This window comes from Polyodon spathula, chromosome 10 (assembly GCF_017654505.1).
Source record: "Polyodon spathula isolate WHYD16114869_AA chromosome 10, ASM1765450v1, whole genome shotgun sequence".
Classification (NCBI taxonomy): domain Eukaryota; kingdom Metazoa; phylum Chordata; class Actinopteri; order Acipenseriformes; family Polyodontidae; genus Polyodon; species Polyodon spathula.
In genome coordinates, this window is record NC_054543.1 from 43,129,519 (window position 1) to 43,251,414 (window position 121,896).

The 121,896-nt window shown below is 37.2% G+C and overlaps 4 protein-coding genes and 1 long non-coding RNA gene across 5 annotated transcripts; 1 reads left to right on the forward strand and 4 right to left on the reverse strand.

Moving 5' to 3' along the window:
* Window positions 1-22,050: 22,050 nt before the first annotated feature.
* LOC121321616 lies at window positions 22,051-40,624 on the reverse strand. The gene is made up of 3 exons (XR_005950961.1): window positions 39,966-40,624; window positions 23,166-23,319; window positions 22,051-22,153 (listed from the first exon to the last, which is right to left on the reverse strand). It is a non-coding gene; the product is annotated as an uncharacterized LOC121321616 (long non-coding RNA).
* A 12,339-nt stretch (window positions 40,625-52,963) lies between these two features.
* insig2 (insulin induced gene 2) lies at window positions 52,964-60,418 on the reverse strand. The gene is made up of 6 exons (XM_041262214.1): window positions 60,251-60,418; window positions 57,807-58,153; window positions 54,739-54,863; window positions 54,296-54,462; window positions 53,964-54,063; window positions 52,964-53,804 (listed from the first exon to the last, which is right to left on the reverse strand). The coding sequence occupies exons 2-6, from the start codon at window positions 58,057-58,059 to the stop codon at window positions 53,763-53,765; spliced, it is 687 nt and encodes a 228-aa protein (XP_041118148.1). The 5' UTR covers window positions 58,060-58,153; window positions 60,251-60,418; the 3' UTR covers window positions 52,964-53,762.
* Window positions 60,419-72,600: 12,182 nt separating this feature from the next.
* ccdc93 (coiled-coil domain containing 93) lies at window positions 72,601-98,304 on the forward strand. The gene is given in 24 exon segments (XM_041261351.1): window positions 72,601-72,651; window positions 72,653-72,688; window positions 74,015-74,128; window positions 74,577-74,675; window positions 77,938-78,048; window positions 78,503-78,525; window positions 78,527-78,599; window positions 78,791-78,800; window positions 78,803-78,840; window positions 79,240-79,322; window positions 81,583-81,595; window positions 81,956-82,006; window positions 82,513-82,599; window positions 89,663-89,779; window positions 90,030-90,092; window positions 91,764-91,837; window positions 94,468-94,549; window positions 94,679-94,750; window positions 94,938-95,009; window positions 95,199-95,307; window positions 96,341-96,423; window positions 97,103-97,140; window positions 97,491-97,579; window positions 98,237-98,304. Coding segments are annotated over 24 exon segments (1,656 nt in total).
* A 4,317-nt stretch (window positions 98,305-102,621) lies between these two features.
* On the reverse strand, window positions 102,622-104,783 carry LOC121321965 (5-hydroxytryptamine receptor 5A-like). Its single transcript, XM_041261352.1, has 2 exons — window positions 104,079-104,783; window positions 102,622-103,121 (listed from the first exon to the last, which is right to left on the reverse strand). The coding sequence occupies exons 1-2, from the start codon at window positions 104,781-104,783 to the stop codon at window positions 102,789-102,791; spliced, it is 1,038 nt and encodes a 345-aa protein (XP_041117286.1). The 3' UTR covers window positions 102,622-102,788.
* A 2,437-nt stretch (window positions 104,784-107,220) lies between these two features.
* On the reverse strand, window positions 107,221-116,582 carry LOC121322363 (ATP-dependent RNA helicase DDX18-like). Its single transcript, XM_041262215.1, has 14 exons — window positions 116,371-116,582; window positions 115,616-115,801; window positions 114,984-115,151; window positions 114,664-114,799; window positions 114,250-114,350; window positions 113,151-113,350; window positions 112,330-112,444; window positions 112,000-112,139; window positions 111,123-111,284; window positions 109,989-110,141; window positions 108,903-109,016; window positions 108,749-108,805; window positions 107,965-108,142; window positions 107,221-107,553 (listed from the first exon to the last, which is right to left on the reverse strand). The coding sequence occupies exons 1-14, from the start codon at window positions 116,474-116,476 to the stop codon at window positions 107,408-107,410; spliced, it is 1,962 nt and encodes a 653-aa protein (XP_041118149.1). The 5' UTR covers window positions 116,477-116,582; the 3' UTR covers window positions 107,221-107,407.
* Between the last annotated feature and the right edge of the window lie 5,314 nt (window positions 116,583-121,896).

Below are 121,896 nucleotides of genomic sequence, written 5' to 3' on the forward strand. Positions count from 1 at the left end.
GTCTATCATGTAAACATCAAAGACCAACGCATGTGTTCCACACTTTCCTACAGTGCTTTTCATATGGCGCTTACAGGACATAAAGTAATTGCTTTCTGTAGCATGTACATTACAGAGCCCATTCTCTCTAGTTTGCTTCATTGCTCTATCACCAACTATTCAATAAAAGACCATAAAGTGAGCTGTTGACATATCTCATAATTCATTAAACCTAAACTCAGGGAGTGTTCTTGTGAAACAGATTTACAAGTGCCACTTGTTCACTTCACGATCCAAAGAATTATAAAGGAAAGCTAAGTCAAGACAGGTTAATGGGATGAATGCAAGAAGTATTTTAAATTTTTTTTTTAAAGTCTTATTCCAACCTTATATTCCAGATGTCATGTAAAGAAAGCTGCAATGCATTTTGGACTGATTTACATGCCATGCTCTTTCTGGCAAACTTGTGACAGAGAGGAAAAATACAAAATAATTAAGAACATGAAATATTGCTGGATACAAAAAGGGTCTCCCATTGGATTGTTAGATTTGGATCACTGGATTGATAGATTTGGATACGTGACAGAGAGAAATCGAGGACTATGTATTTAATTGATATATGCACTGCAAAAAGAATAGCAATTGACAGAACAACACATCTTTTTTTAGCATAAAACGAAAATGTACAAAACAACCAAAAAGCTTTTAAAGTTTTTTTTTATGCTTTCTTCATTTTTCAGCTTTGTACGAAATGTCGGTGATTATCAGTGAAATCATGTCAGATCTTGCAGCAAAAAAATGTCTTGACTTAATAATTTGCTATTGCCATGTCTACAATTAATAAATCATGCCCTTAAAGATGATATGGAATGAGGGGCCATAAGGTATGGTGATGTCTATGCTTGCACTGTTGATGTTATAGATGGGTCATGCTACCATGCAGTTTATTGTTAAGATTGAGAGGAACTAGCGCAGCAAAAGTAAATCAGCATCTCACATTTAATTTGTATTTCCCAGCACTCTTTGGTGAAATGTCCTCCTCCTTTTTCTCCCAGTGTATTTTTGCAGACCCCAGGCACTTTGTCAATGCATATGTATATTACAGGACATCCGAGTTTGATGACAATGAAGCTGTTTTGTCAACATGAAATATACTAGGGAACACATTCATTTTGACGTCTGTATCATTTATATTAAATGATTTATTAATATTTTAAAAAAATATTAACACGCAAAAAACAAACAAACAAACAAATAAATAAATAAATAAATTGAAGACCCCAGGGAATTTTATCCATGCATATGTATATTACAAGACAGAGTTTTATATTAAATTTATTATTTATTTATGTCTTAAAATGGAATATTTGCCTGCAAAACAAAATCTTGTTTGTGTTGTGTTACTGTCATCATCATCATCATCATCATCATCATCATTCTGAGATTGGTTTCCTGTCAGCGTAACGCTTGTTATCTGGACTTGTTATCTGTTCAGTTTGTATCATCTGTCTTATGTATTGTAAGGGGAATGGGTCACTCTGTTACTCAGCGTGGGTAGGGGGAGTGAGAGGGGAGAATGTGTGTTGCTGTTTTCAGGGGTTGCAGAGCATGGATGTGACTGGTTGATGAGCCGGACAGCGGTGGGAAACGATGGGAGGTTATACAATAAGGGGGTGCAAGAGCCTGGGGACTGGAGACAGTCCAGTGCTGAACTTGAATGAGAAACGGTGGGTGTGACTGAGCGAGTGTGTGAGCTGTGACAGGAGAGAATATGCAGTGAAAGTGCCAAGACTGTAACACAAGGTTATTATTTTGGTGCTATGAATTCCAGCCCCTGACAGGAATTCTCTGTAGTTTCAGCTAAAATAAACATTTTAAAAATTCAACACCGTCTGCCTGAGTACTACTTCCTAAACATGAAAACATTACCCTATACTAAACAAACGGATCAAGACTATTATGATAGTTTGCAAAATCAGAAAAAAAGCCTTCAGCACAATTGGGATAATACATAATAATTATTTGCAACATCTTGTTCGTCTTGTTACTTATTAAAAACTGTAACTTTACTGCTGTATTACTTACAAATGTTGTGAAATGGGAGTACAAACTGTGTGGCATGAAAGCTAGGGTGTCTGCATTTTGTTTTGGGTTTGATTCCCACACAGAGTTTATACTGCAAAAAAAAAAAAATATATTTCTGTGCACAACACATTTTTTATGTGAAAAAAATGTTGTTGATATGAATGACACACATTGAACACACATACTTCTGCATCAAAACGCAAGCCAAGTTAATAGAAACAACTCAGGCAACCTTGACCCCCACCGCTTCTATTTGCCTATTTGCTTTGTGCTGCTCAAGGTTGCCCCAAAGATTTCTTGAAATTTGGCTTGTGTTTTTGATATCTCTATTTTAAATGGCTGGGCACTTTTGATAATTTGGTGTGTTTTCACATTTCCTGTGTTTTTGTTTCAGATCTGTATTTACAGATTGTTGTTTAATGTCAGATGTCAGAGCATTTTTAAAAAGCATAATGACAAAAAAGTGAATCACAAGAAAACACTCTACTCTTTTATGCAAAACAAAATGTTTATACTGTACCAAAAACCTTTGTTTGTTTTTATTGATATTTTATAGTGCCTGATATTTTGTACCCAATTTGCTCAATTATGTTCTATACTGCAGCAACTCCCAGGACAGCTCAAGAGAACTGAAGATGGGCACTGTGAAGCCAGTCATCTCTATACAGCCAGGAGCTTGATAACAGATATTAGTGGACTATCGGACCCAGGAAACAGAGGCCTAATCTATGTGATTAGTTCTTTACCAGGGATTTAAAAATAAATTGTTATTCATTTGGTTAAATGTGTGGTCAGTTGTGTGATATTTCCACAGTACACTTTTAAAGGAGATTTCAAACAAAACTCTTCTTGAGCAGTAAGGAAGCAACATTGTTTATAGCATTGTTTTTAATTGCCAAAATGCTCTCTCTCTCTCTCTCTCTCTCTCTCTCTCTCTCTCTCTCTCTCTATCTATCTATCTATATATATATATATATATATATATATATATATATATATATAATAATTTGGAAAGTTGGAGGAAGGACTTTTTGGGCTAATAATAATAATAATTATAGATCTGGAATCCTATGTCAAGCTTTTTCATTGTATAAGCTTTACAAAAATACATCCTTAAATTGAGCTTTTTCTATGTAATTAACATTAATACTAGTACTGTAACTCTAATGCTTATGGAATTGAAACATAGTTGTTTTTGAAACACACAGAATGAAAAGCTGAGATGTGTTTTTGGCATTGCTGGTAAACCATTGTATGATGAAAGAGCTGGAGTCGCAATGACTCCACCACTTCAGTGTGTATCCAATGATTGGGTTGATGCATAAACGATTACAGCCTTTAGTCCTCATGCAAAGCTGGCTTTAGATCAAGAGTATCGCTTACTGAAAAGCGATTCAGCATAGCACTGTAAATGATATTTTATGTGTCCGCATTTGATATTCAACAATAATATAGCCAGGTTCCTAATGAATAGGTTTGTATTCAAATATCAAGAAGGCCATGTGTGTTTTCCAACAAGGACATTAATGTTATCCCCTGAGTAGAAAACTATCTATTCTTAAAATAATTTCCTAGTCTTTCATTCTATATCTGAGAACAGGCTCACATCTTGGGAATATTTTGGCAAGACAAAAGTGCTGGCACAAGTATGAGGATTTATTTTTTTTAAATGGTAAAATCATAAGATTTTTTCTTTATTGCTGTTGCTAATATGGGATAGAATTTTGAAATTGTCAGGGCAGCAAATAAATCCAAACTTTTTATGCAGCTCACAGTGCGTGCTGTTGGCCAGGAAATTGGAATCCACTTGCACATGAGCAATGCTCCTGTCGTTGTTTATAGCAGCTTTGAAACCATAATGATGTTAACAGAGCAATGGAGAAAGTCAGGAGATTTCAAATCCCAGATAGAGACAAGCAGATTAAGAATTTCATAAAGATGTTTCAAGATAATTAAGAAAAGAAGGCCATTGTGGTTTGGCCACTAATAGAATGCAAAAGGTACTGATCCTAAGATAAGCTTGGATATGAAAGCCAGATGACTGTGACAAGTCATGGTCAATCATAGCTTGATCAAATGAGAAAAGTAAAGAAAGAGAAATCATCCGATTGAACCAACTTGAGGAAGAACTGGTTGTTTGTTTTGTGGTATTGTACTATAACATTTTCCTTTTTTGGTTTTTACATGAGTTTTCTTATTACTGTGCTGACACTGAAGCTTGAAGCTCTACCTAAAGGGATTCCCGTTATATGAGAAAGTGAAGTTTCTTCCACAATGAGTACATGGGATACATTGCTGGCAGTAAACCCACTGTAGCTTCTGATGGCCATTTGTTATTTTGTAACAGTCATCTTGAAATAATGATTCTGGCTGTACCACTGGCTCTGGGGAAAATAGTTTGAACAAATAAAATGCAAAACAAAAATACTGTTTTTATGTTCACAGTTAATGTGGTACAATAGAACATCTCAAAGTCAACGCAGTGGTGATTCACTGTATCAAAATGCCTCTTTACTGTCATGAATTATTAAACCTGACACGTTATGAATTAAAAGTCATTTGTCAACTAAACATTAAAGTAAGTAAAAAATGTGATTTGGTATAATTTAATGATAATGCTATTAAAAATAAATTAATCATGATTATAGCAGTAGTTTTGATGAATTCTGTAAATATTTCATCTAAAAGTTAAAAAGTACAATGTGGGTGTGTCAGGTCTGATGTTCAAAAAATATTGGCATAGACATTATATACAAACCAATGGATATGTGTGTGTGTGTGTGTGTGTGTGTGTGTGTGTGTGTGTGTGTGTGTGTGTGTGTGTGTGTGTTTAATAGAGAGAGAGAGAATACATGTATGTCTCCAGTCATATGTGGTTTTCATGATCACGTCACCCTAAGTTTTAGCCAAAATTGTAGATATTTATTACTGCCATAGCTTTATCTTTTTGCCTAATGATTCGCCTCATTGACACTGTACTTTGCATCCATGCATCCTTTCCTGTGATGTCATCGAGCAGTGTGTTCTGGGCTTAAGGTTACAAATTGTTAAACAAGTGAACAAATCTCATTCATAACCACAAGTATATAAAAGTCTAACATATTTCCATAACTACAAATATTGAATTATCTAGGTAGTCTTTGTAATGTCTGCGTCACAGCCCCGGTCTGTTAAATTTCTCCTTCAAGGTGAGTTATAGTCTTTTGTTAATTAAAGATAAATAGTTGCAAGAAGCACTGCTTGTTAAGATATTAACATTAATTTGTAAATCAACATAATTTCGGAAATCACATTTGCATGATTTTTTAACAACAAGGCATAATGACCTCTTGAAAATGCCAAAATCAATGCTGTATAATGATTTGTTGATTAACACTGGAGTTCTCATTTACAAACTTTTGAAAATCCTCCCCATTATCTCCTTCTCTTCTTCTTCTTCTTCTTCTTCTTCTTCTTCTTCTTCTTCTTCTTCTTCTTCTTCTTCTTCTGTCATTTTAAAACTCCAATATTCTTCTTATTGACATCATCAGCATTGACATCATCAGCATAGCAGAGTGCTTAAGTCTCTATCTGTAAGACTCCCAATGTCATGTCCTTATTTGTTTTTGTTGTCAGTAAACATAACCAGTGTAGAAAACAATTCTCTTTAGTTTGTAAGTTAGCAAACTGTGTAACTAGAATAACATTATCGGAGCTTTCCTAATTCCAAAGGCTTGTTGGTTGTCAATTTCCATCAATTATATTGAAAAGGTCTGTGATCCAAGTGGAAGAAAATATGTATTTATGTCAATTAGGAGGCTGTGTGGTCCTGTGGTTAAAGAAATGGGCTTGTAACCAGCAGGTCCCTGGTTCAAATCCCAGCTCAGCCACTGACTCATTGTGTGACCCTGAGCAAGTCACTTAACCTCCTTGTGCTCTGTCTTTCAGGTGAGATGTTGTTGTAAGTAATTGCAGCTGATGCATCACACACCCTAGTCTTGTGTCTTGTAAAGCTCTTTGTGATGGAGGTCTACTATGAAAGGCGCGATTTAAAAATAAAGATTGTAATTACATTTTCCTCCAGAAGATTCTATTATTGTGTAAACTCAAGTATGTTTGTTGGCGGATACACTGTTCCTGGTAAATATGACTCTAAAACATTACCATATGCACAGAAATATTGTTTACCAGAAGAAAAAAGAAACTCTGTAAGAATATAAATAACTTAACAGTTGTTGTTTTTTCATGCAATGTTCTGTTTTTAATAGAAAACTGCAATAAAGTTAGAATAACCCTGTGAACTAAACTATGGGTATAAATAGGTTTTTAAACCACCTGAAATATCAACAACCATTAAAATAACCAGTTAAGGTACACAGGGACTCTACATGCAAACTCAATGTTGGAGTAACCCATTTATATCCCTTTGTTATTTTCAACAAATCAAGTGAATTCAGCTGACGTTCCAGAACTCAGGAGTCCACATCACAATGCAACCACATTTGGCAGTGACATCTATTTTGAGGTTTTGAATTCAGAAAGACCATATGAAACAGACATTGAGTAGTAAGACAATGCTCTATATAGGAACAAGTGGTTCTTTCCAAAATAATGAAAATGTGTTTCCATTTATACATTGTTATTTACAGTATGTAGTAGTAAACAGAAGTATTATACTGCATATAGAAGATTTATTTTGGGTTACACGGAAACCGAGATGAATATGTAACATATTTATAGAAACAATAATCACTACTGCTTCAATAAATGACTAATTAAGATAATAAACTACTGAATTTTTTTCAGAAACATCAGCCCTCATCCAGTGCTGTAAGCTCTGGTATTCCCAACTGTAAAAAAAAAATGAAATAAATTATAACACGAAAAAAAAAAAATGTGTAGCTGAGGAACAGACATCTGCACATATGGGGTTAGATTTACTACTGCCAGGAAAATGTACAAGGCACATGGGAGCAATATCAAAGAGCAAATTGTGTTTCCGAGATTAATTAGAAGGATTTACAATCATGCTAACTTTACAAATGAATTGCATTGGCTGATGGTTTAAATTGAAATCTTAGCAATATCCCAGAGCTCCAAAGCCAATCACTTTGTAGTGTCTGCAGGTCAGTTCTGTCTCACCTTACCCTTCTTATAGTTATCAGAGGTATATGAGAAAGTAGAAAGTGGGGCAAATCCACCCCCTGGAAGTTTGCAAAGCAATGGGTCAGTATCTATGTAGCACAGGATTTCCGTTTGAACAAGACAGAAACACACAGGCATCACTGCAGAAAAACATGATTAAAATGAATACCTGTATCTGTGGGTGAAGCAAGGTTATTTCTATTCCATACAAGTCATATATGTCCATGTAAAACTTGAATATGATTAACACAGAACACAATCAAAGACAGGCTAACTGTTGCTGTAACAACAAGATGTACTCAGCTTTACACAGGAGTGGTCTGTCCTTGAAAACACGGCCTTCCTCTTGTCATTACAGCATACGTTCAGAACTGGAGGCTATATGCAGGCAAATTCAGTTTATGTGGATGCTCCTCCCATTCATCTGTTTCCACAGTATTGCATTTCCTGTTGGATTGGAATTGTTGATGAAGAGTTCAGGTGGAGAATGGAAAATGACCGAAGGGGAATACAAAACTGAAAACCAGAGTATGTTCTTCAGTGAGTTAATGCACTACCTTATCATCTCAAGAGGCCTAGGCTTGAATCCAGCCAAGGTCAAACGTGAAATTAGTTGAGCGTGGTCCACATCATACATTTTTTGCACAATTGACATGAAAATGATTCTTCTGCTGCCAGTTAACACCAAAATCAGTCAATATATTTCAAACAGTGCTTTTCATTTTTTTTCATTTGAATGGGTTGTTTATCACTCCATATGGAAAGCAAAGAATGTGAGTTAAAGTCTTTAAATGAAAGAAGGACGGGAAATTAATCTTTGTACAGATGGCTTCAAGTTTATGGGATGATTCGCTAATTGGACTGTTTATGAACAATAAGGAATGCAATATTAATTAGTGTAGTAAATGGAATTATATTATTTGAAGCTGTGGATATTTATTAAAATAGAACCTGCTTAACCCCTAATCTTTGTGCATGTGCAAACATACAGTTCAAAATGTAACCCAATTCTTTTTAAACTTGAATAAAAATAAATAAATACATTTTAAAAATCCCTAGCTATAGAAATTTCTTTCTTCATGAAGAGGTACCCAATGCCGTCGCACCATGCTTATAAGCGCATACAACAGAATATTGTAATAATGCATAAAATTATATATAATTTAATTTATTTTGAAATATTCTCTTTAACAAACAGTTGCATGACAGGCAAATGATAAAAAACAAAACCTTAAATGCTGTAAAGTGCTTTCATTAATGTTATCAATGTGCTGAAGAATCCCTTGCGAGTGTGTTTTCCAAATGAGTGTTTTGAGTGGGAAAGCTAGGAGACGATGAGTTTAATATCAGCGACAGTTTGCTGCACATGGTTTCTGTAAGTATATCACACACAGGCAAAGTCTGACATTGCAAATGAAAGCTTTGATATTTGGATAAGTTATTTAGTGGCAGCACAAGCAGAGTATATCTTGATTATCTTGTTGGGGATTATCAGCATTTTTTCTGAAGAAAGTTATTTGCTTATAGAAGTTTTCGGCTGTCATTTTATTTTGCACATAATTAACCATGAAACATATATTTTTGTGGAGCTTCTTGTAATTTAAAGCAATATAACATACTTCTAAATATATGTTTTATAAAGTATTTAAATAAATATTAACAAGAAAATATTCCAAGCAGCTTTTTACAGTTTCACTGTTTTAGGCAGGGAGTGATATAAAGAAAATGCTGACATGAGCCAATGTCCTGTAATTAGATTTGGCACAGTAGCAAGATACTGCAGGCAATTGGAATTTAAACATTTGCTAAGAATAATGATATATAAGAACTAAGCAAATGAATGATGTCAAATGTGCTTCAGAGGATAAGTTGAGATTTAAAAAAAAAATTCTCAGTGGTTAGTATGCATGCCTTTGGTTGGGTTCAATGTCCTGCTGCAGTTGAGTAATTTAAGATGAAAAACTCAAATGCATTTTCTTGGTTAAGATGAACACCTGCCCTGAGGCTTGGTTAATCCCACATGCTCAGAAAACATAGACATGGATTGCACATTTTGTCATTCTGTCCCATAGAATTTGTACAAGTGACTCAAAAACATATTCAAGCAGCATGGTCTGTGGTGCTTGACGGTTGTACTGCTTGCTCACGATATCTTGGTAATTCTCATTAGATATCCACTCACTGTTCAAGCCTAGGTAGATGAGGAGCACCCCAACAGCTGTTAATTTTCTAGTGATGAACATCTGGGGGTGGGTATGATTCTCTGTTGTTGTTTCTCCACGGATCATATTTTCTGAAAAGATTACTGAAGTCTGATTGTTGGAAAGTGAAGTGGGGAAGCAAAATTATTGCAATGCACCTTATATGTAGCAATCTGCACAGAAGCCTCTGCTATGCTGATATGCCCCTCTCTGACTTGGGATTGGATATAAAGATGGTGAAGTAGTTTTGGTTAAATTTAATGAAAAAAATCCTAGATCGCAATTTAAAGCATACAGGTACACAGACTTTATGCAACATATAGACCATAGACCAACCAACAATTGCCCCATCCATGTAATGGGGTTCCACATCCATTGACATTGACCCAGGCAGTCTTTAGCAGTTCATTAGAAATCCACTTCTGCTGGTGTGATTTGGTAATTAAGTGAATCATCTACTGGCCGACAGTCCTATATGCTTCCCAAGGCAGTTGTTAGTTCTTCGAAAACCACTGCTGACAAAATGAGGTTTGCCCTCTGTACACAGATAATGAGAGACTGAGCTTGACAGGTGTGGCATGATTAGGAATTTTTTACACGAAGCTCATTCTGCTAGCCCCTCTACAGTAAACAGACTCATCAGCACTTGCCTGTCCCAGGAGGCAAAGCATGTTTGACATTATTAATTGGCTTTTCTGGAAAAGGAGTCAAATAGATGAAAAGGTTTATCAAGCTGAAATAATTAATTTTGCCTGAATTCGCTGACAGTTCAGTTCTTCTAAAAAAAGACAGATTTAAGGTCTTTTTTCTGGCTTTTAATGTGCAAAGGCATAATAGTGGTAAAATGTGAGGCTTTTTATAAAATATAATTAAAAGGAATTTAATTACTTTAACCTGCAAAAGAAATTTTTCTATACAATAGTCAAAGATTAGTGGCACATATTATGCCGCTAATGTGGCATACATTTATTCCAATTAATTCAACTTTAAAGAGGAAATTATGTATTGAAATAATAGGGTGGACTGTTACACATATCTTATTAATCACTGTTCATATCAGTTGCTTATCTGGTCTTATAATTACTATAATTAATGCTTTTGAAACTATGCTAAACAGTGGAAGTTGGTGCATATACCTGAACATTGAATTTCATCTTATGTATTTCTGCCAAAAAAACCCCCCAAAAAACAAAACATTTATAAGTCACACCATGTCAAGAGCTCCCTTTCAATTCAAAGATGACCACTAAAACATTACTTATAGGAAATGCCTGCCTATTGGTAGGTATTCACTGAGCTCTCCATGCTACAGCTGCCGATAGGCCCCGTCCTGGATGACATCCTCAGTCCCGCCTACCAAGGGGTTAAAACCGTCATTCCATGGAAGCCATGTCCTTTTTTGCCTCTCAAGATGGTAAGGTAAGACCCTCTGTGTCTGAGTGTTTTTTCAAGCACTTGGTGCATATAGTACCTGGTGCACACAGTGCTCGGTGCGCACGGTGCTCACGGTGCTCACGGTGCTCGTTGCGTACGATGCTCGGTGCAGTCAATGTGCATAGCGCTTCTGTGCTTGGTACACTTAAGGTGCACATTGCTCAGTGCACTCAGTGAGCATAGCACTCCAGTGCACGCACTACTCGGTGCAAGCCAGCCATGACGAGCATCCCGTGGTTCCACGCCTGCGCATCCTGCAAAGTGAACATGCCACTTAGTGATAAGCACTCGCTCTGCGTGTGGTGCCTAGGAGTCTAGCATGCCACTGAGACAATCGGTCGAGAGTACGTCACAGCAGACTCAACATGACCATGGGAATAGATGCTCTGCCACCCAAGTTGGAGCCATCAGCAGCTCTTGGGGCCCCACTGGAGTCCAGGTCGAGTCGGAAAAACAGTCTTTCATAGCGGAGGAGGAAAGGCTATCCATAGCGGCTTCCTGGGGTGAGGGCTCCTTCCCCACTGAGATGGAGGAAGGAGAGGAACTGGAGCCGTCGACCATGGCAGAACCTAGCTCAGAGGTTGCCTCAGAGACTAGTTTGCCACAGCTGTCTAGCTCCATGTCGGCATTAATGGGGCACACTGTAAACTTTTTGCAGATCCCCTGGGCAACGCCAACAGAGTCCCGTTGGTTCATGTTTCGGACATGGGCAGTGGCTCCTGCACCACAGCCCTTCCCACTGTTCCCTGATTTTATAGAGGATGTGTGCTCCTCTTGGGATCATCCATCGTCAGCGCCGAGTGTGTTGAACCAAGCAGTTTGGCTTGCTTCACTGGAGGGGGCTGAAAAGCTGGGCCTGGCAGGGTTCCCCCTGGTTGACTCTACTATCGCGGCCTTGGTTGCCTAGACCGAATGTGCCTGAACCCTCAGTGCAGGGTTACGGAGACGCATTTAAGAGGGTCTATGCAGCGGAAGTGCAGGTGACCCACCTGGCTAACATGGCGGGCATCCTGATCGCATATTTGGATGGCGTGCTCATAGGGACCCTGCTCCCAATGGCGGTTGTCACTGAGCTCCGCCTCCTCATGAGTACGCTGCTCCACATCTCCAGTCTTCAAGGGCAAGCTCTGGGCTGGAGCCTGGCAAGCCTAGTGGTGGCTTGCAGACAGCGATGGATGTTGCAGGCAATGGTGCCCGATGCGGCTACGGTGGCATTGCTGGACATGCTGATATCCCCGGGACATAACTTTGGGCCGGCTGTGGAGGAAATCTGACAGCACTCCCTCCAAGAGTGTGAGGCATCTTGGCAGGTGGCCTCGCTGCTCCCCAGGAGCGCACCATCACAAGGACGGTCCTGGAGCTATTCAGGGTTGCCTCTTCATGTTCCAACAGTGATCGAAAGTCCCCTTTGTGCGATTCCAAAAACCGTTGTGTCTGACGGCCACAGCCATCTCAGCCATCTAGCTGGGTCTATTACACATGCCCCGGCTCCAAGCGTGGCTCAATGTGTTCCATTTACACCCCAAGTGTGACAGACACCATAGGCTGAGAGTGTCTCATAGATGCTCCGCAGCCCTGCAATGGTGGAGGATGCTCTCTCACCTGTGCAAGGATGGGAGTGGTGTTAACTCGCCAAGTGGTGACAACGAACTCCTCCAACTTGGGTTAGGGGGAGTTCTGGGATGGCAGAGGTGTCCGCGGTACCTGGTCAGGCTGTTGGATAGCCTACCAATGCTGTAAATTGGGGTTCTTCATGTCATGTGAAGAATAAAACTTTAGAAACTTGGATCAATACTCTAAAGCTTAAAACAGTCTAAAATACACATTCTAACCTCATAGATGTCATGGATAATGTGTTACTAAATACTTAGTAAACAAAAACTATTTGACCAACCACCTAAACAGCTTAGATGGTCAATTATATACTGCATATAAGTATATTTCAACACTAATATACATGTTATAAAAGGAATATATGGCAGATGGAGTTTGACAAAATTCTGTATATTGATCACAGAGTTTTTCTTAAGACTAATTGACATGATTTGTGTTGCATCAAACATCACTGATCGTTACAGAGTTGACACAGACCAATACAAATCTAAACAACATTGAGTGTTATCTAAGCACCTAATGTGAATATAAATCAGCATAACTGATGAAGCATTGGGGTTGCATTGAGACTAGCATCAACCTGGGTCTGGGACATTGACACCATGCAAATAAGCTGATTGTAAACGTATTATGTGAGTTCCTAAGAGACCATCCTAAGCCACGTTGTGCATTGCTATAGACAGGCTCATTATAAAACAAAGAAAGTATACATTTCATGGGTGCTATCTTGAGGTCTAAACTGCTTGGGCAAGGGATGTTTTGTAAAATGCCTTTCCATGTTTGTATTTGTTTTCTAAGGATAAATACAGCTATTAATTGGATTCATGAAAAGCATTATTCAGTTTATTCAGTTAAGTGACACAAAGTGAACCGCAAGTGTGTTCAAACAAGTTCATTTACACTCTGTGACTATGTAAAGTTTAATGAAAATAATTATGAATAAGAATATAAGACTAGTACAGAAGGGACAAGCTATGCATATGTTACATGTGCTAATGCTCTTTCTGCTGCTTATGATTTATTGCAAAGGGGTCACTGTGCTGAAAATCCCTGTATTTATGCATTCTCTTTGGACGCTATTTAAATATTTGAATAAGGCTAAAATATCTGGGTTCAGCCTTCGCCCTGAAACTGGAACTTTCACATTCAGGTTATTGTATTCATGGTCCAAAACAAGACTGGTCAATATCAATAAAATATATCTGTGAAACACCTTTGCTCAACATTCTGAAAGAACTGTTGTTGCTCATGCTATACACGTGCTTGCCAACATTTGGAAACTGTTCAGCGGGACACTCGTCCCGGAGGGGGGGGTCATCGCAGAAAACACTCATTATCATATAATAGTATCTCCCCAACTCAACACGACACAACCATCATGAAATAGGCATAATGAAGCGTTCTTAGCTTTGTATAAGTTAGTGATCAGCAGATGTGTCAGCCACACCAAGAGCACAGCGTGTGGTTTTCATTAACTCTACTGTGCAGAACAAATGTTTTTTTTTTATCTTAGGGTAAATATCGGGACTTTCTTCCTATGCATCAGGATGTGAGACATTTGCTAGGAAATTGGGACTGGCCCGACCATATCAGGACTGTTGGCATGTATGTATACATGCATTGTTAATCCCATCGTCTGTATCTCTCGCTCCACTTCCCACTTAAAACTGAAAATGTTTTAAAATGTCAGGATTAGTCTTGTCATCCTGAAACTGCTCACTTTTACGGTACATTCCTTGGATTTCTTTGGCTAATATATGCATTTATTTTTAAAATTCACCCTATTACAAAATAAATGCAATAGAGTGAGCTGTCAAATGCATGCTTGTGGTTTTTCCAGATTGCTACTCTGAAGTTGTACCATTTATGGTACAGTGGTGTTTAAGCTTAAAGCTAAACTCCCTCAAGTTTGCCTTTACAGTAAGACAAAACAGTCAGTTCCGCTCCCAATAACTTGATTCATGCAGTTCCTCAGTATCTGAGATGGAAGGCCTGAGTACTTCCACTGATTCAGGTCTATTTCTCGTCAGTTTAACTGCCCTGATTTGTACATTTTTTATTCAATCTAACTGGCTTCTATTCCAATTTATGCAACTCAACTAACTAAATGTGTTCCTTGCTTTATTGAGTCCTGCAGTAATTCAGTTCTTACAGCTTCCAACCTCAAATCGACTATCCTAACTAATTATTTTCAATTTGGTTTAATTTAGTGTAATTGAAAAGAAAATTGGTTTGCCTGATTGGTTTTATTCTGCATCCAGCTATTTGGCATTTTGGTCTTCCTACAATCAAATATAATACAATAGCCTATTATTGCATTTATTTTGACGAAATATTGTTTTGTCCATCAGTCAGATAAAACAGGTGGGTGTCATTGCATGACTCAAGAGAGAATTAAATTACGATTTTGTGACAAGGTACTCCCCCCCCCCCCCCCCCCCCCCCCCCCCGTGCATATTATGCATTATTTTGTATTTTATTATGTATTATGTTTTGAAGAATGGATGCAAACACGTCCGTCATTTTTATATAACTCATGAGAATGCGTGACTGCTGGCTACTGTTGGCTAGTAATTATTGAATTAGCTGACAGTCACAAATATTTATTAAACTCGTGCAGACTATGGCCGAGGGGTTAATAAGTTAATTAATAGCCAGTTAATCCCTCGGCCATAATTTAAAAGACCTGCAACTTTGGCTACATGGGTTGGGTTGTCCAGAGGAGGAAAGAGACAAGTAAGAACCGATACAAGAAAACAATTGCTACTCGTGCTGAAACAACCAGCACGATACTTGATATAAATATTATTTGTTTGTCTATTTGTTTTGTTAAATCTTTTAATAAGGTGCATCATACCTTATCAGTTAGAGATACCTCAAATTCATTTAGAGATATATCTAAATCATTTCTAGATATCTCTAAATATTCAAAGATATATTAAAATACATTTAGAGATATCGTAAATTGATTTACAGATACAGTATCTCTAAATGGTGTGTTAAGAGAGATATCTAAAATGCATTTTGAGATATCTTTAAATCATTTAAAGAGATATTTAAATCATTTCGATATATGAAATTGAATTTAATATATCTTAAAATGACTTCCTGTTTATTAGAGATATCGCTAAATAATCTACAGATATCTCAAAATAACTTCCTGTTCATTTAAAGATATCTCTAAATCATTTTAAGATATCTAGAAAAAACTTCAAGTTTATTTAGAGATATCTCAGAATCACTTAGAGATATCTTGAAATAACTTCCTGTTCATTTCGAGATATCTCATAATAATTTCCTGCTTCACTTTTTTTTAATTAATCTTGAAATGTAAACTTTGTCATTTTTAAAATAAATTAAATTATTCCTATTGCTGTTAATTATCTTAACTACACTCAATTGTAAACTTTGGCGTTAAGGCCTTTATTGTTTTGACTTGTGTATTTTACATCTTAAAAAATAAAAAAAATAAAATGGTTTCGTTTCCTTGCTGCTTTGTGTACAACTTATCATTCACTGATGCTCTGTCCAGTTAATTACATGTGCAGGAGATAATTGCAGGACCCTCACCTTAATTGAGTGTGGCATAGTCGAAACCTATAACTTTTAAATGAACCTGTTTGGTAAATAAACAAACAAATAGTAGTGCCATGCTACATGCTTAATCAAAGCATGAAATAGAAAATAAAATATTTCCAGTCATAAAATCTCAAGGCATAATCCTGTCCATTAGTGCATTAGGACGACAACCAAAAGTAGAATACAACCATATTTTGTATTTTCAGAATTGAGATTTGGCTACTATGACCAGGATGGGGTTGTATTTCACATTAAGATCATAACATGTATGCAACTTGGTTCAAATGTTTTATATAGTTGTGTGTAGCTGTCTTTTGCTATATTGACACTATATTTATAATAGCCATTAACTGTGTTTTCAAAACATGTTGATCAAGTATTATTTATGTGGTGTTCATAGGGCAAACTTTCAACATGCATTTTATTAACAATCCAACTGGCTAAAAGCATTCCAAAGTACCAGACAACCTTTTGAATAGAAAATGATTGGACTATGTGTGTACTAGGAATACAAAAACTATACCTAGCCGTGTGATTATTCCATAATGGATTAATATTGAGAGATGCTTTGTGCAATAAAAAGACAACATTTTGCTTCACCTGAAATAACCCTAACCTCCAACATTCATTAGTTTTTCATTATAGTGTGTGAATCATTTTGTTTTTGTCTTTATTTGTTATCTGCTCTTTGTTGTGTGCAGATGCTAGATAAAGATGTATGGTTGTTATTTTTGGCGGTTGAAGATACAACATGTAAAATGGCTCATGCTGTGTAAGACACGACATTTAGGTAAAAGTTAGCAATGGAATAATATGAAATCAACAAAGTTACTGTCAGGTAAAACAAAGCAAAATCCTATTGCAATATATTCTGAATTCAATGTGTAGTTAAGAAAAAAAAACTCCTTTACCAAATCTATATTATATTTAAAAAACAAATCCAGGATTTTATATATATATATATATATATATATATATATATATATATATATATATATATATATATATATATATATGGTTTTATTTATTATTATTATTATTATTATTATTATTATTATTAAAGTTTAAGACTAGAACCCCTGGTTTGTGGTCCTCTTCACAGTGCATGGTAATCAAGTATACATTTTATATAGTTGACTATGCCTTCTTGTGCTTTCAACTGATCAACAAGGAGTTAAACCAAAGCTTTTCTAAGCCTGTTTTCTGGTGTTTTGTCCTCTTCTGCTTAATAAAGCACTTATAAGGCCCACCATCCTGCAGGGGGTTCATTGTGTTGCTGTGGTCACTCAAATAGTGCTCTGTGGGATATCAGATCTGCCCAGTATCTCCTTTTCATTCTTTAACCCACTAGGGGCTAACAATAATTAGATCAGGCTGCTCATTTAAAGCTGGTAATTAATTTAAATAGATTGGTCATTTAAAGCAGTATAAAAGGCTGCTAAACATTTGGTGCTTTGATTTTGTTCATCTGCAGCTTTCAATTGCCAGTGCAGTGTTCCATAACACTTAGAGGCCTTAATGTCCTGCTGCTGCAGTATTTACTTTTATAAGTAGCCATTGACACCACCGCCATCAGTGTGTCTGTCTGGATTTAGATGTAAGTAAACCATTTTAAGAGATTATCGCAGCGTGAAAAAAAGAGACATATTGTATTTACAGTTTTAAACATTTCTATGAAAAGACCCACTTCATTGTACTCACTTAGTGTTCGTATAAGTGAACGGTGCACATACATTTTAACAGTAGAAATATTTTAAATATGAATGAAAAATCTGTTAGCTTCAGGTGGTGCTATGAAAATACACAGAGCCTTTGTACAGTGAATATATATATATATATATATATATATATATATATATATATATATGTGTGTGTGTGTGTGTGTGTGTGTGTGTGTGTGTGTGTGTGTGTGTGTGTGTAAAAATGCTATACAGATACTCAAATAAATCAATAAATCATGGGTTTGTTAGGTTCTTTAAATTGCCCTTTCTAATTTATACTCCATACCTAGTACATTAAGATACTGCTGGAAAAAAAAAAGTTGGCTCACCCTGCTTAGACTACTGCATAGCATGTAGTCTACAGTTTGAAATCGCCCCAGATTTTCTGTCTACTTGCTAGTCCTAAAAGGCATGGAGGATTGCGAGTAAACATTAACAAGCTCTCACCTCTGCCAGGAGAGATTCTCCAGCCTGGGGTCACACTGGTCCCGACTCAGAGAACAAATCGATCTTTGTGGTCCGCCTCTGTTATTACTGCTACCTATCTCCTGAATGATTGCTCAAATAATAATAAAAGCACCAGACACACTTTCAGTTATTAACCTCAATAAGCCTGGTGCTGAAAACAACTCCCTGCCGTACATAGAAACATAAAAACATGCATAAAGAACAATTACTAAAGTACAGGCACGGCTTGCATGGTTTCTAAATGCCTCACTGCTTTGAAAAAAAAAGAAGTGTTTTTAATATGGATATTGATCAGAAAATAAAATTGCCAATTGACAGCACTAGCATACCTAATTCATGGGACGTCCTTCAATGGTTTTTCCTTTTTTTTCCTCCTGATTATCCAGGAATACAGTATGATTTATACTGTTTATGTTTATTATCAGATTGGCTGTGATGGTGGTATACTGCTTTCACAGTTATAAATTGCATTCTTTCTGCCTCTTTTACAAATTAGAACCAGAGCTTTAGCCAAGCTCTTCAGAAGAGTTCAGAGAATCCCTCCATATAATCTGTTCAAGAGCACTTTCTAGTGGTTTCAAAAGGCACAGCAACAGCACTGTATAATGCAATATATTCCTTCAAATTGCAGCAGTGGAATTTAATATGATTAAATACTATTGCGTTTTAAATTAAGGTAAATCTTACAGTAAAGAAAAAAAAAAGTACTGTGATTATCTATGAATGTTTATTATAACATTTTTGGGTGCAGAACTAAATACAAACTGCATCTATATTTATATTCTATTAAATAATGAAACTTCCAGAAGTATGGTTTTTAATAAGGAATTTTAGTATTGGAATTACATTTGTTTTGCCAATATAATCTTAAACAGCATAGACATTATTTCATGGTCGTTTCAGGACTTACATGATATTTACACAATGTTGATAGTGATTCAATCACATTGCAGCATTTCTTATCTACATTAACCTAAACAATAACACCAGGTTTTCTCTTTGTGCGTCCTAAGGTTATATAACTACAAGTACTAATACTAAAACAAAGTCACTTACATGTAACAGGGGCCTGGTAACGAAACCAAGCCAGCGTAGGGGTGTGCACAAAGCCCTATTTTGTAAAATCAGAGGCATATTAGTTATCAGCTACACAAGTTATACACAGTAGTTAACATGTCGACATCACAGGTTATAGCACTGAAGGGCACCTAAGCAGAATAAAACAATCCAGGGTTAATTACATTGGTGAATTGGAGATGTGGTTGAGGAGTAAGTTAACAAAATGTATTCAAATCAAAATAACTTGGTGCTTCAGCTAAACAAAACCTAGCGAGTCCTCAATCTCACCTCTAATGGAGTTCAGATACCTAGCATTGGGCTTGCATTCCATTAACTAAATAATTCCATTCTCACAGCTATCAAAGAAAGGAAATGGATTATCATTTTACAGGCTAAATAATCACATAGGAGCCATTCTAGATCTCCCGCTACCCCTCTCAGTACAGTCAGAGCCGGTGTCGCGCTAAGAATGTAGCAGCAGTGGCAACACATGAGGTACAATTGCTATATGCAAATATACACCACCGCCGGTATACGCTACAGTTCATAAACTTCACACAGTACAGTTTCTCAAAACCAACCCCTCCCCTCCCCACCTCCTTGTGCTCCATCTTTCAGGTGAGACATTGCTGTAAGTGACTCTGCAGCTGATGCATAGTTCACACACCCTACTCTCGTATCTTGTAAAGCGCTTTCTGATGGTTGTCCACTATGAAAGGCACTATATAAAAGATTATTATTACCACCACTCCTACTTTCCAGCTTGGCACCCACGCTCACACAAACTGCATATTATCCTGAATGTCCTCCCAGCTCTCTCCTCAGTCTTCTTAATGAAGCTTTATAAAGTATTCAGCTACAAACAATCAGACTAATCAATTACAATGCAATTTTCTTACACATATTCATATGTGCTTTAAAAAAAAAAAGAAAAAAACAACAAACAAATTAAAAACCATATCAATAGAAAATAAAAGTGCAATAGAAAACATGTCGTTTCCAGTCAGAGCCTCATCTGATCAGTCACTGGGAGTCAGACTGTGCTGAGAACCTTTGTGATGTTTGGGCATTGAAACTGTGCCATGTCCATTTCCAACCTGGATAACAGGATTTAGAATTCAAATGAAAGCGAACAGCAGAGAGATTCCACTTGTCATGTACTAGAGCACAACAGCATTCAAAATCATACTGTTATCAGAAATGTAATGTGATGTATTTTTCTAAATATGACACTTGACAAACCCAGCTACGGACATGCACTTGTAGGCTGTCAGTGAAACACACCAGAAATCGTCCAACAATGCAATATTGTCTATAAAAAACCTCTTCCCCCTATTTGAGCTTTACATTGTTTTGAATGTTGATGAATAATAATAATTAGGGTGCAGAGTAAAGCAGGAGTCCAAAAGTACATTTAAATCTCAAATACATTTCTTTCCATTGATTCATTCTCCACTGTTACCGAGCAGTCAGATTTTTGTCTAATTTACTGCTGGTTTTCAACTTAAAATCAGTTCAAATGAAAGGTCATGCTGCCACTTATTACAGTCTTTAATGGTATCCATCTTTAAATGCTGAGTGTCTGGTTTTATGTTGTAAAAATGAATTACTTTTAAAACTGAACAGAAAGCATACTTCAAAACTAGATGACATTTTTACGTGCCTTCAATTTACTAACAACTACTTACTTTATTTCTCTAAAAGGTGATATTGAACTTAAAACATGCCCCAAGCATTGTTTTTTTTTTAATGTCTTTCTCAACTACAGTACAACTCCTATATTAAAACCAGTCTGGGCATGAAGAATTTGCTCAAATAGTAAATTTAGTCACCTTTTATTTTTCCCCCCTTGTTTTTAAAATAAGGAACTTATTCATTTTTTAAACAAATATTCTCACCAGAAACTTATTTCTTAATAGTTATGGATAATTAACATTTTTGGTTTTTAGTTTATTTTACAAAATAAAAAGGGAGCAAGGGTGGAGGGCAGGGTGTGGGGGCAACCAGACCTGAATGCTTAGAATTCAGGCCTGGCACATCTGTAAATGACCAATTTCTGGAAAGGTTGTGAACAGGCTTCAATAACCGCAGAAGCGCTGTAGCTCATCTTCTGCTTCCGATGTGTGACTACAAAAATTGTATTATGTCTTCAGAAGACATAACAGAATGACTTCAAGACTTTGATCAACAGCAATCTTTTCAAAGATAATCACAACTATATAATATACAGTATGCATGCATTTATGAATGTATGCACCTGCTTATTTATTCACTCATTCATCTATTTTGTCTGTTTAATGGTGAACCATTATACACATTTCTGTCAAGTGTCAAGCACTGACCCCCATGGTGACGAGGAACTAACAGAAAATAACAACAAAGAGAACAAATCAATCCCATGTCACTGTCCACTCCAGGCCACCAGTGTGTCCCCGATCTATCATCGTGTGCTGAGTGTTGGGTCCTGCTCCAGACTTGGAGAGAACAAACCCAGCTGAGGGAGAATGCTGGGAATGTTCCTTAGGCTGACACAAGCCAGTTTGATGAGGCAATTAGAATGTTTTTGTTTTACACAACCCAGCCTTTGTCATTGAATGTTTTACATATTGTGAAAGAACTTGAAGCAGCCATCAGTCACAGTGTGAATGACCAGTGAGCAGCACTCTCCTCCTGGTAGATTATTCAAAAATAGGAAAATTATAGACCGATGGATAGATAAATAGATTGATAGAAAGATTATATTTCTTTAAAATGCAAATACATTTTTATAGGTTGCACAAAGGATGTGTCAATAAGAAAAGTAAGATTTTTTTTGTTAACTTACCCCGGGAACCAAATGCTAAAGTCAGGTTGCCAAGCCAAGTTTGAAGTACCGTTTTCTACAGAGAGCTGCAGACAAGCATCAAATGATAGTTTTCAAGGAAGGACATATAGTTGATCCTTTATTTTTCTGTTATTCCATTTTAGTTATATTAAAATGTCCAACATTTTATCATATCAAAAGAATTGTATATTGAATTGTAAAAGCAGGAAAGACCTTGAGACTATTTTAATGATCTAAACTGTGGCAGATCTAATTGCCTCTGCTCTTCATCTCACAGATCCACTTGAACACAGAGCTCTTTCCATTGTATATTTATTTGATTTTCTTATGATATTAAACTTCCTCTGGAGGAAAGCACTGGGATTAATATTCATTAAGATCTTCAAATCAGATACCATTGGTGTCAGATACCATTAGGTGTTTCCAGTTTATAAATACAGTGTTTACTTTGGTTGGAGAATGTCACTATTTTGTCATATAAACTCTAATTACTTTCATCTTCCTATCCATTAGTAAAAAAGTACCATTTTGCCCATGATTTACAGTACACTTGCATTGTAATGAATAGCCCCAATCATTTTGGTGAAACAATAGCAGTTCACATATGTACTGTGGACAGGCTAAGCCATTGTCACAGAAGCATTGTTTCCAGGTTAAAAAATCTCAGACATTTTCAAGGCATTTGCATGGTGCCATGAGGAGGAATCAAGTCCCTGCTAATTCCAATGATAATGTTAATTACAGCTAAAAGATTGAATTGAGAAATTTCTTTCGGGTTTAGATGGATTGAGGCATCCTGAGTACAGTATATACAAGAATCACAGGGCATGTTGTGTGTTCCCATTGCATCACTGTGCCTACAATTGGACAGCCCAGAAGCTAGTGAAGACAAGTAATCATCTCTGATGTTCCGTCTGTGTTTATGAGATATATTTTTGTTTTCATTTCAGGCTTGTTTTTATCAGTGCTTCAACTAAAACTAGAAGCCTTTATAATATATTACTGTAGAATACAGATAGATTGGCGATAAGATAAAAAAAAGTTAATTAATATATGCAAGAGACACGAACTGCTTACCCCAGAGCTGTGATATAACAACATTTGAAAAGCAGGCAGCAGGAACACACCATTGTAACCAGCATGTGAGCAGAAACAGAAGATGCTGGGTTTATAATTGCCTTTCTTTTTCCATTTTTTTAGCAAAACTGATGTTGTTCAACCAGGATCAAACCTAAAAGACATGGAAATGTTAATAACAAACTGCATGGCTTTCAGTGCATTTGCCAATGGGCACAAATGCAATAACATTAAAGTATGGCAATAATAACATGCACCTGTCATTATAAGAAGGCAATAATGTTAATATAACTATATTCAGAACATTGAAAGGATGGGCAAACATACAGTAATGTTTTCATATCGACAGTATATTGCCCCTACAAACATCATATGGATTTTTTTGAAATGGCAAAAAGGTAAGGTGGTTGTAAGCCTCATATGTGAATTGATTTTAACAGTGAATTTTTCATTCTGAAGAGGCACAGTCTGGCAGGTCTGGCCCCTGGGGGAGTTTTGTGCTAACAAAAGACCTCTGAAAGGCATTTGGTAGCTAGTGGCCAAAGCCAGTCTGCAAAACTGGCAGCCCATTACACAAAGCTGTGTATCAGAAACTGAAGCACAAGCCAAATTACAACCCGATTTATCATCTCCACGACATGGAGGGCTCTGTCCCGAAAGTGCTGCTCTCTGAGAAGAAACAAAACCATCACTGCAGCCTCAGAACACTGCCCTTACCAGAAAACATCTCTTTTAAAATGCAAACAGTGCGCCCTTGTCTTCCATTTCCTAATTATATTAGAAAAGAAAAGTAATATAATAGGCTTTTAGAAACACTCAGAAAAAGCATGAAATAATCTTATTGTATTTTTTTTTTTTCCTGAAAGCCTCGTTATTAGACAGCCTAACTATAACTTCCCATCCTGTCTTTTCCTACCCCCAAAAAATCCAGACTGTGTCCTTTATGGTTATTTTTACATAGTTTGATTTGAAATTCTTCCAAGAGACATCCAAATTGGAACCTGAACCAGTATACATAGGGATCACAACTGGCAGTATTTCAAATCCTACCAGTAGAGATGGCAATAGAAGTTTTTACCAGTATAAACAAAACACTAAAGGAGATCCTCAGCTAGTTTCATCCAAGTTGCACAAACAGTTATCAAGAAATTTGCTAAATTCCAGTGTAATCAGTAACACTGTATATGATTACATTGTAATTTTACATTTAATTACAATTTGACAAATTGACTGGATTAGAGTCCCTTCCTCAGTATACTGTATATCTTTGACTATACTGGAGCTATAACTCCTAAAGGTCTGGAGTGTATTTGAAACTTGTCTGGGGTTAAATAGAAGCGTCCAGTGATTTGATAGAGATTGGCCTTGCTCCACCTCTTGACTGCATGCATATTTGTAAAATCTACTGCTAGATCAATGATGCAATGGGTAATCTTTTTAACATGCATTGTGCCACCATTATTGTTTCTTCTGTTTGTGTTTCTCTCAAAGTTGGAGGCCTGGATCTATAAATCTCTCTTCTAACAAGTTTCCTGTTGACCTTAGGCCTGAGCTATTTATACAGATAATCTTCTTTGAGTGTAAATTATAAATGATTCTCTAGGGCAGTTACCTTTCATCATTTTGAACAGGAAATGTTTTCCTTGCTGTTTTTGGACATGTGGAAATTATATTCACTGGCACTGGAGTGAGGAATGCTGCAAATATGCAACTCATGTACACCTAATTTTGTTGACTGTACCAAAGATATAATGGCTGAGAAAGAGCGTAACCGTATACTTACACTGTCACTGAAAACTCCAGGTATCAGAAGCGCCAGATGCAGTATGTGTCACTCCCTTTAGTGGGTGTTACTCTGCCTAGCTACCTGTACTCTCTCTATGATGATTTATACAACATAATTATACTGCCTGGACCATTTTTTTAGGAATGCACAATCAAGAGCAAGGGTAAGACTCCAATATGTCACATGCTGTATTTGGAATCTGTCCCCTCAGGTTTGACATACAGTACCATGCACTTTGGGATAACTTTGTATAAAGCTAAACTCCCTTATAGATTATCAGATTCAGCCAATAAAAAAAAAAAAAAACAGCTTCACTCTATGTGTCGTATTATATACTGTATCAATTCAATCACAATTCTAGGCATAAGACACATGCCTCAAGCACACCACCAACGTACCAAAAATCATAAAACTTTTGTGAAAATTTAAAAGTCCCTTGATATAAAATACATAAATACTGCACCTCTGAAAATCTTAGTTGAACACTGTACCTCGTGTTTCTTAATTGCATACTGACATTTTTTCTGTGATCAGCATGTCAGCATTTCTTTTAGCTGAACACTTTTTCTTTTTAAGTGTGCATCAATTTATAAGTTAATCAGCCTGATTGAAAGATTTATTTATTTATAATGGATTTCCCATTGGGGTTTTGAAGGACAGAAGCTAACTAACATGTTATTGGTTATTGGCCTATGGAGCCAAAGTTGCTTTTGCACGAGCTGCCCAGGAGGAATTGTGAGACGAAATCAGCTGGATTTTTTTTTTTTAAACATCACATGTTAAACTAAATATTTGGCTTATAATTTGTTTGTTTTAATTGTATTTAAAACTTAGTTTACATATATGTCTTTACTTTTTAGACTACATGTGAGTGGTTTGGACTAGTGATATTATGAGGCTGGAACCTTTCTCAGTGTCAAACAGTCATCAGGAGTTTTGGCATTTCTCAACATCAAATGGATCTTTGAATTGTATGAAGGAATACACATTGAATTGGAATATTAAAAAAAATTCTACACTTTTTTTAATAATTACATACAATGGGGAATTGGTTTTGCAATTTTTTAAACTAAATGTATTTTAAAAGGAAATATGTTTGAGTACAGGAGCTATTCAATATGATGCTGGCCATCTCTTGAGACAGAAATAAGGGTACAAGGTTTTACTTGAATTGAAAAACAGGAAAGTAATAATCTAGGCCTGGGCTTACTTCCAACATTTAAAGGCTATAACAATTCAGGGATCAAGCATGCTTAGAGAAATGCTTCATTCTTGAGTTTTTTTTTTTTTTTTTTAATACTATGATTATTATTTATTTCCTTGTCATAAATGGATCTTTCTTGTGAGCCCCCTGAAAGCTAACACACAGGGTGGTAAAGAAAAGAAGCTACACATATACATGACGAATGTAGCAGATGAAAAATGAAGGAACGAGTGGCATTCTGCCAAGTATTTCTTATCCATTCGCTTTCAAAGAGGGGACGCCTATATAAAGCAGAATTCACCATGACTTCAAGAAGCAGATGCTCTGTATTTTTTTTACTCACTTTCTGCACCCTTAATAATAAATAAAGGCACCCCTCTATGTTGTGAACAATTTTGTACACCAGGAGGGTGAAATCTTTCTGAGTGTGTTTACTATAGATGGATGAAATAACCTTGCTCTCTAAATCTGCTGTAATTGTGTTTAGTTGATGTCAGCCTTGATATGTGTTCAGAAATACAGAAAGAAAACCTCCTGGGACCAGTGCACACGGTATTATTCAAAATAAGCTTTCATCATGCTAAAGCAAAAAAAAAACAAAAAAAAAACATTATGCAGCGCCTTTCAGAATAAGTCTATCCAAAGGAATATCTGCAAAGTTTATGCACACATAAACTTTCATTTGAACTTTACTGGCAGGGGCTAAGATGTTTTATTTAGATACTCACATGGCCATCAAATAGGGTCTTCTCTCCTTCATATAACCAAGTACTCTTCTGAAGTGTGTGGTCCTCAATGATACTGATTACTTATATTTCAATTTCCCAGAAAAACCACTTACACACTTGGGAGAAGAACATTATAAACACACATATTCAATGTTTGCTATCTATGATAGCATATGACAAGCTGTATTTTGTTTCATTGCTGTGGCACTAGTTTTAGATCAGTTGTCAATGCCATTTTTTTTTACAGCCAACAAATGCAGTTATAGTATAAATAACTTCATGATTGTGCTTAAGGCAAAAACAAATTAAACTGGTATTATACAAAATAAATAAATAAATAAATCTGGGATTGTCCTGTAATCTTTTTTTTTTTTTTTCTATTGAAACCCTGTTTATCTAGTATGTTGTGATTTTAAAACAATTAAATAGCAAATGTACTACCTCTGGAATCTTGTGAAAAGTATTCCTGAACTGAAGCATTGCTAAATACTCATAATCTGTTACAGATGCAGGGAATATTGCTATAACGCAAATTTCCTTTTTTTATCAGAAATTACACCTCAGGGAAGTCTTGAGCACCACATTTTAATGACCAAACCTTCAAATATTATATCATATGTATTACAGTTCCTTTTAGAATGGTTCATGAACCATACCCAGACTGTATGCAGATGGATGGCTCTTCATAGTAATAATGCATATTTTAATAAATATATTATTTATTCTGTACACCATTATGGCTTTCACAAATTTATTTTTGATTTTTTGTTTTTTGTTTAAAAATCTCATGCTCTTATTCCTCCTTTAAATAATGTTTTCTTTGGAACATTGTGTGGAGCTTCCTGTTAAATAAATACATAAATAAAGATAACTCGGACCTTCCTATACAGTCGAGCTGTATGTTTAGATTGGGGTTGGGCAGTTTTATACAGTAATTTGGGTCTTAGCACTACCACATGTACAGTATATGTGCATGGTTGTAAAGGCATTGTACAACATGCAACATTGTATTCTCAATACGGTCAAACATTCTCAGAACGTTTTAACTGTGACAGCAACCTCTAGGTTGTGTAGAACAGTTCAGGGTATTTTAAAAAATCATAATAAAAAATGAACTGACATAAACTTGGCAAAGTCTCTGCTGAACAGTAGAAGCACATTAAGAGCTTGACCCTTTACAAACAATTTATACACTAACCTTCTACAAAATGGAAATGTCCTGTTTAGTGATAAAGCATCTTGCTGCTATGCTGCAGTGGTTGCCAATGTGACCACAAGTCACATTGCCATTTAGCTCGATCGAATTACTTGGCTACAAGACAGATGTTACTCTTCAGGGGTTATGCTATGTATACAGTTGAAATGGCACAGTATATATTTTCAAAAAGAAAAATAAAGACCTTTCAAAATGTATATTGTCCTTGCTAGTGCTCATCTGAATTACTGTTTATAACACATGGGTGCGCTTATAAAAACATGTTTGTCAAAGGTAGAAATGTTGGTGAATTAATGTGTCATTTGTAGCAGCTTCAAAAAAAGAGAAATGTTTCAACTGGGGCTTTTTTCTTACTTAATTAAAAATACCAATTAACTATATAAAAAGGGAACGGTTTGCCAAGACTGTATATCTCATAACAACATAATGGAAAACATGACTTGATATTATGCAAACATGAGTAATGATATTTGAATGCATTTGGTTGGAATTTAAAACAAGAATTCTTAAGTTACTGTTGCTACCCGAAATCCATCAATTGTTAATAAGTAATTAGTACATAAGTTAATAAGCAGCGATTGGCTTAATATATGTGTTGTGTGTATAGAATAAAGATGCCAATTGGAAGGTTTGTATCAGACTCCTTGACTACCCGTAGTGTATAAACACAAGCAATCACAATACGCCATGCAGTATTTTTTACAATCTCTGGTGAGCATTTTTTTCTTACTAGAGTTCTAAAGGTCTGTTTTGCTTGTTATGGGGGAGGGGCTTGACGTCATTGTCACATTCTGATTGAAGTTCGGCATGCCATATATCAAACTGTAAGCTCATGTCTTTTATAAATGGAAGACTGCAGTTTTTTTTTTTTAATGTTCACCATGTCAACATCTTTGGCATCATGGCCAATTTTGGTTCACAATAGCTCTTTTGTAGACAATGAATAGGACCTACTGCATTATTGTTATTATAAAACATTAATTTAGTACAATTCTTTGAAAAAAATGTTTAGCATCAAAGTCTTCATCAATGTCTTTCTATTGTTTTTACATTTGAGCCATGATTAGCACAAATGATTAGCAGAACCACACATGGATAGGACTGGGTGATTCTCTTAGTATGCTTATGGACCAACAATATTGACTTATCCAAGCCAGAACTTGCATAATAGGCAAGCTAAGTCACATGACTCACATCTCTTTCATAACTGTCTGATCCAATCAGTAGTCCTCTCAATGCAATGGAAAGACATTAGGAACTTCTTCTATTACAAATTGCTTCTTTCAGAAGGCTAAAATACTGGCGAAGACTGTGAGCACAAACTCAAACAAAACTGGAGAAAGACTTTGTGGCAATACTTGTAGAAATTAAATAACTGCATTCCCTACATATGTGTTACTAGAAGTTCAGTATACAAATACAATTCATTTGTATAATAATTTTTTTTAAAAGCAAAAAGCTTTTCTAAAAAGCAATATTTTAGTGGTGTTCCGGTACCTTCAGTTTCAGGACTACATCACTGACAAGCAGAGGTTTTGGACAGGTTAAATAGCTATACATGCAAGCAGTTCCATCAGTATTTATGATAATGCAGTTTGGAAGGCAAGTCTACGGTATGCCTATACCTTACTTGCCCTGTAAAAATATTCCACACTTTTTATATGTATGCTGGTAAATTGAAAACACATTCAAATTACCATTGAGGTTTCATTTTTATATTTTACTGACACAATAAAGATTCAAAAGATGTAAGTATAATCCTTGTAAAAAAAAAAAAAAAAAAAAAAAGGAATTGAAAAAGTAATACTAATAATCCAGACTGCTGTAGTGCACCAGAGCAGGTCTTACTTCATATGTCTGCACATTTTATTGTTTGACACACATTTTCTATTTTATAAGAAATGAAGACTCTCTTGTTTGTGGATTTCCAGATAGAGTAAATGATGTGAAAAGGCACTGCACAAAAAAAAAAAAAAAAAAAAAAAAATCATTTCCTGTGTTATATGGAGCAAATAATATCAGTAAGGAAAACCTGGCAGGGAGATTCGAGATATCCACCTTTACATTGATAACCATTTGTTCATTTCCTGACAACAAAAAAATATAAATCTCTTCAAAAATTAAATAGCCTGGCTTGTTGGAGCAGCTTCTGCTGTTCTGTGGTAGACAGGCAACTCAAATATTAATCACAGCATCAGTTATTACACTTGTATGAGCTCACTGTGGCAAGAAGCTAATACAGTGCATATGGTTGAATTTTCCTACTTTTGTGTCACTTTATTTTCTCTGTGGGACAGATTTGCATTTTAATAGAAGTAGTTTATTGACTTCTCTGTTGAGTTCATAGTGCCACAAGTGGTATCATTAAGTGAGCTAAGCCGGATTAATACTGATGGTAAAGTCAGATAATACAATAACAGAGGCTCTCATTTCCATCTGGATTAGGTAAAGAGACCAGGCCTGTCTGTGGCAGGGTGATAATTTGTAAGCACGATATGTTGTACTTGAGAGGATAAGATTACATTTAGTGGGCTTAACTGTCATTCCTGTAAGTCAATTACTTCATCTTTTCAGGTTTTGAATTTCTTTATGAGTAAAATAAATTGAATATCGAGCTGCTACAGAGCTTTATAGACTCAAAGAGCCAGTCCCAGCCAACGTGGATATTTGACACATTCTGGGCCAGAAGGGTTTGGGTTCAACTCTGTAAGCAAAACATAAATTCTTTTCAAAAGCAGCAATGGCAGCATGGCCGCGATAATGCCAGAATAACACACAGATGAATTAGAATCTATTTTTATTTATTTATTTTCTAAAAAGAAAATACATTGTTTTATTCACAGTTCCTCAACATGCTTGCTTTACAAATGAATCCTTAAACGTATTTATTGCATTCCCTTTCAATTCGAAGACGACCACCAACGTTGCTATGGGATATGCCTGCCCATTGGGTAGGTATTGCTGATCTCTCTATATCAGAGCTGCTGATAGGCCCCTTCCTGGGATGACGCACTTAGTCCCGCCCACTGAGGGATTAAAACCATCATCCTGAGGAAGCCATTTCTCTTTTTGCTTCTCAAGACGGTACGGTAAGACCTCTGTGTTTAGCTGAGCATGTTGATAGAAAAGAGTTGAGTCGACCGCAGTTCCGCTTCATTCGTGCTGAAAGCCGGCTTGCCGCTTTCCTGGAATCCGGAATCTTTCAGCAGCCTGCTTGCTTGAATACCGTTCCTCCACGGGGCTAGGCCTTGCTACATCAACACTGTTGAGTGATTCCACCAGCCACTGTCTGGCAGCTGGATTGGGCCTTGTTTGTTTGGCTGCCACTGCGTGTCTCCCATCTGTGTATTAGAATGCATGACCCTGCTTGTCAGGGTCGTGCTGTGGATTAACTGCAACACGGTTGTTAACATCAGCCAACCAGCTGTGTGTTCCTCCACCAGGGTCTGTTTACACTCTGCTGTAGAGTGGGCTGAATAAGCCCACCCACCTCGGTAAGTTGGGCCTTCACACCAAACAACTGTGTTCTCCCCCAACTATTTTCTACCGTGTTTTTTGCTGTTTGCTTTTCAGCTCGCCCTGCCACGGTTTAGGCCCTTGTGTCTCCCTGATATATGCTATGCACTGACCAGGTGTGTGACCACATGGTTTGGGTAGACACCATTGCATAGCTGTCCCCCAGTGCCTCTGTATCTCGGTACACGTGTAGCCCTTGGTACCTCAGTGCGCACGGTGCTCTATGTGCACAGTGTTTGGTGCACAGAGTGCACATGTTGTCCGGTGCTAACCGCGTCCAGTGCACATGTTGTTCGCAGCACTCGGTTAGGACACATGGTGCTGCATGGTACTTGGTGCACATACTGCTCATGGTACTTGGTGCACACGATGCTCGGTCCCCACGATGCTCAGTGCACACGAATGGGACGCGCTGCAATGTTTTTGCAGGTCCCCTGGATGCCAGCAGCAGATCCACACCGGTCCGTGTTCCGGATGCAGGCTATGGCTCCTCGCCCTCAAAAATTCCCAGACTTCACGGAGGAGGTACGCTCCTCCTGGGATCGTCCGGTCTCCGCTCCAAGCATGCTGAAGCAGGCCGCACAGCTTGCCTCTTTGCAAGGCATCGAAAAGCTGGGCCTAGCGGGGTTTCCCCCAGTAGACTCCACCATCGCAACCTTGGTCAAGGCCCTGCTGGTGAGAGAATTGGCCAGAAATGCGACGTATCTGAACCCGCAATGCAGGATGACAGAGATGCCTCTTAAGAGGGCGTATGCAGCGGAGGCACAGGTAACCAGCCTGGCAAACAACGGGTATGCTGATGGCCTATATGGACAGCGTACTGCATGAGACCCCACCACTGAATTACGTCTCCTGTCTGGCATGCTGCTCCAGATCTGCGGTTTCCAAGGGCAAGCTCTTGTCCGGAGCCTGGTTAGTTTAGGTGTTGCTCGCAGACATCTGTGGCTGTCGCAAGCCAAGTTACTCCCTCCCCATGCTAGGCTGGCAAGCTCATCTGATGTGGACTGTCACCAGGACAGTTCAGGTTACCACGGCTTTGCTGGCACAACCACTGTGCACAACCAGGCCCTGCCAAGAGGCAGACAGAGCATTAACCGTGGCCAACCCGAACAACAGCATCTCAGGAGGTGGTACCATGGCCACCGCCCTAGGCAGCCACCCCAAACTGTCCCGCCACAACCTTAGCAGCCCCAGCAAGGCCCCTGTGGGCTTGTGGCCTCAGACCCCCTTTTTGGCACCACATCTGCTTCACTGGTCTGCTTGCACCTCAGACACCTGGGTGCTCACCACTGTGCACCACAGTTATGTGCTTCAATTCCTCTTGGGACCTCCTCCCTTTCGAAGAATCACAAATACTTTCGTGACAGACCCTCTCCAGGCCTCGGTACTTCCCTGAACCCACCTCCCACGAAGAGGGGTACTACTTGAGGTACTTTCTGGTGCCCAAAAAAGACATCAACTTTCACCCCATCTTAGACCTGAGGCTTCTCAATGGGTTCTTAAAAGAAAGGAGGTTCCAGATGCTGATTCACTGTCACCTTCTGGCTTCACCACCATGGACTTAAGTGACATGTATTTTTGTCCAGAGCACAGGAAGTATCACTGCTTTGCCTCTCAGGGAAGCATCTACTAGTTCGCTGTTCTGACATTCGGCCTCTCCCTAGCTCCTCGTACGTTTTCAAAGTGTGTGGATGCTATCCTGGCCCCCTGCAGTTGAAGGGGATCAGAGTAATAAACTTGACAACTGGTTGATCTGTTCCTAGTCGTGAGAGGGAGCAGTGGTCCACATGGTGGTTGTAACAGAGCATCTGGCAAGACTGGGCCTCACCACCGACAATGCAGAGTTGGCTTACACTGGTGCAGTGCACAACATAATTGGGGCTCCGGCTGGACTCCGGTATGATGCACGCATACCTGTCGGATGACAGAGTAGCAGCTATTCAGAGTTGCCTCTCCCTGTTTCGATAGGGATCACAGGTCACTCTAATACTGTGCCAGAAACTCTTGGGTCCAATGGCTGCAGCCACATCAGCCATTGAGTTGCGTCTACCCCGCATGCGCCTGCTACAAGCGTGGCTCAATGCATTCCACCTACATCCCAAGCGTGACAGACACCGATGGCTGGTGGAGGACAACCTCTCACCTGTGTAAGGGTGTGCGGATGGAGGTTGTGTTAAACTGCCAAGTGGTGATGACAGATGCCTCCAACTTGGGTTCGGGGGTTGTCTGGGAAGGCAGAGGAGTCCATGGCTCCTGGTCGGACTACTGGACATCCCTGCACATAAACATGCTGGAGTTGCAGGGGGTCTCTCCACCTCTTCCTCCCGGTGCTGTGGGGTACACATGTGTTGATCTGGGCGGACAACACAACAGTGGTGGCGTATGTCAACCAGCAGGGTGGCCTAAGGTCCTTGAAGTTACATTGCATTACCTTCAGGATCTTAACATGGGCTGAGAGGAACTTGCTGTCCCTGCAAGTGACGCACATTCCCGGAGTGACGAATTGGGCAGTGGACCTCCTCTCGAGGGAAGGACCTCCTCTTGAGGGAAGGTCCTCATCCATCAGAGTGGCACCCCCACCCTCAGGTAGTGGAGCGCAGCTGGGAACGATTCAGGAGATGAACCACTGCCGCCTGTCGTACTCCCTCTACGACGCCTTAGCACAAGAAGAGCCCGAAACGTTTTTTGTATACTTTCCCACCTATACTTGCTGCTTCCGGTCTTTCTCAAAAAGGTCTGCTTAGAGAAAGTGTCAGTTCTCTTAGTGGCCCCCAGGAGGGCAAGGAGAATCTGGTGCTCAACTGGATTCCAGCTCTTAAAAGGCCAGCCCTGGGAGATCCCGCTTCACCTGGATCTTTTCAGTCAGACGAGAGGCACTATTTGGCACCCGGAACCAGGCAGGTTCCAATTATGGGTCTGGCCCCTGAAAGGGACCGCTGGTTAGCCCTAGGGCTATCAGACAGGGTTGTGGGTACATTGCAGAATGCTAGGGCAGATTCCACAAGGTTGTTTTATGCCTACAGGTGGAAGTATTTCCAGAACTGGTGTCTAACTAAGAGTCATGACCCAGTCTCTTGCCCCATGTCAGTTATCTTACAGTTTCTGCAAGAACTGCTTGATGTTAGTAGGTCACATTCCACTTTGAAGGTGTATTTAGTGGCTATTTTTACATGTAATGCCCCATAGATTCGGTATCTCCTTGTGCTCATTTTTTGGCTACATGGTTTCCTAAAGGCGCGCGGCGATTACATCCACCCAGGAGGACTATTCTCCCAAATGGAGCCTTGCTATTGTGCTGGTGGCTCTCACGTAGGCCCTGTTTGAGCCCATATACTCCATAGAGTTGAAGTACCTGTCTATGAAGACAAACCCTGCTTTCCTCCCAAGGGTGATCACAGCCTTCTACATGAATCAATCTGTGGAACTGAAGTCTTTCCATCCACCCCCCGTTTTCTGCAGAGGAGGATAAGAAATTTAATTTCCTCTGCCCAGTGTGGACATTGAGATGCTACATAGATAGTACAATAGCTCTGTGTCATTCTGACCAGCTCTTCGTCTGCCACAGGATACGGACCCTAGGAGAGCCCCTCTCAAGACAGCGACGGTTGCATTGGATTGCGGACACAGTCTCATCTGCATATGATGGTGCTGGCTTACCCCCGCCTGGGAGGGTAGCTGCACATTCAAATAGTGTTATCTACAACTTGGTGGGCCTCGCTGTCTGACATTCGTACTGTGGCTAGCTGGGCTACATTGCATACTTTCTCCATGTTCTACCACCTTAATGTAGTAGATCCTTCCATCTCTTCCTTAGGCATGAGAGTCTTGAGGTTGCACGCCCGCACTGGTGACCTTCGGTTAATTATCCTCGGTTAGGTGATTATGAAGTGTCTCACGCGTGCTGCTGTTCCTTCTCCCTCACGACGGCTCTGGTATACTTTCCCGTAACCATAGTTATGGTATGTAACCTAACGTTTCTAATAGTCTGTACCTGACTCAAATATTCACTTACATATTTATTGCACGACAAGTCATTTTTAAAAACAGCGCAACTCGAATTAAAGACAAAAAACCCTAAAAGTATTCAAATGCACTTCATTACTCCAATTGAAAGGTTTCAGTTTCATATTAGTTAATTTTCAACAAAGAGGAGATACATTCTTTAAAGAAATAAAATGGTGACACAATGGCGGATTTATTTATCATTACAGAAGTTATGTACTGCACAATATCATAATTATTACTTCTACCACCCATTTCAGCGGTTCCTTTTTTGACAGATTGAACTGGAATGTTATTTTTATGATCTCAGAAGCTGAAGTTGTATTTGGTGCATTAAGTATTGTGGGCTTCTGAATGATGTCATCTTCCAAACTCCCAAAGCCATTGGCTACTTCATATTGCAGATTATTATGTCTGTCCTTTGGCTTGTTATTATAAAAGTAAAGTAATAGAGGCTTCATATTGGTGGAAGCTCTTTTTGTCTGGCAGCACGTTTAAATGGATTGTTTGTAAACTTCAGGCCACTTCAACAGATTACTATATATATATATATATATATATATATATATATATAGTAAAGTTAACAACTTTGTATAAAGTATTTGTTATAATGGCTTTTTCTCCTTTCATAGAACAAATTGATTTGTTTCTGCTTGGTATATATGAGTACTGAATGAATTTAGGAATACAGGTTACACACAGCAACATGGACTCGGATTACAAGGTCAGCTACAACTAGCTTGCTACATTAAAGTCATGTAGAAAGTACAGGTCACTTAATGTTAAGGATTCAATAGGTCCCCAAGGTCTATCCAACACCTCTATTCTCACTTTCACTTAATACGATCATCACCTTAGACGTGCCCTTTCTCAACCATAGGTTGTAATTCACTGTCTGTGAGATTAACAGGCCTATTCAAGCAAGGAAGGGGTAGTGCTGAGAAAGGAACACTGTTTCTGCTGCTTATAATATTTCAACTCCATGCTCAATACCTTTAATACATAATGTGGTGCCTTTGATGACTCTGAATCTAGAGGCAAGCATGTATATTAATGCCTGCTTGCATGGTGGATTATTATTATTATTATTATTATTATTATTATTATTATTATTATTATTATATTATTATTATTAGTAGTAGTAGTAGTGTTGTTGTTATTAGCAGTAGTAGTACTAGTTGTTCTAAAAAGTTAATAAAAGACTCAAGTCCTTATTTTCAAAGCGTTTACTCCAGTCTTTAATTAATTCCTATTTTTTTTCAACAGAGAAAATATAATATTAATGTTACCAAATGAGAAACAAACAACTTGAGGGTGCTTGGGAGACTGTGTATTATATTCCCTAGCTGTTTCCAGTTTTGTTATATTAACATGTAGTTTTTCCCCATTCAAAAAAAAAAAAAGAGTTAATTAAAGAATGGATTAAACACGTTGAAATATAGCCCCCAGTGTTTTAAATCTGTCAGTCACCGTGAATTCCTCACCTTGATTTCTTGAAGCCTATGTGCCCTATACATTACAGCAGAAATTAAATTTTTAACTGTGTCAAGTGTCGTTTTGTAATCATTAGTAGTAAATTGTTATGTTATGTTATCCAATGAAAACAGGAAATCTGTTGTTTTACATATATGCTTTGTCAATAAGCAAACAAACAAAGCCTATAAATACATTTAAAAGAATTAAAATAATAAAATAAATTCATTTAAAGATGTGTATGTGTATTTTCATGTGTTTACCCTTTTCTCTACAAAACTCGTGGAAAAAATAAATTTTGTACATATGGGAAATTTAGCTTAGGGGTAAAAAAAAAAGAATCAATATAATAATGGTCTGTTCAATATTTGATTCATGTTTGCCCAAGACACAATAAATCAGAGCATAAAGTTTGTATACATTGGTTTTCTAACTTGAAAGTATGCATTTAAAAACCTTAGCCATTTCCCATTATGTTGCTATGGCTATGATTTCTAACTCTTTCCTAATTGTAGGTAGTTTAAAAGCCATTTTCTGTTAGAGTGCACAAATCCATTATATTACTACGAAATAGCATTAACGTAATGGGATCCACAAAGATGGCCAGCAATCCTCTGTTTGATAAATCTTCTCATCTGTTTTGCTACTAAAGACCTAAGAAAGATTTGATCAGAGACCCTTTTAATTGTTTATGCACAACCATATTAGGTCAGACAAAGCCTTGTTGCAAAGAGATGGAATGAAACTGTAAATGAAACTGAATTCCAACTCTTATTTGAGTCTATCAGCTGTACCCTTCCTGCTGTAATCCCCATGTTCTCTCGGTCTCCTATGCTCTTCTCATTAAGCCTTATCTCTCTCTTGCTCTCTGGCTGTCTAATATTATTTTAATTTGTATTCTCTGCTGTTTGCTACTCACCATAAGGAGATCCACTCTGGGCCCATCTCCTTCGTGACAAATTTCACTTTTCATGCTATTGAGTATACTGCCATTCTCATACTGCACATATCTCCTTTGTATCAAAACCTTTTGACTGGAACCACCACCTCCTCTCTGCAGCCTGTGGTTGTGATAAGACCTTGTAATGAGGGGTCTGTATCCACCTGATTTAATTATAGAAGCTTTAAACTGTTTTATTTTGCTTCTCATTTTATTGTCCTTCGCCAGTGTGTCCCTATACTGTAAACTTGGAAATATTGCGGTTTTCCAAAGCTAATGTGGACAAACTGTGGTATACATTATATGTTTTCTATTGAATCCTATGTTCAGGTTTATCTGTATGTGGGAAGTCTGAAGAGAAGCCCTGTCTATAGACCGTACCGCAACTGTGACAGCAGGCCAAGCCTTTGCATCTTCTTATAGTCTATGGGGACTAGTTTCCATGTTTATTTGATTCAGTCTAGCCTGTTTTGATACAGTGCATTGCTTATAAGTCACAGTTCAGGTTAATTTTCTTGCATAGCCGAGAAACTGAGATATACTGAACTCATCCCCGGGAGATTCACGCTATATATATATATATATATATATATATATATATATATATATATATATATATATATATATATATATTTGTATCTTCTAGTAAGATCTAGAGAAGAGTAAGAGAGAGAAGAGAGAGAGAGTCTTTAAAGAGGTTCCTTAACCATTGCTATTCAACTCCATTTTTAAACTTGCAGATTTCATGAAACTGGAAACATTTTTTTTGACAGAACATGCAGCCAAACCAGGTGTGGGTCAGAGACATCTTTATTCATATCGTCTGGTCTTTATCTTACACTGTCCAATACTGACCCTTTAGTCAATGCTTGTCAAATCCTTCTGTGGCTTTCCTAGATAATCACGCAGCCTAAGAAGGCAATCATTTCTAGTGAAATTAGCCCAGATAACCAAAACAAAGTTTTGCTGAGAAGTCTTTTTTCCTTTTCAATATTCATTATTACTTATCTGAAAAAAAGCTATTTAATTTAATTTAATACCACTTTGTGTTCCCTCCCAAATATTTTTTTTACCAGTAAAAGCCCATCAGTTTTATTTCCGTAAAAAGGGGGGATTCAATGAATCTGACATTGTTGGTTATGTCTTGATATAATTAATATAGAATATTAAAGAAGTGTACATTTATTTTCCCTACCAAGTCCTCCATTTCAGATTGCCTGTGGAGATTTAAGAAGCCTTCCAGATTCATTTAAGGCTTTATTAATTTAAAAATTAGCAAGTATTTGTAGTTAAATCATCTTATTCATTTTATTAATTTTTTTCTCCTTATGTGTATAATTAAGCTTGTAAATTATTCAGTTTTCTACAAATTAATTACTGAATTAATCTGAGCATTTCCTCTTTAAAGGCATAGGTTTTGTTCTAAATAATGTTAAAAATAATAAGTAATACATTATTTGCTTTAAATAAATATATACCAAATTTGTTTTATAAGGAGCACCAACAAAAATAAAGAAACAAATACAATAAATATATTATTATATTTTATTGTTTGGTTCCAAAAATAAACTGAAGAAAGAAAGACAGCTGTCTTTAAAGGTTAAATGACTTTTAATTCAGTTGATTTGAACTGTGGGGGGTGAGATTTAACCTCAGCACAAGCATATCACTATCCTCGTGTAATGACTTGGTATCCATGACACAGCCAGGTCTGTCCAGACAATATAGTGTTTTAATGAATCTAATCTTCACCATCACAGCATGTTCAAGGCAGAAAATTAATGAGAAGAAGTTAAATGATCCCCTTTCATGTGTATAATTTTTTTTTTTTCTAAGGATTAAGGGATTAACCCAGTGTTAAATCCTTAAAGTGGTTCAAATACCTTAATATTCATTACATAAAACACAAAGGCATGCACGCTAATCAGATCTTACCTTCTAATCAGTTTACATGGAGCCTGTCACAGTGGTCATCATGTGTGTATGTAAAGAGTGTTTTCCGCCTCTTAAGAAAATGCTACTGTAAAAATTCAAATAATAATAATATGGTTATTTAACAATCTTTTATAGCACTATAATCATCAAAAAGTAGATAGTGTAGCAACAATAAACACAATTCGTTGGGTATTATTATTATATTCTGTGCTGTTCAGTTCTCATTACTTATAGCAATGGTAGGGAAGGGTTAAGGACAAGGGTGGGGATTAACTGACCTGACAGAAAATCTGATTTTGCAAGTCTTGTGACATGAGAAGGAAAAGCATTCAGGAGTTGGTGTATGATATACAGTGTGTCCTTAAAAAGCTTCCATAGCACAGTGAAATGAGTTGAAGGTGATTGAGCTACATGCACCCCATGCCCTTTTTTTCACCCAGCAGGTGGAAACCAGTTCCTTGACAGCATGAGAAAGAACGCTTACATCTTAAGAACGGTGTCAGTGTCTGTAAGTTAGCTTAATAAGTGTTTAAGAATCGACTGGTGTTTCAGCAGTACAGCAGTACTCCAGCTTGCTACTCACTCCAGCATGGAAGACAGAGGTGACATTTTACCAAAAATAATATATTTAGTAGGGTTTTAAAGGTCATCGTCTTGGCTAGACCAGCAAAGGGATACTATTTTAAACACTGCTGTGCCCACAATGCTTCAGCTGTAAATGAAAATATACACTGTATATTGAATTCAGTTTATTGTAATTCCCAGAGAAAAAAATGAAAGAATGTCTTAAATCTCAGCATAATGAAATAATGATTTAATACAAACATTAAAAAAAATACTCCCATTTGAAAAATACTATAGTTTACTACAGTATACTACATCATGTAGTATAATATTCTTAAACACTGTTTTGGCCAGCCTTATTTTTATATACGATGAAATATATTAATTTTCATTATTATAATATTTACTCTAATGGCAGCATTGTGATTTGATATAAAAATGTAACTAATATTCCCAGAAGGGAAGATTACATATGACTGATTTAATAGCTTCTACCCATTAAAATATGCATTGCTTAAATTACTATATGTTGGTTGATTAAGTGGCAAACCACACTGATGTCTCTCGTAACTTGGTGCTCCTGTTTCTACATTAATACTAAAGAGACTTCAAATTGCCAACTGAAAATATTTAAACACCAAATAAGTACATAGATAAACTGACCCCTAAACTACCAAACTGCACCTATAATAAACTGCCATATTACTACTACCACTAAAAGTTATCACCTCTCCTTTAGACTGTGAAATCAGATGAATAGCAGGTTTATAAGAACTTTACAGCAATTCAATACAGCATTTTTATTTTATTACCTATGTAGAGCCATAAGACTTATCTATAGCTGGTAAACGACTGATAGCATTGATTTCCCGCTATGGTGGAATTTTGTCCAAATGCCAATAAAATATATAACTAGGAACTTGGAATATTTTATTCATATTCAGGTGTCAAGAAAAAAAAAAAAAAAAAAAAAAAAACAACAACACCCACCTTCTGGAAATGGACATTTTTATGCTAGAATTTTATGATTACTTTTTTTTTTAAGGCTCCCAATCCATAATGACAGGACAGTGCGGAATGTCACAGCACTGCTACTAAAAAAATAACATAAATAAATAACTGCAGTTGGAATACTGTTACTTGCAATGGAACAGTTGTATTTCATCTTCAGGTTATATAATCCACAAACACACACAAAATGTTTTATCAGCAAGTGTAAAGGGCGATGACACCAAAACACAGATTTTAAAAATAACATCTTCTGTCCCAGCTGCCCACAGCCCAATGGAAACTCTTTGTTCTAGGCTTTGAATTATCAGAAATATAATCCTTTTCCCACATTTTTACAGTCAAAAACACACTAAAGATTGCCATTATCTTAACATCGCTTCGATCCGCCACTGTTCAGTTGATTAAATAGACCCCTTACTTAAAAACATTATTTGTTATTTTTTATTTGGAAGGTATAAAATAATTGAAGAAGTGAACCAGCAATCCTATGCTAACGGGATCATAGTTTTTTTTTTTTCTTTTTTTTTCTTTAACAGTAAGCCAATTGGAAAAGGTCATGCTTAATATCACTCCCTTCTTCTTATTGCTATGGTTCTCAAGAACCGGCAGTTTAATGAACCTCTTGCTTTCTCTCTCCTGTTTCAACTAACTTAGGGTTCATTAATTCAATAATGAGTCACAGTAACAGGTCTCAGATCAATGACATTACATTCAAAGCAGGTCCTAATTACATGGGCTGATGTGAAGGTGTTTAGATACTACTGGAATACGTTTTTTACCTAATGTTTATGTCAAGGTATAAGTCACTGAAAAGGGTTTAAATCTCAGCATAAATGCTGTTAAAAATTATTGGTGATTGATTGACGTGGTAACTATAAATACGGTGACCAGAAACCTAAGCTGTGCTAGGGAATTGTGTTATGATAAAGAAGAAGTAGACATAATTATATAATTTGGTCAGATGAATATTCAATGCTTCATTAAACAGGTACATCTTTGTTTTTGAACCATCAAATATGATGACAAAATTATTATAACTGTGTACTGGTTAGCTGAAGCTGGTTTACCATCTATCTTTTTGACGATGCAGTTTTCTTTTTACTGCAGTGAAACCCTTAATACTCACGATAGGTGAGGGATATTCATAGTTACAGACAGGCATCCAGACTGGCTACTCCTGTAAACGTGTTCAACACTGTCTCGGAAATGACAAGATAACTTTGTTTTAATGCCACATTTATCCATGACCCCTTTGAACAACTTAGGTTGCCAAGTGTGGTAGGTTTATGACTAGACTGGACCATTTGAGTTGCACAGCAATCAGATCTCAATAAATTCAGACCACACTGGGCTGGGCTGGATTTCTGCTTAGGACTCAGGAGAGGGGCACTGAATTAATTGCAAATATAAACCACTGCAAATGAAACAATGTTTATTGTAGTCAGTAACATCTGCACAGATAAGAAAATGCATGTTTAATAAATTTGTACTGAAAAAAAAGTAGTTATTTTTAAAAGGCTTTATGAAATCTGTTACACCTTCATGACTGAAGGATTACAAAGGTTATGTGAATGGAACTGCAAATCACATTATAATGACAATCCCACATGTTACAGCACATAAACTTTGCTTTTTACAATGCATGATCAAAAATAATTCTCTTCAGATTTCTCCAATCTGTTTTTTTTTTTTTTTTGAATTTTTTTAACAGTGTTCAAAATAAAGGATACCTTTTAATCTTTAAATCTTTCTTTTTGGGCTCATGAAGGATTAAAGATAAGTAGAAAGGGTTTAAGCACATTAAAAAATAAGACTAAGCCCATGCAAATTACAAGATAGATATGTTTAGTAGGGTTTGGGAATCCAAATTTAATATCAAGGGCCAGGTTCTAACTTCCATAAATTGTAAGAAAAACAAAACAAAACAAAACAGTGTTTTTAACTTTTAATAGAAATATGTAACATTTTTAATTGCCAATCAATGCTTTTCAGTTTGTTTTAAAGTTTAGTTGAGAGTCATTTGATGCCCTGTACATCCTGTAGCCAGAATTGTGTACTAGACTTTTCCTGGCAACTGCAGGAGATAATAAAATGTAAACAGCTTATTCTTTATCCTAAAAGTTAGTGGCATCTGTTGATTTAATAATTCAGAGATTATGTTTCTGATGGGATCTGGGTAGCGGACATCCGAGTTTGGAAAGATGAACAAACCTCAGAGTGTGACAGCACCATTGTTCCTAATAAACAAAGTCTTCACTTTGATGTGGCACATTGGGTCTGTGAAACGAATCAGCAGCTTTAAAGTATGTGTGCTCATTGGCAATAGGTCCAGACTCGGACTAAGCAACTAAAAATGCTATGTGATTATAAAGCCTTATTTACACTCATTTAAAAAATGTGTAAATAAAAAGACTAATACAAATAGAACAACTCTTGTATGGATAGCTCTGGGGTGCTTATTAGATACCGTAGCTAATACAGGAAACTGCTCGGCTGATGTTTTTGGTCAATCCTATTAAGCCCAGCTTAGAATTGCCTTGTTGCTGTGACTACTAGGTCTTTTAGAACATGGCAAGGGGATGATTCTGATTGGCAGATCTCTCTTGCCCTTCCACCTAGCACAAAGGAGGGCCAAATAAAGAGGAAGTTGGCTTCTCTTTTGAATGCTGATGCTTCTTAACCTTTTACCTGGTCAATACGTCCCTGTGTAATCCTGACTGCATGCTGGGTGCAAAGCAGGGTAATTGATACGGGCTACTAATACTCATGTTGAAACAAAGGATACCCATTTTCAGTTAGGGCACAGTGAGATAGGACAAATTGTACTGTACTATTTGAATGTGCAAACCCATGTCTCAAAGTGTTCATTGATATAGCACAGTCATCAATTTTGAGATTTAGAGGAGCTGCGTTGACCGATAACAATACTCTGCAAGAACAGACAAACCAACAAACCAAGGGTCACTGACACTTCAAAATTAGCTGCAGTTTTGCGTCAGGGCTGCATAAGCTGTACTGTATGTGTCATGACGGAGTTAGCTGTAACTGATAAAGAAAGAGATTTTAAAAATGCCAGAACGATTACGAGTTATATACTTTGTTATATTTTAATTTGAATAATATTTGTTTAGGTGAATGCAGTGTTTAGTTAATATCAGTAGGTAGCAAGATTTTTCCAACTTTGTTGGAATCTTAAACATAGTGGCTGCGGTCTTGCTGAAGCCTGTCTGTTAATAATTATTAAACTACTGTTTTTTACACAAACCAAACACAGGAATTAGACTTAAAATGTCGCAACTATATTTTATTATTTTCTCAACCTCTCCTCAGAAATAATAAAAACATTGTAATGGAATCAGTCAGTTTGCTCCCTGATTAAAGCTACTTTTCAGCAAGTTTATTTGGGTCGCAAACACATCACCTGCTTCTAGTCTTCATAATCTTGCACAACAATATGAAACTGAAGCGATTCCCCATCCCCAAAAGTTCTGCTGAAACTGACTGCAGAATCAAAGCCATTGAGTAGTTACTATAGTCAACTTGGACTGTACAGTTTGTATGTGAAAATGTGTTTTAAAGAATTGTACTTTTTGAAAAAAAAAAAAAAAAAAAAAAAACCTAAGACCTGCAGTTGTCTATTTCACGATACAGATAATATAATTAATGTGTGAAATTAAGCCTGGCATCTTGTTATAAAAGCTATGATTTCAGACGGGCGCTGAAGAGGGCATCGACAATGCCAGTGCCTGTGGACAGCTAATCTTTTACACTAATGCATGTGACCTAAGAAATGACACCCTCAAGTTTACATGCATTGTTGGGACACCCTTTGGACTGATCATTTAATAAAAGAGACATTCCTGACATGATTAATACATGTACTATTATTATTATTAATATTATTATTATTATTATTATTATTATTATTATTATTATTATTAGTAGTAGTAGTAGTAATAATAATAATAATAATAATAATAATAATAATAATAATAATAATAATAATAATAACATATGTGTTTGTTTATTTTATCTTTTTTTTTATAATGTGTTATTGTTGTCACTCCCAACAAATAAATACATAAAATAAATAATTAAATACTCTTAAGGAGATATAGCTCACTATAGAACACACTACAAATCATTTATTTGTTAAAAGCTTAATAAAAAAATTGTTAGTTAGGTAGTTTTATAGTAGTTTGAAAATATTTTATATTTTCAACACATACACACACACACACACATTTAATTGGGTTATTAATGTGCTATTTAATGTTGATGCAAATATACTCTGTAAATATATTACACTATATAGAGAACATATTTTGTATACAACAAATATTTGCTCTCCACGTTGATAAGGTAAGAATCTTTGGACACTGTGAGAGTCTTACCTTGAATCTTGTGTTCTTAAAATTACCTCCAGCTGACAGGAGCAACAGATTTCAACAACCCACTGACCTTTTGCAGGCAGCATGAGGATTCATTATCCTGACATGTGCCATTACAGAAAATGTCTTTTATCTATAGAGTATATCATATAATATATATTGGCAGTAGCATAGATCATATATATATTATATATATATATATATTAAAGCAAATAATGTCCGTAGTTGTCTTTCACATAAATCGTTTTATCATCTGGCTTTAGTTAAGATTGTCCAATATTATACCGCAATTGAAATAGTGTACAACTGTTTTGCTTGTCTTTTTTATTTTTTATTTTATGTCTTTATTTTGAACAGAAACACGCACAACACTGAGACTATACCGCAGGCACGCTTCAGCCTAAGGAATAATGCCGCTAAAATATAAGCCTGATATACACGGTGTATATTTATAGAGTACACACACACACACGTGTGTATTCCTATACTTGTGGGGACTTCTCATTGAATCTCACTATATTTTTATTTACTATTTCTAACTCCAGTCAGACAAAACTCCACACAGGGTGAACGTTTACAACAAACTAAATATTTTGGCACTTTTATTTATTTATTTATTTTTTTAGAGGAATATTTAGTTGTTAAAAATATGTTTTACAAAGTGGGAGTCCCCACAACGTCGTTTTTTCAGGAGTTACTATCGTTGTGGAGACATTTTCTCACATGTTGTTCCCGCATTGATAGTAATCCCCCCCCCCCCCCCCCCCCCCCCCCCCCCCTTTGAATATATTAATATATATTATGTATTTCGTTATTTTATACAACAATGTTTACTCTACACGACTCTGGACGCCATGAAAGAGTATAAACTTGTATCGTGCGCCCAGAAAATGACCCCCAGGTGATAGGTCAACAGATATCAATAATCACCGCCCGTTAGCTGGCAGGCAGCACGATGATTCGTTGTCAGATAACACATATACATTCGTTTTGTTTATCACAGGCAACAACAGAACATGTGTTTTGTTTGTATCCTCTGGCTTAACATTGCCCAATATCCTACCACAGAAATTGTATTATGGAAAGCGCAGCCACGATCCACCCTCAGCATTGTAAAACAAATAAAAGTGCAATGTGATTATTAACTGTATATGCCGTTACTCGTTTTGTTGTAATAATAAATTACTTAATTATTTAATGTAAGCCTCTGTACAGAGATTACTTTTATTGAATAAAATATAGTTACTACTACTACTACTACTACTACCAAGTATTATTATAATAATAATAACGAATAGCAACACTTAATTAATTATGCTCTTTCACTGTAAAATTTAGAACAAGTTCTGTGAGGTGCAATGGCATCCAAGAGCTACTGTAACCTAGCCTTATTATTTTCTTTTAAAGTTTGTCTACAAATTGGTTCCTCGTCTGTAGTGAAGCACCACCTTGTGGTCATTAAAGATATTACAGCATAAAACTCACACAATGCAGGAGTGCGGTATCAAATACAAACAAAACACCCCCCCACCCCACCCCCCCAAAAAACTTATTGTTTACATCAGATGCAAGAAACAATAGTAGGACATTAGAATATACTAGACTGTTAACTTCCAAATCATTTGAAAGTGTAGGCCTAATTGTAAATGAATTGTAACATCTTTTGTGTGCCAGTTATTGTAAATAAAGATATAAACTATTTAACTTAGACACAGTAAAGAACCACAGTCAAACTAAATTTGTATACAAATAACCATTACATATCTCACATCATCCCAACCACTTACAAAGATAGTATTAGGAGGTTTTATTAAATCCCAATTATATTTTGATGAGATTCAGACAGGGTAACATTTTATTTGAAAGCTTTAAAAAAGGCAATGTCTTTTTCAGGTACAAATCAGATTCAGATGTGTGTTCTATCTCCTCAGTAATCTTGAGTAGCTAGAATGAATATATTTTCGCTTTCCATCCTGGTCTGTATCTGATTAGAAATGTCCAATGTGTGTTGAAAGCTTGGCATTTTAATTACTGCACTGGAAGCCACATCAAATCTATTTCCCTCCTAAAGTCTCTCTCAAATTCTCTAGGTTTATGCAAGCTTGCAAACGCAAGTTGATTTGGTGGGTCCTCTTTAATAATGATTCAGTGTGCCCTGACACTCTAATAGAACACTATCCCAGTGAACACAATCGAGCTGGGCAGTGAAGCAAAAATCATTAGGTAAGCAAGATAATCAAAACAAAATCAACCATTATCCACAGCACATCTGTGTACGCTACACACTGACAAACCCGGGGCCCCTGAAGAATCATTGCCAGGTGGGTAATGCACAGGTTGTCACGTTCCCCATGCTCATTTCCATGGGAGTGAGATGCTGACTGGGCTGCTCAATCAGTTTATGAATATGACCCTCAGAGAGGTGAAGCGCTATACGAACCAGAGAACTATGTTATCACCATTATTAGGAAGCTTAAACAGTAGCTGTGTATATGAGACACTGGTGGAATTGCAGGCTGATTGTGATTGATGAGTTCCTATTAGCTCTTTGGTGTTGTCTCTCTGGATGGAAAGAACAGCCACTGAGTTGTAACACAACAGATTACCTGCGTTTCCAACCCTAGACGGATGTTTAAATAAAACATAGACCATTTTACCAAGATGCTCATTTTCTCACTTTGGCTCTCAGACTATTTCATATCAAGTGTATTTGCTGTGATTCTCCACTCAATAAACATGCCTTATCATTCATAAGAGTAATATATATATATATATATATATATATATATATATATATATATATATATATATATATAATATAATATATATATATCACACACACAATATTCTTGTTACAAGAAAAATTTCACTGAAGTTTGTATTATACACCACAATCCCACAATTTGAGGTCCAAGGTGCTTTTCTTGGGATTATTTCTTTTTTTTCAGTATACTTTGCTAAAATGATTGATCGTGACCAACGAACTGAGTGTCCAGCGTTACCCAATAAATGACTTCGGCCCTTAACAGCAAACCTTGGTCAGACAGAAATCAATATTTCACCATTAAAATCTATCAAAGAAGAGTTAAAGCACCAGCTGTCTCTGCGCCTTTTTGCGGGCGTGTGAACATTAAATCCGACACTTGTAGTACATGAGTAATCAATATATAGTGGTTCACAGATCATTTGTGGTCACTTTTTAGCGGTGATAGATGCCTGGAAAAGTTGTGATTCATTTTGTCACCCCATTAAACAAGATTCTGTCGAGTTCCTTCCTGATTTCATTTAGAGGATCATTCTTCACACTTCATAGAGAGGGAATGTGAGAGGAGAGAGAGAGGCAACCAGATTTACCAATCTTCTCTTATTTCAATAAGCCACTTTATAGAGGTTTTGTGTCCTGCAGAGTGTGAAAATTCTGCTGAGATAGGGCAAACATACTTCTAGAACTACTCACTGCATTGCATATGTTTAGTGCGAAAAGGCCTATGTAAATGTTTCCTTTTCTCATAGAAATATGGTGCTTAACCTTCTCATACCTGTTTAAGCCTGTTTTAATACTGTAATCTGTGTATATATTTTTAAACCAAAACAGAAATAATGTCAAGAAATGTAATGAGGTTACTGTCTGTAAACCCTGGCTTTGTAATTGAATATGCTTCTGGGAAGTTTTACGGCTGTAATTTGTTCATATGTAAACAATGACACACAGCATATTCAGGAGATAATGTTACATTATTTAAATGTTGCCATACACACCAGTTCCGTTGTTTTCTTTGCTGAAGCAATTCAGATAATAATTATAAAGTCTGTCAAACGCTGCTGTGAAAAATGTCCTGTGCATCAGACACATGCCGTGGAGGTAATTGTGAATACAGGGCATCACAGGAAGCAATTTCTTGTGCTCCATCGCAAGTGCTTTATCACTTGTAGTTACAGTCAAGGACAAGCCCTCCTCCGCACCCCCTACCCCTGCACAGCCCCTTCTATCACTGTTATTTTGGTGTATGCAAGCCTGAAGGAAGAACGTGCCTATCTGTCACTGACTGGCAGGAACAGAATAAACAGCTGTGAAAGCTGTTGTCTTCGCAAAGGTTTACCCATATGTTTGCCCTCACCTGTGGCGTGTAGATTATTAGGTACTGTACAACCGCTATTAAAAATAGATTTCTGTATTCATGAATATTCTGTGAATGGTTTAATTTTAATTGACCCCGGTGACAAGGTTGACAATGCTGTTTAATTACTGTAATTGTGTCTGCATCTGAAATAGCTGGATGGATTGACTGGTCTTTGTTGTAATACACTACTCTGTGGATGTTTGTGGTAGTGCTATCCCATATCAAAGCATAAACTGTGACTAAAAATGTTATGTGCTGACCAGGTGTTGCCCACAGTCATATTACCATGGATTAGAGTTTCAGAAGCTAAACTGGCTTGGGTTGATTTCACGGAAAACCAGATGGCAGACAATAGTAATGAATGGTTAAACTATTTCACAAGGTAGTATTCTTTTTTTTTTTTTTTTTTTTTAAGATACAAATAAAACACTCACCAGCTTTATGTTTGGGTGTACTATGCTGTTAAAACCAATGTCCTGTAAAATGCCATTTCTTCTGACCATAGGAGGGTTATATAGAACATGTTTATGGCCAGGAAGAACCACCTCTTCCCTGGCTAATTTAATTAACCCATGAATTCCCAGACCTAATGCTTCCTGGACCAAAACTCAGCTATAATTCATAGGAAAGGATTATTTAAATCAGTGACAACAATCTAAATTAAAATAATATATATATATCGTTACTACTGTAACTTCACCTGTCAGAAAACTTGCTTACACTCAGAGACAGATTTGCAAATCCTTTGCAAAGGACTGGAGTCCCAGATCTTCTACCAGGGTATAATTACTTGTGTGTGTAAAACTCAAGCATATTGTTGGGTATAAGTGCTGGGTTGCAGGCTTTGGTGTTTCATTGGAACTCTTGCCAGCTCAGGCTGAGAGTTTGGAGGTGAACCTGGGAGTGTTGTGAAGTTCTAACTCTGACAGAATTACACTACAGCTTATTTATTGTACCCTTTGGTGACAGTACCCAAAATACTGAGCTGTTTTTGCTTTTCTCTTAAGATTTGTGAAGCATTATTATACACTTTCATTTTATTTGAGTTAATTGGAGATTTGGTAGTGAAAAAATGAAATAATTGATTAATGTAACTGTTGGACACTATGGTTGTGTATACTATTTGAATACTGGTTAAACTGCTAAATTATTAAATATAGCATAAGTTAAATAATCACTTTTTTCAGCATCTTCATTAGATTTATCTTTGATGAACTGAACTTTGAACAAATTCAGTCTCTAATGTTAAAAATAATAGTAAAATCAATGATGGCTAAACTGCCCTGGCAGCTCTCACCCATTAAAAACTCTTTAGGGGAATTATATGGCATTATGCGCACAAAGGGGCTTTAAATCCATTGATTATTAATCTTAATTATTTCAACCCCCAAACGCATGCAGTAGGAAGCAGGTAACATTAATCTACATTAAACCTGCAGAAGCTTGGTAGAGTTTATGCTGATTCATGTCTGCCTGGTCCCTGCACATGTACATGCAGGAATAAGCATGGTAATTATATCTGGAATCAGACTGAGGGTCAAATCTGCGTAACACTGCTGGAGTATAAATTAAGTGAATGATAAGCTCTTTGAAGGAGAACAGTGAATTTCCCTTCCTGCTACTATCTAAAAAAGATGCATGTGTTCATTAGAATTTAATTCACAGGTTAAAAAAACTAAAAACAAAACAAAACAAACAAAAAAACATAATTGTAGCTCTTAGAATGAAAAAAAAGGGAGGCATTGTTATTAGATTTATAAGCATCTTTAGATTGTGTGCTAATGATGCATTAGGACTGAATATTTAGACTGGGTGACATGAGGGATAAGAAGGTACTCCATTGTATTTCATATATAAATAAAGCAACTCCCAAAAGGTTGTTGAATCTTTACGAAAATTTAAAAAAAAAAAAAGTAATCTTCCTCCCCAAATCAATATACTCCAATGATGATGCTAATTTGCATCGTAAACTGTGGGTAATTATATTTTCTAATTTGCATTTAGTTTCACATTTTCTATGTGGATTGTTAGTATGAGAATATTTCTTGGTACTTTTTTTTTTTTTTTTTTTTTTTTTTTTTTTTTTTTTTACATTTCATTAAATGCCACATAATGAACTCTTCTGAATCACTGCAGAAATGGATGAGTTCTATATGCTTGAAGTCTCATGTCTTAGATCTTGATCAGTCATGTTATGAAGGCTCCTGGGAAAAGGAGATGCCCATCTTTCTGTTTTATGTAAAACAGTTTCCTGTGATGTGCTGCCTTTCCTTCAACAAAGCCTTGCTATATTCTGTGAAAACACTGTGACAAACATACCAACTACCAAACAAGTAGGATGAATAAAGTAATGTATACTTATCCTAATTTAGTTATATAACCAAGACAAAATATTATCATGTTTTTATTTTAAGGAATAAGAAAGCAAGCTGCTGTGTATTTCTCAATTAGGCTATACTGTGTATATCTTGCATACGCCATCTTACTTTGTCAAATGCCTAGCAATCTGACCTCATTAAGAATTCCTTCTTTTATGCCCAAGCATGCACAACTATCCCATTTTCAAACTGTATTTTCATTCCTGTGGCTTTAACAAAGCAGTTATTGGGCCTACAGCTTCAATAATCAAATGTCAAACAACACAGAGCAAAATACCTGGAATTACAAAACTCTGAAATGTTACATCCTCTACGTGGCACCAAACATGACAAGCTGACGATCTCTTTCAGCACCGTATAAATGAAACAATAAAAGGAAAGGAAAAAAATGAAATAAAGCAAGACTGTTCCTTTTCTCAGAGAGTAATTATTGACTGCTAAGGCATTACATGCTCTGTAGTGGTAGCCTGTACACATGATAGGGTACTTGTTATAGGGTAGTGATATTGATCAAGGCAAAATACAGTACTTTAAAAGTCATTGTTTAATAAGGGCTTCATGTTTTGAACACTTTAAATATGTTTAGTTACAACAGATGGCTCTCCCCACCCAAATCACAAAATTGCAGTAATTTGTCAAAAAAACATACTTCTGCCAGATATTGATTAAACCAAATGTATCCTGATCCTCCAGGGATCAAACTACCTAATATTGGAACCAGTGTCAGATACACACAAGGTACAGCATTAGCAGAGATGTGTATGTTTAGAGCAGAAAAAAATTAATAAATCAGAAGTAGATACTTCCAGTCTGTTATATATATTAAAAAAAAAAAAACACCTACTACAGAAATCCCCCAGTAAAACACATTGGAATCTATTCAACTGACCTTAAAAACAGCAGAGGTCCTAAATACATCTAAACAGTGTAATTCAGGCCTAAATAGCAGGAGTATTTCTGCCAACGTTTAGATTAACTGAATTCACCCAAACGTCAGTTTGGCACAACACAGCCAAAGGTCTAAAAGCTAAAGTCTGTATTTTAGGCTCTTTCAATAGGCATCAATTCTTAATGTGAAAAGTTTTATTTCATACTGATGTCCTATCACCAGACTACCTATAATGATACAAAATAGCAATCACAGATTGCACTGTAAAGTAATACATACAATAAAAAACTAAAATCACATTAGCTGCAATTTTATATTCAAACTTACAAACCTCACTTACAATTCTACATACTTTCGCTTTTGGCATGTTATTCGATCAATGTACAACCATTTGTCTCTTCTAAAAAATAAAAATAATAAATCACCCAGCAAAACTTCTGGCTTCAGTCTTGATGTGCCTTTTCTTGAACAACCTTGCATTCATACTGTTGAAGGGGGTGGGGTGAGGAAAAAAAAATAAAGTTACAGAATAATATTGCGGTTTTAGCGTGTTTTATTAGAAATGTGATTTCGTCTGCGAGCATATACAGATCGTAATTTATGCATGTGTTCAGAATTTTATAAAATGAACAAATCAGTCTTACCATTGCTAGTTGCCGGCCTATATTTCCCATGGTAATTCCTCCAGCAAAAAATATACAAGGTAACCAAGAACGTACATAAAGGAAGTCAGGGGAGGTATACCTGTAGGAGGAAAGCAGAATATTTACAGACAACTAAACAAAGCTGGCTGGTTAGAATATTAGTTTGTGTAATTCAAAATCTTCAATTCAGAAAAATCAAGATATCTAGGAGTTTAAGGTATACAGTAGTTACAATTTGTTTGTTTAGGAAAGGCAGCACATGTGAACAAATAAGAATAATAAACATGTTTTTTTTTTTCCTTCCCGAGGATTATTTAGAAGTACATACTTACTGAAAAACACCTTTATATACCAACAGCTGGGTCACCAAGGTTGCAAAGAAAGCAATGAATAATCCGAGACCAAATCCACTTCGAGATCTGTCAAATGTCCACCACAATCCTATAGAAAGTGCTGCAAGTGTAAGAGACAACTGCATGTTGTTTGCAAAATCTACTTTCTGCAAGAAAAGTGTTAAGGAGAAAAAGTACTGTCCTGCCAACTATTTATTTAAATAAGCTGAAATAACAAACATGGATGTTCTTACTGTATGTTCTCTCCTCCTCTCAGTACTTTGGCTTGTTGATACATTTTAGTCATTTTAGTGTTTAAAATGTGTAAGTAGACATTAGTATACCGGTACTTATTTTTTATATTAGTCTAGCATGTATAATAAACTCAATACCCTGCCTATCCCTTTTATTGAAACAGTACACCAACATGATGTGAAGGATACAGCACTTGCGTGGTTAATCCCCACAAAGACTGCCACACATCGCATGACGCTGGACCACTCTCGTTTAAATTTGTGAGGCTCTCCAAGGTGACGGTCAATACATGGGTACATCAATCCAATTACAGCTACAGGGAAAAAACAACTGTTTTAAATGACCCATAGTAACTGTTCTTTACACACCTATAGGGTTATTCCAGTTCAACTGCACCCTGACTTTCTGTGCAAACAAAAGTTTAACTTGCAGTTATCATTGTTGATCAACTTTCAATGTAGAGTAAAGGCCATTTCTGTACATAAGGCAAAAAAATAAATAGAAAAATTTAATTAACTGTGTCGAGAATCCGTAAACATGTTTATCTTCATAATACAGAGTGCCAAACATTCACAAGCAGGGATCTGGAGATAAAGTTTATAGAGGCAATCTATTAAGCTAATTAAACCCAATCCACTTACCATACACATTATCAGACTCAGTTATATCTTGGATTTACATAATTTAAAGGCCGCAATGTCAAAAAACACATCCACATACACATCCATTCACTTTTAAGGTCCCAAATGAATAGTTTTAAAATAAATGACACATATATATATTATATATCTATATCTATATATATTATATATCTATATATATATATATCATAGTGTCCTTCAATTTATTTATCGACGAACGTATGGTACATTTTATTTACGTTACGTAAAATTTTTCGCTTCGCTTATTTTACTTAAGTATTTCCCCAGTATGAAGAGGGTTACTGGTATGTCATACTTTAGTCCAAATTAATTGTCAATAATCAAGAACAGCAATTTGTGCTTAAAACGCAACATGAATGACGAGGAAAGCAGAGCAACGCATTTCAAGCACGGTAGTGGATATGTACAGTTCAAGCGTGGTCTGTATTGCTGAATAGTGTAGGCATCTTATATCAATGGGACAGCTTCATGGTCCAAACAAATTGTCTTATCACACCCTGCCATCTGCAGTCCAAACTCACTGCATTCCAACAAGACTATAATCCAAAGCACACTGCTAATCTTGTGTATCTGGAATGAAAACATGCATACTGTACATGTGTAATAATGGAAGCAATGAGCTTAACATCCCACTCCAAGTCACGGAATGAGTATCACTGAGGAAAGTACAGATTATATGGATCCGGCAAAAGTGAAAAGGGCACCCACATATCTTGCAAAGCTGTGTGAGGTCTTCATGGACATTTGGAATAACATTCCATGAGACTATGTTTCAAAAAAATGTTCACAGTATAGAAAAAAGAAAGAATAGTATGTACTTGGCAACCTGAATCTGTTTTATGGAGATCATTTTTAGACAACCAGCATAAAAGCACAGAGCCTATACAACAAACACTCCTACTGAATTTATAATACTGTGTTTCAGTCAACTTCGTGGGATGTTTTGTTTACACAAATGTCATTATACAGTAAACAAAAATCAGTTATTTAGAGTTTGTGTAATATTTATTGTTGCTTATACCAACTTCTACAAACAAACGTGTATGTAGTTATACAAGAATATTCAAATTTTTGCAAACTTGCTATAGGCTGCAAAAATGATATTTTATCAATGAATGCCAATCAAGTAAATGGCAAGAGTGCACACAATTTTAAATTCCTAACTTTGCACTGGATTTTTAAAAAGTTCATAAATACACGGATAATACTATCGGGCCATACTTCTTCTAAAACTTCTTTGAATTTCCCTAAAAATTTTGTCCACTACACATCACACCAGAAGTACAGGGGCCCAGTAATAATGTGTTGTGCTATTAAAGAGTTAAGACATTTGATTTTATATTCTCATTTAGCACTCCTTTAAGATATGTAAATTATTATCTAATCAGAGATACATTTCAAGTGTAATATTTTGAGCAGCCTATACTACAGCCAGGAAATTTGTGAAAATACTATCATATATACACTGAATTAGATGCAAATGCAAAATGACTAAAAGCAGTCAATCTGTCTCACAAGTGGTCTAAAGAGTGGAAGGTGCTTTGGTTTGAGCAAACTAAGTTCCAGCTGTTTGGCACAAACAGGTGCAGATTTATGGTGGAACTTCACAGTGAATAAAAACCTTCAGCCAAAATGAAACAAGCTGGAGCTAGTCTCAAAGGTTTAGTAATTATCTGGTGTATTTTGTGTTGGCAAGACTGGGAAAAGGAAAAAAAAAAAAAAAAAAAACCCTTAAGCAACAGTACGGATTTACAAATCTGTATCATGCAATTATTCTGGCATGAATTTGACTAGTTTATGCATAACAATGGAAAACAATTCAAGTTGAAATAGCATGGAAGGATGCAAACATGTTGACAAAAGTAACATTATAAAATGTATTTGTGCAACTGTTTTACAAATAATTAAATTACCCATTTACTGTGAAAGACATCTGGGAAAGAGACACAGTAAGGGCTTGGGTTTTATTAGATCGATTAGAAGCACAAATAATTTCTTCTGTACTAGAGACAACTTACATCGTAATATTGCCTTTATTGTACTTGTGTATTGGCAGAAGTCTTAAATTTAAGCTTTCCTTTAATCAGGTACAGTAGCCTGCATAGTCAGACCACATTTTACTATAATGCACACACATTTCAGCAAACCAGATTTCATGTTTGAATAAATTATCCAAGATATGAAGAGCATTAGCAAAACCACATAATTTACAGTAGTCATTTCTTGCTATTTATAATGTCTCCAGAACCCCTGTAAGCCACTGTAGAGCATTAACTTTCAGCACATAGTTTTTTTTTCACCATATGTATTTCTCATAGGGTCATGGGCATGATATTTTCTCTCGATATTACTCCAACCTATCCCAAAATATAATATCCAAAAGACATTACAATACAGCTTTCCCAAATGACACAAAAGCATAGACCGAATGCAGGAGAGTAGAATGCAATACCTGCCCCCTCATGTGCAAGATTAGTAATGCAGTATTCAAGATTATGTCAGAGCAAGACATTCTGGTGAGCTCAACTTTGCCCACAGACACAGTTTTGAGGACCACTGAATCCCTTAATGACAAACATTATTTCAGAACCTACCTGAAGCCGTGCCAATGCATGGTGGAACCCACCATGCAGAGGAGAAGATGCTGGCTATTACATCTGGAGGAAAGAGAGTAACATTTCGTTGAACTTGTAGCAAGTTTAACACTAAAGCTAGGAAAACCCCAATTGAAAACAGTACCACTCCTCGTATTGTCAAATTAATTTTGTGATTTGTTATGACTGAAATGTAGGGACCACGCGTCTTCGGCATACGTGATAGACTTTTCAACTTTGAATCTTCCACCATGACTGCCAAAAACTATTCTATTTGTTAATGACAGATAAGTAGGATGTTCCTCTTCTAGCCACCAGCATATTTGACTTCAGGCATTACAGTAAACCTAGAAGATAAAAGAAAAAAAAATATTCACACACACACACATATATATATATATATATATATATATATATATATATATATATATATATATATATATATATATATATATGCAGAGAATTAACCACACAGAATTTTCAATATGTATACCAAAGAATATGCTTAGAAAGTTTAACCACAATTGAATAAGCAGCTTTATATGTAAATATAGTGAGATAAATGCATAATAAATACTGGTATCCAAAATACAGTAGGGAACAAAGCAGTTGCATTCAATTTGTTACACTGTATTTGCCAGTAAAAAATGTTCTATGCTATCAAAACAGGTGCAAAATTACATCCAAAATCTCCAAGTACATGTATGTAATTTTTTAATATGGCATGTTAAATTTTATTGGCCACCCTCCAAAAAATGCAATGCCTGAAAAATTGAGAATTTCACAATTTGTAATGTATTTACATGCATTTCCTAAAGAAGATGTGTGTGAATGCTAATTTTGTTTTACATAATATGCTAAAGAATTTCATACGTGGGAAAACTTGTGATTTCAAGACTTACTGTGCAGTAGAACGATTATTCTTGGCTCTAACTGCTGTTATAGAAAGATACTCCCTGGTAGCAGAGCAGTGGTGCCAAGTGCCAGAAAAGCGTTGCTATAGAGGACAACTAATTTGTGTTTTCAACACAGATGTGTCCATTCCAAGGGTGAATTTGTAGTTCTGATTCAGAAAGTCCCCATCAGCAGTTTTATTAAGAGATAAATAGGTATATCTCTTGTAACAGACTATAACAGTGCAAAGTTTGCACCATATTTTCCCTATATATATATATATATATATATATAAGTATTTGCGTCTTAGTATCAAATGTTGACATATTGTTTCTGGGAAACATTTTCGTAGACCACGCATAGTAATGATTCCCTTCTCCATTTCACTGGCGGTCGTTCTATATCTATATATCTAAGGAGGAGAGGTAAAGTGATGCGCCAGCAAGAGTAGAGAGATATAGTATCTCTCTCTCTCTCTCTCTCTCTCTCTCTCTCTCTCTCTCTCTCTCTATCTCTCTATATATATATATATATATATATATATATATATATATATATATATATATAGATATATATATATATAGGTGTTTTCAACACGTTAAACAAGCAAGGTTTACAGTGTCGAGAGAGAGAGAGAGAGAGAGAGAGAGAGAGAGAGAGACTATTTCAAATTACTTGTGAGATATGAAGCGTTGACACTGCGGCTGGGGTAGCTTTGAAGGATGAAGCTACATTTTGACCGAGGAGTTTCCATAACATTGAAAATGTGAAGTTGCCAGCTAATGGTTTGAGATATTCTTTGGGTGAAGTCTCCTGTCCATAAAATAACAACTGCGATAATGTAATCCCACTGCTAATGTCGAAAAGGTAGGTACTGCAATCAGTCAAGTTAGGTCATGGATCAAGTTACGTGTCAACAATTTCAACAACACTGTAGAGCGCAGCATTATATATATAATGTATAATATATATACATACACACACACACACACACACACACACACAATGAAACAAACAGGAATTCAGAACTTGCCTGCTGAACGGACACTAATATGTGGTTCTCAATAATATGAACTGCAAAGGAAACAGATCTAGTTCTAATTCGAAAAGAAATAAGATATGTAAAAGTGCCATTTCAAATAGATACCCACGTTAAACTCACAGTAAAGAACCATGCTGTAGTGTCGTTTGTTATTATATTCTGTTGTGAAAATACATCGGTGTCACTGCAGTCTAGATACCACGGGGAACACACAAACACGCACAATATTGTACAATAGAGTAGTCACTAACTTCCAGTCCTCATTCTTTTGTAAACAAACAAAACAGGCCACATGAACTAACTTGGCCTACTCTTTAATTATTAGTACATTTGAACATCCTTCGTTTTACCAAAACACACCACCCTTTTAACACAATGTAACTGGTTGCACTTGCTATGTATTAAACGTAAATCATTAAGTTCACAAACAACACTTTTCTTTTTTGTTAACGAGCCTGCTGCTGCAAAACCGCATCGTTAATGTAAAAACACACATTCCATTTCTTACCTTATTTCATCTCTCGCAAACTCAAAATATATCCACCTAACTCTGTGTACAACACTTCCTAAACAAGACAGTAATTTAAAGTTGAAATAAGCTAAGTTTTAAGATGTGTAATTACTTAATTTATTATAGTTCACTTTTGCACCACTTCCCTGCCACTCACTGCAGTCATGTGAGCTAAACGTCCAATGACAGGCTAGATCAGTGACGTCGTTTCCAACGCAAGATCGCAAGCGTTCTTGTCAGAGATATGCCTACTCCCTCTACCCCACTAAAATGCAAATAAACAGCAAATTACATGGTTTAGTTTCATTGTGATTGCTCGTGTTTATAACGTTTTTTTAGTGGTAGATTTGGAATCGAAATTGTATCTAAGGTGTAGTCATGGCATTACTAGGTACGTGCACACACCCACGCGAGTAGTGTCGTGTTCCGCAGATCCTGGGTTAAATATCTTCCTGTCTAGTTGGCTGACTTGTAAGGTTTTTCGGTTAAAAAAAAAAAAAAAAAAATAATAATAATAATAATTTAAAAAAGGGTTTTATTCATGTATTTATTTATTTATTTTCAAGATATAGGAAATAACTGCAATAAGAAACAGCGGAATATATGGAATACTTAATATGCCATGACTATGTATGTATGTCCATTAATAACGTGTGGACAAAGTTCTTCATCTATATAACATTTTCTATCCAGTTTTTGGAGTTACCCCAAGAAGTGAATTACCTGCCAGCATGAAGCAATAAGTCACCTTTTGAGCTGGTGTTCAAAAGCATAATGTTCCTCTCCACTCCTCAGCTTTAAACAATGTTTTACACTGCCTACCCGTAATGTTTCTCACAAAGTCGTTATACGGGACGCATCTGCCTTGGGATTTTCATGCTTTGTCAAGTTGGCAACACTGTCAGCCTGCATCTTGTTAGCACGGTAATATACCGGTATGGAATTTTAGCACATTATTCCACAAGAGCCGTGCCAAGAACTTGGCAGAGAGGGTTGTTAAAGGGACAAGCATGAGATTGCTATTTTCCTCTGTTAAGTGTACTGTTACTTGTTCACTTGACAGAATACATACAGCGATCAGCACCGAGACAATAGTTGGACTCTCTGTTTATCAAGTACCTGATCGGGTAGCCTGTTACATATCTATAGTAAAGCAACACTGGTAACCATTTCTTTGATGTGTCCAATAGGAAGTATAAACTGACACAGGTCATCAATGGAGGAAAGACAAGACTTGCTACATTTGCCTATACAACTAATGCATTGCTAAAGAGTAGAATTGACTCAATATGTGAGCCTAGAGTAGGACAATTCTTGAGTGGTACAAACGGTGCTAAGAAGACTATAATTCTATGATACTGTAAGGAGCTGTTCTTTTTTTTTCTGGTTCTCACGATCAGCTTGTAAGGTTGACTAAGCTATTACTTAGGCAGTTATGAGTTTAGCTGTTTTTGTAATTGATAAATAAGTGTTGATAATTTTGGACTACCTTAGGTAACATTAGGTAGTCCAAGATCAGTGCTAATCACAGTCTTTGAACATCGATTTATCATGCTTTCTACCAAAATGATCTCTGATTATCCCTTGCTTGGCGAGGGGAGTGGAGGCAGTCCTCCATCCGTATGCATGTCACATAGACACAGCATTATGGTTCTTTAGTATATGTGCTGCTTTTGAAACAAGCAAACATACTAAATAAACATCATTCTTAGAGTAATTTAAAATGTAGTACTGAACCTTTCGTGATCTTCTGTTCAGAGAATGGATTTTTGTCTTGGTAGACAGCAAAAACATTTACATTATACTGTGGAATTTCAGATGTGAATAGGTAATTATTGTACAATGGCATTTCACACACTGTTTGATTAGTCAATTAACATGCATTTCTTGCCTAGAGAATAGGACAGTAAATGTGCAAGTACAGTATGTGTCAGTTCATTTGAATTGTTGTTTTTGAAAGACAAAGAAAAAAGACATGTAAAGTTTTATCAATCCATTCCATGTTTCTTATATTTTTAATAACTTCCTTTTTTTCTGAAATGTTCCCCTGTTTCTTAAATGAGACACTCGCGTTTCTGATCACAGCATCATCAATGTAGTACGTGTTTAAATGTATCGTATGCTAAGTCTTTGTCACTTCTATGTAGACCTCTGGTTACTTTTTCATTTAACCTAAAAATAAGTTTCATATTGAAGTCTGTTTATTGTTAGTGAAATGTTTTGGTTTGGTCCAAATAAATAATGCATATTTTCCCAATGAACAATTTCATCAGCTTAAAAGGTAAATTTAAACCCCTACATTAAATCTTTTGTGAAAAAAGGACAAAAAAGCACTTAACATACAGTTCAATTTTCTTTTCTTTTATAATAGTCATGTTCTTCAATTGTATGTCAAGATCATTAAAGAGCACTTTACTGTATGTAACCACATACCACACTAAAAACTGACATCTGTCTTCCCATGCAGCAAATGGTAAATGTAATGCATTGGCACATGGTTGGATGATCATTTTGTTGTAACATTCTTGCCACTCATTTTGATAATTCTAACACCTCTATCATGTCAAATGACAAGTGATTGTTGTGCTGTTGATTCTAATTACTAGCCAATTACCTCATTATACTCTGGGTAATTACATTCTGCTGTTAAGGCATTTTAGTATTTAATAATTACATTGTCTGAATAATGTTATTTAAATTAGTACTGTATGTATAAATTAGTTAAACCCTATATAATCTTTCCCATTGAATATACATCCTCGCCATGTGGGTTCAAGAACTAAAAGATTATAAATGATATTAACATATCACCATGGTTTTCATCCGATTTTCTATAGAGGACATATAGAGGAATTCAATGTATCTATTTCTAGCAATCTGAAAGCAATGGAGATACAAACAGAAAACTGTTCCTCATTGGAATTCATTGAAAAGAATTCACTAGATTGACATGTTGTATTATATTTTTGGTCCTTGCAAGTTGTTAGCTTTGTTAAATCACACAGACTAGGTATTTTTATCAAGTGTTTATCCCCTAGGGGAAATGCTACTCCAGACATTTTCAAAAAGGTGTTTTCATCCACAAGCCTTAATTTAAACATGTATTACATTATAATAACACTACTGGGAGTAAAACCAATTATGGGAAATGAATCCTTTTAACATTGGTGATGAAGAAAACAAAGCTACAAAGTATAGCATTCATCAGTGTGTGGCTAAATCAGGTGACAACATGATCAATATTAACAGCTTCCTACTGCATCACTCCAAATTAGATAATTAACTCATTTTCTTATTTGCTGAGTATAACAATGATTTCCATATATTAATTCACTGCAGGCATTAAATCCATCCCTGATTAAGAAATATGGGTGAATTCAAATGAAGATACAATGACGAGAGTGATGCTGTAAGTATAGGCAAAACACTGGATTTAATATGTTTAGTACTACAGTTAAAACACAAAGATTTGGATTTCAACAATCCACTTTAAATGTATTTTTTAGCAAACAGATTAATAACTTCAAACAATAAATAATAAAAAAAAATCAATCATGTGCAATCAGAAGACATATGATTTCATACCACTATGACAGTTACTATGATTAAATATGTATACATGACATAGACTCATTTGAACCATATTACCATGAGATTAAGAGATTGATTAAACATAAATGTTTTACTTAAAAAAGCTTTTAGTCAAACCTAGTCTTGTTCTCAGCTTGCATGGTATTATGAAAAGTGAACCCAATTCATCACTGCAATGATTAGGTAAGAAGATTAATAACGTGCAATTTATGTATTAACAGTTTTTGTTACAATAATGTTGATTCAATTAACTTCAAAAATAATTATACTAACTAATCAACTCAATATCCAGCCGTTGCTCCAATACTTATATAACATTTGAAGGGAATGACGAGAAAATGGTAATACAGCAGTATGTTCTGCTGTGAGCTAATGCTATTGTTTGGCAAAATGAAATAGATTCACAGCTTTGAGTGTATGAAGGGCTACAAGGAGACAATTGGCTGTTCACATTGCCGGTTTTGCATCACTTGTAAATTACTGAATTGCCAGTTCTTGTCAGTTAATATACCCTTATTGCTAGCGCTCAGAATCCAAGCTCAGAATTTGAAGGATGTCCTACACGTCTAAGGTACCTCATAGAGGGAAAAGACTTCTAATGAGAAGTGTGAGTAGTCACACACCCCATTTATCATTCTGTTCAGTCCAATATTGCGGGACCTTTTATCAGCACTATTTGTACCAATGTCATAACCTCTGGTGTAAATCTCCCATCACAGCTCCTGCTAAAGTGAGTTCCCGAGCCCCATTATAACCACTGCTCTCACATAATCACTACCCGACCTTTGGATGTCTTTAATTAACCTCTGACCCCAAGCATGTAGGCCCTAGTAGATTCAAATAATGCATGCCAATAAAGGTACGTATTACATGACTCTTACTAGTGACATACCATCTGTCTTGTTTAGCATTAGAAGGAATGCCAACTCTCCAATCTAATAACATCAAGGTCCATACTGCTAGAGTTATACCATTCGAGAATCATATTTTCAATCTTTTGTAACTAACTGTACTACCTCAACAAACGCTGTACACACACACATACACACACACACACACACACACACACACACACACACTGATCTAATTCAAATTCATATGTTTGCTGTAGAGTAATATTTCAGGAAAATTCAAATCGACATGTGACTTTGACTGCCAGACTGAAATACTTAAATGTACACTGTTGTTTAAAATTGAAAAACACATTGCCCTTAAATTCAAACATTCATTCATACATCTGTTAGTACTCTCACATTTTTAGCATGTCTCCCTTCCTAATAGATTTGTAGATTTATTAGCATTCTCCTTTGCCGTATAAGCTCCAGCATGTTTTCATTTTGAGTATTTATTTTGTGTAAAGCTCCATCTGTACCATACAGGGTGAATTGGTTTTATTTCATTATGCCTCTATAGATTCAATGAATTTATTGTCAAAACTGATTTATTGGAAAATACCAGTTGAAAACTACAAACGCCAGTTTCTATTTTTCAGTCCAGCATTCCTACTTTGCTAGAGCATTGCTAAATACATTTAAAATGCAATACAAGAGAAACATGGCCTAGCATGCCCCCAATTCTATAGTGCAAGGGCAGATCAAGAAATAGCACTAACTACTTTTGACAAGTTCGGTAACACTGCTAAACAGCTGCTAAGCTTTGCGATGTGACTGCCTCAGTGGAGTCAATGAAGGAGAAAAGACAAGGCAGAAATTAATAGAGAAATATGAGTAATAGGTTAATTTCCCCAGCCTCTCAAGGGAAACCTAAAGCTATGCACAAACCTGAGCTGAACTCTGAGTGGAGTTGCTATCTTGCTCGAAAGTGCCTGCTTTCGTCTAAACCCTTTCTTGGTGGAAACAAAGAAAGCCACTCGGATTAGAAAATATGTTTCCTATAAATTTGATTTTCATGAGACATTCAAATGATTATACAGTGCACATGGTTTGTTTTTGTGGTGAAAGTATAATGTAACTTGATACACTGAAAAATGTATCAGCTAATTATATTGTCTCTATTTTATCTTTCAAAATCTCATAGTAAATGTACTCTTTCATTTATCAGTATAAACTTAAGTAAAACCTTTCTCCTTTTTTGTAAGATTTGTAAAATATGTTTTGTTAATAATTAATCAGTGTTGTCATTTACTATGTACAACTGTAGAATTATAATTAAAGAGATAATGATTTTGTGCACACCAAAAGGTGGAGAGATGTAGAAAGTATTAAAATGACTGTGAAATATTCACAAACATACATACATACATACATACATACATACATACATACATACATACATACATCATACGTACAGTGTATACTAGGTTTCAGTCACAATCAGTAAGACAGCCTGTCTGAGATTTGTCGCTCAATTGGCAGGGGTTTTAGTATCAAAGGCTTCATGAATTACTGTTGTTTCACAAGAAACAGCCTCAGAAGGGATGGCTCTTTTGGTATCCATGCCATGTCTACACTGTAGACTTTGCTATATATTTCCCTGAAGGAACTGGAGCTGGTAATCAATGAGTCTCTCCAGACCTATCAGGCCTGTGTTATGACATGTGTTTACCATTTTTGCTCAGCCCCTATACACATAAACTGCACCGTTAAAAATAGAAATGAAGTATATTTTCTTAAGCAATCATACATAATAAAATCACATCCATATTTTTACATTCATCAAAACAGATTTTAAAAGTCAGGGCTGTTCATTGGTATTATGGTGCTCTTTCCATTTTCAGCTGATGTAGATGCGCCATCTAGTGGTATTTTATTTTTTTTAATGAAACATGCCATTGCTTTTAAAGCAGAGTGCTGGAACCTAAAACTTCAATCCACCCAATAAAAAAGAAAATACACTGTCATCTTTTGAATTGCTGACTGTTTTATGGTATTATTATTACCAAATATATAAATGCAGGTAAAATGATAAAAAAAAAAATAAAGAAATAGTTGAAAATTAACAATATTGATATTTAAGAGCATATCACCTCATGTATCCTGTCTCCACCCAGAAGGTTCACTCCATGTGAAGCAGGTGGCTTCCTAATATCAGCTACACAGGAAGGGAAGCTATAATGTGGTGGCAGGATTAACATACTTTCCTGAGAGATGCACAGTAAAATAAATAAATAAATAGCCCTTTAATGTGTATTATGTATTATATAAATTAGTATAGTATATCCTTAGCCTATGGGATTATGTATGAGGTGTAAACAGGGGGTTTCAATCCAACACAATCACAGATGGAAGCAGCTTTACCAGTAATTACATTCTCGTGAACAATGATAGAGGTCAACAAATGTGTTATGCATGGCTGAACATGGTCTAGGACGAAACATCACGCTTGAATACTAACTGGGTTCAGGGAGTAAACCGGTTCATATGCAGAAAGGATAAAACACAGCCTTTTAACAGCATTTTTATTGCAGTGTGATTTATGAATCCCTGGTCTGTTCAGATATTGGTAACTATTGTAATGCAATATTTGTAGAAAGCTCAGCACTGGCATGTACTTCTATGTAGACTAATCTCATAAAACAGGAGATGCTAGATGGGCCCTACTGCTTCGATTCACTGCTGGCTCAGAACACTTTGGTTGCTCATTGTGTCATTGTTAATCAACTCTCATCTCTTAACACTTACTGCAGTTATCAATGAGGTGTGGATTAATATTCTGGGTGAAACATGATAAATCATTTGTACATAATTAGTGTACAGCAAGGTTACAGCTGACATGAATTTTTATCTTAATTACGGGGGGAAATTTGTTCCATTAATTTAATTTGGTTTGCATGAATGACTAGACACGCACCAAAGTTAATCTTACACCTGTCACTACAGCATTAAGGAGCACCTCATTTTCTGCAGCAACAGACCCTCCATCACAGCCTGATTATAGTGCTCATTGTACTGTGGTGTGAAAATAGGCGGTAACTGGGCAGAATGTGAGTTCTACACTACTCTGTAGACGTGGTAGTTAATGTTGCCTATTGTAATTTATAGCATATTAAAGACTGATGCATTATACATTTGACTTGGGCACCATATCTATTATTCATTTACCATTCACTGAAAGTCATTCACTCACCAAAAGTTTTCCACTCCTAGGAGCTCAGCAGCACTGTAGTTTAAGCCTCTGTCACAATATTCCAGCTGCAGATGTCATTGTGTTTGAAATCAGTATAGTCTAGTGGCTGTGCCATCCTCCTGGTAACTTGTTTCTTGCTTGTCTGTTCTACTTTCTCTTCTATTTATTTTTCTACTGAGGCCTAAATGAGACACCCCACCCCACCCCCCCACCCCAGTCTAATGGTTATATGGACTGAACTGGAACCCAGATCTTTCCCATATTGTTGGGTGGGTCCCAGGCTTCAAATTCTTTAAAGCAAAAAAAAAAAAAAAAAAAAAAAAAAAAAAAAGAATCAATCAATCAGTCCATCTTTATTTTATGTAGCGCCTTTCACAGTGGACCACCATCACAAAGCACTTTACAAGATGCAGTAAAAACAAGAAAATCTATAATACTTTAAATACAGAGAAATACATAATACATGATATACAGTTATAAAAATAAAAAAAAGCATAATACATTAAATACAGTGGAAAGTGCATGATTCATGACATAATACATGAAATAGTACATTAAATACAGTGGAAAGTGCATAATACATGACAGTAGAATAAAAGTAGCAGCAACACAGCAGCTAATAGCAGATATCAGGCTTAAAGAGCATGGAAATCAGGAGATAAAGCAAGAATACTCAGACTTAATGATTTGCTCTGTGTATTAATGCATAAAGTACATGTTCCATAAAATGTGACTTTGACCCAAATCAGAATTTCCATTCTCTGTTACTGCCTGAAGGTTGACTGTTTGAAAAATCAGTTTACAAATGTCATTTTATGCTGCTTTCCACATCACATAATTCACAGTGGAACATTCTGAAACCCATATGCATAATATTTTCTGAAAGTTACCACCAACATTTGAGTGCTGATTGATAGTAAAAGAGATTTTGCGCTTGAAAGTTAAATGAACTCACAGCTTGCATGGAACTGAGTGAGTGTGACAGAGCTGCGAGGGATCGTTTTCTGTTGGTCGACAATGGAGGAACTGAGGCACTTCATTTACACGGCAATAAGGAGGCAATACTTTTCCCTTGATGATTCTGATAACCTGAACAAAATCATGTAATTACATGATTAAAAAGATACGGCTTTTATCACAATTAACATTTTAATGCCAAAGCACTGTTCCATAGAGTAATCAACCGCAAGAGAGTAAAATACTGCATACTGACAGTGACTTAATATTAAACAGTAAAGGGGCTCCCAACATATTTCTTGAAAATAAAAATAACATAATTTCTTGAATGCGTTTCTTTAATATATATTTGATATAATGCGGTCTCCTGAACTAATGGTGATGCCAGTTATGGAATGGAATGCTGCATGCACTGAACAACAGAAATTGTGCTGGAATTAAAATGTGTATTTCAGAGGTGCTGTTTGTTAAACATGGAGAAACTGGTTGTATTAAACCTGTAAATATAACTGATTTATTGAAGACACTATAGATGTACCAAATGGAATACACTATCAAAGTCTGCTATGGTCTGCTGAGTAGCTCCACGCTCTTGTACCAATTGATTGGTAGATAACTTGAGCAGTAGATTTTGATGCTGTGATAATTGCATTCTGGCCAGGTCAAGAAGAAAGTAGCTCAATGTAAGGAAGAAAATGACTGATTTAAAAACAAAGGGCTCTAATGGAATTCAGTAGTGCTTTTCAGTCATCAAACCTGGCATCTCTATTACCTGTAGTGATTCATAGTCCATTATGGGAGCTTCCATTTTAATAGAATGTCTATCTTCTGTAATACAGACACATCAGGCATGTAACTGTGCATCTGCCAACCACGAATTTCATTTAGAAGCCATTTCAACCCAATGGACAGACAGGGCATGGTTTTCCACAATATCAGCATAGTTTAGTTAGGGTTAGTTAGGGTTAGTTAGGGTTAGTTAGTTAGTGGAATTTTACTCAACAGGATTGGGATTATAGAACTTTTTTTACCTCTCAAATTTGTTTAGTCTGTTATTTACACTTCATTTCTGAAAGAGTAAAAAAAGTACTTCTTAAATACAAGCAAAGGCAATAACAAAACATCTAAAACCAATTACTATTCTGGTTTCTGTTGTAACCAGAATAAATCCCTTGCTTGTTGTTGTTTTGAACATTGTGTGCATCATGTTTGTTGTTGCTGTTGTTTTGTTATGGTTGTATAAGACTGTGAGGTAGGTGGCAGATATCCTAGTTCATCAATATGGTTTCTTTAACCTGCAAACTCAATTTGCATGTAAACAACACAGTCATGATGCCTCTGCTTAATATATTTTGTCTGCATCTTGATAATGGGATAATAACTTTGCCCTTTGACAGTAGGTTAAGTCCGTTTTTTATTTAAGGAATTGAAAGAATGGAAGGGATGCCATTCATTAGTCAATTTGGGAAGCTGACGAACTGAAGAGAAGAAAGGACTTTACTAAATGAAATGTCATCATGGCTAGCAGATGTACTGTTGAGGGGTTATGCAGATATTAAAAACTGAAAAGGTCTGCATGTATACTTGAAGCTAATATTTTCAATTCAGCTTTCAACAAAGGTACTTGTAGTTATTTATTTTAAATATATGTAGTATATTTTAAATACATGTTGATAGGCCTACAAATATTAAAGCTATAAATATTTATGTGCTGTTAATTGGGCATTCTAAAGTCAATGTCCCGAGGTCAAATATTTCAGCTGAAAAGCTAGTCCTACATGAGAAGGACCTCTGATTAACCTAAAACAAAACACGCACAAGAAGTATGTATATTTTAAATTGTATGAAACAACACATGGAAGTAATCAGAAGTGAATATCGGATGCTCTGAAGAGTAATAATCTGAGGGACAAGAGATACTGCAGGCTATGGCTCCGCAGGGAGTCCCATGTGGTCCAGTGGTTAAAGAAAGGGATTGATACCAGGAGGTTCCTGGCTCAAATTCCGGCTACTCACTGTGTGTGATCTTGTGCTCTGTCCTTTGAATGACACGTAAAACCAAGTACCTATTGTAAGTGACTCTGCAGCAGCAGTTGTTGATGCATAGTTAACCTCTTAGGCTCTGTAAGTCGCTTTGGATAAAAGCATCTGTTAAATTAATAACAATTCTAAGAAGACCGCTTTTTGTGACTGCACTGAGCGGTCCAATATTCAATTACAGTATACACATGCATCTCAAAGTGCTTGTCAATATCATGCATAGGCTACAGTATCTACTGTACCTCTTTTTCTTTTAAAGGTAACAGCCCTCGAGGACCAGAAGTATATACAATAATATAGCTGTTGTTTTTTTTTACCCTTTATTCTGACTGGGCTGGATTCACTTCGATGACTCCACACGCACTAGCATTATTTTACACTACTAGCACTACTGCCATCTACTGGACAACATAAGTAAAAACGACTAAATGCCAGTTTCAGTAAAATCTTTATTATCATAATGTTTTTAAACCATTAATTACTATTACACTATTATAATTGTATTGCATTAATATATGGAATTGTGAATATCCGTTTTGTAAGCTCTATTTGAAAATACATGTGGAATTTCGATAGACTTAATTTAGTAATCTATCGTATTTTGGGATTACTTAAATCCCCTCCACCCACCGTCACACAATGACATGTTCACAAAAGTAAAAATGCATTGCAAAGTTTAACTAGTTAATAAACACACACACACACACACACACACACACACACACACACGTGTGCGTGTGTGTGTGTGTTACCAGAAAAATAAAAAGGAATTGTTCGACAGAAAATAAAAATATTATTGTAATCATTATTTTCCACCAATATAGTGTATCTGTCTGGGACTGGCAGTCAGTGTTAGTTTTGAAATACCTGGTCTATTGCACATCTTCAATAAAATGGATGACTTCATTACACCAAATTGACTAATTTAGAACAACGGAAGTGTTTGTGTGTGTTACCCATATTTGCAATTTAATGAAGTCTGAAACTATTTTTTGTCATTGCATATATAATTAATAACTCCTCCAAAATACTCCCAAGCATTTGTCTGAAAATAGCAATATGTCAGATTGACAGACACATTAGCATGCCAGTCATTACAAGTAAGTGTTGCTCAGGCCCTTAGCAACAGTGGATCGTAAATAGTGATTTAATACAAGGACGCCTGCCGGCAAAGCAGGTACATCATATTATTTGGCATGGAGAATAAAATAGAAATAAACCCAAATGTTAATATATTTTTAATCTACAGTTCATTTTAAAGTAATACAATATAGCAGTAATGACATAAAAGCACGCCGACGTTATTTTGGTAAATTAGGTTTTCATTCAATATCTCGTTTAATCAAAAATAGTATTTATTTTAAGCGAGTAATATTGTAATATTTTCCGAGGCACCAAAGTACAAACGTTAACAGTTAAGAATAATGTCATTACAACATTTTCTTCAAATGTACTATACTCTGTACGCCTTTACATCTAAATTCATATGTACTTAACATTTAATATCACAGAAAAATAACCCTTGCAAACCTGTTAGAAAAATAAACCACTGAACTGGAAAAAAACAACAAACAAGTCTGAAACAAGTAGCAACAGGCTTGCAAGGAATTGAGACGGACAACAGCGCTGAACTGACTGTCATACGACTCGCACGTGACGACAAACTTCCAGCCATGATTGCGGCCACCTTACTGTTTCAGAGCCTGAGAGCTGGATCAAAGTTGGGGAGCGCAGTATGACCAGGAAGATAATCTTATTCAGGTATGACGGACCTAGCCTTCAACAGAGACCGTGCCGGAGGTTTTTTGGCATGGATTGGTGAAAGGTGTACGCGTTTAAACGTTCAATTTCAATTTATAACGCTGACCACGGACTGTATGAAGAATAATAAATAACGCTGTTTCTTTCAGTTTTTGTTAAGGCAACACATAGCTTTTTAAATGCACATGGTATGTTTTAATAGCAATATTTATTACGTTAACTAATTTTGTATTGTAAACAGCTGCGCCCATTTGATTAAGTGGCCTGCTGTAATACATATTTTGAAAGTTGCTTCACATGCCCTACAACATTTGTCATGCAGGTACAATTTGAAAGTAAACAATTGAAATAGCTGCAGAAATGTGTGTTAAGGCTTCATATTATTTCCAGAGTTTACACGGGTGTCCCCAGGCTAATAAATAACCTGCTCTTGAGAGACATAACAGTAACGTTCTTTTCAAAAGACGGTTGTCTAGAAAAACGAATCCTGAATTCTAGAGGTTTATTGGTATCTGGAATAGTTTGCATTCCTTCTGAATTTCAAACGTTAGATACCCTATTATGTGACATGGACCTCTGTTCCCCCTCACTGGGATTGCAAGTCATGTAGACCTGCGATGTCACAAAGGCTGTTATTGACAGTTAAGACTAACCACCTTATAGCGAAGCACAAAGACATGTATGACCTGGTCCTGTTTCGAGAATTGTGATAATAAAACCGATATGATTGACTCGAATGCACTCAGCCAGGTTCAGTTTAATCCCGACTATTCCCACAACCACACCTTACTGTCGTGGAAATCAGTAGCGGTTAGCAAAATCACCGTTCTGATTGGTTCATCTTGTCCAATAAGTTTGCCAGGATCCTGTATTGCAGATGCCCTTTCTTTTTAATGGAGCTTGTTAGAACAGTATTTATGCTGGAAAATCGTCTGGTGAAAATAATAGTGCATTACTGAATTTTGAATTACTGGGGAATGAATATATATATATATATATATATATATATATATATATATATATATATATATATATATATATTGGAACCTAGCCAACACAGGGATCGGTTGTCCCTGTAGATTACCCACCTGATATGTCCCCTTTTGTCTCAGTTAATGGTTTAATTTCCAGTTTTAAATATACAGTTTACACCATTTTCTTTATTTAAAAGGGATGATAGAAATGGCAAATTCTGGGGAAATAGTTTTCCAGTGTAATAGGTATGCAGTATTGAAAGAGTTATGTCTTTACATTTTTCTTTGGAGTGGTGTGTGAAGTGTGAGGGAATAATTGCAAGTGTTTTTGATGAGTGCACTTTTTAGTTAGGTTGAAACTCGTGAAGATGAAGAACAGAATGTTAAATTGGCAGAAATCCTGGAGCTGTTGGTGGCAGCAGGATACTTCAGGGCTTGGATCAAAGGGCTTTCTCCGTTTGACAAGGTGAAAATAAAGTTAATCATCTTCTGAGAATTACGTGTTGAAAGGCCAGTATTGCACCTGCCTCAGCGCTTTTGTGACAAGCAAGGACGACATTCTGTAAAACAGAACATGTGAAAGATTCTAACCCCTGCAACAGCGTTTTTTTTTTTTTTTTTTTAAATATAAAAGTATACTATAACTGTGTTCTGAGTTAAAAATGAGTTTAAGAAGCATATGGGTATTGTATGTGTAGTGGTATGTTCTCTTTTCTACAGTGTCTGTGCAAAATTCCTTTAATCTGATTGCATGTGTGACAGCTATGCTATATCTTTTCAGATAGCTTTGCTTATTATGTGCTTTTCATATGATATTAGTAATATAGTGTTTATTGTTCCTTAGTATTTTGTTCAAAAGATTTATCTGTTTATAGTTACATCTGTATATTTTTTGATCTCTCTTATTATTACAGGTTGTAGGTGAGATGACCTGGTGTATTACAGCCTGCAACTTTGACATAGATGTAGATTTACTTTTTCAAGAAAACTCTACAATTGGTCAGAAAATGTAAGTTTTAACAACAAAATGATAGGAAGTAAAGCCAAATTGTATCGTAATGTATGCTGTAAACTATCGGGCTATGTGGGCATTTGCACTTAGTTGCAATTTAGTTTTTTTTTAAATTCTGATTAACATCAGCAGTTAAATTCACTCAGTTTGGATGCAAGGAAAATGTTAGTAATGTATGCATACATGCAAATTACAGCAATATCAGTAACATAATTACAAAGAGACAGCCATTTTCTTATGGATTTGTATACTTGCAAAAACTTGTGCTAAAGAATAACGTAACCCAGGTTTTGTCAAAATTGGAAAAAGCAGAAATTAATTTGATCTTAATTGCATACGTGACAGCTGTACTATAGCTATGTAGCTACAGTATAACATCAACAAAAATAGCAGGTTTTCAAAATACCTGCAATACCTGTTTTCGCCACAGAATGGCATTAAATGATTTCTCAAAGTATAATGGAAAACATTGTATTTAATGCTGTGTGTGGTTTGCACAATATGTGCATGGCTAGTGTCGCAAATAACGCTGAATCAGCTAGGCTGGTCAGTAAAACATTCAAACCTTTTGTATGGAGAATCTCAGTAGCTAAGGCTCATGGTTCATCAACTGATTCAGATTCAATTGTATTGAGTTTGCCCACTAATGATGAACCAGTCATTTGGCTAAACACTGTAGAATCTTGTTTGAATGCAGTGATTCTGTAGGTGTTTCTTTCTCTCATTTAAATGTAAACCCAAAAAGATATTAAGAGGACTGAATGCATGAGTTGTGAAAGGGTCACTTAGTAAAATGGGCGCATCTGGGAAAATTAGAATGTGAGGAAGGTGTCCCTACTAAGCGTGTACAAGTGTCTTGTAGGTACGAAGTCAAGGCCATGGCGACTCACACCTGTGATGCAAGACGATGGATTCGAGAGCCTATTGTCATGTTCACTGAGCCTACCCGAGTGGAACCTGAAACCGAAGTGGAGTCTTGCTGGGAGTGAGCTGAAACCCTTGACTTTGTGCCTATTTAAAATGAAATGTATTAATGCAATAATATGTGCTATAATGCTTTGTATTGTTTGTATAATCTTTAGTTTGGAAAATTGTGTAAGTGTGTAATCAAAAGTAACGCATAATGCTGTTTTAATTCTTAATTGTGAAACTTATGTATTTTCTTTATATAAAATCATGCAGTAGAAGCTGGTATAGTTTGATACAAGTGGCCAGTTTTTAGGCAGTTTCTTATCAAGATTGGCTTGATTCCCAGAATTGAATGCTAAGTTTCTGCAGCACCCTTTTTAGCCTAAGAAGATGTTGTTAAATGTGGAAATAAGGTTTAATATGCTTGCTTTTTACTATAAACTATTTGTGCATGTAAGACCATATGCTTAACACTGCCTGTTATAATAATATACATGAAATTGTTTCTCATAAAGATTGGTTCGCATTTAAAATAGTTAGTAATCGTGTTCTATGGGGAGTAAACTGTCTAGTTTGACTCTGAGTTAAAAGATGATGCAACATAAAGAGATGTTGTTTGAAATATAAAATAAGAAGCTTAAAAAGTAATTTTAAGAAAAAGAATAGAAGATGGGTTTTAAGAAAGTAAAAACTTTATAACTTGCTGCGAGCCTGTCTTGAAGTCGTGCCAGAAAGTGGAGGGATAGTTGACATGAAGAGCGGAGTTCTCTTATCTAACAGCGTCAAGGTTAGAGTGTCTTCTCACCATAGAAAAATTGGAAAAAACCTTGATTATCGCTGGAAATTGGAAAGCTAAGCGCACAACTAGAAAACTGGTTTTAGCTGGTTTTTGTGCAGCTGAAAAAAATAAGAGGTTGTCCGCAGTTCAGCTGAATTCGTGCTGTTAGGAAACTCATAGGACAGAGACATTACAATCTTACACTTAAATAAAAAACAAATAGATTATCCATGAAGAGAAACTCTATATTGGGAAAAACATAAGATGGAAGTTCCCTATAATATCTGTTAAGCACACGCCTGTAAAGAGAGAAGGAAAACTAATTTGAAGAATAGAATGGCATGAGGGAATATATTATTAGACATTAATACATATAATCAATATAATCATAACTAATAGTGTTGTATATATTTCAGACAACACTCATATATTCAAAATAATATTATTTTCTTTGTTTCACCTAGCTTTTTAGATAGATGAGGGGTCGAGAAATGAGCGGGTGAGATCATGATTGGATGTGTAGACCAGGTGTTATATTTTTATTAATTGTTGGCACAAGGCTCTAAATTTTTAGGCTGTTGTGTGCCAAAGAGATAAGAATTGGACTTGATAAAGATTCTCCATGTATTCCTATGGAGACGAATCCTATAAAAACTCACACTTTTCGCAAAAGGGTACCACATTCAAGACCTTTGCTTGACAGGGTGAAGTGGTCCATCACTTGCAGATCTCCACCAGACTGATTCCTTTGTTCACGCTACTTTTCCTTATAATAGGATGTAAGCTTATTACTAACATTATTATGTCTTACATGTATTGGTTGCGTTGCTATAAGGTTTTGAAACTATGTGTTGGTTTTAAGAGAGTGTTATATTGAATGAAACTGAAATATAGAAGTGGGTGCTTGTAGACCGCATGTGTTGGAATTTGGAGGTCTGATCAACCTACCTTTTTCCAAATATTAAAAGCATTTTAATAAACCGAAGGAGCATTGCTCTGATTCGTAAAACTTAAAATGAATGAGTCTTGAGTGTCTTTCTTTCCAATTAAATAAAGGTTATATGGACTTACTTACAGCTCGTCCAGTGCTCGAACATAAACCACTAGGAGTTTATAACATCTCTGTCCTCCTAACGTCTCCCCTGAGTTAAGAGTGTGCAGAGTAAACAGAAAATAAATAACAGAATAAAAAGAGTACGTGAAAATCTGCAAAACGCAGCAGACGTGACACTAGTTTTTTGTGTGAAAATAGATTTGTGAGTCACTGTTTTTTTTGTCTCTCTCCTTTATTTGGTTTTTCACAATGTATTTACACAGAACCAGATTATTTTTTAATGAGGCTGCTTATTTTCCAAAGGGTTAATTAAAGTATTAATCTTAACATAGCTGGGGAATCGGGGAATTAGAAGCACTCACCTCTGACTTGCATCATTTCAGTGATTTTCTGTACATATATTTAAATTGGAACGGGAGGGAGTACTTTGTATTAACACAGTATGTGAGCTGGCACGTTCGGCTGGAAAACAAAAGCTATTTATGGATATTTATTGTTCCTTTGTTTTTTTTCTATTAAGAGCGCTTACTGAAAAAAATTGTGTCTGTCTTGCCGAAAATGAAACGCCCTCATCGTCTAGAGCCTCACCAGATCCAGGGTCTTGATTTCATTCACATTTTTCCTGTTGTGCAGGTAAGTAACTAGTGAAATTACTTGTATTTATCTTTAAGCCCAGTTATGCCCAATGTGTTTCCTATATTCTGTGAGCCACACAGACCTGTTACATACAGCAGCATTGTCTTATAAATTTCCTATTTCAATTGGGCTGTGTTCCAGATAAAGAAGCAACTTTTTTTTTTTTTTTTTTTTTTTTTTTTTTTTTTTTTTTTTGACAAAAACAATATTTATTTATGGATCATTTTTACAGGAGATCTCCATAATTATTATTATTTTTTAATAAGCATTTAAGTATTCCCTTGAAGTTCAACCTTAATGTCTGATCCCTCTGTCATTAAAGACTTGTAAACACCAATATGCTTTGGCTAAACTGCTCTGGGTTATGAACAGGAAACAGGGACAGAAAACAGCTACAGTTGACAGAACAGTCTTTCTTATAAATAATGAGATACATAATTATTTTTTTCAGTGGCTGGTCAAACGTGCCATTGAAACGAGAAGAAATGGGAGATTACATTCGGGTATATTCTGTGTCTCAGTTTCAGAAAATACGTAGCATTTCAGAGGTAAGACCTAATGGAATTTCAATCACGACTTCATAGAAATAGAGCCAATGTGATGCTGATTAGAAAAATATTGAAGAATAATATCAGAGCCTATTGTACTAGGTCAAATTGTACTTATTGATTTTCATTTTGCTGACTGCCAGCTTTTAGTTTAAAGTCGGTAAGATTTGTTTTCTGTTAATCTGTGTCAGGATAATGACTTCATAAAGAGAAGGCCATCAAAACAGTAATTAATGTTTCTGTAAGTATAAACATTTCAAGCATTTTGCATATTTAATTGCCATTCAAAAAGATGTAATCTAACAAAACCGTTTCATTTACCAACAACACCTTTCAATAGTGCTTTACGGTAGCGTCACAAAGTACTTCCACTGTTGGGAATTTTAAGTAATAGATAGTGATTGCATTCCATTGATCTAAATTGTGGTGGATCTATATACTGCCATGTTATGAAACATATATTTAACATTGGATGTGAGTATCTTTGATGTGCTGTATTTTACTCTGTAAAAACATATACATTTAATTAAATACATCTAAATATCTGGACTGCAGTCGCCTCTGTTTTATCCCTCGCTGTGGGATTGGCAGGTGTACATTTGAGCATTTTCATTCATTATTCTTTGTATTTCTGATACAGGAGGTTTATAAGCCTCTGCGGAAATACAAGAGGCAGGTTGATGAAGAATCCATAGTCCACTCCACATTGCTGGAGTATGGAAGGTAAAGACACACTTTTTAGATATACAGGCTCCAACCTTAAAGGAGTGCTAAGAAACAATTCTACGAATGAAATCCATTGTCATGATACCTCTTATTAGCACTTTGCAACATTATCACTTGTGTGGTGTTTCTTCCTTGTTTTATTTATTTATTTATTTATTTATTTATAATATACTTCAATTTCGGATATACAGCACAGGTGTAGCAAATACCACATATGCTGTCAGGTTAATTTCTTCAAATGGTCAAGCCTAACTTAGTTATACTGAACAGGTGCATAGGATTTAAAAGTTTTTTTCAGTAGGTATTTATATTGCATTAGAACGCCCCATACATTCTTTCTGTGGGTACTGTAGCAGAAAATTCATATTCTTAAAAGCAGTAACCGTGTCGTATTATAAGTAATGTACAAACCCATTTTTAATATCGCTCTCTGAAATCGATAGCAGATTTACACATTACAACAAACCAAAAATAGACCACATTGAGGAACAATCATTTATTTTATAAGTATTAGAATTGCAGTTATTGCCAGAAGAAAGTCCATTTTATATTCAGTTTAAACCTACAGAATATTTGTTTCTATTTTTAAAAGTCTTAAGGTGTTTTATTTTTTATTTTCAATGGTTGCTTTATTTTCTTGCATTTCCTTATTCCTTCTTCTTTTACTTTTCTATGCATTTTTTTACTTAGACTCCCTGATTACATACTGTGAGTATATTATTTGCTGATTCTAGTGTTCAGTGTTTTCTGAGTTTACTGTATTACTGCCATTAATTTAGAACTGTGAATGCATGAAAATTGAAATTCTAAGCATTGCTGGCTCAATCCGTAGGAAAACTAACACTTGAGAACTGCAATTGTGCTTGTACTCTGGAGCAATCATGTAGATTTACAGTTGTGATTAAACTGTATGTAGATTAGTTACCCTTAGTTAATGATGTTAAAGTTATAATATATATATATATATATATATATATATATATATATATATATATATATATATATATATATACACACACACACACACATATATATATATATATATATATATATATATATATATATATATATATATATATATATATACACACACACACACACACATATATATATATATATATATATATATATATATATATATATATATATATATATATATATATATATATATAAATAAAAAATAAATACTGTTGTTCAAAGGACTGTTAAACTTTATATACAGTAAATGTGATTTAACATAGGGGAGGGGGGGATATAGCCAGAGTGACTATTCGTGGCAGGACTTGATGTCCGTTGCACGTGAAGTCATCAAATATGAGTGTGGGGGCATTGATATTTCCTCTTGGGTCGTGTCGAACATCATCTTTCAGGCCAGACATGGCCATGTGATGCATTACTGGCATTTGCTTTTAATGGTGTGCTCTTGTCCTACACACACATGTTAAAGTTCAGATATGAATGCATCTGCACCTGCATCTTTATGAACTGCTCTGCTCTACTTAGATTGTAATCACTCTATACAAGGAAAACACCACACAGTGACCCTCTTAACATTAACAGTAATCTGCATAGCTATATACCCCAGTTCCAGTTCTAGTCAGAAAAGCCTAGCTGGAGTTCAGCCCATTCTTGCTCATTAACGTCCACTTCTCAGCCAGCCGTGAACATGCTTGCACTCACTTAGCTTGGCTATCACTTGTTGTTAAGACACCTTTGTTGTAGTTGTTTGTGTGATGCAATCTGGTAGGGATAGGTTATTTCTCCAGCACTGCCTTTTTATCTGTAATAAATGAATAAATGTCAAGTAGTTCTGTTATTTAAAGGTGATGTGTAAGAGCGGAGTAGATCATATTTAGTGTTGACTGGACAGGTTTTCATTATTTATTTATTTTTAGATGAATTGACATTTTATTCAGATGTCTTGTGTCAAATTTACATTTTACACTTAGTCCGAAAAAAGACTGAGGAGCTATCTTGCTATGCTTGATGAGAACATAATTATTGTATTTACTGTTTTAATAGTGATAAGCATTTATGCTAAAAAAACAAAAATAAATAAAAAGTTGGCAGGTTTTGTTTCCATGCTTGTTAATCCCGGCATTATAATCAGTAGGCTCACAAAGTAATCAGAAATGGGTGGCTCTAATTACAGTATGTCAAAGTGACTTTTTCACATGAACATACACTGCATGTAGGTCATGGTGATCTACTTTGGGACTGTGACTTACTAACTATCTTGTATATTCGTTGTTTTAAGCCTGTCAGTCACTGCAAGATAGCAACAAATTAGGTCCTGAACCTTGTGATGTTTTGATCCGTAGCCATCACACACACACACACACACACATTGGTCTACTGAGTCAGAAAGCATAGTCACTGTTTTGGCTGAATTCATTATTCAGTTTTTATGGCTGGACATGATGTTGTCATTGCCATGACAGTCTTAATGCAAAACTGTATAGATGTCTAGAAATAGCAGACTAGAAGTTTGTACTGAAAGAATTAATAGTGTATACATAATTCAAAAGTTTTGCACCCAGTTTACCAATTCATAATCTACTACTGAACACTTTTTACTAGAATGCTTTAACTCTGGAAATGTAACGTTTTTTTTGTTTGTTTTTTCTCAGCTTTGCATTAAAACTTTGATGACTGGAATGGCTGGCATGGCAACAGAAGAGGTTAGACATGCTAGCCTACTGTGCCTTCATTTTAAGGCTTTCTAATAAAGTACTTTTATAATGATTGGCTAATGTCCTAAATCACCTTTTTATGAGCAGCAGGTGCCTTCACTGCCTTTTTTTTAAATTGATATTTAATGCATTTTATAATGTCCTGAATTAAGACTGCAGGGTCAATGATTTACTGATTGCATTGTTCATTAGATACAACATTAAGTGTAATGAAGATCCGAATGTTACTGCAGAGTTGCTGTTCATTTGTAAGGTTGTCATCTGACTATGTTAACCTTGAATAAGAGCTCTGTAATCTAAATGCTGTTCTCCAAAATGACCCTACTTCCCAAAAATGTTTTTAGAGGGTAATTAAAAACTTATGCCAAGCATGATGCCTCACATGAAATTAATGTTGATGAATTTTCAGATATGTTGTAATGTGTTGGATGTTCAAATATTTAAATATTCTACAAACAGAGATGTTATTATATCTCTCCTCAATTGTTTTTAAGGGGAAACTGACTGCAAGCACAGTTGCCCAGATACTATGGCTGCAGTCTGAAGAGATCGAGCAAATTGCATCAGAATATGCAGAAAAAGTAAGTGTTAAATTGATGCACCTGTTTTGCAGTAATGTATTCTGTGTTATTTTATTAAATTTAATTTTGCAGGTTTATATTAAAGATGTGGCCTAGATTTCATTTGTTATTCTTTTGATTGTTTGAAGTTTACTAGTGGTTAATAGAAAAATGACTTACTATGATTGAAAATACCAGCATGCATGTTTTATTTCGGTCTAATCTCTTTAGCCTGTGTCATCCTTACATTTTTTGATGATGATAGTTCAGGCTGTACCAAGCTTAATACAACACACTCTTCTGAATCTGCAAGTGTAACAATGTAATTGTTAGTGTTAAAGGCTACTGTTTACTATGAGAATCCCCACAAAATTTGTACTTAAGTATTTTGTGTTTCTAAGGCTAATCAGCAAGAGCCTGATAATCTATATCACATTGTTTTCAGTAATAGGTTGGCATTTGCTTATGGAGTTGTCTTATACAGTGATTACATTTGACTTTTGTTTTTTCTCAAGTAAAATTTGTATTTTCATTTGTTGTCCACAAATTATTCTTAGTCCAGCTTCTGTAAATATTTTGTCTGCTTCCTTTGTTTGATTAATCAATCCTGTGAGACAAGCACAGAGTCCATAGTCTTTGACTTGCCAGATAGAGGATGTCTCTATATGGTACTTGATTATTGTTCTTTCTACATAATGGATGCTGTTTTAAATCCCACAGATGCATTATATTTAACCTCTCCATGCTAACTGTGGAAGTAACTTTATCTCCATATGTGGAAGGGGTGTGGGTAATTCACTGACAAGGAGACAGACAGGTGTATTTGGGAAACACCACACAGGTGCCCAGTTTTATTTCAGGCCGGCTCTTTTCCTTTCCTGGTATTTTTTTTTCCTCTCCGGTAGAGGGCACTGTTGACCGTGGGCTGCCTATCAACGATGATAGACAGCACCACGGAAATACCACAGCTGGTACACGACCTGCAAATGCAGTCGCAGGTGCTCAAAGAAATAATAATGAAAACAGAAGGCGAAAAGAACAAGGGAAAATAAAACAGTAATAAAACTACAAATAAAAGGTGCTGCACTCGGCAGCGTTATCCCGGTCGCCGCTACCCGCACGACCCGGATCACCGTCCTACTCTGTCGGCTATCTCGCCTGCTCTTTCACAATACGCCGGGGTCTGCCCAAGGGTTCCCCTCTCTCTCTCTGTCTCGCTGATTCCCGGTCCTGAATCAAAGTGTCCGCACCCTGAGCGCGTCTAAGTGGGCAGACCTGAGGAAACAACAGAGCGTTATTTTATAGGACCGACAATCACCCAAGACCCGCCTCTCGGCCATTCAGAGAGGGGGAAAGTCCACACTCACACTTTCCCACCTCCCCGTGTCACTGCCATGACTCACAGGCGGTTGTTGGGCGACTGCCGCCCTCTTCCTGCAGCCCGTGAACACGCCAGCAGAGTCAGCACAGATCTCTCCCTGTTACATATCCTTCCCCTCAGAATGACACCACCGGTTCATTCGAAAATCTTACACCCCCATGCCTTCCCGAGAGAAAAAGTCTGCGTTTTGATGCAGCTTTCCTGCTCGGTGGACTACCCTGAAGGCATAGGGCTGCAAGGCCAAGTACCACCGTGTGATTCTGGCATTGCTATCTTTCATCCGGTGAAGCCATGCTAAGGGGGCATGATCTGTAACCAGGGTGAAGTGTCGCCCCAGGAGGTAGTACCGGAGTGACTCGACTGCCCATTTTACCGCGAGACACTCCTTCTCGATGGTGCTATAATTTTTCTCGCGGGGAAGGAGCTTCCTGCTGATATACAGGACTGGGTGCTCGCTTCCCCGAACCTCCTGCGACAACACTGCCCCGAGACCTGTCTCTGACGCATCCGTCTGCAGGGTGAACCTCTTACCAAAATCCGGGCTGCATAGTACTGGCTTACTACACAGCCTCCGCTTCAAGGCGAGAAAGGCCCTCTGGCACGACTCCGTCCACTGAACCGTATTTGGGGCAGCCTTCCGGGTGAGGTCTGTCAAGGGAGCAGCGAGCGTAGCGAAACTCGGGATGAACTTTCTATAATAGCCCGCTAGTCCCAAGAAAGAGCGCACCTGGGTTTTGGTTGTAGGAACCGGCCAGTCAGCCAAGGCTTTCACCTTAGCAACTAGCGGTCTGATCTGGCCGCCCCCTACTCGATACCCCAAATACTCCGACTCACTCTTCCCAATGGCACACTTCTTTGGGTTAGCAGTGAGCCCCGCCTCCCGCAAGGATTGCAGCACCGCCGCTACCTTACACAGATGACTCGGCCAATCCTCACTGTGGATAACCACGTCATCTATGTAAGCAGCGGCGTACTGCTGATGGGGCCGCAAGATGCGATCCATCATCCGCTGGAAAGTGGCGGGGGCTCCGTGCAACCCAAAGGGCATGGTCCTGAATTGGTACAACCCGAAGGGAGTCGAAAACGCCGTCCTCTCTCTAGATTCCGGAGTCAGGGGTATCTGCCAGTACCCCTTCGTTAAATCCAGTGTCGTCATAAAATGAGCCGTGCCTAGACGCTCCAGCAACTCATCTACTCGGGGCATCGGATAAGCGTCAAATTTCGATTTCTCATTGATTCGTCTGAAATCAATGCAAAATCGAGTTGACCCGTCTGGCTTATCGACTAAAACGATCGGACTGTTCCAGTCACTTTGGGACTCTTCTATTACCCCCAGTCTCAGCATTTCGTCAATTTCCGCTTTTATTACCTGTCTTTTACGCTCAGGTATACGGTACGGCCTCTGGCGAACTAGCGCCCCCGGCTCAATATCAATGTGATGATGGGCTACTCGAGTCTGCCCCGGGACTGAAGAGAACACGTCAGGAAACTCCGCCACCAGACCGTGAGCCTGACATTTCTGCGTTGGTGTCAGATTCTCTGCAATCTGTACCGATCCTTTTCTTGCCAACACAGAAAGATCAGGTCCCAGGTCCGTGACGTCATCTGCATGCGCCACTAACAACGCCTCTGGCTGTAACCAAGGCTTTAAAAGATTGATATGGTAAATGTGTTTCTCTGTCCGTCGCTCCGGCTGGCAGATCTCATAGTCCACCTTCCCAACCTGGCGTGTAACCTCAAAGGGTCCTTGCCACTTAGCCAAGAGTTTCGACTCAGAACTGGGTAATAATAGAAGTACCTTATCCCCCGGCTGAAATGTGCGCAACCGGGCTCCTCGGTTATATTGTGTCTCCTGTCTGTGCTGCGCCTGCTGCAAATTGTCATGCGCCCATTTCCCAACAGACTCAAGACGTTTGCGCAGGTCCAACACATACCGGACGGTATTGGTCGAATTGTCCTGCTGCTCCTCCCACATCTCTCTGACCAGATCGAGCACGCCCCGGGGTCTCCGCCCATACAGCAGCTCGAATGGTGAAAACCCCGTGGAAGCCTGGGGAACCTCTCTGATCGCAAAGAGAAGGGGAGGAATCAGCTGGTCCCAGTAACGCACATCACTACGAATAAATCTGCGCAACATGTTCTTAAGGGTCTTATTAAAGCGTTCCACCAAACCGTCTGTCTGAGGATGAAACACAGAGGTCCTAATGGTCTTAATTCCCAAAAGCTTACATGTTCCGCGGATTAGCCGGGACATAAAATTGGTGCCTTGATCGGTTAGTATCTCCTTGGGAATCCCCACCCGGGAGAAAACCTTCACAAGCTCGTTGGCAACAGACTTAGCGGACATAGATCGGAGGGGAATTGCCTCTGGATAACGCGTAGCGTAATCCAGAATGACAAGTAGGTGGGTGTATCCTGCCGCACTCCTTTCTAGTGGCCCAACTATGTCCATCCCAATACGCTCAAACGGAGCTTCCACTAGGGGCAAAGGCACCAGAGGGGCTCGTGGAACGGCTCTAGGGCTGGCCTTCTGACATTCCCCACAACGCTCACAAAACCGCTTAACATCGCCATCCAGCCCCAGCCAGAAGAACCGTGACACAAGCCTTGCTTTAGTTTTATCCCTTCCCAAATGACCAGACAGGGGAATAGCGTGAGCCAGCTGCAACAAATCCTCCTTAAAGGGCTGAGGAATGAGCAACTGATGACGCACTTCACCGGTCTGGGGTAATTTATCAACACGGTACAGTAGGTCTCGATCAATTTCAAAGTGGGGGTACGTGGCGGCGCGTCTGGGCTCGACCACCCGACCATTAACCACCGCTGCTTGGTCAAAGAGCCTGCCCAGCACGTCGTCACGCCCTTGCTCGAGTCGGAAGTCACGGGAGCGAGCTAAGAAATCAGCTCCCATGGCTTCCAACTCGGGGTCAGGTCGGTCCCGAGCAGAGGCAGCCGAGCCAGACCCCTGCGCTGGCTCCGCGACCTCCCCCCCGGACTCTTCACCAACCGCCCCCACCTGAAACTTCTCCGACTCCCTCCATTGCCAGCCCTCATTCTTAGCGATCCGACGCTCCCGTTTAGTTTTACGGGGTTTAAATCTATGGCAAAACCATTCTGGATCGCGAAAGGGAAAAATCTCTCCAATTACTTCCTCTTTCTTAGCCAATAAAGAAGACGGGGCTGTCAGAGCAGCCAACCAATCTTTAAACTGCTCACAGTCCCGTCCCAGAACTACTGGTACCGGCAATCGAGGACATAATCCTACCTGCACCTGCGTCACCTGCTGGCCAATAGTCATACACACATTTATCTTGGGATAGGAGCGGACATCCCCATGAATACATTTAATATGCACCCGTCCCAATATACGTTTATGCCCCGGTGAGACTAGGCTCTCCTGTACTAGAGACTGACCACACCCTGAATCCAGGAGAGCCTGGGTTTTTGTACCATCCACTGTCACAGGAATAACAAAACCCGTGTGCTGAAGCGACTGAGGTAATTGAACGTGCTTACCTGGTCGGCTGAGGTCACACTCCATCACGGGGCAGTCCCGGGAGAGGTGGCCCACCTCCCTGCACGTCCAACACCTCGGTGGGCTGGTTTCTCTCCCCGAAGTTTTGGAAAGAGGGGAAAACACTGGAGCCATAAAAGGGGCCCGCCGATAAGGCGTCCGCGCGAGACCCCGGTCCGACACTGCAGCAGCCCGTGGGTATCCCCACCCTGCCCCAGTACCCGGGCCGGGAGCTCCCGCCGACACCCCCCGACCAAATCCTGGACTACCCCTCCCCCCCAGTCCCTTCGCCCTTTCTGGGGCCAGTTGAGGTGGCGATCCAGTAGCCGCACTCCTCCCGGGCAGTTTCGCGGGCGTTGGTTCTGCTGCCTGGTACCGCTCGGCAAGTTCGACCGCCCGGTCCAGCGTGTCTGGTGCCTGCCGCTGGACCCACAGCCGAGGTTCCGGGGCTAGACATTCCAGGAAGCGCTCCACCACGATCATCTCCACCACCCTGGCTTTGGTGTTCAGTTCCGGGTTCAACCAACCCAGTGCGTAATCCTTCAGACGGTGGGCGATGGCTCGTGGGTGCTCCCCTACCGCAAACTGCTCCTCCCGGAATTTCTTCCGATACCCCTCCGGTGTGGCCCCCACGCGATTAAGGATGACGGTTTTCAGCGTGGGGTAATCCATCATCCGTTCCGGGGACAGCGTTCTCGCTGCTGCTTGCGCCTCCCCCGTGAGCTGAGGAAGCAGGTAACTAGCCCACCGGGCTGGATCCCACCCGGCCGAGGTCGCCATAGCTTCAAACACCTCCAAATAGGCGTCAGGTCGATCCTCGGCCGTCATTTTTGTGGGGCGTTGCAACTGGGGGTCTGGAGCTGCGGGTCTTGCCGCCCCCTGCACTGCTGCGGTGAGCGTCTGGCGCAGGAGGTCCATCATCGCCGCAAACTGCGTAGCATCCATGGCTCGTCTGCTCCTTCTATAGCTGCACTGCTTGGGGCAGTGCCAGTGAATCCCACTTCTGACACCACGTGTGGAAGGGGTGTGGGTAATTCACTGACAAGGAGACAGACAGGTGTATTTGGGAAACACCACACAGGTGCCCAGTTTTATTTCAGGCCGGCTCTTTTCCTTTCCTTGTATTTTTTTTTCCTCTCCGGTAGAGGGCACTGTTGACCGTGGGCTGCCTATCAACGATGATAGACAGCACCACGGAAATACCACAGCTGGTACACGACCTGCAAATGCACTCGCAGGTGCTCAAAGAAATAATAATGAAAACAGAAGGCGAAAAGAACAAGGGAAAATAAAACAGTAATAAAACTACAAATAAAAGGTGCTGCACTCGGCAGCGTTATCCCGGTCGCCGCTACCCGCACGACCCGGATCACCGTCCTACTCTGTCGGCTATCTCGCCTGCTCTTTCACAATACGCCGGGGTCTGCCCAAGGGTTCCCCTCTCTCTCTCTGTCTCGCTGATTCCCGGTCCTGAATCAAAGTGTCCGCACCCTGAGCGCGTCTAAGTGGGCAGACCTGAGGAAACAACAGAGCGTTATTTTATAGGACCGACAATCACCCAAGACCCGCCTCTCGGCCATTCAGAGAGGGGGAAAGTCCACACTCACACTTTCCCACCTCCCCGTGTCACTGCCATGACTCACAGGCGGTTGTTGGGCGACTGCCGCCCTCTTCCTGCAGCCCGTGAACACGCCAGCAGAGTCAGCACAGATCTCTCCCTGTTACACCATAATATAAGGAAGAGTTTGTGTTACAAGTTGTCTTTTCATTACAAGTATTTTTCCAACCCCATCATAAGCTTAATGAGCTCTTAGCATCAAAGAATATTTGTCCATTTTGGGCTGGCTCAACCTCCCCGTAAAACTGTGCATACAGGCTGAGCACCTCCAACCAGTGAATCCCCCAGCATTACATTTTGTTTTATTGTATAATGGTACTGTTGGTGCAGACATAAGAAATAAGGTAGTAAACGTGTTGCATTAAAAATGTGGTAATCTCAATCACCTAACAGCAGTGTTCATTGTAAATACATTTATCCTCCCACCCCCCCCCGACTTGGCAGACAAATCAATGTGGTGTGAGGGTCGTTTGAGAGAATATTTGTGCATGTGCTGTGCTCACCATGAATCCATCTTGCAGCCCCCGCTGTGTTCAATAGCTCAGATGCCACCTTGTTTCTTTGTTTGCAGCAGTCGGAGTGCTCTGCTGAGGACCGGCCCGAGAGGTTTGGAGCAGCCCAGCAGCATCGCAGACTGGTGGCATCTCTCAACAAAGAGATTGCTCAAAAGTCCAAACAAGTGGAAGAGGTAGAACAGTTCATATTCATTGTCATTGTTGTCTGAATTCTACTACCATGCAGAAAATATACTGGAAAGCTTAGCTCAAACGCTCACTCACTGTACAGTATTTCAGTAATATATAAAATAGCTGAAAAGTATTTTTATTATTATTATTATTCCTCTCAGAAAATCTGCCTTTGCCCTACCAGATTGTTACAAATCTGCATGTTGTGTTTTTTTTTTGTTGTTTTTTTTTCCCCCTTCCCTTAAATACCAGCTACAAGCTAAACATTTGGAGGTCTATTTGGGATATGAAGAAGCTAAGAGTAAATTGATAGAGGTAAGAAACACCAGCACAGCTTATTTTTGAAAATATTCTAAAACAAAGTGTATTCTTGTTCACTGCTGGATTACTCTGACTGACATGTTCAACCCCATATTAGTCCAATGCAAATGGAAGGACGAAAATATTTTTAGAAAATCGGATTCTGACCAAAAAAGTTTCATAGATTTTATTTTAAAAGAGGATACAATGTAAAGGCTCGTCATTTAGCTTAGATGTAGCCCTTTTTATATTTATGTCTTGTGTTTTTGGTGGTTTTCCCTGCCACCGTGTGCACCTGTACTTTCTCATTATGAAGCCTGTTAAAAGCTGAATCTTATTAGACAGATAAAAAATATCAACAACACTGCAGGGCTAATTAGCGGAGAGTCTTGCAAATGAGCACAGATGGTTTCTAAAAAAAAAGGTGCATTAGCAGGTTTGCAAGTAACAGCACGGTAAGTACCGGTGACCATAAATATTGCATTATTTCAATAGAATACACTGTAAAGATCAAGGAAAAGGTTCCAAACAGATGGGTAACAGAAGTGTTATTCATGCTAGTGATTGCAGCAGTGGGTCTTGGCTTCAATCACTGCATTGTCTGGGCATGGATGATTAAATGATGCTTTGATACTAATCCTAGAAGTCTTTTTTTTTTTTTTAAGTGTCTTCTGGATATCCTTTTGTAAGAGCTCAGTCATAGTCAGCTGATTTAAACTTCTGAATATATATGACAACCCATTCAACACTGGTAGAATATAAAGCCAATGATACTGGTCCAAAGTTATTTATAGGGGGCATTTAAAATATGGTTTGTTGCAATTATATTTACAACATAATCATAAACTTGCATACAGTGGAGCTCAAGGATGCACCATTTTTACTATAGTATTTTAGTAAATACTGTAAGGATAGCTCCTTGTTTTAGTTATATTTTTGGTTTAATTAGCTTTACTGCTGTCAAGACTCTTTGTATGTTGAGTTAATTCTTTCAAGCTGTTCTGGTTGATTCTGGAAATCTTTTGTGTTCATTGTTTTTGCTATAATGTATTTATCTGGGGAGGGTATCTGTGAATATTAAAAACCAAACCAGGAATGCTTCAGAAGAATTGGCTGCAGGTTGGATTGCTGTGAAAACCCTTATTACATGACTAGGAGTAATTCTCTATCTGATTTACTGTAATTATTGAGTGCATAGGCACAGCTGGGAGATCAGCCTGTCCTTCAGTAAAATTAGACTTTCTATTTGGTATTTTGAATTTCTTCAAAAAATCAGCTGCTACCCAGACAATCCTTAACTCTTTCTATAAAAAGGGATTGATTTGATCCACCTACTACTTACAGTGCTGGGATAAGCCACAGCTAAAATTATTTGGAGCATTTTACAGCATCAGGAAATCACCCTGGATAGCATCAACCAGTGATCTGTGTTTGCGATTGTGAACGATTCACCAGTCATGTAAAATACTTGCAGAATACAGCTGTTAATTTAAATAGTTTTAGTGGCTTATACTGGATAATAAGATAATGCTAAGATTTCTTTAATTTACAATAAAAGCAGATTGCAGTTTTGAGTGCAATTATCTTTCTTCGACCGGGGTTGTGATGGGGTGTTAATCGCTGGAGTCCTGAAATTGGAATAAGCTCTGTCTAGTTTAGTGATCTAACATGAATTGTATTTTGTAGGCTGTGAACTTTACTGAGAAGTTGCATAAGGAACTTGCTGCTTTAGAAGAGCTTGAATGTCATGCTGATTCAAGGTATGTTTAACTCTTACACAGAGTGTAACATTTTCCAATCGTTATGCAATGCCTTAATTACTGTACATTTGTTTGTTTGTTTCTTGGTTTGCAATCGCTTCCTCTGCGCTTGGTCACATGGAATGAGTGCAGGTAGATCATTGGAGTAAACTAAGCTACAGCAGAGGAGACTGTTTTTTTTTTTTTATCAGGAAGCTGCTACTACTTTTTCTTTTATAGTCTTGTCTTTTTAAATATCCACATTCAGAACTGAATTAGAGGGAGTGGTTCCAATGTTGCAGGTGCTATTAAGTGGTACTGAAATTGATCTGGTTAGCACTTTTTGTAAATATCAATATATAAATATTCATTCATGACAACTATATATATGGAGAGGGTATTTAGTGTGATGGTGTAACTACGGTTAAATGGTTAACTGATATAAATCAAATAGTTTAAACAGATTTGCTATTAAACAATATTTACATCCTATATATATATATATATATATATATATATATATATATATATATATATATATATAGTGTATGTGTGTGTGTGTGTGTGTGTGTATATATATATATATATATATAACAAATGTGTGTGTGTATGTATATATAAAATATGTATTTATTTGGGAAATGAAAAGATTGATTTGAGCTATTGTTTAAAAAAACATACAAGTTTATTTGTGTGAGTTTTAAAGAGTAAGTAACGGGATTCAGATAAATATAGCTTTACACGTCCCCACGTGTTGCTAAACTGTTTAAATAACGTACCTGTCATTTTTCTTTTCAGTCAAAACACCTTTCACAGGATTATTGTCCACATTGTCAAACAGGTAACAAAAGCAATAACGGTCCATGATGTGGTATGGAACAGGAAAGCCAGAGCACTTATTATGTTGTGTTTGTTTTTTGTTTTTTTTTCTTTTTCTTTTTTGTTTTTTTGTGATGCTCTTACACTGCAGAGAATGACGTCTACTAAATCTCCTAATGCAGTTAGCGGCGTGGTTTCGACCGACAAACTTTTATTGAACTTTGTCTGAAATTAAACTATCACATTTTTCAAATAGTCCTTACAAATTGTTACCTTTTGCTAAAATTAATGGTCCGTTTTGTTATTTAAACGGTTGTAGCAACATGTGGGGACATCTAATACTATATTTATTGGAGCCCTGCTACTTACTCTTTAAGTTGGTGTCAGAAGAGTAAGTAAATAGGAAAGGATGCTCAGGTCAAAATATAGCGTGTAGTCGAGAAATGCATACCCCTTGTTATATTGCAAAGGGTCAACTTAACAAATGAGGCAGCTGCCCTCACATCAGCAGTGTACATATAAGCACTGGAGTGTTCAAAGTGTTGAGTGAAAACAGTTTTAAGAAACCTTCTGCCCCGGTCATTGGAATTTCTCCAACTTCTAAATCTGATCCTGGCAAACTCAAAAAGAATCTCCTGGGAGCAGTTGGGAGACCATTAATCTTTGAGAAACACTATTGGCTGTGTCGCAACAGCTGGAAAGCTAACACCAGTGACAGATGGGTTTTGGCAATGTTAAGAAGGGGTTATGCTCTGGAATGTACAGTAAGGAAACAGACCTCCCAGGAGACAGAATTCAAGTGCTCTTCTTATAGAACAGAAAATTTGCTTTAATCCTGAGGGATATTTTTCAGGTCTCTCCAGAAGAACAAATTAGTTATACAAAAGAACAATGGCCATCAGAACGATTCCGAAAACCACAATGTTGGCAGAAAATTGTCAGTCAGTAGAGAGCAAAATGTGGCAGTGATAATATATACAAGAACCGTGTGACAGGTTTGATAGTGGATATCCATCAGTTATGACCAGGGTGTCTCTAATCTGACCCTAAATAATGCAGTGATGTGGGAAGCAGGCAGGGTATGCGTGGGACATTTGTCTTTCAACATCAGAAATAGCAAGGAACAGTTAAGCTAGACCAGGTGTGTACATTAGATGCATGTCTCAGGAAGAAAATTTAGAAGTGATGTTTTTCCTTGAGTATAAGTCGAGAAATTTAACCCCAAACACAATCCTGAAGCTGGGGGGTCGACTAATACACAAGCAAAAAACCCCTTATGTCAACAAACCTTTTAATGTGTGCAAAAGTCGTGGCCATTGTGTGGTTAGTGCAATTCCCGTCTGTACCTAGCAGGGTTTAGGACCTAACGGAGCCCTGTGTCAGGCATGCAGTCAGTGCTCGAGGCAAGTTCACATACAGTAGACACCCACGCACACCCACTCCCCCGCCACTCTATACTTCCAATATTGTATTTTCAAAAGTTGACTGGTATGTACTAATAATAATAGTAGTAATAATAATAATATTAATAATAATATTGTCTCTATTGTGAGACCCTGCAGCATAGTGCTTCTGTGAGAAACAGCAGCACCTCCATTGTTGTTCAGATTTCTCTCAAATCAAAACACAAACATCTCGAGGTTTGACGTTACAGAAGATCATCTTTTACCCGAGCGAATACAGCAACTATTAATTGAACAATTGTGGGATGTGAATGGCCTTGGATCCAAAAGTACAGTCCACCTACAAGGATGGCAGTCGTTTCTTTTTAACAATATTGAGAGACTGACTTGTCTTTTTTGTGTCATGGCGTGCGTGTGTGTGTGTGCTAGCGTCCTTCAGAAGCTGAGAGAGTTGGTTGCTATGAATGAAAACCTTAAGAATCAAGAACAAGAATTCCGTACCCATTGCCGGGTAAGATAATATTTTACTTTTAAGAAGACATACCACGTGTATTCATCTTTTTATACAGCTGACCCCTCATTACTTACTTTTGCAATACTGTGATATCTGCTTTATCTTTGTGTATGTGTTTTAAACGAGGAAATGACTCATTTGCAGCAGAGTATTGAAAACCTAAAAATTGAATCCGGAGATGATGATGGTGAAGAAAAGGTAAGTGATAAGCAGTTCAATAGTTAACTTGTGTTGTACAGTAGTTATTTTCAACAAACTATAGTTGCTTCAAATATATATACATTTATATTTTTGATATATTTTATATTGTTTGGCAGACAACTACAGCATTTTCTGAAATGCTTTCTGTTCTATGGCAAGATTGATAAATGTGCTTGTTTTTTAGGAACGAAACCAACTCATAGACAATCAGTATAATACAGACAGAGAGAAGCTCCAGAAGATCAGGCTGTTGCTGGTAAATAAACTGACAAATCAAAGTATTTGTTTTAAAATGAGTCTCTTGTACTACTGGTATAAAGATATTGTCATTCTTTTAAGACCTTCCCCACCAATCCACATATACTGTGTATTTGTGGAATAGTTTGCTTACTTTTTAAATCCAATCCAGCAATACATTTTAGTGCATGTTTCTTCTTGCCTTTAGGCCCAAAGGAATAGAGAAACTGCTATACTGCAGAGAAAGATTGATGAAGTACCGAGCAGAGCTGAACTAACCCAGTATCAGAAGAGATTTATTGAACTCTGTGGTCAGGGTATGTATTTAGGCATCTGTTATCTATACATGCAATTTTCTTGTTTCAGTTGCTGGTTTGGGTACAGTAGCATGTCATCAAATTGTATTAGCATTTTTGGGTTAAATGTATACAGACATAGGAGTTAATAAGAAATAATAATGTCTTTATCTAGTGTTATTGTAATCTAATAAAACATATGTAACATTACATAAACCCATTCTTTGATGGGATAAAAAAGATACATTTAGAACTAGAAGTATAATTTAAAACCTACATGCTTTTATTGGCACATTCTGTTTGCTGCCTCATTAAATAGGCAAAGATTTTAATTCTATGCCATTTTTTGGTAATTGAGGCAAAAAAACATTGATTTATTTATTTTTAAATATGTACACGTCCTGTACATCAGAAAATATTGCCCCCTCCGTTATCAAGTAATTTGGAATAAAGAGCATTCATATGTTTGCATATTCATTTTGTGGACGGTGCAGCATTATCCTGTTCTGTAGCAATAGTGTACTGCACATTGTTGTTTCCATTGTGGAACTTCACTGTGAAGTGGAAGCTTATCCTTTCACCTCATGGTTGCCGTGACAACTAGATTATCACCTCATGGTAACAGTGTATTCCTGAAAGAGATGAGTGTTCGTTTTACTGTACATTTCTAACAAGGCAGTTGTTTATCCCACTCTGTTTAGTTACCAGATGCTTAAACCTAACTTGCAACACTTTACTCGTGTTTTTCAGTTTGCATTTATAAGTAATCATTACTTGCTGCTAGATTGACCATGGGCTTGACTGTTGCCATGAGCACTTATCTAACAAGCCAGCTTCAACCAGTGTTACTGTTGAATTATGGAGTGTGCGCTGGTCTTGTGCTCAACAGCCTAGCTGCTTTTTACTTTTAAATTTGCAAGTCTTTGTTTCGTTTATATTAAATTTTAGCTACATTTTGCCCGGCAGTTGTCTGTTTTAATGCATTTGGGTGCAAGAAACATTATCTTGAACATGATTTACAGCTCCATTGAACTAAAATATTCTCATCTTTTAGATGCAGCAACCCACAAAGAAACCAAACAGTTCTTCACCCTCTATAATACACTGGATGACAAAAAAGTATTGCTGGAAAAAGAGGTAACTGGGGTTGTAATTGGTCCTTGGGCCAGAGTTTTCTTGAAAAAGGAATGGTTAATTAAATGTTTCTCCTGTTGAACGTTTTGTTCATTTAAAAAAATCTGGAACTAGTGTCATCGGTTCATGTGTAGATTTTGAATATGTTTACTGTCCTTTTTATAACAACATTCAAATATATAATTATCATATTGTAATCACATATTTCAGTTTGAAATGCTAGTCACGTTTTGCTGTTGCTGTGTTTAGTCTTTGTGCTGGTTTATTGATACTACAGCAAAAATTGGCTTTACCCCATTACATAATCTACCAAAAGCATTTCAGTGTCTTTGCTCGGCTGAGTCAAGCAATGAAAGACACATGGTATATTACGTTTAGCACTTTGACCTTGTTGGTACAGCTGTGGTGGAAATGCAAGTTTAAATATGTCATGTTGCTTCCCCTGTGGTAGATAATTTACATGATCAGAAATACTGTTAGTAAATACTGTAAGAGGGCAACTTTGGTAATGGTTCTCTTTCTCTCTCTCTCTCTCTCTCTCTCTCTCTCTCTCTCTCTCTCTCTCTATATATATATATATATATATATATATATATATATATAATATATATATTATATATATTATAAATATATATAATTGTAAAACTGGCCAACATTTTGTTTTCTTTTTCCCCTCCTAAAGGTTAATTTGCTGAACTCCATTCATGACAACTTTCTGCAGTATGTATTGGCATTATGCATTAACTGTATTCCTTACAGCCAAGCTAGAAAATGATTTTTGTCAGACAATAAGGCTGGATTAAGTGGTTTGAGTAATGTTTTAATGTTTAATTTGTGTTTCATTATTTGTGTTTTTCAAATGAGCATAGTTAAACCTATACAGCTGAAAACACAATATAATCCACTTTTAATTCTCTGCATATTTTTAATGATTTGTTCATCTGGGTGTGCTGAGCATGTCATACCATTGGGAGCTGTGGAGTGCTAAATTGTGATTCCTTCTGCAAATCATGTCTCTGGGTCAATAATTTGTACCCCTTATGCAAGCCTTAATGAATGCTGTGTTCCAGAGCTATGTCATCTTTTGGAGCCCGAGAGCAATTTCTGCAACAGATGGAACAAATTGTTGAGGGAATCAAACAAAATAGAATTAAGGCAAGTAATCTTTTTTTTTTTTTTAATAAATGTTTTTATAATTGTATTTATGCCCATTTTGACTGAAACTGTGAAAAGCATTTATATATAATACTGTACTTTTATATGTAGCGTGGGAGGAGCGAGGCAGGGAAAAGTCAAGGCGGGCAGCAGAGTTTTGGTGCTTGACTGAAGACTGTAACAATTCTGTGATGCATATTCATTTACTCTTAGATACTAAGGCTGATCCTTCTACTTGTATGCAATATCGAGAATCCCATTTTACAGAACGTTGGGTAACGCTAGCAGTGAGTGATCAACGCGGTAGACATATTTTATGTGCTATTCTCAATTCATGGATAGCATGTTCGACACAGAGGGAGTTTAGGGCATGCAGTTCAATGTGGGACCTCACCTAGCATGGACATTTAAATTTGTCTAAATATGTTATTGACATAAAATGTTTAATTTGAGTTTTGGTTCGTTGGATTTGGTAGGTTTGTTAATGGTCAGTATTTTAAGTTTGTAAATGTAATTTGAAAACGCAGTGCAGGTTTTTAACTTCAGACAACATTGAGCAACTTTTTCTTTAGAGAGTTAAGAATAAGTACATCAGTAATAATAATAATAATTAAAAAAATGCATTTTAACATCCTTGATCTTGCCAGAACATACTCAACTTAAAAAAAAAAAAAAAAAAACCAAAAAGATTATTCTTACAATTCATTGTCGAAAATGTGTAAGACTTGAATATGTGTGTGTGTGTGTGTGTATGTGTATATATATATATATATATATATATATATAAACACACACACACTTATATATATATTCTGTAAAATCCATCAAATGCTTTTATTTAAGCTGGTATAATTAACTGAAAGCATTCTCCTTTATTCTGGTTAACTGGGGATCCAGGGAGGGATAGTAAGTCTTTGAACTGTTGTAAGCTTGAAATAGTTGTATTAATCTGCAGTGAATCAACAGCCTTGTTCTTCTTGTAAAGAGTGCCTTATAATCTTTATCCAGAGTGTAAACTAAACCTAGGCTTGTAGTCTCTTCACTTCTGCCACATAGCTGTGTTTCAACATCCAGAAATGGTCACAAATCACTGACTGATTCCTAGTTCTAAACTGGGAATTAAAAAAGGTCTAATTGTAGCTTGTAAGGTAGTGGTGTTCAGGCTTAATTACAGTAACTTCAAACATATCCAACGGCATATTTTAGCAATCAGAGTGTTTGAAAACCATGGGAGACTGATCTGCGACTATATAGCAATTAATAGAAGCTTTCACAGGACATAATTTTTAATAACCTATACGATTGTTTCCACAGGAGTACCGGAAGAATGAAGTGCTGCTTTCAAAGTTGAGAGCTAAAGGGGCATCCTAGACACCATTGTGAAATTAAAATGTACTTTTTTTTTCTTTTAACAATTTGAAATTCATTTTTTGTCTAATGAAGACCTACTCATTTTAAATGCAAAAGCCTTATGTGTTGCATCTAAGCCAAGTTTATCCACATTTTTGCAGTTTCAGAAATTGTTAAATATTTGCAAAACGGGTATTTTGATATATGATCTTACACTTAAGATTTCAAAATACGTGTATGTTTACCCTGAAACAAAAAAATGTGGTTAAAAAAAATTAGACAAAGTTTTGACAAGAACCCATTAACCAAAGTGTTTAAACTTGTATGAAGTACATATTCTCTGGTTCTGTCTAGTCATCTCTCGTTTACCATTAATTTAGGAATATGTATTTTTTTTTTTAAATCCATAAATGTGGTACTATACATTTACGAATATACTAAACTCCAAGGAAAACGCAAGGAAACTTCTCCTTTTTATAAGTAATGTTTGTTTTTTTATTCCACAATAAATGGCAGAAAGGTGTATGCAAATATTTGTCATTTCATTATATTGTCGGGTACTGCATGTCTTATTTAACTTTTTGTATACTGTATGTCTTCCCATCTTTTGCGGCTGTAGATAATCCTGATACATTCATATGAACCGACAAGTACAAAGCTAAATAAACAAGGTTGGAATGCATTAATTAGTTATTTACTCAATGGAGAATTGTACATTGTTCTGTAGAACATTTTCAACCAAGGATTACTTTTCTTGCTTTTAGTTTCTACTGTTTTTCTTTTTTGTATCCCATTTTTACTTTCCGTAGTATTTTTTATATCCCAAGACCCACCCCTCAGTAACTCGATAAACTGCATATAATGAACAGTGTGTTCCTGAGTAATAACTGTTGCATTTAAGTAACAGCTCTACGCAGATACTGCACGCTAAGTAACACTGTAATATGCTATCAAGCAGAATCATTTCCAATCTACTAAATGCTGCTCTCTATTCAACAACTTTATTTTAAACTATTCTATTACAAACCATATTATATTTTAGAAGCTAAAAATCTGTATATTCAATAACAGATCTGTTGTTTTTTTCGGTCTCATAATCAAAACATCTAATAGAAAAAAGAAGGAACCATTTTGTTATTGCATTTTGTTTTGATCTAAAACTGATACTTTTTGAACATATGCTCATCTTGCTGATGAAGGTAACTTAGATCAAAGTTAAGCTAGAGTGCTGTTCTCTCTTCTGAGTATATTGTGAGACAGCTTAAAAGCTGGCTTTCACAAAGGATGCTATTGTCCTGGCATTTATTTAGGACCTTACACTGCTGCGTTGAGCACCTGAGCCCTATTCTAAAACCACAAAGAACTGTCGCTGCAGCATATGAGATCCAAGTAGTATGACAGGAATAAAAGAGTATACATTTGAGCTTGTTTGTGTACCTTTATAAATTCATACGCTGAGTGCTTGATGCAATGTTCAGCATGCTAATGAATGGCATAACATGAATACAAATGTTATTTTATATTGAGTAGTGTCTATTAATTTTCATTATGTTCTAAAGAGCGAGGAGTCTAATTGTTTCATATGTTTTTAATCATAACTACTGCTGGAATCATGTATTGAGAGATATTCTGTAAGTTTAAAAGGCAGTGGTGATTATGGTAACCACAGACCACCAATGTGATGTTCTAATGGATAATATGTTATGTGACAAGCAGAATGGATAGGATTTTCCTGGTACAGATTATGTTTTCACTGCAGTGCTTTTTTGTGATGACTGTTGATGAAGAAACCAATTCATATAACTTGTGAACTATAGCTTTGCAATAGTGAATAGACCCAATATTTCACATAGAAAGCCATCTTCAATCCAAATGAAACGCAATGCAGAACTATTGCCCTATGTGTAAAGTTTTGTTTGGATCTCTTGGGTTTGACATATCTTGTGGATTTCTTCAACTTAAATATGATAAGTACTGCAAACCCTGAACATCTAAATAGAAGATGGAAGTATTTTAACAGCATCCTGCATGAGATTACTAACAAAAGCCAAATGTTCCGCAATATCCCTTTTTGAATATGTAAAAGCAGTTGTAGAAGCATGTTTTGCATTTATTATCAGCATTCAGGCTTAATTGGCTTTGCATTTCCTCCCACGTTGTCAGGTGACTGGCCCTTGTGTCTCTTCCCTCAGATCTGCTATTGTAACGTATGTACAGTTTGAGCTTTTGGAGCACAGAAAATAATAGCACCACCTTTTTCAAGCCGCTATTATGCAGAATAGAACACGTACCTGGGAAGATGGCAGCCTCATAAGGAGAATTATTTTGATGTTAAAATAGATTGCTGTTCCGAGAACATCTATATTAGCTCTCAAGCTGTGCATCTGCTTACCGTTTTCTAGTTTATCTGCTTTTCAACTTGTAAGAAGTATACAGCATGTATGTGCCCAGTGTTAGGGTAATGACTTTCTGATGACAACAAACCCCATTTATTAATGGCCCATCTGCACCATAAAACTGGTCTGTAAATCTCATCCCAACATCAAGCTGGGGCTGCAGTCCAATCTAAATCTGGACAGTACAAATAAAGTCAAAGAGCACTGTTTGTATAACTATATTTATTTCTATATTAATTCACCCAACCATTACATTACCCTGACAGTATAAAATAATCACAGCCTTTGTGTTCACCCTACTTTTTTTCTGAAGTCATACAATAATGTGTGTAGGTTAGACAGATTGTATCAGCACCAGCTGAGCAATGTATGTATAAGGCTCCTGGACGAGCTTTATAGAAACACAGATTGCACCAGCAGTTTCAGTGCTGCTCGATCAACATAATTCAGTTTAAGTCTACATTGAAAATTCAATATGTAAATGTTATTCCACAAAAGCCACCTAGTACATTTTTCTTCAAACACTTGCACTAGTTATTTATAATAAACTGAATCCAAATGATACACTGAAAGCATGATGTTAACAAATTGTCTTAATATGCAGAGGCAGCAAGCTGTAAATGCACTTTTAATACTGATTAAATACTCTGAGAAGCAGAATAAAACAGGTCTGCTTTGGCTGGAAACCAGTTTTGTAAGTGGTGAGCGAGACATTGTGTAACATTTTAATTAAAACCTGCAGACCAGTCTTGGTTGCCCCAGCTCAAAAACATATTCACAAAAATAAAGGTTTCATGCTCTAAATGTAAAACATTTGAAACGTGTTTGAAAATAGGTCATTCAACACATCTACTTAGTACTGTCACTCTGTGTTTACATGTATGCAACCAATCAACTCCATTGGAGAATTTGAAAGTCTCAAACCAAAAGCAGTGAAAGTAGTCTGAAGTGATACAACAGACATGTCTGAAGAACAGTGAATACTTTAATCATTATGAATCTAATACAGTACCTAATTTACAAAGCAGACCTAGGGATATGCAATTCACATCTGCCTGAGAAAAAGTGTCAATCTCTGAGGCAATCTGCTATTATACAACTTGAATGTAAAAACAAAGTTCATAGTACTGAAGGTAGGATGCTTTCTGGATCTCCCCAAATAGTTACAGCACTCTAGAAGTTCTGTGTTTCAGTGCACAGGAATGGTTACCAATATTTGTTGCCATGTTTGGTTTAAGACTTGACATCTTCTGAGGTCTTCCATCAATTATTTAGATAATTACAATCCTAACTGGGGCAACATATCCTAGTTATGCAGCTGATGAAAACAAACTGGTCAGATTTCATAGTACTTTCACATTAGTCCAGGGCACAGACATACAGCAGATGCTAAACTGACAGCCAGCTTTTTTTTTAAAATATATTTTCAGTTTTACATACACAAAGATGAAAGGTGCAACAACAGACTTATCTCTGTTTAGAAAAGAGGTTTTTGAAGGCATTGTTGTAGTTCTTGTTAAAGGCGGTGTAAATGAACGGATTGAAGAATGAGTTGGAGTAGCCGAGCCACAGGAAGATGCTCTTCCACACCGCAGGGATGTTACAGGAGCAGAGAGGGCTGATGAGCTCCGTAATGAAGAAGGGGATCCAGCACAGTACAAACACCCCGATCAGAATGCCCACCATCACGGCAGCTTTCCTCTCTTTCTGTTCCCTCCACGTCTCTCCATCTGTCTGGAAGGTGATGGTGGCGTGGCGCACGGTAAACACCATCTGTGGTGCCAGAGGCGCTTCTTTCACCTAAAGATAACAAAAGAATATGAAATGAAGGAAGTAGATTTTCAGTTCACGAATCACCTATCACTCACAATGTGTTTTTGCATTACTCCTTTATTTAGATGTGGTATGAATACTGTCTGTAATACTTAAGACCACTGTTTTTTAAGCTACTGTTGCAAAGAGGAAACTTGTGAACGTAGGATTTCATAGCCTGAATTTATTTAAAAGATGCTTGCGGTTCCTATTACTCTTAAGCATAAGGAAAGCCAACAGCTTTACCTTCTGCTACCAAATTAACAATTAGTGTCAGGGGGTGGTGGGAGGGTATGCTAGTAATATTCATATACACTTAGAATAAATTTACTTTCTGCTATTAAAAACGTGTAAGTAAAAAAATCATATTATGAGAATATATGTAATTATAACTTTTTTTTTTAAAGTTGTACCCTAGTTTATATATATATATATATATATATATATATATATATATATATATATATATATATATATATATATATGGTTATAATGTGTATTATGACAAATCCTTACATTTCGTTTTATTATTTAGATGCTAACATTTCAAATAGTCTAATTAAACGGCTCGTTTTCAAAGATAGCTAGAAATAAGGGAAGCTGGAACGAAAATAAAATCAACAATTTGTTGCAAGAACAGAACAGCCTACGTGCACGTCTTCTATTCCACACCCAATTCAGTAGGCTGTTACAAAGTATTAGGCAGCTGCAGCGGTTTCATACACAACACATGGCAAGTCTATTTGATAAGAAACAGGTACAAATGTTGACTGAAACGCACGTGTAATTTCCCCAAATTAATTTTAAAAAAAATATAGTAAAATAAAATAATAAAAAACACGTTTTTGAAATAGTTTTCAGCTGTAATTTTTTCAAAAGACAACATCGAAAATAAACTAAGCATGTGTTAGAAAAAAATATATACAAATGATTGAGTAATCTTACCTGTACTACCCCTGGCATTGGTATAACAGTGTTCCTTCTGCGACTTCCAATGCTGAACTTGGCAGCTTTGTAAATTTTCCAGTAAACAAAGAGAACTACAGACAGGGGCAGGTAAAATGCCCCAAAAGTTGAAAAGATTGTGTAAGACGGCTCCTGGCTAACCTGACAGTTCTTATCGTCTGCCGTATAAGCTTCTCCCCATCCAAAAAGAGGGGACAAGGAAATCACCGCTGACAGAACCCAGGTCAATGCAATCATGATGCTGGATATGTTTTTCCTTGTTTTCAGGGTGTACTCCAGGTGTCTGGTGATTGACCAGTACCTGTCGAGAGCTATGGCAGTCACATTCCAGATGCTTGCTGTGCAACATAGAACATCAAAGGAGATCCACACATCACAAAGCAGTCTCCCCAGTCGCCATCTTCGACCAGAAAGCTCGTTGACAAGACTGAGGGGCATCACAAGCGCTGCCACCATCACATCAGACACAGCCATGGAAGCCACCAGATTGTGAGGAACTCTGTGGAACGTCTTCACCCGGAAGATCGTTACCAACACCAAAAGGTTCCACAAGAAGGTAGCGATGATTAAGATGACCAGTAAAGTCAGCATGAGAATGCTGAAGATGGAGAACGTCCGTCTTTCCAGCATCTCCTCTTCAGAGCTGCCGTTTACCCCCAGAGAAACGTTAATGTCAAAGCCCATTATGATAAACTCAAACTATTGCCCACTTAAGGATGAACGCTCCTTTCTGGTGGATAAATCGGTTAGTTCGCCATGCCTTTAAAACTTCTTCCAGTGTAAGTGCAATAAAGTCGATAAATTTTCAGCTTTACTTATTTAGTGAAGTTGTTTAAACAAACACATAGTATTTATTTATAGTATTAATTGCGTCTCTATTAAGTCTTCAACACTTCACCAATACAATTACTTAAGCCCCTGTTAGCTTTCTCCCCTTCAGCTGCGTCTGTTCTAGGTCACCTCTGTACCCACATTGGTCTGACAGCCTGTAGACATCTTCTCTTTAATTTACATTTCAAAGTCTTCCAGTTTGAAAAGGATATGCTATACTGAGCAGTGGAAAGATGACTATCAACCATACATAATGGAAATCCTATTAAAGCGGACAAGAGTTGCGAGATAAAAGCTCCTTTTACGCAAAATCCATGCGCGCCTATGAGAGACATACGGTGGCTCTGACACGTTTTGAGCAGAAAGCCAATTATTTATTTCACAGCTGGAGTCAGTTAATTGTGTCCAGTACTAGATCAAAAACGACCTATAAATACGTATAGCTAACTTGAAATATGCAACTGTTCAAGAGCTGAAAACAAGTAAAAAGGTCTAATTAAGCAAATGGTCAGTTCAATTAAGGGTCTAGTTAAGTAATTGAGAGCTCGGTTAGAATGAAAACCAGCAGCCACAAGAGGGTCCCCAAGAGGGAGTTTGAGAAGCCCGGGTTTATAACGTAAGTAAAACATCTGCATATCAATCTGGAGGCTTTTAGAATTCTAGTTCTCATTGTTCTGGATATACGCCAGGTAAGGACAACAATTGTAGGTTTTGCTGAGAAGATTGTAAACATCCACCAGATGTAATTACCTTCGTTTACAATTTGTGAGTATAGTTTACTGGCTTTCTAATTATTCTTTAATCTGTTTTTGCGTTGCATGGCGAAAAAAAAAAACAAAAAAAAAAAAAAAAAAAAAAAAACAATGACCAAACCATGTGCAGTACGGCAGTCCTCTACTAGCAAGGTCATGGGTTAAAGGAAGTCAAGAACACCTGTCTAAATTAGCCAGAACGCTAATGATCTAAGGCTTAATCTACATTTCCTCATAATTTACGCAGTCGTGCCCAACATTTCAAACTAGAAATGTTTATTTATTTATTTTGTGAAAAACAACAAAGTATCCTGGGAGGAACAATCCAAGAGGAATGACAAGTTAAAAAAACAATGTGGCAGACAATGGTTAATTTATACTGTACCCCACCTGAAAAACGTGACACCGACCGTGAAATTGATTCTGCACCGATACACCTGTTTTATGTACTTCTACTATCCTGTACTAAAATCCAATTAAGTTATATGTACAGTTACATGTTCCTGATACGATTGTTGCAATTTTAAAAAGAAAACTCATCATAAACTGGACTAGGATTTGATATGACACTTCAATAGCACGGCTATACTCACCGATTGGTAGACAGGGGCATCCGGGGCGGATTTACATGACCTGCAGATCTTGGCAGTACCGTCAGCGACCAAATTAAACTTACATTTTAAAATATCTGTCCAAGCTAAATCAGAAAGCGCTACAGTCATTACTGTAGCGGTTCATGTAAAATAATTTACAAATATGTACAGTAGCAGAGCAGAAACGTACATAAAAATTAATTTCAAACCACGTTCATATTTTTTACTCACTCCTCTATCTATACACACACAGAACGCGAGTTATTTGTCCAGCTATAAACTCGTCCCTGGCTCAGCGCTGCCTGTCGCAATCCCAACCAATTCGGTGGATTTAGAGAGCTGTGTCTAAATACATACAGGTATTTACACCGCAGACAGGAAATGAAGAAAAACAGCACTTCTGAAAGTTTACGTTCCTATTGCATACAGTAATGTAAAAAAACGAGAACAGTTAAAAAAAAAGAGAGAAACGCAGCAATCATAAAGCAATCATTTGGATTTTAACTGTCCTTTAGCGTTTCTACTTTGTTAGTCACATGCTTTTAACTTCAAGGCTTTAAATGTTTATGTATTGCAGTTTTTAACTTTATGGTCATACCTTGTTACACCACCGTCAAAGTTAAGAGTTAAATACGGAAACCTAGGAATTTAATTATTAAATGTCATGATTGTGGAATATACGAAAATATATTTGGTAGCGCCCTACACAGTATAGCCAAAAGTTAAATTTGTGTGATTAAAATATAATTGCCACTGAACAACTAACACACTGTAACCTGACCGACAGAAAAAAGCCTTGTACCAACTACCGAATTAGGTCTGTACGGCAAACAACGTTACAGAATGGCAATATGGCACACATGAATGCAATACTTGAAACGTTGTATATGATGGGTGCATCTGAAATGGTTGAAGTAGCAGCTGAAAGAAGTGCTGAGTCAATGATGGAATTTCACCAAGACTTTAATCATATATCAGCATAGTTACCCACTACAAATGTATACATTAAAACAATGGGAATGTTATTTAATATGACAACAGGTTGAAACAAACAAAACAAATATCAAAAGTAAGCTGCAGTCTGAAAAAATCGAAGTTTAGCATAAGGCATCGCTAAATTTCCAGTTTCGTATCAACGAGAAAACTGCCTCCTGTCCGATTGATTCTTGTTCACGTGTTTGAAGATCTTGGATTTGTGCACGTTCTTGGACTTCTGATAACCAAATCCACCACCGCCTCCCCTTTTCTGCATTTTCTTCCCCTGGCTGCTGTTTACATCTGAAAATAATTGGTTAAGGAAATTCAGTTCAATTAAGGGCCTAGTTAAGTAATTGGGAGCTCGGAACGAACACCAGCAGAAAGTGTGTGTGTCCCAGGACCTCAGTAATGTTACCAATTAATCAAAATGGGTCTTAATCCACTGTGGGTGTGGCTTATTTTTATTTATTTATTTATTTAAACTGCTGTATGGTATCTTTTGTAATTCAATTTTGGGGGCCAACAGACAAGGCCAAAGTAGTTATTCTTACACCTGGGATATTTTTCGAAGTTAAACTATGGCTTTTATTACCTTTTGCAAATGAACAAATATCCAAACATGTAAATTCCATGTTACAACCAGCACTAAATAAAATACCAACCCTGAACACACACACGCATGTATAATTATTGTCACAGTGAAAAGGATACTGAGATCCACATATGGAGGTACTTTGAACCCAAAGGAAATGGCGACTTTAGGTAGGTCCAGCGTGCCGACGCTGTAGATCTGTTTGAGTGAATGCGAATCATACGCTCTGATGTAGGCTTTATAAGCTTCCTGAGCAGACTTATGCAGGTAGTAGTTCTTCTCAATCAGTTTCTCAAGCTAAAAGAGAAAAATGATTCACATTGTTATTACAATACAAAAATCGGTTAGACTGCCATAAAACTCAACCACTGTTCCACCTAGCATTGCTTCATCTCTCATCTGCAATACTCCTATAATGGGTTCTTTCACACAATCTGCGTTTATAAAGCTGGGCTGACTATCAAGAGGATTTACCTCTCAACAAAAGGACATTGCTCCTATAATAGAAAGCCTAATTTATAGAAAACACAGATGACATCCCCATATTTAAATGGTAAATTAGAAAACAAGGTGTCCTACTTGCACCACTGTAACACTAAACAAGCTTCATATACTTCAATTGTGTGACAGATGAGAACTAAACTTACTCAAATCAACAAGGGACAGCTAATCCCGTGCTGTGAAACCACACCAGCATTTTAAAAGCAAAACATGCACCATCACTAATGCTGCCCACAAATAATATTTATCAATAATCTGGTAAGGCCAGCCAATAGCACATTTACAATCTAGTAGTGCTGGGAAACCCTACGAATCTACCAATCCATATGAGAGAGCTTTCAAAAACAACAAAACAAACCTCCAATAATTAACAGAAAAAAAAAAAAGTATATGAAGGTTAACCTGTGACTGGATGTCTGAAATCTTGCTCCAGGAAAATTCAAATTCACTTAGTGGTACCTGCAAGAAACATTAAAACATCACTACATCAACAACACAGAGAAATGGTTCAAACAGTTACAGTATCAATATAGATTTGAAGAGCTTCATGGATTACCTTAGCCTGTTTGAGGTACCGCAGGAAACCCAGTTCTTCAGGTCTAAGAATCAAAAGGGCATGTCCTTTTCCATTAATACCTCTGGCTGTCCTACCAACACGATGAATGTATTCCTGTAAACAAAATCATAACTTTGGTTATTACAAATCAAGATGAAATATGGATAATTTCTCAGACCTTGCCTTGCGCACGTGTGTGTGTCCTATAATTATATATAGACACACACACACACACACAGTACACCTCGCTATAATGTCCTTCATTATAACGAACTTAGCCCCTGCACCGCAAATAAAAACAAAACAAAAAAACTAAAAATCTCACACACACACACACACAGTCAACATCCCGGTCTGTATGCATGGGATGCCATCTCCGCAGTGACGTCAACTCTCTTGTCTCAATAAAGAAGGCGTGTGCTGTGTAACTATACATCCAAAACAATTAATTTTATGTTGCAACAAAGCTGGAAACTATATCGACCATTTGAAAAAAGGAGTAATGCAGGCATGTCTGTCGTGAACATAGAGGTTGTCAAAAAGCACTTTTTTGGCTTTTTCAGCAAACAATGCGGCAAAACAAAATTGATTAAAGAAAAAAATAAATAAATAAACTTGAGGATCCGATGAACATTTCATGGTCGGGATGATTTGGAATACATGCATATGAAGACGAACAAGTAATTCCACTTTATTTCACAATCTCATCTCATTAATTTACTCCAACAGTTTAGCCTTCATTTTGATTGTCCTTTTGCTATAACAAACCCCTCGATATAACGAACAAAAGGCTTGGACCCCAATAGCTTTGTTACAGCGAGGGTGTATTTTTTTATATATATATAAAGATTTTAATTACTGTAGGTTATTACAACCTACAGTAGAAATGGTATGAATGAACATTGCCTTGATCTACAGAATGATTAATCTTTAGGCAACCACTCGACTGAGTAGGATGTTCGTCACAATGACGCAATCAGCAATGTTATGTAAATTAAATTCTTCTTATACAAGAATACATTAATGATACACGCACTAATGATGCTTAGGCAGTCATGTGGTATCACTGCCAACTCCATTGCATACCTTTGGATCATCAGTAGGATCATACTGAACTATCCAGTCCACTTCAGGAATATCAAGGCCCCTGGCAGCTACATCCGTACACAGCAATGTTCCAGAATCTGCATTGCAGAACTGGAAAAACGTGGTGGTTCGCTTAGTTTGTTTCTGCTTTCCCTGAAACAGACAATAATACAGTTGAATATCTAGTGTACTTTCTGGAGCCAGCATTACACTTCAGCCATCAGCACCAGGCACAAGGATATCTACATCAGATGGAAAGAAAAGGCAAATGGATCACATTCGTTCACCGTACAGCTACGTATTAGTCTGTGCTTATCTTGGCGAGAGCCGAGTTCAAATCAGTTCAAAACATAGAGTATGCTGTATTATTATTGCTTTAAATTCCTAACAGTACATTTACACATTTGGGTGTACACACTTTAGTTTGACAATTATCCTTCCAATACCAGTCTAAGCTGTAAACACGTAGCACAACACCAAAGATGGAGTATATTCCAAGAAAAGCTGCTTCACGCTCATTCTATAAAGACTGTCAAGACCTTGATATCATATCAATGTTAAGCCTAATATTTCCACGGTGATGGGTGTATCCCAGTACACAGAAGTCAGCTGATCAAAAAGTATTGTGCTTTCCAGGAGTCTAGTATAGATTACCATAACAATACTACATTTTCACAGAATGACAATTCAGCCACCAACAGTGTCCAGTAGAAATACAACTTAACTATATCTTGTGAAACTATTATACATAAATACTTTATAGATTAGAGATCCCCCCGTGGGTCAAACCAATGTTCCTGTCGGGATGCATATTTTTATTTTTCAAATAAACAGATTATGATTTTGAATATGCGGTTCTTAAGGACGGTATTATTGTCATTGCTTGCGCCCCGGCACCTCTCTTTTTGCACGCGGACGAAATAGTTTAACAATGGTGTACTCAATGCCACAACACTTAAACTTTAAAAGAATGATCAAAATTTGCTGAATCTCAACATAATTTTCAAACACTGAGAAGGATTTAGTAGTGCTGAGGTAATTGCGTTTTGCATGCACCAAGAGAGACTTGTCAGAATAGCAGCAAGAATTAATCCCAAAGCGGGTCTGAATTTCTGTGAAAACACATTTACTCACATGAATTGCCATTACTGGCAGGTCAATGTAGTTCAGCAGCTCATAATGAAATTTCACAGACATGCAGGAGGAAAAAAACACCATGAGCTTCTTCTTGCGATTCTTCTTCAGGAAGGTAAAAAGCAGCATTAATCTTTTTTCTGATGGACACACAACATAGCCCTGAAACAGATATCCAAAAAAAGTGCGTCAATAAGGCCTTTTTAAACTACATTTTCTACCAATTGTTTGCTCACAATTTACCCCTTAACAGAAAATTTATTCCAGCAATTGCCATTTAAACTATTTTTTTAAAATTATTTTTTAATTGAGTGACCAATTATTATTTATTTACCCCCCCCCCCCAATTTGGAATGTCCAATTCTGTTTTTTCTCCTCACTGCAGGTCTCCACACAGCACAGACGTTCTGAGGGAGTGTGAGCATCCTCCGATCTCACAAGCCTAAAGCCAGAATCGCTTTTATGCCAAGCAATCCAGAGCAGAGGTGGGCGTACTACAGATACTGGAAAACAGAGGTCAGCCCTACTTTTTATCCACTCTGAATGTGCTCTGTATCTGGCCAGTGGAGTTCACTGTTGCACAATGGAGAAGCAATCCCTGCCTGTTTCCCAGCCCCCCCACCCCGGAAGCGTCTGAGCCCCCTTCGGAGTCACCAGCAAAGTTCAGCCTCTTTGCACAGCCAAAATGCGAACAGGCACCGTCCAAGCTGTGTGACTCAGCCTGAGCTCCCAGTGCCAATGCTTTAACTGAATGAGACACTTGGGGACCGCCCTCCCCATTTTTAAAGTAATAAATAATTTACTGCTTTCCTCCTGCAAAAAAACCCAAAAAAAAACAGTTGCTCAGATTTTATGATGGTTATCCCAAAGCCCTTACCTGCTCCAGACCATCAACAGTTGCTGTATCTTTGTTGTCATCAACTCCAACATACAAAGGCTCTTTCTTCAGGGAGATCCGGGCTAGATCTTCCACTTTGCGAGTTTGCGTGGCAGAAAAAAGCATAGTTTGTCTCCGTTCTAAAATGAATACAAATGAAAATGACTGTTATAAATTAAACGTTATGAGGATTAGTTGGAACCACTTGAGAGGATGGACATTACTTTTGTAAATGCAACACAGTACACAAATGTTTTCATTTTAAAGTTGCAGCTGTGCCAATTCGTTAAACACGTCATATGTAGCAACACAAGACCTTGATATACTTACTTGGCAAAAGTTTAATAATCTGCTTCAATTCTTCTTCAAATCCAACATCTAAAATACGATCTGCTTCATCGATAATCAGGCACTGCAGGTTCTTGAACATAAAACCTGGTGTGTTCTAAAAGGGAAAACATTTTCACGTTACAAAATCAACACAAACCAATGAAGTGTTACTCTGAAGACGAGTTACATTTACAAAGTGCTAGGGCAGAAATATATGCATATATAAACATTATATATATGATCCTCAACTTACGACGCACAGCACTTACGACTCTTGCATTATTACCCTGCTCTGACTTTACGATATCGATACGGCATTTATGACACGTCGAGACCTGAGCCATGCGTCACGTGCGCGTGCTCAGTGTCGGAACTGCAGTACCTGTCTAAGAATTTATTTGCCTTTAACAATGTCCGATGATAGCAATGGACTCAAAACGAAACTTAAGCTGTGAACTCTGTCACATGATGAGGGGCTTAACTTCAGGCGATCATAGTCCCGGCTAGGAGTACCGCATACACACACACTGAATACGTCACTGAAAAGCAGCTAGTGTGTACTTTTAAACAAGCCATATAGATGCCGGAGTAGCATGCGTGTGCCCACCGGGCTAAGTGTAGAGTTAAATATTTGCACGAGTACAATATAACGGGTCATTTTTGCAAAAATATATTCTCTGGCTAGAGTCAGGAATGTAACCAATTTATAACATTGTTCCACATATACATACACACACACACACTAGAGGTCAAGAGTTGTTTTAAACCCCGTTAGCAAGTACACACCGTCATGCCCCAACACACATTCCTAGATATCATACCTGCATATGGTCCAGCAGTCTGCCTGGAGTTGCTACGAGAATATTGGTTCCATTTGCAAGTTTCTGTGCTTCAGCTGATCTGTTGCTGCCTCCCATAATCAAGCCATAGGTGTAAACGTGGTGTGTCATCAATTCCTTCAACACCCCATAGGTCTGCATTGCCAACTCACGAGTCGGTGAAAGGATGAGGACCCCAGTGCCTGCACAATAAAGAAATACAATGCTTTACATATACCTAGATGACTGTGGGACATCTTACAAATACATTCAGGAAAAAGAAAACCTTTCACTGGCCGAGTGAGACCGATAGGAAACGAAAAAAAGGGGGGGGGGGCAGACCTAAGCAATACACAGAGGCCCTACACCACAGAAAAGATAGCTGCTTCCAGCACTCAAACAATATCATGGACATTTGCAGAGCTTTGAGAGGTTATAGTAATAAAATGATGACCTGGATTGCACTGAGGAGTTTGGTGATAAAACAAGTTAACAGGAGGGGATTTATCAGTATGCTCTACTATGAAGAGGTATGTGACAAATACAGGGAACTAGGGGTGGGGCTTGGCTGGAGATGATGTACTACATATCCTGCTGATATGCAGTGCCTTTTAAACCTGTTTTACTGTGAAAAAAAAACACATTTTTAAAAACAGCTTGTGCAAAATAAACAGCATGTGTGAAAAGAAATTGGACCGGACGCGTCTGATAGGCGCTGAATAAATGGACCGCTAAGGGTTAAGTTAGGTTTCTAAGGTAACATTAAGCAGCCAAATCTAACATACAGGCAATACATGATAACTGTATGACAGGTAATGGCGAGATACCATGCATGGTATACCATTGGACACATCTGAACTTATTTATCCAGTAACACCAAGAATGGAAGAAACTGCTCTGCAGCCTTACTTCCATTCCTAGGGGACGTGGAGAGACAATCTCTTCAATAATGTATTTCCTCAACCAAAGAGCCAGTTTGACTATCATATGCCACTGTTTAATTTCAGCATTGTCAGTAAATAACTTCATCAATTTAAAGCAGACTCAAATGCCAGGACCTTAAACCATATGTGGAATATGTACCTGTAATGAAATATCTTACCATTTCTAGGCATAAACTTCAACTTATAGATCAATTCAATGGCAGGTATAAGAAATGCCAACGTTTTTCCGCTGCCCGTTCTAGCAGCTGCCAAAACATCTCTGCATTAAAACAGAAAAACAAGATTATACATTACTTGCCAAAATATTAGAGATGACTCTATGAACGAGGATCAATTTAGCCATTGCTTTGAGGGAGAGATGTTTGACGCGCACCCAACACAAAACCATGACTAACCCTACATAGGTCTAATAGATCATATGACACATGACTATATACAAGTAGGTTAGGGAATGTTCTAATTTTCACTTATAATGAACTTGTTTTTAACTTGCATTGCATTCTGACTATCTCTAACTCCACAGGATTTACTTCAATAGATTATCAGTAAATTAAGAATTTTTCAGAACTCACCTGCCTTCCAGCAGGGGTCTAATACTTTTGTGCTGTATTTCAGTCATATGTTCGAAACCCATATCTTTCACTCCCTTCAATGTGTGTTCACTGACAACGCTACTGAGGGAGCCAAATGAAGTGTCTTCAAAAGCACCTGAAGGGGGAAAACAATATACTAGGTTAAAAGCCAGTATTAGGGAAAAAAAAAAAAAAAAAGAATTATCTAAACAGAGCATGCAATGTTTTTGTATCAACATAACTGAAGTAGTTTTTTGCAAACAATCTCATGCCTAGTTATAATTTTTTAATATGTAAATATGTAAATGCTGCAAATGTACCCGTTAGCCCTAATGGCAGCTGTTGCTGATCCTCCTCTTCATCTTCTGACTTCTCTTCCTTGTCAGAGTTCCTTTCTGCTCCTGTGTGAGGTGCTGCTTCTACTGAATCTTCATGAGCATCTCCTGTGTTCCTTGCCTCCGCCTCCTCCTCCTCGGCCTTTTTTGTTTCTGGAAAATACACAAGTGTGTTCAAGATATGTTTAAAAATGAATCTCAAACAAACATGATGCCATACTGGTCAACACGTACAATGGCTTTAGCTAATAGGATATATTTGGGGCACAGAGTTGGCAAAACAGACTTGCGATGTGTACAAAAAGCAATTAAATATTCAAACATGCCACAGGTTGCTTGACATGGCAACTGCATGGCTTGGCTGAACATCAAAGTTTAGAGTAAAAAGATGATCACCAAAAAACTACAGCTTCATTAAATGCAACCTGAATAGCACTGCGTCATTCCATGTCAAACCAGCAGAATGGGTCCCCATCTCACAATATTACAAAATCATGATTTGTAAATAAATCCATCATATTATATTCATAATTGGGGTCAGTAATTAATTAAGTAATTAATGTCATAATTAAGGACAGTCTGTACACATTTAAAACGATAACACCAAAATAGCTTACCAGTTTCAGCCAAACCATTAACACATTTCCTTTTATTTTTTACTTTCTGTGTTCGGGGATCTGCAGACAGACTACGCTTGTTTTTGTTCAACTTTTTATGCTTCTTTACAGCCACCGTCTCCTGAGTCGACGCCACTGCAACGCTGCTCACTTCAGGGGTGGTCTCTGCCAAAACATTGCTGCTCTCTGTATAAAAATAAATAAGTAAATCAATATATAAATAAATGGCATTTATACACAACGTTAAGCTGTCAAACTCAAAGAAAACATTTTATAACGTTAACGCGACAAAGTGGAACTAGATTGAAATCGAAACTAACTCATTACGACTACCGACACCATTAGCAGCCACTTTGTTTTGACTTGGCTTTGCACCTAGACACAGTAAAAACCTGGTAGTACGACTGTGATTTAACTCAATATTAAGTCAACAGCTTATGTGAAAATAGACTACACCGACCTTACTAATTATATCAGCAAGATAAGTGATCCATCTACTCGTATTAAGCGTTTTGGACGACAGCCGTAAACGCTCGTTAACAACATTATCAGCAATGAAGTAGCAACAGTTTACTACCTTTACTTAATATTAAAAAAAAAAAAAAAAAAATGTTTAAACAATTTCCTAGTTTTTATACATGCTTAAACAACACTGCAGTCCGACAGGAAAACACATGGCTGTTGTGCGTCATTTTGGAGGACACTAAATACAGACACTGACAATTTGGATGAAAAAAAAAGTTCTTAACAGTTACCATCATCCTCCTCTTGCTTCTGTTTGACCTGCAGATTTCGTTTCTTGATTTTGTCGTTCCTTTTCTGGATTTTCTTGCGCAGAAGTCTCATCTGCAAATCAGACATCTTGGTATGTTTCACACACGTGCGGCCCTCACATCAGGACCCAAAAGGAAGGTGTCCTCCAGGGTTGCCAGATTTCTGCTGGGTTTATAGCCCAAAGTCACTTAAAAATAGCCAAAAAATAGCCCATTTATTTGTTTTATCTGAAAGCAAGCTTATTATTAACACGTAGGCCTATGCATAAAAAAACAATCAAAACCTTTCTTAAGATACCTTATATAAATTTGACAGAAACAACAAGTCCCAGTACAGCTCATCAACACGTCGCTGTCAATAATGAAGCACTGAAGGGACAAATTAACATTCATGCTAGCAACCGAATTACAGCGTGATCCCTTTATTGAAATACTGATGAAATGCTGATACTGTATCCCAAACAATATTGCAAACATGAAAACAGTTTAATCTTTTAAAGTTATATAACCAATCTAGTTACATTATCAACCTGTGTCCTCTCAAGTTGCCTGATTATTTAGGACCGCATCAGACTAATTACGTTGTGTCTCTCGCACTGCCTGAATTATTAACATACGGAGATTCCAAGATTTGTACCGCTTTGATGCATTTTCTTGTTGCCATCAATAAAGAAAATAGTTCGTTATGATAATTAGTTCAGTCCACGGTAGTAAAAGGACGAGAGTGTGAAATAAGGAACACTTTGGAATCTTCTTAAAGCTTGGGAAGTATATCAAAACATTTAACTGGTATGATTTGGAAAACAGTACTTACTGAATATAGAGCATAGTAGAGTATAGTATTAACATAAATAAAGGAAGACTATCAGAAAGATCCAAGTCTACCAGTAGGTAGGACAGTATGCTACGACTAAAGATATTCTTACGATATTGTAGGTTAGGTATCAAAATAATTCCATTCACCTTATCTGCCCTGCCTTTTCATGTGTCTCAAAACTGATAGTAAACAGATATACTGGTTAAAGATCTGTGTTTGAAAACCTAAATCCTTCAGGTGCACTTTCTCTAGAGGGTGAAATGGGCACCACCCCTAGAATGCCTTCTTTACAAATTACAGTCATAATTAACAACCCGCTGCTCAGCAGCCAGAAACATACTTTTACCGTAAATTCACTGCTAAGGTGAAAATGCCTAGGATTTGAAACAGTAACAAACTACATATCAGGACGACCGATGGGACTTTGCGGTTGTTGGTCGTCTTTTCTTTCAGGGAACCAGGGTTACGGTAAGTAACCTAACGTTCCCTTTCAATTCGAAGATGACTACCAAAATGTTACGTATGGGGGAAATGTATAGCAGAGCTGTCGCGAGGGAGAAGAAATGGCAGCTTATGAGGGACGCATCAGAATCGCTGAACCCTTGAAGCCACATTGAAGCGGTAGAACCTGGAGAATGTATGCGGCATAGCCCAGCTAGCCAGCGTACATATATCGGGCAGTGAGGCCCCTCTGAAGAGGGCCCAAGATGTAGCCACCCCTCTAGTAGAGTGCGCAGCTACTCTCCCAGGTGGGGTTAAGCCAGCACTGTCATAAGCCGCAAAGACTGTGTCCGCAATCCAATGCGACAGTCACTGCTTCCAGAGGGGCTGTCTTATGGTCCACATACCATGACAGACAAACAGCTGGTCAGTATGACGAAGGGCTCTTGTCCTATCCACGTAGCATTTCAATGCCCTCACCAGGCAGAGGAAATTCAATCTCCTGTCCTCCTCCGAAGCAGATGGAGGTGGATAGAAAGACTAGAAAACAGGGTTTGTACGCAGTGACACCATGTTGCCATCGTCCCAAATACGTATACAGGACCGGTGCACCGACAGTGCCTGCAGATCAGTGACCTGCTTTGAGGAGGTGATAGCCAAGAGGAAGGCTCTAAGGTCCCAAAACGGAACTGCAGCACGTAACCGTTGTGCATGGTAGCAAGCACCCAGGTGTCCGAGGTGCAAGCGCACCAGTATTGCAGCTGTTGTGCGGTGCAAGGATGGGTCTGAGGCCGCAAGCCTTAAGGCTTAGGTTGGGTCGAAGCATTCTGAGGCAGTTGCCTAGGGCAACGGCCCTGGAATTGCCTCCTGGAACATTGTTGTGTGGACATACTACACCCTGCGGCTTGTACTCTGCGACTGTGGCCTGTGGCCGATGCCTCAGGTCACCCACCGGGGCCGTGGGCACTGGAACCGTCCTTGTGATGGTACGTGCCTGGGGGGCCTGCCAATGACACGACCTACCACACTCTGGAACAAAGGGAGGGAGCAGAGTGCCCCATAGAGCCGTACAACGGTGGCAAACTAGTCTCCAAGGCAACCTCGGAGCTAGGTTCCACCACAGTCGACAATGCTGGCTATTTTCCTTCCACCAGCTCCATAGGGAAAGAGTCTTGATCTCAGGAGGCAGCTAAGAATAGCCAAATGCTGAGACTCCTGCTCGGCCTGGGCTCCCATAGAAGACTCAGGGACCGAAGCTGGTACAGGTGGTAGCGGGGCCGGACCCCTACCGATGCTGCAGGTGCTTGCTGCCATGACAGTAGCTGAAGGACCTGGGCCATCTGCCACTTGAGGTAGATAATGTCCCTCGTCTGCCTTGAGCACCCTTCTCGTCTGGGGAGAGAGAGCGTGACTACAAGGTGTTGGCTTTGGAGCCTCAGCGCAGGAGATCTCATGAGAGGGGCTCTGCGAGAGTTGAAGGCAAGCATATCCCATACGTAAAGTTTTGGTGGTTGTCTTCGAATTGAAAGGGAACAGCAATTCATTTCAGCAGCAATGCAGACTGCCAAACAGTGCTTTAATGAAGGTAAGCTAATGTTAACACTTCAGTTGGTAAATCTATTTCTGCTGTTTCATACACACAGCAGGATTAGATTAATGGACTGAAAAGTGCACATATGCTGCAAGACAACTTGTCAAATATCCCTGGTATTGAGGAATGACCCTAGTTAGTAAAAGTCCTTTTTGAAGTACATCATCTACATTTGCTGTGAAAGATATTAAAAGACTTCTGGCTGAAACGTTTGTCATTGAATTTGAGTTTCTTTTAGTATGTCTTAATTCAGCAGTATTCAGTGTTTAATAGTCATGGATAATAGTAATTTAAAGTACTGTATCAATGTGAAAGGATACATTCAATGAAAATGTATTTTAAAGGAAACACAGTTCTTCAAAAGCTGTGCAAATTGACTTTCACTTCCCTTCAGTCAATGCATTTTCCATGTGCGTGTTGTCTTGTGGAATAGTTCTGCCTGATGCTTTTCATTTGAAATTGAATCAAGTATTTTAGCCAATTAAATATATTGCTTCACCTTCTCAAGTTGGTTGGGTAGCCCAGAGGCAGATTAATTTGAACTGAAAATCAATTCCAGTAATCTCTCTAAAATAAAATGGGTTTATCCACCAATTTCAGAAAAATCCTATGAGTGGAGAAATGGCTGAAGAACTGTTATTCCTAGTGTAAGAAAAATACTATAAACCCTATGTTGATTTTAAAATAAAAGGATAGTTAGAAGTTGGTGTTCTTTTTTCCTTCACGCATCCATCATAAATAATTATTGTGATTCTGAACTCTGTTGCAGATTTCAACAAAGATGTTTTATTCAATTCAGTATAGCAGTTGGGTATTCCATTTTCCCTCAGCACAGGTCATAATAGAATCAACAAGACAATACAATGTTGGGATGTAATACAGCTTCTTTTAGACATCATCCCTTATTCCTTAACCTATCAGAATATCATTGACTACGTGGGTCCACTTTCTTTTTATTACCTTCAGTGATTGTAACATCAAAGCCTGTATGATGTTCCACTCAGGATACCATGATGTTATAAAGATAAGGAAGGAAGCAGATTGTTTAAGCTTTTGAAGGTTTTAGTCCCCAAAATGTTATCGCTGGGAAAGCACAGGGTCCCCTTTTAAATTGCCATTTGGTGCACTTTAAAACTTTCCCCTTATGATCTGTCTTCCTGCTCCAGTGATTAATATTAAACCCAAACTGTCATTTAACTAAGTAGCTAAATGAAACCCAAATACTAACAGTCTAAAACTAAACAGATCATCTTTTAAAGTACAATTTCTTAAAGTGCATGTTTCTCTGACACCCTATTATATTTTAGCTAATTTGTCTGCTAAGTGCATTGTACTGTGTCGCAATACACCAGTTTAACCTTTCTTTATCACTAAAGTGGATACATAGAGGGTTTCATTACTATATTATATTGTAGTGGTCAAATGACTTTATTAACTATATAATGTACTAAAGTATTCCACAGCATATAATACAATATTACAATATTTTTAAATGGGTCTTCATGGAAAACAATATCTAATGATATTTAACTATTTGAATGAAAATGATATTCATTGTAGTATCAAGGTGAGAATGGACATGACTAAGCAGGACTGTTCTTAAAGACTAAGTAGCAAGGTTCTGAAAAATATAACGTTGCACGTCCCCACTGGTTATAGCATAGGCCTCTACATGTAATTTCTTCTTTTCATTGTTAACATCCTGACAACGTTTTACACTTATAACTTTAAAGTTTATTTCGAAGCTCTTTTCAAAGTGTCAAAGTGCACTGATAGTGTGAGGATCATTGCTCACGTTGTCGAACAGGAAACACAGCAACAGCTATCTATGATGTGGTATGGAACTGAAAAGCCAGAGCACTTCTTGTTATGGTTTGGTTTTTTTTAATCGCTCTTCCTGCAGTGATTTGGATAGATCTCAAACCCAAGTGCACCAGAAAAGGGCTTTGAAACAATCTAATTCAAACATTTTAGTTTTTAATCATAATCTAGTTTACATTATGTAATAACATTTACTGAAAACCAAGTTCAACTGTGTTATGTATCCTAGACTTGTTTCATATTATAGCTGGACTTGCACACATTTGTGGGGTTTATTCTAAGATAAAACTGACATCTCAGGACTAAAGACAATCCAGTTTTAAACAATGGGAACCTTTCAAGGACACAATGGAAGCTCTGCAGGACCTGTTTAATTGGGCTGGGTATGGCATTGTCCTTATTGCACAGAATGAATAAATGAAATGTGGATCAAACAATGTCCACAGCTACCTACTGAGAAGGACACACAAAAACTGATATTGAGTAAATATAATTCAGCACATTAACTTCTGATACTTTGTCATACCAGTATTTCATTTATCATAAAATGATTTAGTTGAAAGCTGACACATTGTGCATAGTTACTGTATACTGTATACGCTCTATACTGGGCTAAATAATAGCAGCAGATATTTACTAAAAATTGTGAAAACAGTTAATAAACATTAATGCATTTAATATAAAATAAAATAGGGGGCTTAAATATAAACGATAGACAATGTGTAGTTGTACAACTCCACCACTAGATGGAAGCAACATTCTATAACTGTTTTCAGATCATACATAATACATTATATAATTTTGTCAGACTGTAAACCTTTTTACAAACAAGCTTTAG

What these genes read in the sequence shown, in the direction of transcription:
- insig2 (XM_041262214.1), bottom strand. Translation starts at nt 58,059, where the DNA reads ATGGTGGAAGATTCAAAGTTGAAAAGTCTATCACGTATGCCGAAGACG. An exon ending in ATGCATTGGCACGGCTTCAG is followed by an intron (nt 54,864 to 57,806) that starts GTAGGTTCTGAA and finishes TTTTCCCTGTAG; the next exon opens with CTGTAATTGGATTGATGTAC. An exon ending in GTATATAAAGGTGTTTTTCA is followed by an intron (nt 54,064 to 54,295) that starts GTAAGTATGTAC and finishes TTCCTCCTACAG; the next exon opens with GTATACCTCCCCTGACTTCC.
- LOC121321965 (XM_041261352.1), bottom strand. Translation starts at nt 104,783, where the DNA reads ATGGGCTTTGACATTAACGTTTCTCTGGGGGTAAACGGCAGCTCTGAA. An exon ending in CAATGCCAGGGGTAGTACAG is followed by an intron (nt 103,122 to 104,078) that starts GTAAGATTACTC and finishes TGTTATCTTTAG; the next exon opens with GTGAAAGAAGCGCCTCTGGC.
- LOC121322363 (XM_041262215.1), bottom strand. Translation starts at nt 116,476, where the DNA reads ATGTCTGATTTGCAGATGAGACTTCTGCGCAAGAAAATCCAGAAAAGG. An exon ending in GAAGCAAGAGGAGGATGATG is followed by an intron (nt 115,802 to 116,370) that starts GTAACTGTTAAG and finishes ATTTTTATACAG; the next exon opens with AGAGCAGCAATGTTTTGGCA. An exon ending in TAATGGTTTGGCTGAAACTG is followed by an intron (nt 115,152 to 115,615) that starts GTAAGCTATTTT and finishes TGTATTTTCCAG; the next exon opens with AAACAAAAAAGGCCGAGGAG.